This window comes from Chionomys nivalis, chromosome 6, assembly GCF_950005125.1.
Source record: "Chionomys nivalis chromosome 6, mChiNiv1.1, whole genome shotgun sequence".
In the NCBI taxonomy this organism is placed as follows: Eukaryota; Metazoa; Chordata; class Mammalia; order Rodentia; family Cricetidae; genus Chionomys; species Chionomys nivalis.
Genome location: NC_080091.1, coordinates 5,311,479 through 5,437,334, shown reverse-complemented (window position 1 = coordinate 5,437,334; position 125,856 = coordinate 5,311,479). Strand labels below are relative to the sequence as shown.

Genomic DNA, 125,856 nt, shown 5'->3' with positions numbered 1-125,856 from the left:
CCTGCTAGTGGGAGAGGGAGACACTCCCCTCCTGGGGCCTTGTTTTCCCACTGTGAAATGAGAGGCTTCTGAGGGTGGCTGGATGTCAGTTTCCCAAGACAATGATTGACCCCTAGCCGACTCTGCCACCACCATCCCCGCCCATGCTGGTTGTTCTTTTCTGGAATGTTCTGCAAGCAAAGGAAATCTCAAATCATGAAAATACTTGTAGGGGTATGGGACTGACCACACCCTAGATGTCCCTCCAAACCCAGATCTGGGTGCCCCAGTGGCCTTGGAGGGAAGACCAGGGGAACTGTGAGCCAGGAAGGTGAGGGATGGAGCATTGGAGAAGATGGAGCCTTGCGTGTCCCCGGCTCTAATTTCTGCCAGGGAGAGAGTTGAAGTGTAGGTAGGTGCTTACGTGCGCAGACTGTTCGTTCCAGAGATTTTTTTTTCTTGTTTGTGATGTACAAGTGCCGGTGCATAATTACTGTGCATTTACAAACCGAAGTGTCTGTGTGTTCTGTACCGGTGCATTTAACAAATATGTACCGGGTGCTGATAAGTCACCCAGAACTGGGGGACCTACTAGTTTCTCCCACATATACAGACGTCTCTGCCCGGGACCCACAGTTAGTGTACAGCTAGGGGTGGCGTGCACACTTGGGCATCGGCTTTAGGGTGCGTGCGTAGCCTTCCCACCCTGTGGACCCTAGAGTGTACACACGCAGGTCCGGCCTCTGTGTTTCTTGTGCAGACCTGCTCAGGCTGAGCACGGTGCCTCTTGGATGCCAGCCTTCCAGCCCCACCCATCTCCGAGAGTGCCCCGGGCCAGGTGGGGCTGGGCAGGCCCCGGAAACCTCTCCCAGCTGCTGTGCCCAGTTTCAGGGAAGCCAAGGACTGGCACCTTGCCCACGGAGACTGTTTGCCCTTGCACTTGCCTCTGGGGCTTCCTGGAAGAAGCCTGGAGGCCCAACCCCCACCCCACAGCCCAGCGTGCCCGACCCGTGGGGAAGCGGCGCCTCATTTCCAGCCACATCTCCAAGAGTAAGGTGCACCCCTCAAAGTTAGAACCAGACTCAAGCAAGGCAGTGCTCTCCAACGACAGAACCCGGAAGTAAAAACACTACCGTTGTTTTTATTTTCCTAAACTCAAGGGCGGCCTGCCTGTGCAAAGGCCACGTATGCTTCCTGCGCTACGCCCCAGCCAGATGGGACATTTAAACTTAGGGACATCTGTAACTCGTGTCCTGGGTATTGCACGTGGTGCACACACTGGGAGTTTCACACAAGAGCGCTGGCTAAGGCAGGGATTTTTGGCGATGTAGGAGGCTCTGCAGGTGGCTGTCTGGTTCTGCCATGCCCAGAAACAGAGCTTCTAGCTGTGTGTCTGCTCTCTACTGGTGTTTGTATGTGTGGGTCCTGCACACCGTGTGTAGCCGGTCAGTGAATGCACACAGTAGGAGCCGAGTGTGGCATATGGGTGGCTGCACACAGTAGGCTTCACGTGCACACCGAGGGCTCTGCATGCCCTCAAGTCATACACAACAGGCGAGTGTGTACACACAGACAATGGGGCTGCACATACTAGACGCTGAATGTGCTCAGGGACTGCGCACAGTAGGTTCTGCAATGCTCAGGGGGCCATGCACGGTTTTTTCAGGAAGCAGAAGCTGAACACAGTAGACTGTACACGAACGGGGTGGGGGGAGGAGGCGGGCAGTACAAGGCTTTATCACTTTAGACATCCTCAGGAGTTAAACACAGCAGGCTCGGCAAGCATTCAGGGGCTGCACTCAGTAGGCCCTGCATTTGTTCAGGGGTTGCACAAAGTAGATTTTTGCATTCCGAATGCACTCAGGAGCGGCACACAGTAGATTATGCACGAGTAGTGGGATTGCACACAGTAGGCTTTGCACTTTAGCTGCCTAGGGGCCTGAACATAGTAGGTTGTGCATTACACTCAGAGGCTGCACACAGGTTCTGCACAAACTCAGAGACTCCACACAGTAGGCTCTCCAGGATGGCCCCGGGGCAAGCCAAGCCGCTGGGGCTGCGGCACGCGGCCCAAGGCTGTTCCCTGCGCTGGCTCCCTGCCCGGCCATGAGCGCCAGGCGGCCCAGGGAAGGCGCCGCTCACAAAGGGAGGGTCTGTGCGGACGCCCCGCCCTCCCGCCGCCTGGACGGACCCCCCACCCCCGCGGGCCGCAGACACCCGGCCTGGCGGGCACCAGAGCGAGGCTGGCACCGGCGCTCTCTGGAGGAGGTCGGCGGCGTGCACCTAGGGCGCACGCGAGACGGGCTCTGGAGAGGGTCGGGGTGACCCCAGGTTGGGGAGCTAAGCGCCTGCACAATCGCCCACTAGCACTGTGACTCCAGCAACCGCCTCTGTCTCCAATTATCCAATTTAAGGACCAGGGAACCCGGGACTCCTGCCTGCTGGGGAGGGAGGGAGGGAGGGACGTCTAGGGTCTGGGTCAGAGACCCACTCCACCCCCAGAATGTCTGGTGAGAGGGTGGGGTGGCTACAAGCTGTAATGAGCGTTCTGGAAGCAACTCGTTTTTTTGCTGAGCTCTCAGCAACCCACGGAGTTCACCTTAACCGTGGGAGGGCCCTTGCACTTTCCCTTTTATGGGTGGGGAAACTGAGTCACAGCTGGCTGGACTCTCCTGGCTCTAGTAACCCATCAGTGTGCGGCAAGAGTCAACTGGCCTTCTTCTCCTGTAGGGGTGCTGAGCTCTGCCGCCTTGGAGCCAGCAGAGAATGGCGCGCCTGCTGTGTACACGAATTCATAAACGTCACTCCCACGCACTCTACGCCGGGTGATCTCAAATTTGGCCTCTTAGGTGCATGCGTGCATGCGTGCGTGCTCGGGCCTGGAGCGCGCACTCCACAAGAACACTAAAGGTCTTGGTTTCTGCCCCCGGAAGCTGCTGTCTCCACCCACTCCCAGGGTCCTGGGAACCGCAGAGTCGGAGAGGGGGTGGGGTGGGAACAGTGTAGGAAAAGAATAGGGACAGCAGAGAGAGGAAACCCTCCTGTGGGTTCTGCAGATGTGGATTGGTGGGGGAGACCAAGCCTTTTCGGTCCCCGGTGGAGGAGCCATTTCCAGGTTGTAGGCCGTGGGTTTGGGGGAGAGATTGCTTTGGGTATTTGGAAGGAATCCTGGGTTGTCAGGGTCTCTGGGGAGACTGATACGGCTTTGGGCTGGAAGGTGTTTCCCAGTTTGAGGAACCCCAGTTGACCCAAATCTATCTCTCTGATCTCTTCTGCTTCTTGCTCCAGGGCTGGGTAACTCCTAGGGACCGGATGAACAATGAGGCCCCTGCAGTGGTGGGGTGCTAGGAGAGAATTGATCTCCTCTGTGGACCGGGTGGAGCCCAGGATGACGTTTCCAGAGCTGAGGGCGGGAAGAAAGTTCTGAACTGTCTGGGGCGCAGTGACACACAGCCTTGGGATCTCAGGATCTGCAGGGACTTTCAGGCCTGTCTGACGACAGCGTGGGAGACGGGTTTAGAGGGTGAAGGGGCTTGTGGCCAAGCTTGAGCACCTGAGTTCAATCCCAGGACTCACAGCGAACCAACTCCCCAAAGTTGTCTTCTGACCTCCACATGCAAAAAATAAATAGAATATATTTCTTAAGAAAAAAATAAAAAGCTAGTTTATGACGGCACAAGTGTGCTGTGCCAGCATTGGGGATCTCTGTGAGTTCGAGGCCAACCTGATCTACACAGCAGGTTCCAGGTCGGCCAGGGCTACACAGAGAAACCCTGTCTCAAACACAAAATGAGGGGCTGGAGAGAAGGCTCCACGGTTAAAATCAGCTCCCGGCACCCATATGGCAGCTCACAACCAGAGCACCAGGAACACGAGTGGTGGGCCTGAGGATCACATTCTAGAAAGGTTTAATTGGTCCTGAGACTCCCATCATCGGAAGCCCTGGGCTAAGGCCCGCCCCCTTTCTAGCCACGCCCCCGCAGCCCTTTTGCGCTGAAAAAGGCATATTGAATCGTGATACTTCTGGCCTCTTTGCTAACTGCACATCCCAGAAGGGCAGGAAAGGGCAGAGTCACATAAAACAGATGCAGGTCACATCAAAGAAGGGTTTGACGCATAGGTGACTTTCTGTGTTCCAGCCTCAGGACAGACTGTTTTGTCCCTCGGGGATTCATGTTAGCCTGCAGCTTGTTGTGTCCTTGCCAAGTCTTGTGAACTTAGCTTAGGGAACCCTGTCCTGTGGAGGTGACCAGTCACAGGACCTTGGGCAGGTGGCTCCACCTTCTTGAATCGCTTCTCTGTGAAATAGGGACACTAATCCTGATGCCTATCTCCTGGGGACGTCCTGAGCAGTCGGCTAATTAAAATTGAATAGGCTAGTTGGGCTGGGGGCGTGGTCAGGGTGGAGCCCCACACAGAATACCCCCAGTGAGGAGCTGGGGGCGTGGTCAGGGTGGAACCCTGACTCGAATCGGGGCCAGGGGCGTGGTCAGGGTGGAGCCCCGCCTAGAATCCCCCAGTGAGGGGCTGGGGGCGTGGTCAGGGTGGATCCCTGCCTAGAAGGTTCCGGGATGGTCTGGAGGCGTGGCCAGTGAGTGGACCCACCCCCACCCCTACCGCCTGGACGCCCCCAGTGAGGGTCAGGGTGGAGCCCAGGGAGCAGATCATTTTCAGACCCTGAATTCCTCTCCCTTCCACCCCTAGCACCACCCTCACCTCGGACCCTTCACCATGCAAGAACAAAATCAAATATAAAAGCAGCTGTGTCGTATTCTTTCACCCAGCATCGCTGTGTATTCGATCCGCCCTGCACCTGCCCCAGCCTGCTCCTTCAGTACAGCTGAACGGGCGCACAGAGCCCTCATCACCTGTGCCTGGAAAGAGGGGCTTCAGGGAAAGAGCTAGAACCTCGTTGCTACTGAGGTGTCACCAGGGGTCTGTCCACCAAGGCTGAGTTTCAAGGGATGCCGGCCAGGGTGAACACACACCTGTTTTACCTGCACGTCACGCAGGAGAGCCAGCTCAGAGAGATGGAGCAACTCGGTCAAGAGGAACAGGAAGTGCCCAGGTGCAGGGGTTTGTGTTCCTATAACCGAGTCCGGGGACTGCGTGTGCAAGCGTGCGTGTGCGTGTGTGCCACGCCCATCTGCCTGCAGCCCGCATTGCCAAGTTTTTCCTGCTTAACCTCCAAGGAACACACCCACGTTTCCTGGCACACGATGGTATCCCTAAGGGGACCAGCAGCCCAGAGCAGGACCGTAGCTCGGTGACCTGGGACAGCTTCTCTCTATTGACTGAGGATGGCTCAGTCTCCCCTCAGCTGCCTAAAGTTTTCCTCTCTTCCACCCATAATTCCAGACTCCAAGCCAGGTTGTGGCTTCTCTTCTTTTTCTGGGAGCCAATGAGGCTGGGGCAGTTTTGAGCGTGGAATGAAGACCCTGGGCTGGTATGGCAGAATCAGGGGGCCAGGTATTCAAAGTGATTCCACACCAGGAAGACTTCAGAACCTTCAGGTCCTGGCTTGAGAGCGCAGTAACTCCTCCCTCAACTCACTCCTGCTGGTCGGGGCCTGTCAGTCTTGTGGACACCTGGGTAGGGAACCCAAGAAGCCACCAGGTCAGGGAAGGGACAGCAGGTTCCAGGTCCAAAGAATAGAGCAACATAGACTTGCTAGGGGCCACTGTCTGCAGGCAAGACTGTGTCCCCCGCCCCAATATTCCCACGCCAGGGAAGCCTCACCCTGTGACCCCCTGGCTCTCTGTCCCTCAGGTGCCATCTCAGGGCCCCATCTCCCTCCTACCCCTTCAATCTGTTTACTTCTCCACCCAAATGCTTCTGGGTGCCCCTGCCATGGTGACCTTCCTCCCCCCAGGTGTAATTCAAAGACTGTTGAATCTATAGCCTAACTCCTAGTCCTCCCCACCTACCTGCATCTCCCCAAACCCGTGACTACCCTGGGCCCCTCGCGCCAGGGCTCTTGTCGTGACCTCTCATCCCGGACACTCTGCTCCCAGGTAGCCTTCCCCTCCCCCATCCTCGGGGGACTCCCCTCCTGCTGCTCCCCCGCCCTGCGCGTGACCCCCAGGGCGCCCCTGGGGATTTCCTCCACCCACCAAGTGCTCGGTGGAAAGGTCGCGGCTGCTGGGAACGGGTAAACTGAGGCCGACAGGGTAAAAGAGCCCTGGGAGGAGCCGTACGGTTTCGGTTTGGAGTGAGATGCAGAGCGTGATAAGGGTTCCAGGGTGTTTTCCTACCGTTGATTTTAGTTCAGGGGAGAATGAAAAAAAATATATTCTTTCCCTTTTGTGCATCCACAGGGCCCATCCCAGGAAGGAGAGCTTTGGTGCGTCGCAGGGGAGGTCGGGGATCCCCCCACAAGGACCCTTGGTGTGTGACCTCAGGTGCCCTCACAACCTCCCTGGTCTCTGGGCAGTGGCGGTCGGCTGGGAGGGGTATTGCAGCCACTTCCCGGTGAGTAGAGACCCAGGGCCTGGGCTCCAGCACAGCGGGTAACAGGCGGGGCGGGCTGGGCCGCCAGGTTTCGTAATAAACCCGCCTCTTAATTGCTGTGATGCAGCAGGACTTGGGTGGTGGCGCCTGCAGCAGAGCAGAGGTGTCTAGAGCTGCCGAGCTCAGAGCTCCTGACAAGGCTGGGTGGCCGTGGGGCGACATAGGGGGGCACCTGGAGGGACCGGTGGAAGGGGGGAAACACAACAAGAACCCCGGAGGCTTAACAAGTTTATTTGAAAGTCTCTGTACTAGAAACTTTTAAAGAATAAGCAAGCAAGCGACCTGTCTTGCTCAGCACAATAACAAAATAGATTTGTATCAGAGTAGCAGAGTCCCGGGCTCGTCCGGGCTCCCGCGGCGACGGTCGCCGCTCTCCTTGTGCACAGTTCACTGTCCTGCAGGGTCGGACACCTCGCCGACCCTGTGGCGTCGAATCCAGACCCTCCGCGCTCCTGGCTGAGGCTGCATGCAGAGGCTGGGCTGCAGGATTCCCAGGCCTGGACTCCAAGGTTCAGTCTCTTCCGGCCCGGGGTCCCCTTCTTCCTGTCTCGGCGACCACCTGTGGTGCTGCTCCGGGTTCCACCGCGCCTGGGCGGGCAGGCGCACACTCCCCTCTCCTCTCGGTATCAGTGACTCCGCCCCTCCCGGAAGGTCTCACGGGTAGGGAGGCTTTTGAGGGATTGTTCTTGGGGATGAGGGAGGGTCAAATATGTATTTTATTTAACTTTTTTTAGGGGACAGCAACTCAACAGCTGCTTTAGATGTTTGGAGAGGGCCTCAGCGTTCTTCTAAAGAGATATAGGGGACCCATTGGTTATTTCCCCTGCTCTCTTCACAATAACTGGCCACCTCCACCAAGCCTTGGCTTTTCCAGGTATCTGTGTGACAGTTCTGTGAAGGGGGACAAAAAGGAAGGGTTTAGTGGGAGCTCTAGGAGTTTGGTACGGAGCCTCCCTCCAGCGCCCTGGGGCCCCTTTGGGGAACAAACAGGCTGGCTCAAAATAGCTGCCAGGGTGACGAGGCAGCCCACGGGACATGCCGAGCATGGCTGGGCAGTGAGCTGGTGACCGACTAGCCAGCCCAGTTATGTTGACAAACTCGGTACCTAGGTGCCCGGGGCGGGCGGGGTCGGGCAATGAGCACACACACACACACACACACACACACACACACACACACGGCTTACCGTGACCAGAAGACAGTGCAGGTCCCTGGCCTCAGTGGTGCCCAGTGTCTCTGCCGGTTCTCCCAGGAGCTGCGCCAGCCTCTGCATGCCGGATACCCTGACGATGTCAATGTCATTGTCACAGCAGAACGACTGGATCAGGGTGAAGTGGATCTGCAAGGCGATGTCATCCTCCTCCTCTTCATCTATGGCGAGGAGGCACAAGACCACGCTGTCAGGGTCCCTGCAGGAGAGAGGGGGTGTCAGGGGGAGGCTAGACACGGAGGGGATGGCACCGTGCACGAGCTCGGGGACCACAGGCGGGAGAGAAGTGACAAGACCCACGGTGCACCAGGAGTGTGCAAAAACAAGTCCCCCCTCCCCCCCAGCTGCACGGTTGCCAGGGAGGCCGACTATGCAAATGCTGATGGCAGTGGGGGAGGGGGCGCAGGGTTCAGAGTTAATGGGGTTGCCTTGTCAAAACAAAAGCCACAAAACCTCAAACTTGCAATGTCAGGGTTCTGCAGCGAGTCTCCCCCCCAAAAAAAAGAAATCTCAGAGAAATGTCACCCTCCACTCCCCAATACCGAGAGCACTGGGAAAGCCCCCTAAGACCCGTGCCCTACAGGGGTGTTGGGAGCGCGCGTGCATCAGAGGGGCGCCCCCACCCACGCGCGAACAAGGGGGGTGCTGACTCACACATTCATCAGTTTAGCCGCCTCGTACACCCCCACGGTGAGGCGATCCTGACGCTGCGCGGCCACCAGCAGCTGCTCCACCGCGGCGGTCACTGCCTGCATCCTAAGAGGTCAAGGGAGAGGAGGCGATTAGCCGATGACAGCCGGCCGACCTCAGGCGGCGGGTGGTGAGACCTCGGGCCCCGTACTCACTTCTGAGCCGCGTTGTCGCTCGCCACCAGCTCTTCCAGCGTCATGGTGCAGTCACACTCCACAGCGGACCCTCACGAAAGATCCCCAAGGGCAAAAATTATGCGTCCAGATCCGACTCAAGAGGAAAAATACCTTCCCGGGCGATCAGAAAATCCAAGGTCTTCCAAAGGCAGTGGGACTTCCCTTCCCAAGAAAAAGGCAAGAGAAGAAAAAAAAGAAGATTGCAAAAATCCTCACGAAAATTAATCCAAGAGTCCCGAGGGTGAGCGCAGGTCCAAGGCTGCTGCGGAGTAAAAGCGCGGCCGCCGGGAGCCACGTATATAGACTCTCCGAGTGGGGCGTGGCCTCGAGGGACCTGTGCCGCTCTCCCATTGGTGGGTACACAAAGAGACGAGTGGCCTGTGCTGCGATTGGCTGGTAGTGTGGAAAGGGCGGCGCTCAAGCGCGGGCTGCCCCACGTGGGGACTTGGGCTGGGAGGAGCGCGTACCCGGGAAGCCGCGAGTGCCAGAAAAGCGAGAAAGAAAAAAAAAAAAAACCACACACACAGACCCAAAAAAACAGAAGTTTCTCTCCTGATTTCCCGGCAGCCGCGCTACGCAGGCCGCGCGCGGGGTTTCCAGCGCGCGAGGCTGGCCTGGACTTTCGGGGAGGGCTGTCTGGAATCCCCTCCCAGTCCCGGGGAGAGTCCCCAGCCTTTCCCAGGCTCAGCCCAGGGAAAGGCTGTGCAGGCGCCCGGGACCTCGGTCTGCAGCCCTAATCTTCCCAGGATGGAGACTTTTTGTGGGTGGGGAGGTCCTGCCCATCTTCGGAGACCCCAGACCTTGAGTAACCGAACTTCTCGCGTGAATGCAATCCCGGCCTTGGAGGGTTGTACAGTGTTCTAAATCAGTAAGCGCTTTAGTAACTTCGAGGACGCTGGGATTCTCACCGCAAAGTGAGAAATACCAAGGCACCCACCACCGCCACTGCGACGGTGCTTCTAGAACGCAATGCCCGCTCCCGGGGGTTGGGGGTGGGGGTCTCACAGAAAGCTACAGCTATCCGGCGGTCTTGGCAGATAGCTTAGGGGTCTCCCCGGAGGCCACTGCTGCATAGCACCAAGGGATTGCTGGGGGCAGATCAGGAACCCTTTCCCCCTCCCGGCACCCAGAGAGTTTCAGGGTGGGGTGCGCGTGGGAGGCGCAGGTGAAGAGAGCTGCAGGCTCTGCGCTGCGGCCCCGCCTCCTGCCTGACGGTCTAGCCTCGGACCGCTTCCCTACACCTGACCTTTGTGGTGGGACCGACGCAGAGCGAAAGTCAGCTGCCCCTGGGACAAGGTGCATGGATGGCAGCCACTCTTTTGTCACTAGCATTTTTGCAGTGCGCAACATGAGCCATAGACCCTTTCCGCCACGCATTTATCTCGTCCACCATTTGGCTAGCAAAGGGACTAATAATCTGCATTACACAAAAGGGAAACTGAGGCTTCCGAGGTCGTTAGTGGCTGCTGGGGGCAGAGCGAGACAGCAAGAACACGAGGCGGGCGCGCGGGCAGACCCCGCGTGGGGCTCTCCCACGGTCCACGGGGGCTCCTGGTGACTCACACTGCGTCCCCTCCTCCGCCAGCCTGGGTAGCCTGGCCCCGGCAGCGCAGCACGGTTCCCCCGGATTCCCAGCCCCCGGGTCCAGTGACGCATCGCGCCTCCTCCGCGCCGCCCACCGAGAGCGCGAAATGTCCCTGGCGTGAGAGGCGCGCTGGCGACACCTGGCGGCCTCAAGAGGTCTCTGCGCGCGCAGCTTCCGGAAAGGGAGGGGAAGAGAACACTTGCAATAGGTTTTTGGGTTTGGTTTTGTTTTGTATTTTCCCGATGCTGGGAATGAATCCAGGGTTTCGTGATGCCAGGCATGCGCTCACCACCGATATCTGTATATACTAGATCCCAACCCGACATATGCTATACATACAATATTTTAAATATCAACCATGAAGGGCGGGAAAGATGGCAGTAGGGAAAGGAGCTCGTTGGCCGGCATGACTTTGATCCGCGGAACCCACAGGGTGGAAGAAGAGAACATCTGACCCCCATAAGTGCTCCAAGGCGTACTAGTGCCCGCACACACAAATGACTTTATTAGATGCTTGTTTGAATTGGTCTCCCTACTGTGGCTGTGGTTCCGTGGGTAGAGCACTCCCGCATGCCCGAGACCCTGGCTCCCTTCCTCTGTACCACATGATATGGTGGTACACACTTGTCATCCTGGGATTGACAATACTGGGGACGCAGAGGCAGAAGGATCAGTCAGCAGTTCAGAATCACTCAGGGCTATGCAGTAAGTCTGAGGCTAGCCTGGGCTTCGTGAGTTTCAAAGGGGGCGGGGCCGGAGAGGCAGTAGCTAAGAGCACTGGCTGCTCTTCCGGAGGACCTGGGTTTAATTTCCAGCACCCACACTGTGACTCCAGTCCCAGGGAATCTGACGCCCTCTCCTGGCCTCTAAGGCTCCAGGCAAGCACCAGGTGCATAGGCGGCACAAAACCAATAAATGTACGATTTTTTTAATTAAAAAAAAGAAAAGTCGGGCTGGAGAGATGGCTCAGTGGTTAAGAGCATTGCCTGCTCTTCCAAGGGTCCTGAGTTCAATTCCCGGCAACCACATGGTGGCTCACAACCATCTGTAAGGAGGTCTGGTGCCCTCTTCTGGCCTGCAGACATGCACACAGACAGAATATTCTATACATAATAAATAAATAAATATTTTAAAAAAAAAAGAAATATCAAGAAAAGTCAAAGTAAGAGTAGGGGACATGCGTTTAATCCCAGCAGTCAGAAGGCAGAGACAGCCTGGTCTACAGAGCGAGTTCCAGATAGCCAGGGCTACACAGAGAAACCCCGTCTTGAAAAACAAAACAAACAAAAAGCCCAGGAAGATGCCTTGAATCAGAGCTGGGCCACACCAAGACCTAGCATTTGGGTTCTAGACAGAGAAGGATTGGGAGGGGCGATCCGAGTCTATGCCCACTAAGGAGAGGCCTGTGGGATGAGCTGGGCTCTCAAAAATCAGGACCAGCATGAGGGCAGTGGAAACTGCTGGCAAAGGCCAGGCTCCCGGGAGAGGCTGTTGTGGCTGCTGTCAGGAAGCACCAGGAAGGGCCTGGGCTCCTAGAAACATCATGGTGCTTCCCTGCTTTCCCTTCTCCTTCCTGCCTTTCTTTTCCTTTTTGTTTGTTTGTTTGTTTTGAGACAGGACTCATGTAGTCCAGGATGGCCATGGGCTCCTGACATTCCTGTCAACATCACAGCTGGCTTATGCCATGCTCCAGCACCTTGGGGACACTAGGCCAGCGTTCTACCAACTGAGGCCCAGTCAGGGTCCCCCACCTTGTAAGATGACAACCAGTGTTAATGTCAACCAGCAAACTCTAGAATCACCTGGCATACAGGGCTGTGGGGTTGCTTGTAGGACACTCTTTTGCCTGCGTTAATTGATGTGGGGAGATGCCTCTTAATGTGGGGGGCACCATCCCCCAGCTGAGACCCTGGACTACAGGCCTACAGAAAGCCTGCCTGGACTCTCCCACCAGGACCGGCGGTCTCTGGGCCTGTGAGCTCCCTTACTGCTTGCCCAGGAGAGGACGAGACAGTGTGTGCACCAAGGACAACCTGTGTGCTCTCCTGTGCGTCCTTCCACATTGTGCTGGCTACAGTGCCTCACAGGCCTCACAGATCCCCCGGCTGGCCAGTGAGAGACAGGATCCCTGCTTCTGCCTCCCTTCTCCAGGGCCCGGGGCTGACAGGCTGGGGAGGACCAGCCCCCACATCGGGATGCTTCAAACTGCCTGTCACTCCAGCTCCTCTGGGCTCCGTGGGCAGTGCACTCACACACACATATACACACACAATTAAGATGTCTTTTCAGACAGGTTGTGGTGGCACAAGCCTTTAATCCCAGCACTGTGGAGGCAGGGGGATCTCTGTGAGTTCAAGGTCAGCCTGGTCTACAGAGGGCTACATAAATAAATTCTGTCTTAAAAAATTTTTTTTTTAAATTATGGGTAAGGATATGAGTCAATTGCTGAGTTCAATCCCAGGAATCATCAAATAAAAGAATCTTAAAAACCAGAAATCAGAAATAAAAGCATGGTCTTAATTCCAGGCATGAAGTGGGCAAATTCCTTCTCTAAAAGGTCATATGCCAAAAAAAAAAAAAAAAAAAAAAAAAAAAGACCATGTTTATGCAAAGGTCCTGCCACAAGGTGGGGAGCTATCAGCTGACCTTTGATACTCCTGTGGGTGATGAGGTCACGGCTTTGTCAAACGGTGCAGTCATGGTGGGCTCCCTTAAGGAGGTAGCATCTAGCCGGGCGGTGGTGGCACACGCCTTCAATCCCAGCACTCGGGAGGCAGAGCAGGCAGATCTCTGTGAGTTCGAGGCCAGCCTGGTCTACAAGAGCTAGTTCCAGGACAGGAACCAAAAGCTACAGAGATGAGTTCGAGACCAGCCTGGTCTACAAGAGCTAGTTCCAGAACAGGCTCCAAAACCACAGAGAAACCCTGTCTCGAAAAACCGAAAAAAAAAAAAAAAAAAAAAAAGCTACAGAGAAACCCTGACTTGAAAATCAAAAAAAAAAAAAAAAAAGGTAGCATCTAAATTGAGCTTGGAAAATGAAAGCGCCAAGAAGACAGAGCAACCTGTACAAAGGTCGTGCAGGCCAGAGTTTGGCGTGTTGGGAGAGCATCCAGGAGGTCTGTGTGATTAGAGCCGAGGGAGGAGGGAGGCAGAAGGGGGGCAGCAGGAGGGAGGCAGAGGCCATTCTGGGATCAGGGACTCGAACTCTGAACCAGAGGAAGGTGGCAGCCCATGGGCAGAGGCAGTCAGAGAGAGCAGAATGGGAGACAGGGAGCCCGGCCAGCCAAGTGGCTCTGGATGACCCCGCCCCCACGGAGGCCAGGAACTTGAGAGCGAGGCTCTGACGTCACGTTTTCTCACAGGGTGCAACAGGACTCTGGTCCTGTCCCCAAGGAGAATTTTCGGGGCAGTGACTCAGGCTCTCATCCTCTGAGCGGCCAGACATTTGTAAGACAGGAAACAGCCGGCAGCAGGTGGGGTTGGCGCAGGTGCGGGCGACACACAGAACAGCTGGGGGCAGGAGGCCACTGTCTCCCTACTTGTGGGGACAGGACATCTGACGGCTTCAGCTTCCCAACTCTCCCTGTCTCAATTTGGGAAGAGATTTCGGCCCTGCATCCTCAAGCGACTGGCCTGATCTCTCTGAAAGTCTGTCTGCACCGAAAATCTTTTCTCAAAATGGTTACATAGGCTGGGCTTGCAACAAAACGCCATTCACCCCACACCTTCCCCACCTCACCTGCAGGACAGTCACCAGGTAGCCCTCCTTCCCCGTAAGCTTTATTGTTTTGCTTTGAGACAGGAATTCTGGACCCAAGATAGTTTCAAATGTATAATCCTAATAATTCTGCGTCTCAGATTCTAGGTTAGGCTAGATTATAAGGAGGTCAGCCTGGGTAATAAACGGACACACTGTCTCAAAAAAAAGTGTGTGTGGTTGATGTGTGAAAGTCTTTTCTAGAAGCCCATAGTGGCTCATGGGTGGAGCACCCCCAAAAATCCCACAGGGAGGAGCTGGGAGCATGGTAGGATGGAGCCCTGCATAGAATCCCCCAGTGAGGGGGATGGGGGCGTGGTCAGGGTGGAGCCCCGCCTAGAATCCCCTAGTGAGGGACTGAGGGCGTGGCCAGGGATAAAGAACTTTTTATTATGCTCCAGGCTTTGGGTTTTATCTCCAGTAGTGGGAAAACAAAATAAGGGAGGACAAGGCTTAGTGGTTAGGTGCCGGCTGTGAAAGACTAAAGAACTGCAGCACTTGATCCACAGAACGGACCCACGTAAAGATGGAAGGAGGTGAAGTTACCCTCTGATGACCTCCACCAAGGTCATGTCAAGGGGCTCTTGCATGAGCCCATACTGTTGTAGGAGCCTACCGCTGCTTGTTGTCCCGGCCGGCTGCCCAGAACCAAAATAACCTCACAGAAACTTTATTTAAAACACTGTTTGGCCCATTAGCTCTTCTTTTTTTAAAAAAATATTTATTTATTTATTATGTATACAATATTCTGTCTGTGTGTATGTCTGCAGGCCAGAAGAGGGCACTAGATCTCATTACAGATGGTTGTGAGCCACCATGTGGTTGCTGGGAATTGAACTCAGGACCTTTGGAAGAGCAGGCAATGCTCTTAATCACTGAGCCATCTCTCCAGCCCTAGCTCTTACTTCTTATTGACTAACTTTCACATCTTAATTTAACCCATTTTTATTAATCTGTGTATTGCCACGTGGCTGTGGCTTATCATCTAAAATTCTGTCTGGCTCCGGAGGGGCTACATGGCTTTTCTCTTTTTTTCACCTCCCTTTTCCCAGCACTTTGTTTAGTTTTCCCTGCCTAGCTCGGTTCTTTTGCCCCATCAGGCAAGCCAGTTTTCTTTATTAATTAACCAATCGTATTCACAGCATTCATCAGCACAGCTCGTGTAGAATGCACACGTGTACACACACAAAGAAAGACACAATTAAAACAAAATTTCAGTTAAGCTTTGACACTGCCCCCATGCTGGAGGAAAATGAATTTCTGCCCTGGATGCACTGATGATGCACCTGATGCAGCACCGGAACCCACTCTGCTGCACAGTACAACTTTCCTACACGTATGAAGTTAGATTAATTTCCAGGGCTGGTGCCATGGCTCAAAGGATAAGGGGGCTTGCTGCCAAGCCTGTTTATCTGACTGAATTCAATCCCAGGATCTGAACAGTGGAAGGCAAAGACAGAGAGGCTCCCTCTGTCTTCTAACCCTCACTGTTACACGGGTACAACACCCATGCATATTAAAATAATTTCAGATGTAACAAAAATTGTAGTTTAGGGGGCTGGAGAGATGGCTCAGCGGTTAAGAGCACTGACTGCTCTTCCAAAGGTCCTGAGTTAAATTCCCAGCAAGCACAGGCAGAATATTGTATACATAATAAATTTAAAAAAATATTTTTTAAAGATTTATATATTTATTTAGTTAGTTAGTTATTATGTATACAGCATTCTCAGTACTCTGCCTGCATGTATGCCTGGAGGGTACCAGGACTCAATACAGATGGTTGTGAAGCCACCATGTGGTTGCTGGGAATAGAACTCAGGACCTTTGGAAGAGCAGGCAGTGCTCTTAACTGCTGAGCCATCTCTCCATCCCTAAAAAAAAAAAAAATTTAAAAATTTTAGTTTAATTCCTAAATTGGGGATAGAAAAAGATTGTTGAGGACTCCTCTTAATAAGATTGTAAATGTGGTCTGTCTCAAAATATCTCCTTTTTTTGTTGACAGTGGTATTAACATAACTGTTAAATATTCAATTAAAGTGTATATATTATATTTTGTTTTTTGTGGAGGGCTTGTAGGTGTGAGGTGCGCACGTGCTACAATGTGGCAGTCAGAGGCTCCCAAGTGGGTCATCAGGCTTGGCAGCCAGTCCTAAGTGTATGTTTTGAGAGGGTGTTTGTTACACAGCAAAGCTGACTAATACCTACGCATATCTTTTACTCTTTATTTTTACCTGTTTTTCTGAACTTGCCCAGTGGGACTCCTCAGGGCCGGCTCCTTTTAGTGCCGATTTAGCACCTGTGCTTCTCCTCCTCTGTCCAGATAGGTGCTCTGTGGACATGGCTGCCCTCCCAGTGCCCACAAGGAAGCCTCCCCACCCTGCTTGATTCACCATGAAGCTCACGGTGTTCTAACCCACTTAGAACTTATCCCTGTTAGCTATTCTCGAGTCTCTGTCCTCTCTAGTGACAGACTCACAGAAAAATGTCCCCATCTGTGGAGCTCATTGTCCAGTGAGTGTCCAACTGACCCCAGGATTTTGTTCTCAGACAGGGTCTTCTATATCTTGGTTGGCTTGGAGCTCACTATGTACACCAGGCTGATCTCAGACTCACAGAATCCCCCTGTCTCTGCTCCCCATCGCCAGTCACAGTCACAGGCTGTTAAATTATACTAGAGGTGCTGGAGAGAAGGCTCAGAGGTTAAGAACACTGACTGTCCTGAGTTCAATTCCCAGCAAACACATGTTGGCTCACAACCATCTGTAATGAGATCTGGTGCCCTCTTCTGGCCTGCAGGCATACATGCAGTCAGAAAACTGTATACATTATAAACAAATAAAGTCTTTTAAAAAATTATGATAGGGCTGGGCGGTGGTGGCGCTCGCCTTTAATCCCAGCACTCGGGAGGCAGAGGCAGGCGGATCTCTGTGAGTTTGAGGCCAGCCTGGTCTACAAGAGCTAGTTCCAGGACAGGAACCAAAAGCTACGAAGAATCCCTGTCTCGAAAATCAAAAAAACAAATAAATAAAATAAAATAAATAAAAAAAATTATGATACTAATCGTAGGTTGAGTCCCCAAATTCTGGGAGTGAGCTTGGCACAGCTCCAGAATCGAAATTCCTAAATAGGCCTCTCTCAAATACAGAATTCAGTACCCAGTCTCCCCACCAGTCCAGAAAAGACAGTTTACACTCCAGATTCCTGAATCTAGCATCTGGAAATACAGAATTCCACAATTTGGAACCCAAACTCAGGACCCAAATCTTCCTGAAATCCAGGCTCCGAATTTCACCTTCTCCAGAGAGCCAAGCTCCGGAATTTCGAATACAGCCCAATGGGCTAGAAGCCAGCCAAGTCCTTTGGAATGCAATTTATTTATTTTTATTATTATTTAAAACTGGCGCCAAAATCCAGCCTAGGCGGGGACAGTGGCGCCAGGATATGGAGGGTAGAGGGATGGGCACAGAGCAGTGAGTTCCAGGGCTGAGGGTCCAGAGGTCCGGATTTCCTGTTCACAGCCCTGTACCCCCAAAGCAGACAGCAAGCAGCCACTTTGTAGCGCCCCAGGCACGGGGGCGGGGATAGCCCAGCTTCGTCTTCTGCTGTTGGAGGGGTATTCTCCAGGCCAGTCCTCGATTAACATGGGTCTCAGTTAATCCTCTACTCTACTCCCCATCCTCTGTTTTCAGAGCCGGTGGGATGGGTAGGCCAGCAGGTCCGGGCAGTGAGGGGACACCTCGGCTGCAGCTGTCACTGCAGCTGTCACCGCCCCATCCGCTAAGCGCCAAAATTTGAAAATCGCAGGACAGCTTCCAAAGTGCACGTGGGAGGAGAGGGTCCCGCCCCATCCAAGGCACCGCGGGGTTTTCTGGGACTTAGAGTCCAGAAGTGCAGGGGTGGGGTGACCCAAGAACCCCGCCCCGTGCTGAGAGAAGTCAACCGCAAGCCTTGGCTTTGCAAAGTACAGCATGCCAACAAGTGGGGGGAAACACACTTGGGAGGGAACAAGCCCTGAAGCTCAGAGTACAGCAAGGGCCGAAAGGGGTGAGGGCCCAGTAAAGAAACGGAAACGGCCGCTTTGTGTACGGAAAAGGAAAAGTTTATTCCAAACTGTTTCTTGGGCTGTCACCCAAAGAAAGCAGAGAGGCGCGACAGGGGGAATAGATCTGAAGGATTACAAAGAGAAGGGGTACCAGGAGAGGAGAGGGGCCAGTGAGCTCGAGGAGGAGATGAGGGTGGTTGGAAAAGTGAGTGGAAGCTGGGAGAGTCTAGAGGCCGTTGTGGACTTTGATGTGTTGTTAGGCACCACCGGGAGGTATTAATTGGAGAGCCACATGTCCCTTCTGCCAGAGACAAGGAAAATTATTCCTTTTGGCAGATGGGAACAGGCTTCAGAAGTTCCTGAGAAATGCTGGCTTTTCATCTAACTGCCAGAAATCCCCCTACAGCTCAGGGTGAGGTGGGCCTAGACTCAATTTCGAGTCATTGGGCCTGTCCTTTTATTGGAGCGGGGAGTTGGGTCGCCATTCCCTTTGGGTCTGAGAAGAGGAAATGCATGCAGGCCAGTGGGAATCAGATAGGAAAAGAAAATGTTTTGTTTTCCAGGAGATGAAACCTAGAGCCGCCCATTGCTCTGTTTTTGCTTTGCTTTTTCTCTTTTTCTTTTCTTTCCTTTTTCTTTCCTTCCTTTCCTTCCTTCCTTTCTTCCTTTTTTTTTTTTTTTTTTTTTTTTTTTTCTTTTTGAGAAAGGGTTTCTCTGTAGCTTTGGAGTCTCTCACTAGAACTTGCTCTATAGACCAGACTGGCCTGGAACTCACAGAGATCTTCCTGTCTCTCTCTCCTGAGTGCTGGGATTAAAGGGGTGAGCCACCACCGCCCGGAGGGCCTACTGCTCTTTAGGTAAACTCTCATCTACACTGGGGCATTCTAGGAGAGGCTTTACCCTGACCACGACCACTCCCCCAACCCATTTTTTTAATGTTTTATCTATCTATCTATCTATCTATCTATTTATTTATTTTATTTTTAGTTTTTTCGAGACAGGGTTTCTCTGTAGCTTTGGTGCCTGCCCTGGAACTAGCTCTTGTAGACCAGGTTGGCCTCGAACTCACAGAGATCGGCCTGCCTCTGCCTCCCGAGTGTTGGGATTAAAGGCGTGTGCCACCACCGCCAGGCTATCTATTTATTTTTATGTTGATTGATATTTTGTATGTATGAGGGTGTTGGATCTTCAGGAGGGAGTTCTGAGCTGCCACGTGGGTGCTGGGAATTGAACCCAGGACCTCTTGGAAGAGCAACCAGTGCCCTTAACTGCTGAACCTCTCCAGTTCCTCCCCTTGAAAGACCCTACAGACCCCCTCCTCAGAACCCGCAGCTAGCAGGCTCCCCGGGAGAACGTCCTGTTTGCTTGAAAGATTCTCAGGATCAGCAGCTAGCCTGCTCTCGTGAGAGGAAAACAGGATATCTATAAGATAAGACATCTACAAAGCAGGATGACTTCAAAGTAGGATACCTATAAGATAAGAGCAGGATGTCTGCTGCCGGACATCCAAGCTGGGAGAGGAAAACCATTCATGCCCCCCCCCCCCCCGCCTCATTCTGATAACCACGCTTCTGCTTCTGTAAATTGCTTTTTGCTGCCCTCTTTCCTATAAAAAGTCCTCCTCCCAGTCTGCAGGCGCGCAAGTCCTCCGAAAGACTTTGTCGCCCGCAGGTACCTGTGTCCACTTAATAAACCTCTTGCAGTTTGCATCCGCGTGGTCTCGGCCTGTTCCTTGGCTTCGGGGTGGGGAGGTCTCCTCCCGAGGGAAGGTCCTCTTCGGGGGTCTTTCACCCTAGTTACATTTTGCAAATTAGTAGCTTTAATTGTAAAAAAATGAAAAACAGTAGCAGGTCCTTTGACACTAAGTAGCTCTTAGGCTAGGTGAGCTCAGGGCTAGTTCTTCCCGTCCTGACTTCAGAGGCTGGCTGCAGCTGAGCCTGCTAGAGGCGCACAGAAACAGGCTGGGCTCCTGATGGTGCCCTACAGGGGACAGTAGGACTGATTGGAGAAGAGCGGTACCGTCTGAGTCACATTCATAGCCTTGCTATGCTGTCTTCAATCCTCCTGTCTCAACCTTCCCAGTGCTGGGAAGACAGTGGATATTTGCTTTGAAATGGTTCTTTCAAGTTTTTAAAAAATTCCATTTCTTTGTGTTTCTGTATTTGTGGAGGTCGGGGAACAACTTGTGTGAGTCAGTTTTCTTCTGTGTAGACCGAGGGATTGAGCTTTGATCATAGACTTGGCAGCATGTTCCTAACATCTGAGACATTTCGCCCGCCCTTGCTGTCTTTTTGTTTGATTACTTTGCATTTATTTAATTTACCATTTATTTCTGTGTGTGCGTGTTACATGCGCTCATGTGGAAGTCATAACTCTGAACCCATCCCCTACAAGGGACTGAACCCGGAGGCGAGGAGGCCGGACCCTGGAAACTACATCTCCTGGCATGCCTCGCACGCAGCCTCATAGACTACCTCTCCCAACGTGCTCCGTGCCCGGGAGAAGACTACAAGTCCCGGCGAACCACGCGCGGCGGGCAGCGGCGCCATCTTCCGCGGCGCGGATTGAATGAGCGCGCCGCACCGGGGCAGCCGAGGGGATCCGCGCGCCGCCGCCTCCGCCATGGCGTCCCTGCCTCCCCGCGCAGGGCCCGCCACGCCGCTTTCGCCCGCGCGCCTGTCTCGGCTGCAGGAGAAGGAGGAGCTGCGCGAGCTCAACGACCGCCTGGCGCACTACATTGACCGCGTCCGCGCTCTCGAGCTGGAGAACGATCGGCTGCTGCTACGGATCTCCGAGAAGGAGGAGGTGACCACGCGCGAGGTACGTGGGTCGGCACCGGGGACGCGGGGAGCCGACAGACGGATTCCGGTGACAGGTGCAATAAGCTGAGCCCTGCCCACCGGGGACCCCAGGGACGGGTGCATAGGGCTGAGCCCTGCCCACCGGGGACCTCAGGGACGGACGCGTAGGGCTGAGCCCTGCCCATCGGGGACCCCAGGGTGCATAGGGCTGCACCCCGCCCACCGGGAACCTCAGGGACGGACGCATAGGGCTGAGCCCTGCCTATCGGGGACCCCAGGGTGCATAGGGCTGCACCCCGCCCACCGGGAACCTCAGGGACGGACGCATAGGGCTGAGCCCTGCCTATCGGGGAACCCAGGGTGCATAGGGCTGCACCCCGCCCACCGGAGACCTCAGGGCCAGGGCCTGATATCTGAGTCTTGACCAATGCAGATCCCCTGGGGCAAGTGCAGACAGCCAAGCTTTGCCCACGAGAGGACCTCAGGGACAGGTGCATAGGGCCTGTCCATCAGGAGACCCCAGGAACAATTGTAGAGCGCCAAGCTCCGCCCACTGGGAGTTGGGATGGAGACGCCTCTCTCACTGGTGCAAACAACTAAGCCCCACCCACCAAGGGACCGCCCAGGAACTGGTGCAGACCGCTAAGTCCCGCCCACTAGGAGATCAGCAACTAGTGCAAACAGCATAGCCATGCCCACTGGTGTGGGGGAGTCGGGTATGGGGCTGAGGTGGGTGTGGGGTGCAGATGGGTCCAAGTCCCTCTCAACTGAGGGACATTAGGGACAGGTGACAAACAGGTGTAAACAAAGTTAGTCCCCGCCCCCTGAAGCTCCATCCACCCTGGGACTATTGGGGGACAGGTGCTGATGGAGTTAATCCATTCCCTCTCCTCGGGCACCCTGAAAGACAAGTGTAGACTGAGCTAAGACTCCCAATAAGGGGTCAAGAGATTTAGGGGAATGCTCCGCAGGTGGCCTCAAGGACCTTGGGACCCCTTCACAGTCAGGAAAGCCCCGCCCACCCAGGGTCTTAGGTTTAAAGGACCCTGGGTGATTCCTATGACTCCCCAGATATATATGCAGAGACTGAACAAGTCCCCCCGAATTAGGGGCTCATGAGACCCTTGGGGACCCTAAGTCAGTGCTGACTGGAGGCTGTCCTGGGGGCCTTTGGGAGAATCCCTTAGGGACAGACTCCACCTACTGAGGGGTTCACAGGTCTCTGGGACCCCCAGTAAGGGATCAGCTGTAGATTGTTCTGGGAACCTCTGATGAACAACTCCACTTTAGGCAAAGCTAGCCTTAATTGGAGTGTGAGATTCGGGGCCCCCGGAGGAGGGGTGCAGACTAAGTGAAGTCTTTCATCCAAGAGATCCTGGGAGGGAGTTTTGATGAGGGACCCTGAAAAAGAAGTGTCGGTCAGGGGTCATCCTTCAGAGAAATTCAGACTTTTGGGGACCCACTGGGTAAGGGCACATTAGGCGCAGTTCTGGGAGACCCCTGAGGAGTGCATGTTGGGGGGCTGTCTGGGGTTCTAGAGTTTGAATGGTGGAACTGTTGCTCGGGGTGACCATTGGACAGGGTTAGGGGCTGGGCAGGATCCACCCACTGCAGGGTTCAAGGATATCTTGGGGTGCCCCTGATGAAGGGTCCAGCAATGAATGGCACAGAGTGAGCCACCCACCCACTTAGAGTTGCTAGGGTATTTGAAGGCACTACAAGGGGAAGTATGGGAACCAGTGGCTGAGGGTCATGATGGGAGGACCGGGTTTGCCTCAGCAGTGAAATGTCTCCCACCTACAGGGATGGGGGGATGGATATGGGGATGGCCTCTTGTCCTTGTGTAGGGTAGGAAACTCAAGTCCACTAAGAGGGGGTGAGAGGTCTTGTTGGGGTGTCTCTCAGACAAATCATGGATGGGTCCCAGGTGGTCAGGGATATAACTGGGGTAGGACAGGAACCGCTGTGTCCCTCCAAAGTCTGGGGTGAGGGTCTGAGAAGACATTCTCATGTCTTAGGAGTTAACAGGATGCCCAGAACGGGGGTGCTTGGGCTGGGGTGCTGTTTGCCAGGTAGGCTCCAGATGTGGGGGCGTGTTGTATAAAATCTACTAGGTATTGGGGACCCTGGAAGCCCCCAGGACTTCACTCGCTCAAGGGACAGGAGGTTGTTTCATCAGGACCCCTGGTGGGTGCTTGGACCTGGGGATAGGACCCTAGCCTCAGATAAGAACTTCTAGTGGTCAGGGTGGAGCTCCACCTAGAATCCCCAGTGAGGGGGCTGGGGGTGGTCAGGGTGGAGCCCCGCCTAGAATCCCCAGTGAGGGGCTGGGGGCGTGGTGGGGTGGAGCCCCGCCTAGAATCCCCAGTGAGGGGCTGGGGGCGTGGTCAGGGTGGATCCCGCCTAGAATCCCCAGTGAGGGGCTGGGGGCGTGGTGGGGTGGAGCCCCGCCTAGAATCCCCAGTGAGGGGCTGGGGGCGTGGTGGGGTGGAGCCCCGCCTAGAATCCCAAGTGAGGGGCTGGGGGTGTGGTGGGGTGGATCCCGCCTAGAGGTTTTGTCATCTATGCAGTGGAACAGCAGTGACCCTTAGGAGTGTCACCTGCCTGGACAGCACTCAGCATTCTAGGATTAGGATGGTTGATTGATGCGTGTGTGTGTGTGTGTGTGTGTGTGTGTGTGTGTGTGTGTGTGCGCGCGCGCGCGCGTGCGGTTGTATGTATGTGGAGACCAGAGGTCAATTTTGGGTGTCTCTTCAGTCATTCTTTTTTGTTTTTGAAGATCTACTTATTTTAGTTCTTTGAAACAGGATTTCTCTTTGTAGCCCAGGCTGTCCTGGAACTCACAGAGATCCGCCTGCCTCTGCCTGGCTTCTTCCCGGTTTTGTTTTGTTTTTAAACACAGCTCAGTGGCCTAGAGCTGGCTGATTCAGCCTTGTCGGCTATCTCAGCTAGCCATCCCGCAAGTCCCAGCTGTCCTCCTGCTTCTGCCATTGCATTGCTGAGATTAGAAGCGTGTGCCACCACATCCAATTGTTTTTTTTAAAGATTTATTTATTTATGTATACAACATTCTGCCTCCATGTCTGCATGCCAGAAGAGGGCGCCAGCTCTTATTACAGATGGTTGTGAACCATCACGTGGTTGTAAGCCACCATGTGGTTGCTGGGAATTGAACTCGGGAGCTCTGGAAGAGCAACCAGTGCTCTTAACCACTGAGTCATCTCTCCAGCCCCCACATCCGATTTTTTATGTTGGTGCCGGGGATCGGAATGCTGGTCCTCAGACTTGTGTGGCAGACGCTACTCACTGAGCCATCTTCCCGACTCTGGCTGTTTGTCCCACAGACATCTGGAGCTCCCGGGATCTGCGAGCATGTGCGGTGCCCGCCCTAGTGGATGCCACCTGTCCACACATGCCACTTCAGTTCCTCGGTTTGCAAACATGGTCGGAACACAGGGCTGATTTTGGACTTAAGTGTGAGACAGCGTGGTAGCAGCAAGTGTCAGGCACACCGCCCTTCCGGAAGTCAGCCTGCCTAGTTTCTCCGTGTCATGTAGCCTGAGGACAGCTGGCTGGGTGGCCGGGCGACAGGGGGTGGGGGAGGAGTGGTTACAAAGGACACCCCCAGGCAGCACAGGCCCACCTGTCAGGGTTGTCTTCCGGGCAGCTTGGCAAGGGCAGGGACAGCTGCGGTTGGAGACACCACTGGCACTTAGTGGGCGTGCCCGGCGGGGCAGGCGCAGAGATGGGGGATGGCGGGCACGCGAGGAAGGCATTTGAAGGTGCCACTGAGGGCTGGTAGCTGCTGCCTGCTGGGCACGAGGTGGCCTTGGCCTTCCTGCCCCACTTAGGCCACGCAGGCTAACTGGGGCCACGTGTGGCGACATTGGTGTCTGTGGGGCCGTGGACAGTGCGGTGGTGTGTGGGTGGGGGACACTGAGCTGGCTGTCCAGGGAGGTGGTGCTTGGAGAAAGGTTGAAGGAGGGGGATGCAGGGAGGCTGCACCGTGGCCTCTGGAGGCTGGGGTATAAAGTTCCCCACAAAGAAACTCAACCTCACTAACTTCCTGCCCGGTGTCCTATTGCTGGGCTAGTGTGTCTTGGGGACAGGGAGCCCTGGAGGGGCCAAACTCTCCCATCAAGGGCACTGAGGCGATGGCAGATGTGTGGCGGAGTCTGTGGCTGCGCACCGCAGCGTCCCCACAGGCCCAGTCTTCCTGCTCTCCAGGCACGTGGCCTCCGGCTACACGGGGTGGGAGGCAGCGTTGCTGAGCCGCACCCACCTGAGATGACACTGCACACGCAGTTGAGCACACACAGTTGACCGTGTGCCAGGGAAGCTTTGTTGAGAATGCTGTCAAGTTAGGCCACACACCCCAGCCCTGTTCAGATGCTTCCAGATCTAGAAACTGCCTTTAATCCCAGCAGTCACAGGAGGCAGAAGCAGGCAGAGCTCTGTGAGTTCCAGGACAGCTGGGGCTGCACAGAGATACTTTGTCTCAAAAATAAAAAATACAAATGCAGAAGCCATCTTAGATAGGTAGTAGGTTCAGCAAGGGTTGCAGGCCTAGAAGAGACCAGGCTGGTCCACCCATGGGGTCCAAGTGGAACAAGGCGTGGAGCAGGCCCGTGTTGCATGCTTTCGCCCGATTCCCCAGTGTCCTTTCTGCCCCACAGCCCATCCAGGAACCAGCAGGATTTCAGCTGGCGCACAGGTGTCTGGTGTGAACTAATCCTCCTGCCCTGAAGCGCACATCACTGTCACCTCACCCCACCCATTTCTCCTTTGACATGTGTGGCAGCCCAGTGGTCACCTCTGTTGCTAGCTTCATGGAGCTGTTGTATTCTGCTCCCCTGGGTGCCTAGCGAGTGCTCACCTTGTAAGAAGTGACCTGGCAGTAGGCGGGGTTTAGGGTCACATGTCAGTGTGCATGCGTGCGTGCCTGTGTGTATGTCTGTGTGTGCATGTCTGTGTGTGCACACGCATGAGTGTATGTGTGAGCATGTATGTCTGTGTGCGCACACATGAGTTGTGTGAGCATGTATGTCTGTATGTGCATGTATATGTGTGTGCGTGTCTGTGTGTGCGCATGAGTGTGTGTGTGCACGCGCGTGTGTGTGTATACGTGTCTGTGTGTGCGCATTGAGTGTGTGTGTGCATGTATGTGTGTGCGCGCGCGTGTGTGTGTTGTCTATAACACCTCTGCACCTGCATCCGTCGTAGAAAATGCTGGAGTGCACACTTGTGAAGATGGAAGATTTATCTGGGCTGGAAGTCTTGGCTTTGGCCTGAGGTTGATTTGGGATGTTGGGGTACAGAAGGGTCACGTCTCAAGCTGTCTCCTTCAAGGGCACTCCACACACTAGGCCCTGCCTATCCGTTCTGGGGTGAGGGGAGGTGGCAGGCACAGCCCAGATGAGAGGGTGCATTTTATTGCCCCCACACCCTCCTCACCCCAGCCCGAGTGGCAGACTTTACCCGATGTTCAGAGTCCAGGGCAGGGGCCGCCATAGGCTCACACGCACAACACGTGCGTCCCATTGTGCTCTGTGCCCCGAGTCCCACCTCCACTCGGCCATCTCTGGATCGCTTTGGACATTTCCTGTCTGTCTGGGTCCCCCGACTGTCTCGTCAGGGTTGGTAATAGTCCAGCTAAAGGGCAACTGGTAGCTTGTGCTATCCTTTGCCTGAGTGCTGGGGACGCTGGGCTGCCCCCTAGTGTCGGCTGGTGGCACTGTGCATGATGTACGGATTTCCATGGGAAGTGTGGTGCTGGGTCAGGCAGTGACCCTGGCTGCCTTGGGAGGCTCTGTGATGCTGGGGTCATGGGAGGTCCCTCCTGACCTGCTTGTCCCTCTGACATCCTCGGGTGTAAAGAGCTGCCTCCCTGCCGTCTGTCCCCACGTGTCGTTAAACACATTAAACTCATAGAACAATAGGAGGGAAGAGGGCCAGGGAGAAATCCGACTCTTGAGACCCCCTGGTGTGTCCTGGGCAGCTCTGGGTGGCATGTGGGCAGCAGGTGGCAACCATCTTCACAGCGGGGTCAGTGGAGAGGCCAAAGCACATGTGCACCAAAGAGCCCTTGCTAGGGATGTGGGGGGTGACCCCTGTGGATGTGGGGGGTGACCCCTGTGGATGTGGGGGGTGACCCCTGTGGATGTGGGGGGGTGACCCCTGTGGATGTGGGGGGTGACCCCTGTGGATGTGGGGGGTGGCCCCTGCGGATGGGTGAGGGGGGTGACCCCTGTGGATGTGGGGGGTGGCCCCTGCGGATGGGTGAGGGGGGTGACCCCTGTGGATGTGTGTGGACAGCTGGAGGGCCTTCATCTCCCAGCCTTTGTTCTCATGGTGCTGATGAATAGAAGGCAGATTCAAGGGCTCCAAAATTGCCATAATAGGGACAGGAGTGTGACCCTGCGGAGCCCCAGGAAGGCTCCCTGTGACCACGTGTGAAATGATCAACACTAAAGAGGCCACAGCTGTGGCACTGGGCTCAGTGGGGAAGTGCCTGCTGGCACTGGGCACCTGTCATCTCAGAACTGGGCCATTAGGGCAAAGAGAACACATTCAACCAGGAATTCTAGCCTGGGTCATGGGGTTCCGCGTGCCTGCTGACCCGAGTGAGGCAGGGTTGTCCCACAACAGAATCCTCTGGCCCCGAGCCGATGGTGCCCAGTGGGCTAGCTGGCTTTGGCTAGATGTTCCCATCCAGGCTCAAGGGTCTGTGGCCTGTCCTTGCCATCCCGATAGGCTAAGCTATGGAGAAGGGAAAGTCCTGACTCCTTCCGGAAAGAGCCCGGACTCCTCTGAATATGTAAGACGATGACATGGGGTGGGCAAGGGCAGTTCTGTCTCCACCGTCACCCCCCGCCCTGTCTCCCCAGGTGAGTGGCATCAAGGCCCTGTATGAGTCGGAGCTGGCTGATGCCCGGCGCGTGCTGGATGAGACAGCCCGGGAGCGCGCACGGCTGCAGATTGAGATGGGGAAGCTGCAGTCTGAACTGGACGAGGCCAGGAAGAGGTGGGGACCCGGCTTGGTGGCTGAAGTGCTTGTCCCACAGGAGTAGGATGAGTCTGGATCCTCACAACCCACTGGCAATGCCAGCACGGGGATGGGTGAACCTGCCTCCACCAAGAAAGTGGGGAGCGACTGAGGAAGGACCCCCATGCACACGCATGTAAACATGAGAACACACATCAGAGGACACTAGAAAGGACAATGGTCATGCCTCGGGTACACAGGTCCAGTAGACCTGGCCCACAGCGGCCAGGGATGGGATGGTCGTGGGGTCAAAATGGAGCCCCATGTCCGCCAGCCTGGAGCTGCTGCAGATGGCCTGGCATGGGCACATGCGTTTTCTGACTGGGCGCCTCAGGACAGGTGAAACCCCTCTGAGGCTCTTGAGCCTTCGCAGACATGCTGCTCAGGAACAGCAGGCTCAAGCCTCTCTGCTCTCCTTAGCCTGTGTGATTGTCCCCTGTGGTCCCAAGTGTCCCTCACCAGAAGCCCTCCTCTTCCCTGTGCCCGGCAGCCCCTGGCACTCCACACCCGGGACTGGAGGTTCACCCAGGATGGTGGCGCAAGGATGAATTGCAGTCAGTGTTCTATGGCTGAGCGGCTTCCTGGGCCCCAACCAGAGCTGGCTTCTGGGTGCTGCACTTCTGTAGGCAACTAGGCAAGGTGTGGGCACCTTCAGCCCTGACAAACACGGCTGGTGTAGCCCACTATGGCCAGTAGCTTCGGTAGGGTTAGGTTTGGTTTGAGTTTGCTAGTTTTGTTGTTTTTGAGACAAGGTCACACTCTGTAGACCAGGATGGTCTCAAACTTGAAGCCATCCTCCTGCCTCAGCCTCCCAGTCCGCCTGTAGTAACTGACAGGGACCGTGGTGATGTTACACTTGGCCTCCCTGGAGCTTCTGACCGCTCACCCTCCTTTCAGTGCCAAGAAGCGGGAAGGTGAACTCACGGTGGCCCAGGGCCGCGTGAAGGACCTGGAGTCCCTGTTCCACCGGAGCGAGGCAGAGCTGGCCTCAGCCCTCAGTGACAAACATGGGCTGGAGACCGATGTAGCTGAGCTCCGAGCACAGCTGGCAAAGGTGGGTCTGGCGATGCTGATGTCCTGCTTCCCGGTTGACATGGAGAAGCCCAGGTGGCATCCGAGCCAGGTGACTGTCCCCTCAGTTTGCTGCCCTGTCTCTCCCAGGCAGAGGATGGTCACGCTGTGGCCAAGAAGCAGCTGGAGAAGGAGACGCTGATGCGTGTGGACCTGGAGAACCGCTGCCAAAGCCTGCAGGAGGAGCTGGGCTTCAGCAAGAGCGTGTTCGAGGAGGTGAGCATGTGTCAGCTGGACAGACACCCTCCCCAGCTCCTGGAAACCACAGGGCTGCCTCTTGGTGTCTGCTCCAGTGCTTCCTGTCCCCTGCAGCTTCTTACGGATTCCCTCTCTTGGGTTTTATTTGGTCGTTTTTGTGTTTCTTCGTTTCCTCTGGGGTGGGAGGAGGGCTCATGTAGCCAGAATAACGCAGGCCTTCAGATTTGGAGCAGCCATCTTCACCTGAGGGGCCATCTTGCCAGCCCTGGGTCTCTCTTGACATTGGTCACTGGGTTTCCAGGCCATCTGAGTCATCGAGAATCTCATATCAAAAATGTGAAACTTAGTTGGGTACAGTATCGCATGTCTTTAGTCCCAGCATGAGGGCAGAGGGCAGAGGCATGCCCGGGGAGTTCCAGGACAGCCGGGGCTCTTGAAAGACTAAACAAACAAACAGACCAAATCCAGCTTAAACTGGGTCAGCAAGGGACTGGAGAGCCAGCTCAGCAGTTAAGAGCACTGGCTGCTCTTCCAGAGGTCCTGAGTTCAATTCCCAGCAACCACATGGTGGCTCACAACCATCTGTAATGAGATCTGGCACTGTATCCTGGAAAGTGTATATATAATAAATAATTAAAAAAAAAAAAAAACTGGGTCAGCAAGATGGCTCAGTGGTTAAAGGCGTGTGCTGCCAAGACTCACAACCTCAGATGAACCCCCAGAAACCACATAGTAGAAGAAAACTGACCCCACAAATTGTCCTCTGATCTCTACAGCCATATCCTGGCACAATAACACCCCCACAAATACACACTCATAAAAATCAATGTCAAAAGAACCTTAATTTAGCCTGTCTACTTAAGGTCACCATCCCAGGTCTGAGGAACAGGAAGTGACCTTGATTTATGAAGACCTCATTCAGCCAACGTTGGGGTCTCACCCTAACCTTCTAGCACTCTGGGGTGCTGAGCATGGTTGGAGTGACCAAGCCTAGATGCAGCTCTGCCCCACAGGCTCCCAGGGACCAGCCATCACACTGCCCATTGTGTCATCACAGCCCAGAGCAGTGGCCCCGGCCCTGCCTGTGGTCACTGCTGAGGAAGAGCCTGGACAGGAGACATGCCTGTGGAGGTGTGGGGCCACAGGCAGTTCTAGCCAGGGCCAACCAGAGGGGCCGCTGCCCTACCATCCCCAGAGGCCGTGTGAGCTTCAGTGGGGCCCTGTGAGGGGAGCTGGAGAGGGACCTCCGAGGGTGTTCACAGACCACGGCCCTGTGACAGGACCCAGGAGACAGACCCAGCCTGCAGATGGCCCTAAGAGGAACTGCCTGACGGCAGCCAGGCCTTTGAAGGAGACTGTGGAGAGCTGTGGGAGGGAGCTCAGCCCAAGACCACTGAGGGGGTGCGTGAGGCAGAGCCTGAGGGGGCTTGCGAGGACCCCTGGGAAGACACTCTCAGAAGGAGCCCTAGGGGCTCCCAGGACTTGGAAGAGACACCTCCAGGTCCCTGCGAGAAGGCAGATGAGGGGTGCACAGCCAGGAGCCGCCTCTCGAGCAGCCGTTCGGGGCACCAGGAAGGTATGTGTTCTGTCCTGAGAAGCTTGTGGGAGGCCGCTTCATCCTAGATCCCTGTGCTAGAGGCTGTTTTGTAGGGAAACTAAGATCTAGCCAGGCGGTGGTGGTCACACCTTTAATCCTAGTAATTGGGAGGCAGAGGCAGGCAGATCTCTGTGAGTTCCAGGATAGTCAGGGCCCTGTCTCAAAAAAAAAAACAAGAAACAAAACAGCTCCACCCAAGTTGATCCCCACCTTCCCACGTCAGCCGTCTTCCTGTGGACGCTGCTGTCACGGCACGCCTCCCCACTGTCCTGCTGTCTGGGGCCGCTCTGCTCCCAGCTGGATCTGGAACTCCAGGCACCTGGGTAGGCTCTGTCATTGGCTACCTTAGATGTCTTATTATCATTTGGAGGCAGGGTCTCACTATGTAGCCCTGGTTAGTCTGAAACTTAGCGTGTAGACCAGGCTGGCCTGGAACTCACAGAGATCCGCCTGCCTCTGCCTCCCGAGTGCTGGGATTAAAGGTGTGCTCCCTCACCACCCAGCTCCTGGCATTCTTTAAAAATTTTTAAGATAGGCTCTGCCTATGACTATGAGCCCAGGCTGACATTGAGGTTGCAGCCATCTCTTGTCTTTGGCTCGCGAGTCCTGGGATCTCTTGACCTTTCATGCCCGGTTCTCTCTCGGCACGACCCGTTTCATCAGGGTTCCTCCGTGCTATAGACTGTATCAGAGCCTCGCTCCTCCTGTTCATGCCTGTATACTCTTCCAGTGTGTTCACGGCCCAGGCTGTTGTCCATCGTGGCTGGGGCATCCACACGCTTGATCATTGGTGAGTTGCATGCAGCCTGGCACAGCCGGGTCATCTCCTTCCTGCTCATAGGAGGTGCGGGAGACCCGGCGGAGGCATGAGAGGCGCTTGGTGGAGGTGGACAGCAGCCGGCAGCAGGAGTACGACTTCAAGATGGCGCAGGCCCTGGAGGAGCTGCGCAGCCAGCATGATGAGCAAGTGCGGTTGTATCGGCTAGAGCTGGAGCAGACCTACCAGGCCAAGGTACAGCCATGGAGGAGAGGGAAGGGGAGCCCGATTCTCTGCCACCTGTGCTCATACTCCCCAACTTCTCCAGCTGGACAATGCCAAGCTGAGCTCGGACCAGAATGACAAGGCGGCCAGTGCGGCCCGTGAGGAGCTCAAGGAAGCCCGCATGCGCATGGAATCCCTCAGCTACCAGCTCTCAGGCCTCCAAAAGAAGGTGATGGAACCTAGCCCTGCCCGCCAAGGCCTCTGTGACTCCATGACTCTAGTCCTCCCCCATCCTGCCCATCCCGTCCCTCCACCCACCCTTCTGGTCCCTCACATCTGAGGCTGCAGAGGCCACACTGTGACCCTGCCACACCCTTCCCCAGGCCAGCGCTGCAGAGGACAGGATCCGCGAGCTGGAGGAGGCCGTGGCTGGGGAGCGTGACAAATTCCGCAAGATGCTGGACGCCAAGGAGCAGGAGATGACGGAGGTGCGCAACGCCATGCAGCAGCAGCTGGCTGAGTACCAGGAGCTGCTGGACATCAAGCTGGCCCTGGACATGGAGATCAGCGCCTACCGCAAGCTACTGGAGGGCGAGGAGGAGAGGTGTGTGACACCAGGGGCCTGGAGTTGAGGGGAGGGGCCAGGAGAGTGGGTGGAGTTCCTGAAAACTGGGGGTGGGTCTGGGTGGCTGGTGGTGGAGGCCTGGAAGTGGGCGGGGCTCCTCAGGCCAGGCCATGCCTTGCCTCCTGGCTACTCTCACACTTCCCTCCCTGCAGACTGAAACTGTCCCCTAGCCCGTCTTCCCGGGTCACCATCTCTCAAGCCACGTCAAGCAGCAGCAGCAGCAGCGGGGTTGGCATGTCTGTGGGGCGGGGCCGGGGCAAGCGCCGACGGCTGGAGACTGAGGACACCCAGGGTTCACGCAGCAGTGCCTCGGGCGTGGGCGTGGGCAGTGGCTCCCGCCTGGCACAGCAGGCCGCAGTCACAGGTGTTGTGAGCATTGACGAGGTGGACCTGGAGGGCAGGTTCGTGCGACTCAAGAACTCCTCGGACAAAGTGAGTGAGGGGCTGGGTGGCTAGGGCCCACGCTCCCATCCCGGAGGCGGGGGTCAAGAACATGCCTGGGTTTCAGGACCAGTCTTTAGGGAACTGGAGGATCAAGAGACAGGTCCTGGAGGGTGAAGACATCGCCTACAAGTTCACGCCCAAGTACGTCTTGCGGGCCGGCCAGACAGTCACGGTAGGTGCCAGGGAATTTGGGGCTTGGGTGGTTCCCAACACTGAGTCCCACGGTGGGAGGCATTGTGTGAACTCCACCTGTTCTGAGACCAGCCCCGTGGCCACTAGCTGCCATGTATGACTGCCACACCCCTCAGGGTACCTTACTGTCCAAATGGTATCCTGTGTCTGAGGCCTGGCAGTTTAGTTTGGGGTGGAACATCTGGGCCCCAAGGTACTTGGGATTGCAGTGTGGCTCCGCAGCCTAGTGTCTGGGCCACTGTGAACCTGTCTCTCTGTCCACGTCCCGGGGCCACTGTGAACCTGTCTGTCCATGTCCTGGGGCCATCCTGCAGGGACAAAACCACTGAAGGGCTTCATTGTGTACAGCCATTGGCTGGCCCAGGCCCTGAGGTGTCTGACAAGGGCCATCTTGGGTCCTCAGGTGTGGGCAGCTGGCTCAGGGGTCACCCACAGTCCCCCATCAACCCTTGTGTGGAAAAGCCAGAGCAGCTGGGGCTCTGGGGAGAGCTTCCGCACTGTGCTGGTCAACGCAGATGGAGAGGTACGAACATGGCGGGGTGAACTCGGTCCTGGCGTCCCCTTTCCCTCACGGCAGCTGTGACTGAGCTGAAGCCTAGGGTGGCCCCTAGCGGGGGTATCCAGCACATGGCAACCCTTCTGTAGGAGGTGGCTGTGCAGGCCGTGAAGCAGGCATCTGTTCCGGTGAGCGAGAATGGGGAGGAGGAGGAAGAGGAGGCCGAATTCGGTGAGGAAGACCTTTTCCACCAGCAGGTAAGGCGTGCGGCGTCACACCTAGTGGGGCTTCAGACCCGGGTCCCACAGTCCTGCCTCAGACAGCCAGGACACCCTCTCCTCGGCTGGGGGGGGGAAGAGGAGACTCCAGCCGAGTCTGTGCTGGGGACAAAGTGTGTGGGACCTGTCTGCTTGCTTGGGAGCAGGCTGCCTAACTCCAGCCCTCATCTTTGCAGGGGGACCCAAGGACTACCTCAAGGGGTTGCCGGCTGATGTGAGACCTGCCCCACGGTCACCAAGGTCTCCACAAAAGTCCCTGAAATTATTTTTTATAGTCAGCTCTCATAGTCCTTGGTCCATTTCTAGATGACTGTTGAGCGGCCGTGAGAATGTGGGGGGCTCTCCCTGCAGGCTTCACCCCTCCTGTGTCACCTGGTTGATATAGAGGCCTGGGTCAGAAGCCTGCAGGCTGAGGGCCTTGGGCCTGTGGCCGATGCGGGAGGGTCAGGAGCATGGCTGCCTGTTGAGGGTGGACCTTGTGATGCTACAGTGATTCACTAGTTGAGTTTTCTTTGAAGCTTTTTAAATCAAATCAAATCAAATCAGGTTGCAGAGGGCTGTGGTGATCACCAGCAGCCTATCAGAAGTCGGTAGCTCTTCAGACACAGGGCAGTCCCTCTACTCCTGGGGTTGGTCAGAGGGGCTCCAGCTCTGCCCTGAGCCAGCCTCAGGGCATCGGGTCCCTTCTAAAGGTGAGGACCAAGAAGGAGGAAATCCATACAGGATTGCCACTCCAGTAGACCAAAGGGGACAGATGATGGATGCCCCAGCCAGTGTCTACTCACACGAGTGTGGCCAAACCAGCTGTGTTCATAGTCCCACGTGTACACACACTGCATGGCCCCTCTGTGCCCCCCACCCTGCTGGCTTGGCCTGGATGCTTGCTGTGGCAGAACATAGTTCCACAAGCTCCTGGTGCCAGCTGTCACCTGTCACCTTCACTTCCCCATCACAGACACACGGTATTTTTTTAACGGATATTTATTTTTTTACATTAGCAATGCAGCTCACTGGGACGCTGCTCTGGGGGTTTTCAGGCCCAAGGCTGCCAGGAATGGAGATCACTGAAGTTCAGCTTTCTTGACTGAGCCGCGGGGAGTGGGGTGTGTGTGTTTGTGTGTGTGCTGGCTGTCTGCTGGCACAGCAGGTGGTAGCAGTAGTTCAAGCCCAGACTCCCCAAGGCAAGATCTCTAGGCCACAGGATGCCACTGCTGCCCCCGACCCCTCAGAAGATAGCTCCATTTTCTTTGTGACACGTGTGGGATCCCGGACTGTGTGTCTAGTTGGTTTCAGGAGTGTGGGCAGGCTGCGGTCTCCACGCAGGTGCCCTCTGCTGCACCCGGCTGGAGCTGTCTTCCATCTGTTTGCCAGCTGGGCTGGAGTAACCCTCAACCCCACAGGGGTCCTGTTTTGGCGCCAGCAGGCGAGGCAGTTACAGGGGTGGCACTGCGGCTGGGGAGCAGCCTGCACTACGCACATCGCTCAGCTTTACAGGTTCTGTTTCTTTTCTAAGATGCATGCCAAACATGTGTTTCGCCTTTTTCTTCCCCCTCCTATCATTTGTAATATTCATTTTACGACTGGAAACTTTTGTACACTCAAATAAAAATTTTGATTTTAACCACAGCCTCTGAGTTGATTTTTCTGGCCCCCAGAGCGCCGAGCGCCTGCGAGGATTTCATGTAATAGTGCGGGTGCTTGGGCGACACGTGCACATGCGCGGCGGAGACTTGATAAAGTCATTTTGCGCCTGCAAGAAAATGTACAACCTTTTGGGAGTTGTAGTCTAGGTTTCATTATCCGCGATACCCCAATGGACACTCTGGGTTTTTCCTAGGGACGGCGCGCAACGTCTTGTGGGAACTGTAGTTTGAACTTTACCACAGCACCGCGGACGATCGCTTGTCGGGGAGCGCTCGGAATTGTGGGAGATGTAGTTTGGTTCGTTTCCATGGTGACTCGTACTACAGCTTCCTATGGGACTGGTGACGTCGCGCGCAGCCTTATGGGAACCGACGCGGCCTCCGTTTCCCGTGGTTCCCCGGCTTCCGGCGCTTGCGGGTCGGCGCGCGCTACCGCGGCCCGGTTGACTGCGCAGCCATGGAGAGCGGCTTCGGTTCGGACTTCGGCGGCTCGGGCAGCGGGAAGCTGGACCCAGGGGTCATCATGGAGCAGGTGAAAGTGCAGATCGCCGTGGCCAACGCGCAGGAACTGCTGCAGGTGCGGGGCGCGCCGGGATTGGTGATGGGGTCCCCCCGGGTGGGTCCCCCCTGAGGCCTCGCGTGTGTCCACAGAGGATGACGGACAAATGTTTCCGGAAGTGCATCGGGAAGCCCGGGGGCTCCTTGGATAATTCGGAGCAGGTGAGACTCCCCGGGAACGGCGGGATGGTGAGGGGCGCGGGGTCACGAACCGCAGGGAGTGAGGGACTTGGCGCGTGCGCAACCCGGAGCCGCAGCCTGGCTAGGAGTTCTGCGCGTGCGCAGGAGTGAGGGCAAAGGCTTCTGCGCATGTGTAATTGTAGTCCTAGTGGGTGATTAATTCCGGGTCATGTGACGCTAACTCAAGCTGGAGTCTCCTCCACTGCAGAAATGCATCGCCATGTGCATGGACCGCTACATGGACGCCTGGAACACCGTGTCCCGCGCCTACAACTCTAGACTGCAGCGGGAACGAGCTAACATGTGACCGGCACCTGTTCCTCGGGACACCGTGTGCTTGCCCACGGTCGGAACTGTTTCCATACCCGCAAGGGCAGCTTGTGTCCGGTGACCCCAAGTTGTCAGCATGGAGGGCTCGGAGGTCGAGGCCTCTCCTGGGCTGCGCTGCCCAGCTCGGTCTCAGAAGAGAGAGAGGACCAGTTTGAGCGCGGGGATCTGGCTGCCCCCACCTGAGCTGCGCTGAGAGCAGGCCAATAAATGGTTGCTGGGGCAGAGAAGCTGGCGTGTCATTCTGCTGCCTCAGGTCCCCTCTGCATAACATAGTAGGCCTCCCAGGGTATTTTCCCTTCGGTGTCCGTAGCCTGCAAACTCCCAGGGAAGGGAGCGGCCTTGTGCATGACTGAGCGTGGTCTCGGGTGCCCATCATCTTGGGATACAGAGCGTGGTTCCCTGGCTCTGTAGAGCCATGCATGAGCCATCCCTGGCTCTGCATCAACCAAGGGTGGTGCACGCCTGTCATCCCAGCGGGGGCGGGGGAGTGTGACAACGACGGACCGACAGGACAGAAGGATGAAATTTGAGGTTAGCCTTGGGTACATAAGACTGTCTCCCACAAAAACAAAGGCACCAGTGGGCCCGTTCAGAGACACGTTCTTGCCGAGACAGGTCCTGAGCCAGAGCTAGGGAGAGGAGCTCTTTATTGGAACAATATATACAGCCACGGGTAGTTCCCATGAGACCCCTGTGTCTGCCGGCACCAGCTCCCCCGGTAGGTTGTGTCCAGTCCAGGCTTGGGTCGCCAGCTGCACGGTGGTCACTCCTGGATGTTCTGGCCTATCCATCCCAGCACGGCAGCCACTCGAGTGTAGACACCTGGGAAGTGGGGCCTGCCGCAGCCATAGCCCCAGCTGGTGACTCCCGTCAGCACCCACTGGCCAGATGGCTCCCTGCAGGCCAAGGGTCCTCCAGCATCGCCCTGAAGGGAAAAGCGCTCTCAGACCGGCAGCCCTCTGGGACCAGGGAGGACCCCACGTGAAAAGATGCCAACCAAGGTGCCTCACTTTTGCTATGTGCGGAATGGGTTCGGTGCTAGTGTGTCCGGGTCCCCAGGACCCAGTGTGTGTGCTGTGCCCATGAAAGCCAGTCAGGTGCTAGGTGATCGCCAGTATTCTCCCACCTGGCCATCTTGTTCACCCGCATAGGGAGCTGTGTGTATGCGTTGTCAGCGAGGCCGACTCTGGCCTCAAACTCGGTGATCCTCAGTCTCCTAACTTTGAGCTACTTAACCCGGTCAGGACCCTCCTTCCAGTAGGATGCAGGGGTTGGGAAGCCCCCATATTGTCTTTGAACAAGCAGTTGTGACAAGTGATGTCCCCAGAGTCAAGGGTGGCTGGGCCGGAGAGACTCTTTGGCAGACTTGATAGGAAGGTGCTTGTCACACAAGCCTGAGGACCTGAATTAAATCCCAGAACCCAGGTGAAAATCCCCTGCTCGCGGCAGAGACAGGAGGGTTCCTGGGACTTAGGGATTCTCCCGGTGCATTGAGACCCTGCCTCAAAAGACCATAGTATTGCAAGGCCTGGGCTATGGAGAGAGCCCTGGGCCCCACCCACTCACCGAGCAGCTGTCCACACCCCCCTGCGGGAAGCCTGCACACAGCATGCGGCTGCTGATCTGTACCGGGTAGAAGCGACGACACGTCTGCTCGCTGAGGACGCGTACTGCGGCCTTCTGCAGCTGTCGAGCCATGGATCCTGCGGCAGCGAGGGAGGGAGTGGGGTCGTGCCCGCATGTCCCCCTCCACCACCACCACCCCACCCCTTCCCAGCGCGCACTTACCTCCCTCCCGTAGCGAGCCCCAGCCTGTGATGACACAGCGCGCGCCTTCTGGGGGCCGCGCGGGCCCCGGCAGGCAGATTGGTCGCACCAGACGGCTGCGGCGCACTGGACCTGCCAGCTCCAGCAAAGCCACGTCGTAGTCCAGGGTGTAGAGGTTGTAGAACGGGTGGCGGTAGATGCGCGCCACGCGCTCCAGCTGGCCCTCGGCGCTGCTCAGGAACGGGGTGCCCAGGAAGGCTGCCCACTGCATAGGGTCCCCGTAACTGCAGGGTGCGTGTGGGCAGAGTCACTGTCCCAGTGGAAATGGGTCTCTCTGTCCCCCTACCCAATTCGGGTTCACACAGCCACGAGGTGTGTCCCTCTGAGGGAACATCCATCAGCTGGCACCATATCCAGCGCTGAGGATGGTCCCCCCATTCCTGCCCTCCAAACCCTCTGGAGACCTGACACAAGGCTCTTGACCCCTCTCAGCCACCCAGTAGAAATGGGGCTGCTGTGTGTGTTCACACATGCGCGCGCGCACACACACACCACAGTCCGACCAGCACAGAGCCGAGGGAATACCCCAGCCTCCATGGCGCTCAGCCCTCCAGAGTGGAGCCTGCTGGCCAGCACCTCAGACACAGCATGGGAACGTGTCCCTTTCACATTGTGCCCCACAAGCACATGAGCACACAATGGGGGTTCCCTTTAGGAAATACACCCTCTACGTCTAGAGCCCTGCCAGGGAGATGGTGCCTTCTGTCCGGTGGCCTTGGGGACTGGAGCCGAATTGCAGAGGTGGGCTGGGAACGGGCAGATGGACCCCTCAGATGGACCCCTCACCGAGACAGGACTCACACGTCAAAGCAGTGTGCCGCGGACAGAAGCCATCTTTCGGCCACTAGTACGGCCCCGCAGCGGTGCTCCCTGCGCCGCAACCACAGACTCACTTGCCAGGGCCACTCCCCACGCGAGGCCGAGGTGCCGCCCACGATCCGGGTCAGAGCCCCTGGGGGTGCCAGGCCACAGTCTGCGGAGAGCAGGGATCCTGTGAGCTCCCTCCGGGCAGAGGGTCTTCTCCCGCTCTGTGACTCCGGGTGACCTGCCCCAGCTCTCCCATACCCACTGGCCTCTCAACGAATCCAGCACAGAGCTATCCCCAGTGTCCTGTGGGAGGGGCAAAGGGTGGCTTCATGTCCCCCCAGCTGGCTCCTCTTTCCCAGAGCTGGCCCAGCCTCAACGAATTTAAAAGGAGCCCAGGGAAAGGTAGATCCACCGGCCCCAGAGGAGCTCCAGGAAAGACACAGGAGGCAGACTTGAGTCCCTCAGCCCTTCCCATAGTGAGTGGCCAGCGCTGGGGTCCCATCTTGGGGCTTCCCAAATCTCCAGCCAAGGCGCTTAAAGGTCACTGTATTGCCAGGTTCAAGGTCAGATTGAGTTGAAGGCAGTGTGGAGTCACCTGAGCTGTGGCTGTTCCCTAATTCCAAAAGGTGGGACCGTCACCTTCACCAGGGATCCTGAGGCACAGGGAGCGCTTCTGGTAAAAGCCCTGCTGTGACCCCAATGACCCACGCCTTCTGCATGTGACCCCAACTCTGCCCTTGTAGAAATGTCACAGTGGAGTTAGGAGCAGCGCCCCAGCCATAGCTGGAGTTAGAATAGGACGTGCTTGGAACCAATGAGGTCTCCCCCAGGACCTTCCAGAACCCAGCCTGAGCCAGCGCCCCAGCAGGGAGCCACGGCTGAGGTGGCTAGACGTGGGAGCACTTGGAGGACTGGAACTTTGCAAGAAGTAGAGACAAACATGGCCCCCTTACCAACTGTCCAGGGACCCAAGGAAGGGGACCCTGGGGCCTCTAGATCAGTGTTTCTCAACCTGTGGGTCGACCCCTTTGGGAGTCTACTGACCCTTCCACAGGGTCACCTAAGACCATCAGAAAACACAGATGAGGGACTGGAGAGATGGCTCAGAGGTTAAGAGCACTGACTGCTCTTCCAGAGGTTCTCAGTTCAATTCCCAGCAACCACATGGTGGCTCACAACCATCTGTAATGAGGTCTGGTGCCCTCTTCTGGCATGCAAGCATACATGGAAGGAATGTTGTATACATAATAAATAATAAATAAATAAATAAATAAATGAATAAATAAATAAATAAATAGAAAACACAGACGATACATTGCGACCATAAGAGTAGGGAAATGACAGTTATAAAGTAGCAATGGAAATAATTTCATGGCTGAGGTCACCACAGCCTGAGGACCTGCATTAAAGGGTTGCGGGGTCAGGAAAGCTGAGAGCCACTGCTCTGGATGCTCATACCACCCATGCAAGAGAGGGGTGGGATGGGACCACAGAGCGGACGCTGGCCATGTTGTGCTCTGCGCTGGGTCTTATTTAATTTGATCATTCCTAGCCATGATGAAGGCCAGAGACTCCAGTACCCTGACCACGCCCCCAGCCCCTCACTGGGGATTCTAGGCGGGGCTCCACCCTGACCACGCCCCCAGCCCCTCGCTGGAGGATTCTAGGCGGGGCTCCACCCTGACCACGCCCTCAGCCCCCTCACTGGGGGATTCTAGGCGGGGCTCCACCCTGACCACGCCCTCAGCCCCCTCACTGGGGGATTCTAGGCGGGGCTCCACCTCCAAATCAAGCCTTCATCCTTCTTGGTGGCCAGTTGCCCATACTAGCCTTCAATGCCTCTCATAGCCCAGACTGGCTTTGGATGCTACCGTCAAGTGGCTGAGACAACAGGTGTTTCCAACAGGCCCAGCCCAATGTTTTCTTTCTTTTTTCTTTCTTTCTTTCTTTTTTTTTTTTTTTTTTTTTTTTTTTTTTTTTTTTTTTTTTGAGACAGGGTTTCTCTGTAGCTTTGGAGCCTGTCTTGGAACTAGCTCTTGTAGACCAGGCTGGGCTCGAACTCACAGAGATCTGCCTGCCTCTGCCTCCTAAATGCTGGGATTAAAGGCATGCGCTACCATCGCCCGGTTGCCTGATGTTTTCTTATCAGGACAGTTTACACTGGGGAACCTGCCTCAGGGACCTCTTTTTACTAAAATGCCTATGTATAGACTGTCTTCAAACAGTCACATTCTGCGGTCTTGGGGGTTGAGTGATTCTGGGTCATGTGACAGCCCTTGTAGGTCTGACTGTCACAGGCCTGTGGAGTTTATGCATGGCGGCAAGTGAAAAAAATATTGGATCCTACCACCGCTACCAGGGCCCTGGGACTGGCAAGAGCCCTGGTGGGTGGAGGGTCCTCCTCCATGGCATTTCCCGTTGGCGCTGCCTCTTTTGGAGAGTTGGAGGAGTTCAGGACGCAAGCTCCTGATGACAAACTGCAGTAGGCCAGGACTGACAGAGGGGTGGAGCGGACACGGGGTTCATGGGTCCCCAGTGGCTCTAACACTAGACCCTAAGAGGTGCGTGCAGCAGCTTTGACCATAAGCGGTGGCCACAGTAATGCTGGCGCCCGGTGGCCCCGTAGCCTTTTTCTCGGCAGAGGGTGATTTTATCGCCTTCCAACTCTGCAGCTCTGCCACATTGGAGCTGAAATCCAAGTCCCCCACTGCAGGCCCATCCATGGAGCTCCAGCTGACCATGACCCCAGGGTGTGGCTCAGCAGGAGGGTGCCCCCCCAATGCCCGCCAGGCCCTGGGGTCTATGCCCTGTGCTAACAGAATGAAGAGAGAGAGAGAGAGAGAGAGAGAGAGAGAGAGAGAGAGAGAGAGAGGTAGCCTGGTGTGAAAGCAGGCTGTCACCTCAGGACTCAGGAGTTCAAGGTCAGCCTTGAGTTGTTTGATCTTGCACAAGCCTCTGACCCCAGCACGGAAGGCAGCAGAGACAGGAGGATGGCTGGGACTCGTCTGCTGCAGCTAAAGCCCAGAAGCTCCATGCTCAATGAGATACCTAGCCTCTTTGGTGGAGGGGGATACAGACGCCCCCCTTTGGCCTCTGCATGCACACACATGTGCGCACACAAATGGGCACGAGACATCTTCACACAGGCACACACAGTGGGACGTGGGGAAAGGGCCCTCTGAAGGCCTGGCAGGCAGCCACAGGGCTCTGGAATTTGGGACAATATGTCTTCAGGGCCATCATGTCTAACCCCAGCAGTGCCAGGGACCCGCTGGCATTACACCACGTGGTGTCACCGTACCTGGCAGCTGGGAATGTGTGGTGGTGCCCAGGACATTCAGATCTGGCGTCTGTGCCCTGGTGGTGGTACTCCAAGCAGATAGTGTTGTGTTGGATGTGCTAGTGGTCACCCTGCTGGTGGCCCTGGGGGTTGCAGGTCTGCTGGTGGTAGCCTCTTGGAGAGTGAGGCCAGCCGTTCTGGGGGGCTGGTTTGGGATAAGCCCTGTGCTGGAGGTGTGGGGGCGAGGTGTGGAGCTGGGGCCTGAGGACATGGCCTTCAGGATCCAGTCCTTGAGGCGTGTGATACGTGCGTAGACGCCGGGCTTCTTAGCTTGGGCGCAGCCAATGCCCCAGCTCACAATGCCGGCCAGGTAAAAAACACCGGGTGTCTCCTCACATGCCAGCGGGCCACCAGAGTCACCCTGCAGGAGAAGGACTTGGATGGGTGTTCCTTTGTGGGACACCCATCCAAGGAATAGCAAGGCTCCACTCCCATCGGACTTCAGGCTTTGCTGGGTGACCTTAGATCCCGCCTCCCCCCCAAGCCTTCATCATTCAACTCTTGCTTTTTTGAGTGCCGGGGGTAGGATCCAGGGCCTCACACACGCTAGGCAAGTACTCATCACTGAGCTGTGCCACCCACCTGGCAAGAGTCGACTCTGCCCTCCAGGAAGCCAGCACAGAGCATGCGGTCCGTGAGGGAGAAGTTGTACAGGGCCCCACACATCTTCTGCTCTATGATGCCCACAGACGCCTTCTGCAGGATGTCGGGCTTGGTGGCTGCCAGGAAAGAGAGCTCAGAATGCCATCTGTGACTCCTCCCAAGCAGGGCCACCAGGTGCTGGCCCTGTCCTGGAAACAATGACCATATCCTACAGGAATGTTTGTTTGAGACAGGGTCTCACTGTGTAGCTCTGGCTGTCCTAGAACTCACAGTGATCCTCCTGCCTCTGCTTCCCAGGTGCTGGGATTGAAGGAGTGCGCCACAACCGCCCGGCTATCATTTTCTCCTTGTGGGGCTTTGCATATGTTAGGTGAGTGCTCAGAACACCCCTAACTCTTGGGCTTTTGAGGGTCTCACTATGTAACGCAGGTTGGCCTTTGATGCCCCGGTTCTGAGACTGAGGACTGGGAAGACAGCTGCAGGCCACCATCCCATTGTGACACAACTGTTTCACAAAGGGTTAGAGTAAGGGTCCTCACCCCACGGGTCATAACAGTAGTGAAATTACACTGATGAAGTAGCAACAAAGTAACTTCATGGTTGGGGTCACACAACATGAGCAACTGTGTTAAAGGTTACAGCACGAGGAGGGTTGGGAACCACGGACCTAGAGCATAAATATTTTCAGCTTATTCTGTTAGTGAATGGAGGTGCAGGGAGCCACATGACAATAAAGCTTTATTCATACCCAGTCATGTGGCCAATGTGTCAGCACAGATATTTTTTTTGCAGTCATGGACACCTGGTCGACGAATATGTAAATTTATTTATTTATTTATTTTTTGTTTTTGTTTTTGTTTCTGTTTTGAGACAGGGTCTCTCTACGTAGCCCTGGCTGTCCTAGAACTCAGTATGTAGACCAGGCTAGCCTTGAACTCAGAGATCTGCCTGACTCTGCCTCCTTAATGCTGGGATTAAAAGGCTTGAGCCACCACTGCCTGGTGATTGTGTCAATAAAATGCTATTTGTGAGCAGAAATGAGGGTTCATATGTAGCCCCCAGGAGACACTGAGTGCCTCTTAGGATATGGGATCAGCACAGCCAAACGCCATCCTTCCCAGACCCTCTGGACCCTGCTCACCATTTCCCTCCTGCATGTTGCCCCAGCCTGAGATCATGCACTTCCGGCCCACAGGGAACTTGTGGATGGCCAGAGGGAGACAGATGGGCTGGATGTATTTGTTGAAGACCAGTGGCTGGGCCAACTCCAGCAAGGCAACATCAAAGTCCAGGATGCCTGGGTTGTAGCGGGGATGCAGGGCCACCCTTCGCAGCCCCAGCTTCACGGGGCTCCCGCCAACACCCAGCAGGGACGTGGTGCCCAGGTGCGCCTGCACCTGTTCTGCCTTGGTGCTGTAGAGACAGGACCTCAAGATGCCTGCCCTGCCCCCTCCCAGCCCACACCCACACCCATGGAGGGTCCCTAGGAAGGAGACCCGATGGAGGGTGCACTCTTAGGGCTTTGCTTTTGGTCACTTTGGCCAAGACCCTAGCAACTTCTTTGTTCTGCTTTTCCAGACAGGGTTTCTCTGTAGCTTTGGAGCCTGTCCTGGAATTTGCTCTATAGACCAGGCTGGCCTCGAACTCACAGAGATCCCCCTGTCCCTGCCTCCCGAGTGCTGGGATTAAAAGTGTGCACCACCACTGCCCGGCTGACCCTAGCAGCTTTATCGGTGTCATAGGTCAGACTACAGGCCTCAGCTGCAGAGCCCAGAGGGCGCAGGTTTTGGCCTGAGACACCCCTGTAATTCAGGCAGTCAGGAGTAAGGGCTGCCTGGTTTGGCTCTGTCTGGTGGTTTATTCTGAGACAGAGTGTCTGCTATCAGGGCTCTGGGGACGCCTTACTGATTGAAACAGTGGGCGGCAGAGAGCAGCCAGCGGTCTCCCACCACGGTGGCCCCACAGAAATGTTTGGATCCTTCCTTCAGGCTGGCCTGCCAGGGCACCTCCCCAGACACGGCGCTGAGCCCACCCACAATCCGAGTGGGCTTGTCCATCGCGGGTCTGGCCCCACACTCTGCAAGAGAGGAGAGAGGAGAATGGGGTCACCCGTTCTGGCCCCTGAGAGACCTACATATAGACAAACAGACAGACAGACAGACATCAGCCAGGTCACCCAGGGTGACGGGGCTGGGGGTATACAAGGGAAACAGGACAACACCCAGCGGGAGTCACAGGACCCTCAGAGTCAGTCACATCTACATGGTGGCACATGCCTGTCATCCCAGCACTCAGAAGCTGAGGCAGGAGGATTGTTCTGAGTTTGCTGTCCAAGAAGGGAGAGAAGGAGAAAAGAGAGGGAAATGGGGCTGGCTGGGGTAAGGGAGAGTCACAGGCTGCTGAAAAACAGGAACAAACCACAGGGAGAAATCCTGACCATGAAGGAGGCAGAACTCACAGTCCGAGTGCACCAGGCCCGGGTCCCCGCCCCCAGCACCACAGAATAGAAACACCACACACACACACACACACACACACACACACACACACACACACACTGATGAAACCAGAAGAGGCATATAGAGACGGTGCCCAGCAGGGCCACACTGGTCACTTCTTGCGGACCCCGTGGGTCACTCTGACTATGTTGTCTTTGCGACTTCATTTTCAAATGCACCTACATTACACTTTCAAAACTTAAAAATGAAGCCAAGAATCGTAGTGGAGGCCTTTAATCCCAGCACCTGGAGACTGACTGAGGCAGGAGGATCTCTGTGAGTTCAAAGTGAGTTCAAAGTCAGCCTGGTCTACAAAGTGAGCTCCAGGTCAGCCAGGGCTACATAGTGAGACCCTGCCTCAAAAAAAAAAAATTAAATTTAAATTTAAAATGTATGCCTGAAGAATGGCCACCCTACAAGGTTGTGCTCTTGACAGACATCAGCAATCAATTGCCAATCCCCTAGCTAGTGCTTCACGGTGTTGGACTAGATGTCCAAACATCCGAGAGGAGTTGCTCCGGACACCACTCACACAGGTGCAATTGATGCAAAAGCAAGAGGATTTTTGTTCTGTCATGACAGGCCCTTCAGGTTCGGGATATGAAGGACAACGAGAGCTGTTACAGTTCATCTTTTAAAGCAAAAGCCACAGACACAAGGGGGGGACCTGGAGGTTGTTTTCCAACTTATTGGATTGACTTATTCAAAGGGTTACTAGGAGTGATTGGTCTATTCCAGGGCAGGAGAAGAGCTGCGTGGTCAGGTGATAAGGGAGAGCATCTGTGGTCCATCCTGACCTTGGTACAGTGACTAAATCAATATATCAGGAACTGAGTCAACATCTGTGGGTTGTCTTTGCCTCAGTTCCCAGAATGGAGTTATGTTTGAGATTATTCACAAGGACACAGGGGGATGAGCAGTCCAGCATGTGTGTGTGGGCGACTGTCCAGTTTTCAAATGTTAAGATGCCTCAGACAATGTCTTTAGAGCGGAGAGGCCTCAGAAATGCATTCAGAGTCTTTCGATGGTAGATGTCAATAACCAACCACCATTTCCCTCCCAGTCTCAATAGTGATACCAATAATAAATCGTTTATCTCCCATCGAGCGCTTTCACGGCAGGCAGACATCAATATTCAGTCACCAATTTCTCACTGAGGATTCAAGGCAGGCATTGTCAATCAATCGCCAATCCTCCATCTGAGGCACTAGTCATCAAACCTGATAAATTTTGCTGAGTTCAATTCCCTGGAACCAGAGCAGTGCATGGAGAAAGCCAATTCCTGCAAGTTGTCCTCTGACCTACACAGGCACTTCCCCCTTTCCCCCCAAAAGAAACCAGGAACCAGCTGCCAATCTCCCACAGTGTAAAACCAGACAGCAGCAGCTGATCACAGCTGGGCCTGATGGTACACGCCTTCAATCCCAGTCAGAGACAGGCACATCTCTATGAGTTCGAAGCCATCCTTGCACACGAAGAGTTCCAGAGCAGCCAGGGTTACACAGAGAGACTCTGTCTCAATTCCATCAAAAATATCACCAATTACTTGCTGTCTATCATGACAGACATTGGCAGTCGATTACCTACCCCTCACCTGGTGCCTCAAGATGGGCAATTAAATGCCCATCAGACATTGATAGTCAATTACAGATCTCCCTAATTTATGCAACCCCTCCTGGGAGGGGCCTGTCGCCCCGTAGTACCTTGTGGCTTGGCTGCGGTGCTGGGGTGTCGTGGTGCTGTGCTGGGGGCAGCCGTGGGTTTGGCAGAGGTGCTGGGCACTGGACTCTCGGAACTGGTCTGCCAGGGAGAGCTGGGGGTGACAGGCGCAGGGGCCGCCGTGGGACCCACAGCTGTGCTGGTCACCTCCAAGATCCAGTCCCGCAGCCTGGTGACGCGGGTGTAGACTCCCGGCCGCCGAGCTTCCGCGCAGCCGATCCCCCAACTCACTATGCCAGCAAGGAAGAATCTTCCAGAAGGCTCCTCGCAGACCAGAGGTCCTCCCGAGTCACCCTGGAAAACAGCATGAATGGGGGGGAGGTCCACAAGGGTCGCCAATGCACACACAAGCCAGAAGCGCGGCGCCAGGGCTGAGGCTGTGCCCACACGGCCCACGGCGACACCGGCTCTGTGGCCCGCAGTGGGGACTCCCGGCAGAACCACGGTTGCAGGTCTCCACGCAGAGCAAGGATAGCGAAAGTAAAGTCATCGTCATTCGTGCTGGGTGCCGTGCACACCTTTATTGATTCATTTATTTAGATATTTGATGCATGAATATTTCATCTGCCTGTCTGTGCACCGCCTTTGTGCCTGGTGCCCTCAGAGGCCAGAAGGCATCATATCCCCTAAAACTCTTAACCAGGGAGTCGTCCCTCCAGGAGGCAGAGGCAAGAGGATCTCTGTGAGTTTGAGGCTAGCCTGGGCTACAGAGCAACGCCAACCAGAACTGCACAGAGAAACCCTGTCTCAAACACAACAGTAAAAACAGTGACTTCCATTTTCATAACACACAGTCAGCCGCAAGAGTTCAGACAGGGGATTGAGACAGAGCCTCAAGTAGCTCAGGCTGGCCTCAAACTCCCGGTGTAGTTCAGGATGACCGTGAGAAGGCCTGGCAGCCCACCTGGCACGAGTCCACCTTCCCGTCCAGGTACCCGGCACACACCATCCTGTCGGTAAGAGAGGGGCCGTACAGACTGGCACACAAGCTCTGGTCCAGCAACTCCACCGTGGCTTTCTGAAGGACCTCTGGCTTCACCACTACCCAGAAGGTGACAGAGAAAAGCAGGCTGAGAACTCAGGACCCCAGCAGGCTCTCTGAGCCCGGAGACTGGAGACCGCTTCCTGTTCGCTTTCCCAAGCTTCCCGGGGCCACCCGCTCCTCACCCAGAGGCAGCGTCCACCCGAGGATTGGGCTCCTCATCACTTCTCCCCACTGGTGCTCTCTGCTCCCGTGACATTTGCTTCCTCCTGCCGGGCCCTCAACTCCGACTTACCCAAGGGAGAACTCACTCTCAGCCCCAGTAAAGGGCACTCACTCTTGTTCTCCTGGCTATAAGCTTTTTTTTAAATTTTTTGTTGTTTTCTTTATGAGATGGGGTCTCTTGTAGCCCAGGCTGACCTTGAACTCACTTCCTAGCCAGAGTGACCTTGGACTTCATCTTCCTGATTTAAATTCTTAAATTCGGGGATGACAGTTGTGTGCTTTACAGAATTTTTTTTTTCTTTTTCCTTACCTGAGGTATTGAACCCACACACTTCCACATGGTAGATAGCTACCCTGACCATGCCCCCAGCCCCTCACTGGGGGATTCTAGGCGGGGTCCCACCCTGACCACGCCCCACCATGCGTTTAGTTTTCTTTCTCAAGGTCTTGCTGGGCCACAAGCTCCTATTTCTGGGCTGGACAGTGGCAGTAGGGGGTGGGAGGATGCAGGAGGGCTTACAGAAGTCCTCCTTCAGGTAACCCCAGCCCGAGATCAGGCACTTCTTGCGTGGCGGGAAGACGTGAGTGGCCGCGGGGAGGCACGCGGGCTGTACGTAGCGACCGAAGGGTAGCGGGCGAGCCAGCTCCAGCACCGCCACGTCGAAGTCCGCGGTGTCCGCGTCGTAGGCAGGATGCTTGGAGATGTGGAGCACGCGCGCGCGCACGGTGCTGGCCTCCGAGCCGCTCAGGTGCACGCTACCCGCCTGGGCCGCCCACTGCGCAGGGTCCTGGAATCTGGGGAGCAGCTTAAATGAGGGGGGAGCTCAGAGCAGTAGGCAAGGAAAGACAGTCAAGGATGCGGGACTGCGATTGCGGACATCTCTGTCCTCAGCCCAATATCAGGATGCAAGACTAGCCAGAGGCCTCCGTGTACACAGACGGTTACGGCCAAGCCTGTTTACAGCCAAGCCTGTCGGCCTGAGTTCGATTCCACATTGGGTGGAAGAAACGCATCAGCTACTGCAAGCTGTCCTCTTACACACACGCGCGCGCGCGTGCTCTGGCACGTGCACCCACACGCATACAGACAAAAAAACAAACAAATGAAAAACTGAGTAGGATTGCACACGCCCTTGATACCAGGACCTGTTAGCTCAGGGACAGCCTGGTCTACAGAATGAGTTCCCCGACAGTTACATAGTGAGACCCTGTCTCAAAATTAAATAAGTAATAAATGAAAACGAATGTAGACTGGGATATGGGTGGGTACCTGTAACCCCAGCACTCAGGAGCTGAGGCAGGAGGATTATGAACTCCTGGGAAACCTAGTGAGCCTTGTCTTTTTTTTCTTTCTCAAGACAGGGTTTCTCAGCTGGGCGATGGTGGCGCACGCCTTTAATCCCAGCACTCGGGAGGCAGAGGCAGGCGGATCTCTGTGAGTTCGAGACCAGCCTGGTCTACAGAGTAGTTCCAGGACAGGTTCCAAAGCCACAGAGAAACCCTGTCTCGAAAAACCAAAAAAAAAAAAAAAAAAAAGACAGGGTTTCTCTGTGTAAGAGTCCAGGTGGTGTGCCACCACCGCCCGGCTCTGAGGTCTTTCAAAATTAATTAATTAATCAAAAAAAGAAAAGAGGACCTGGAGAGACTGCTCAGTGGTTAGCACACCAGTTGCTCCTGCAGAGACCTGCTGTTCAATTCTCCACACCCTCGTACTGGCTCACGACCATCTGTAACTCCAGTTCTAGGGGATCCAACGCCCCCTTCTGGCCTCTGTGAGCATCAGGAATGCACATGGTGCACAGACAGACTGACAGGCAAAACGTCCAAACGCTTAAAAATAGATAAACCAGGGGGCTGGAGGTTAAGAGCACTGGCTGCTCTTCCAGAGGTCCTGAGTTCAATTCCCAGCAACCACATGGTGGCTCACAACCATCTGTACTGAGATCTGGCGCCCTGCTCTGGCGTGCGGGCATACATTGAGGCAAAATGTTGCATACATAATAAATAAATAAATCTTAAAAAAAAATAGATAAACCAGAAGAGAAGAGGAGGGGAGGGAATGGAAGAAGGAGGAGTGGACTTTGAAAAAAAGAAGACTGTGAGGGGAGGAGCAAGGAGGGGGAGAAGCAGATGGGTGGGGCTGAGTGGTGGGACTCACTCATTGAAGCAGTGCGCAGCAGACACTAGCCACCTGGCGCCGATGATGGTGGCCCCGCAGAAGTGTTCATGGTTCTCGCGAAGGCTGACCTGCCAGGGGAACTCCCCGGGGGCTGCCTCTACACCACCCACGATCCTGCCAGCCGACCTCCAGGCAGGCTGCCAGCCGCAGTCTGCAAGACACAAGGCCACTGACTGTAGCTCTGGCTGTCTTGGAACTGGCCTCTAACTCACAGAGATCCGCCTGCCTCTACCTCCCGAGTGCTGGGATTAAAGGCGTGCGCCACCACCGCCCAACATAATGTCTTTCTTTTAAAACAGACTCTTTCCAGCCCAAGCTTCCTTGATGCTCTTCCCTCAGCTCCTGAGAGCGTGGATGACGATGTCTGCACCACCATCACAGCGGCAGGGAGCAGACTAGAACGCCGCTGTCGTCTTCCCGCACAGGCTGAAATTGCCAGACACAGTGATGACCACTCCTTGCTCAGATCTGACCAGTCCTTGTTCCTGGCACCATAGAGCTCCAGGCTGCCTACACCTGCTTGAGTCTGAGGATGGTCCCCTCTGGATAGCCATGCTTAGCTAGCGGGTGGCTTCCTGCCCTTTACGTCGCCAGCCTTCCCTTTGACCCTCCCATTCAGCGCGAGCCCAGAGCGCCCCAGGCCCCAGGCACCACGCACTGATTGCACTGAGCCGCGACAGAGCAGGGCGAGCACAGAGCACCCCAGGCCCCGGGCACGATGCACTCACTGACCGCACTGAGCCTCGTCAGACCGGTCAGAGCAGTCCACTCTGTCATCACACTCCGGGTTCTCTCGGCTCACGCACTGACTGTTTGCACAGGAGAAGGTGTTGGCGGGGCAGCGGCCTGGGGACAAAGAACCCAGCTGGGGGCGGCAACTCACAGTGTCCACTGGGAACCCCCACAGCGGGAAAACCTCTGAGCTCTTTGCTTATCTCTGGGGACAGGGCAGGACTAGACACCACGGCTGGGTGTAAGCCCTGAGCAATTTGTGTGAGGCTTGTAGACCAGGCTAGTCCTGAACCCGCTACATAGACCAGGCTGGCCCGGAACTCAGAGACCTGCCTGCCTCTGCCTCCTAAGTGCTGGGATAGAAGATGTATGCCACTATGCCAGGCTAGGGCCACCTCTCTCTGTTTCCTGACTGTGGACTCAATGTGACCAGCTGCCTGCCACTGTGCCCTCCCTGCCGTGATGGACGGTGCTAACTGTGGCCAGAGCAAACCCCTGCTCCCTTAAGCCGCTGTGTCACCATAACAGACCAGTGATGGAGACAACTTTCAAAACAAATACTGGCTGGGCATGGGGGTGCATATTTAACCTGAGCACTCAGGGGGCAGAGGCAGAGCTCTGAGTTTGGGGTCAGCCTGGGCTACAGAGTGAGACCCTGCCTTAGAAACAAAGCAATAGCATTCGCTGAGGCAGAGCTGGCTGTGGACAATACTTGGTACCTCGCTAAAGTCGGCCCCCCACCCCGGCCCACGCCTGCGATGTTATGGTCCCCAGGAAGCAGGGGCCCGCAGAGGTCACACGCGGGATTACTGGAGAGAAGTTTTAGGGATCTTCGCGGGAAGCGGAGCTGCGGGCAGAGGCCAGTCCTACCTGACTTTAAGTCCCTCTCGGTCACCTGACTGTCACACCTTCCTGAAGCAGAACAGACAAAATCAAGTGAGAGCCAGGCTGAAGCAGGAGGACTGTGCCTTTGAGTCAGCCTGGGCTATATGCAGAGTTCCTGTCCAGCTTCCCCTCCCTCGGAGGTCAGCTGTGTAAGTGCAGCTGGCAGCAGTCACCTAAGCTCCAACACTAAGTCTGGCCTCAGCCTGTCTGGTCTGGCACTAAAGAGCCACATGAGGCTAGTGGCCACCCTCCTAGTGGGGAACACGCTGTCACTGAGGAATGTTCTAGAAGATGGCACTGAGGTGGTGGTCACCAAGACCCCAGCAATCATGTCAGGGCCAGGGGACAGTAAGGTCTAGGTGACAAGCGTCTCTAATTGACTCTCCCCTTCTTTTTTGTTTGTTTGTTTTTGTTTTTTTGAGACAGGGTCTCTCTGTGTACTCTGGCTGTCCTGGAACTCACTCTGTAGACCAGGCTGGCCTCAAACTCACAGAGATCCTCCTGCCTCAGCCTCCCGAGTGCTGGATTAAAGGCATGAAGTCATCATGCCCACTTAATTCCGGAGTTTTCTGTATGTCTTTGACCATAACGAACCAAGGAAGAGTAAACCAGGGATGCAAGGGGCCTCTTACTGCCAGCCACAGGGACCACAAAATTACAGTCTGCCCCATACACAAAGGCAGCTGACCTCTATCTCCAAGGGTGTGGGAAGCCGGGTGTTTTCCCTCCTTCCATCAGAGGGGGAGTTTTTTTTAAAAAAAAAATTACAACAATTATGCAATTTGAGCTACATCACACACACACACGCACATACACGCACACTTTTATCTCCCAGACAGGGGCTGCCACCCACTTACCTGTCAGCTCCACTGACACAATGGTGCCGTAGGCAGCAAGGGAAAGACCGTGGCCCTGCAGCCTTGCTTGGATGCCTTTTTGCAAGATGTCCTCCTCCTGGTCCAGGCTCAGTGGTTGGAAGGCTCGGAACAAAAAGTGGAGCCGGAAATGCACAAAGATGCTGGAATTTCCATCCCTGCAAACATGACAGGGCCTTGGAAGCAGAATGCATGCTTGCTGCCAGAGTTTTCCAGAATCTTCTGGGATCTTCTAGAAGGTTCTAGAATTATCTAGAATCTCCATAGTGTCCACCAAGCTTGCTGTGCACTCACAGAAGGCCTGACTCACCTGTAACTGAGCACAGTGCAGCCTGTGCAGCTTGACTCTAACTGTGTTTCGTGGAAACTGCTCACAAACTGAAACAGACAAGATCGGGGGATGCTGAGCCACGGTGAACCGGGGCCACAGCACCACCTACAGGGTGGGGAGAAGCACTGGGAAGGTAGTCATGAGGAAACACTCTTCCATCAATAAATTAACAAACACACACAGTGCAGTCTACACAATTGAGTATTACTCAGCCCTGGAAAAGAATATAAGACTATACACCACTTCCATGTTGTAAACTCAAAGATTGAAAGCAACGACTCAATTACAGACACCCCATAGGTGCACAGGGCGCAGCACCGCGAGGCAAGACCAGCCGCATATCTGTGTCCACAGAGATGGTTTACGGAATGGATGGATGGGTGGGTGGATGGATGGATGGATGGATGGATGGATGGATGGGTGGATGGATGGATGGATGGGGTTGATCAAGGCTCTGACACATGACATGGCATGTTAGAGACCCACACAGCATGGACTCCATGACAGGAAATGTCCCACAGAAGCACTACACGTGACACATGACCACAGCATTTAGCAGATAGAGTCTGTCCATCCCACAGACTGACCTCCCCTGTTGCACACCCACCCAGCTGCCTCCTTCTCTGTCCCGGCTGCACTCACCAGTGTCTGCAGAGCAGGCGTAAGGAGACGGTAGTAGTCCGAGGTCTCCTGCTGGAGAGAGCTGCTGAAATGGATTCCATGCAGCTGCGCCGTGTGCTCCACATGCACCCCCTGGGCAGAGAGGAAGGCTGCGGGCGAGAGGGACCCCCCGTGAGCCTCACCTGCCGAGCCTCCACACACAGGAGACCTGACCACACCAGTGTGCCTTTCCCGAAGGACTCTGGGAGACTTCTCCTGGGACCCCAGATATAGCACAATGCTTATAGAGGCCAAGGGACCTCGGGTGCCCCAAAGTCAGTGACATGATAGTTGATGGTCCCACAGGAGGCCTTGCAGTGTCTCCTGACCACTTTCCTAGGATGGGACTGCAATCACTGTGAAGCACAGAGCAAATCAGGGGACCTCAGAACCTCTGCCCTGTTCATCCGTAGCCACACTCCCGGATGCCTGCCTTCTTTGATGACAGTCACGTGTGTGAATGTCAGGCCGCCAACTGACTGGTTCTCTCGGTCCTCATCTTATTCTGAGGTGGGGTCTCTTACTGAACACAGGGCTCACAGATTCTCCTGTGTGTTCCCGCTACCCCAGCTCCGAGACTGCAAGAGCCTGTCAGTACAGCGTGCTTTTTCCGTGATGGCTGTAGATTGGAACTCAGTGTCTTGCAAGGCAGACAGTCTACAGACCTAGCGATCTCTGTCCCCTCTTTTGAAGCAGGACTTTGCTTTGTACCCTGTGCAGACTTGAATATTACTGTCTTCCCGTCACAGCCGTCCCTGCCTGTGTCACCATGCTTCCTAAATGGAGTGTCTAACTGTGACTTACACCAAACAAAAAGAAGTAAAGCACAACACAACTGGAAGAGGTGGGGTGCTCTGTGTGGCAGCCTTTCTGGAACTCCAGTTCCAGGGGGCTGACCTCTCTTCTGGCCTCTGTAGGCACTGTACATTCATGGTGCACACACACATGCAGGCAAAACCCTCACACACGGTCCCAGGTTCCAACAGTCTCAAAATTCTTGCAGCCAGGCACAAGGGCACACACAAGGACAAGGTGAGGGATAGGTCCAGCCACTAGAGGGCAGAAGTCAGCCATGTCAGGCTGCAATAACAACCCATAAGGACCAGAAAAGTTTAGGAAATACTATGTATAATTGGAGAGCAATTAGTTTATTCTTTTGCCAAACAAAAAGGTATCCCAACTTGTGATCATCATCACACTCACACAGAATAACCATTTTAACAGGCTGTGGCTGAGCCACGCCCTAGGCAGGGACTGCATCCTGACCACACCCCCAGCCCTCTCTGGGGATTCTAGGCGGGGCTCCTCCCTGACCACGCCCCCAGCCCTCACTGGAGGATTCTAGGCGGGGCTCCACCCTGACCACACCCCCAGCCCCTCACTGGAAGTCTCCAGGTGGGAGCTCGACCCCTAAACCACACCTTTGTTGCCCTGACTGATCAGGAACTCGGGATCCTTCTGTCGCGGCCTCTCTGGTTCCGCCACCCCAAGCAGCTGTCACGACTTGCACACGACCATCCCTACTCCATTTGCCCCCAATGCTGACCACTTCTGGATTCCTTCCAGGTGGGAAAACATCACCCACTGCCACTTCTCACTCACCCAGCACATTCTTGGACTTCGGAGCCTGTCCTTGCCGGCTGCTGGCTCTAGTTGGATGCTCAGGACACTTAGGATTGTCCTTTGGAGCGTCCCCTACTCCTGCCACTTACCCAAAAGAACTCCTAGGGAGAGGACAACCATAGTGATGGCCACGACTGTGGTGACAGCCGTCCGACGGCAGCCAGAGTACAGAGCAGGGACAGGAACGTGCTTCGTCATCTCCGACACAAGTTGTAAGTCTGGTGCAGTGGGCTCCATGGCTCGGCAAACTCAGGGCTCCAGCTAGAAGCCTGCAAAAAATGGATGGAGCCACCCTTGGTTTGCGCCTACTGGGAGGCCAGGGACAGGACAGGCCCATCCTAGCCACTGTAGCCCAGTGAGGCCAGGGAGGAGAGATGGAGGACACACCCAGAAAAACGTGCCAATTATTTGGGGGTGCAAGAGATATCAGATGGCTGTGCTCTCAGAGGAAGGGAGTTCAGTTCCCAGCATGCACAGGGAAGCTCACAACTGCCTGTAACTCCGGTTCTGGAGGATCCGACGCCTCCTTCTGGCCTCTGTGAAAACTGCACTCATGTGCACACAGACACATTAAAACACGTTGGTTAATTTCTCACTTACTGACCAGGTGAGTGTGGCTGTCACATGCAGCAGACACAGCTCTGTAGGTAAACTTCGTCCTGCAGTGCATCTGCACCTGTATCAGACTCTCGTGAGGCGGTGGGGACTTTTTTTTTTTTTGGTCAAAAATTACTCTAGCTGGTTTCATCCCAGCGTTTGGAGGCCGAGGCAAGAGGATCTCTGTGCGTTCAAGGACTAGTTCCAGGACAGGCTCCAAGAAAAAAAAAAAAAAAAGAACAAACTCCCCTCCCCCTTTCGAGACAGGGTTTCTCTGTAGCTTTGGTGCCTTTCCCGGAACTAGCTCTTGTAGACCAGGCTGGTCTCGAACTCACAGAGATCTGCCTGCCTCTGCCTCCCAAGTGCTGGGATTAAAGGCGTGTGCCACCACCGGCCGGCTCCCCCCCCCCCCTTTATTTTTTAAAAGACAGAGTTTCTCTGTGTAGCCCTGGCTGTCCTGGAACTCATTCTGTTGACCAGGCTGACCTCAAAGTCAGAGATCCTCCTGTCTCTGCCTCCTGAGTGCTGGGATTAAAGGCGTGCACCACCACCACCACCTGGCTAAAACAACAAACTTAATAAAACAGATAAACACATGAATACTCCTTTCTTTCTTTCTTTTTTTTTTTTTTTTTTTTTTGGTTTTTCGAGACAGGGTTTCTCTGTGGTTTTGGAGCCTGTCCTGGAACTAGCTCTTGTAGACCAGGCTGGTCTCGAACTCACAGAGATCCACCTGCCTCTGCCTCCTGAGTGCTGGGATTAAAGGCGTGCGCCACCACCGGCCGGCCTTGAATACTCCTTTCTTAAAGACATAAAAGAGCTGTCAAATTTCATCCCGAGACCCACGTGGTGGAGGGAGAGCGCTGACTCTTGTCCTCTGAGCCCTGACACTCACGGTAAAGAAACAAACGGCATCTCGCCCAGAGGAACCACACTTGGGCCCCGGTGTCCCCCAGTCTTCTGGAAAAATGCACACGCACTCGAGGAATTGTCCTGTTTTCTCTTTCTGGGTGCCTCTCTTTCACGTAGCTCATGCTGGCCTCAAACTCACAATCCCCTCCCCTCAGCACAAATTTTTATTGCATTTGTTGGGTGTGGTGGGGCACACCTTTAACCCCAGCACTCAGAGGTAGAGGCAGGCGGACCTCTGTGAGCTCCAGGCTAGCAAGGATTCTACTGGGAGATTCGACCACAAAAGAAAAGAAGAGAATTAATCATTTCATTTCGAGACAGGGTCTCATCCATCACATGTTGACAGAAGTTTCTGTCCCACTTGGTCCTGCAGCTGTTCAGTCATAGAAACACACAGAGGTCTACATTAATCATAAACTGGTTGACCTTTTAGCTCAGGCTTCTTATTAACTCTTACATCCTACATTAACGCATTAGTCACGTCTGTGTTACCCACGTGGCTTGGCTATCAGTGAGGCATTCTCATCTTGCTTCCTCTGTGTCTGGGTGATAACTGCAGACTGAACCTTTCCTCTTGCCAGAATTCTCCTGTTCTGGTCACCCCACCTGTACTTCATGCCTGGCTACTGGCCAATCAGCATTTTATTAAACCAGTACAACCGACAAACCTTTACAGGGTACAAGACCCTTGTCCCACAGCAAGTGCAGGCTCCCTTTAGGGTCTTGATCGTCCTGATTCTACCTCCAGAGCACTGGAAAGACAGGAGCGCCCCCTCTGATCCTGCCATCTCCAGGCTGAAGCCCATCCTGAAGGAACCCTGTCTCTGATGCCTGGCAGAGGGCACAGGGCAGCAGCCTGGCTGTGGCAATACTTATATCTTCACATTTAAACCACACTACTTATGGAGGAGAAAACACTATCTCTGTGAATCTCTGGATAAAGTGGAGAGTAACAAAAGCTACAGAGAAGCCCTGAGCAGCGGTGCTGCGGCCTTGGATTACTGGAGAAAGCGTCGATGATCCTAACACCCATGCATTCATGCATGCACCTGCACACACACACACACTTGCACATGCACAAACACACATGTACACATTCATGCACATACATACACAAACATAGGCATGCATGCTTGCAAGCACACATACACATGGATACACCAACACAGTCACACATGTTCACGCACACACACACCTGCACACGCACAAACACACATGTACACATGCACACACATACATACACAAACATAGGCACGCATGCTTGTAAGCACGCATACACATGCATACACCAACACAGTCACACATGCACGCACACACGCGCACACAAGGACACACCCACATGCTGTGCTCACCTGTCGCGTCCCTACAGCCTCCACACCGTCCTGCCAACAGTGGCCCTGCTCACAGAGGACTTGCTGCCATTGAGCACTGAGTACAGAGGTGCCATTGAGCACTCTGTCTTCGTGGTAATTACCGCGAGGCCACCCTGACTGCAAAACACACGGCCCAGAAAGGGGCAGATCAAACTGTGAACCTTGGGAAACCTGGGCCGGGGAGACCAGGCTACCAGGCTCCACAAAGACAGGTGACATGGCACACATCTGTCATCCTATCACTCAGGAAGCTGAGGCAGGGGGATTGCTGTAAATTCAAGGCTAGCCTGGGCTACATAGCAAGATCAAGGCTAACATGAGACACCCCTTTCAAACAACACTACCCAGCCATGGTGACACACGTCTATAACCCCTGTACTTGGATGAAGGGATCACCAACAAGGAATCCAAAGTCATCCTTGGGTACAGAGCGAGTTCCAGGCTAGTTCCGAGCATGGGCCACCAAGTGAGGCATTGTCACTAAGAATGAGGGGAATAAATAAATAAAACTTAATTTTTTTGTTTGTTTTGTTTTTCAAGACAGGGTTTCTCTGTGTAGCCCTGGCTGTGCTGGAACTCACTCTTTAGACCAGGCTGGCCTTGAACTCTCAGATCTGCCTGCCTCTGCCTCCCGAGTGCCGGGATTAAAGGCTGCGCTACCATTGCCTGGCAAAATATAAGATTACAAACGAGTACAGCTGGTAGGGTGGCTTGGTGGGTGAGGGACTTGACGTCAAGACTGGCGCGTTCCATCCTGGAGCCCACAGTGGGGGCCACTGCTGTGCATTTTCCTTTGACCACATGGCCTCAGTGACACACTAACACACACACACAGATAAACATACGGCCTCAGTGGCACGCTCACACACACACACAAACACACACACACACACACGGATAAACACACGGCCTCAGTGGCACTCTCCCACACAAATACACATGGATAAACACATGGCCTCGGTGGCACACTCCCACACTAACACACATGGATAAACAAACATAGAATCAAAACAAAATAAAAATGTAAAAGCCAGCCGTGGCGGCACACATACTCAATCCCGGCACTCGGGAGATGGAGGCAAGAGGATTGGGAGTTCTAGGACAGCCTCAGCCACAAAGCAAGTTTAGAGGTAGCTTTGGTTACATGAGAGAGACCCTCATCTCAAAATGCAAAACGATTTTTAAAAAGCAAAAAAGCAAAAAAAAAAAAAAAAAAAAAAAAGGACAAGGTGCAGACTCACAGGCACCAGAGACTGCACTCTGAAGAGATGGAGCAGCAGAAGGTGATATGAGGCCCAGGACCGTGCAGCCAACAGCCACCCCACTGTGGGCACGCCTGGCTTGTTTCCACCCATGTGGTGCCAGGAGTGGGTATCGATGGCTACGGAAGGCCCAGAGCAGCGCGCGGGCACGGCTCGCACCAGAGCTGCTCCAGGCCTCACATTTTCTGTGAGGCTCCAACAGACAAAACAGCGTGTGACTGCTCTGGCCAAATCCAGCCAGGGCCTTTCGGAGGGCATGGAAATGGCCTCCCAGAAGCCGCGAGACTTGGCACAGAGGGAGCAAAAATCCAGCTAGCCTCACCTCTGCTTGAACCAGAGATGATAGGAGAAGCCAGAAGCTCCTGGCAAACCCTGCCCATGTGGGCCCTTGAATGGCATTTTTAGGGGTTTCGGGGGCTGTGTCCTCTGAAGATGTCCGCACTGGCTGTGCCCCAGTCCCCAGAGTCTGTGACTATATCACCTCATGTGGGGAAAAACATCTCTGCCCATAGTTCTGGGTTAGTAACTTAGCTGGGAACCACCCTGGGTTATTAGGGATCTACTTTCACCATGATGTCCTTAGAGCAAGGCAGGAGGGTGACCAGCATTGGAGGAAGGGATTTTAAGTCAAGAGGTGTGAGTCCCCTACCTGCTTTGATGGATGGGATCTGGGGACTTCTTGAGGCTCTGAGAAGGAGTGTCCCTGCCCCATGGGAAGTGGAGTGGGAGAGCCTGGTTCCTGGCAGAGTGCTTTTGGTTGTTGATTGGTTTTTGTTTTGTTTTGTATTTTGTTTTTGACAGACTCTAGGTCAGAGGCCTGGAATTTGTGATTCCTGAAGTCCACCCCCAGGGGAGAGTCAAGTACCTGCACACGTGCACCGTGGCACGCTTACAGGCACGTGTGTACAAGTAAAATAAATAAATATATTGGCAGAGCTGAGGGCAGCAAACAGATCACCACTTCCACCCCTCTGGATGCATGGGGACAGGTCGCCTCTGCTAAGCTAGTGTTTTAGCTTCAGAGAAGGTTACGAGATAATCGGTGCTGCAAGAATCTCAGGCTACAAAGATGTGCTCTAGAATGGGTTTTTACTCTCACTGCTTTTCGAAGATTACGTGTGGGGCGGGAAATAAAAGATGGAGTGGGCAGTGAGATGTGACAAGAGCCGGGCGGTGGTGGCGCACGCCTTTAATCCCAGCACTCGGGAGGCAGAGGCAGGCGGATCTCTGTGAGTCCGAGACCAGCCTGGTCTACAAGAGCTAGTTCCAGGACAGCTAGGACTGTTACACAGAGTAAACCAGAGAACCCCTGTCTCGGGGAAAAAAGTAGTGAAGAGGGAAGCCCTGGTCAGCAGCTCAGGGAGATGTGGAACACCCCAGACACACAGGCCCACACATCAGCAGTTGGAGAAATCTCCCACAGGCCAAGAATGGCCACAAAAAGCTTCCAGACGATTCCTCTAAGATTCCCACAATAGCTAACTGGACCATAGTCACAAGGGGTCAGATTGATGTCTGAGCCTGCAGTGGACACTTTCTGGGAAGCAGAAGGGGCTCAGAGACTGAGGCAGGGGGATCGTGAGTTTGAGGCCTGCTAGGGCTGTGTAAGACCCTGGGGCTCAGTGCATTCAGTGCTCATCTTGCACACAGGAAGCCAGGGCTCCATTCCCAGCACCCCACAAGGCATGGGGTACATGCCTTCCCTCTACTGGAGGCAGAGGATAAAGGAATCATTCTCAGCTACAAGGAGGCCAACTGATCTCACATATGAGACCCTGTCTCAAGAAGAACTAAACAAGAGAGTAGGCTGACATTCCAGCCAGGCGCAGGAAACAATGAGTGTTCACCGCTAGCTACCCAGGGTCTCGGAGCCGGGCCAGTCTGACTCTCCAAGCCAAGCCGGGACATCATCCGGCCAGCCCTTTCTTCACCTACCTGAACCGGTGAGTAGGGGTCAGGAATGAATCTGGGGTTCCCAGAATGTGCAAAGTGGGAGGGCTGTGGACAAGGCTGTGTTTCCAGACTCCTGGGCACGCCAGGGGAGTCTCAGTTTCCAGCCAGCTTGTCCTCAATGCCACCCTGATACTTGGCAGTGTCAGTTCTGCAAAGACAGTAGAGCAAGCAACAAACAAGGAGCCGGAGGCTAGGCCTGGGCTGGATGGAAGGCACTGCTCAGTTATTAAGACAGCAGATCCAGCTGCAGTCTGTGGGCGTGGCAGCAGGGAGGTTTCCTAAAGTGTGCTCCCAGCCCCTCACTGGGGATTCTAGGCGGGGCTCCGCCCTGACCACGCCCCCAGCCCCCTCACTGGAGGATTCTAGGCGGGGCTCTTCCTTGACCACGCCCCCAGCCCCTCACTGGGGATTCTAGGTGGGACTCCACCATGACCACGTCCCCAGCCCCTCACTGGGGATTCTAGGCGGGGCTTCAACCTGACCACGCCCCCAGCCCCTCACTAGGGAGATTCTAGGCGGGGCTCTTTAGTGGAATATTGTGTTTTAATAAATAAAGCTTGCCTGAAGATCAGAGTGCAAAGCAGTCACACTAGTCAGCTGTAGAGGCTGGGCAGTGGTGCACACCTTTAATCCCAGCACTAGAAAGGAACATGAGACAGGAGGAGACAGGTCTCAGAGACAGACTCAGTCTGGGCATTCGTGGGGGAAGGGCCACACATTTCGGCCTGAGGTAGGGGTAAGAGCCCACTGGCCACTTTGCTTTTCTGATCTTCAGCTTGAACCCTGATATCTGTTTCTTGATTTTTATTATTTGTGCTGCATTTATATTATACTGTGCTCCATCCTGACCACACTGGAATTTTAAGTGGGGGCTCTGAGCACACTTCTAGCCCTGTTTTAACTTTTTACCTTGAGGCAGACTCTCACTCTGGTCCATGGGGGCCTTGAGCCCCCCATTCTGCTTGCCTTGGCTCCTTGAGGAGTCGGGCTGACAGGTCAGGCAGCAGCGCTCTTATCCTGCCCTGCTCTTTCCCAGCTCCACCCCCGTCCTGGCCCCAATCACGAAGTAAATCACTCAGCAAGCATAAAAGAAATGCAATAAGCTTGTTCTTTTTCTATCTCTCTTTTTGTCTCCAGCGTTTTTGTTAGCCTCGCAAGGGAAGAGATGTTTGGGAAAAAGACCATTGATGCGACCTCTGGAGCTCTTTCAGGACTGTAATGTGCTGGGAAGAAAGAGAAGCCACTGATGGTGTGGGAGGCACAGGAAGCTGAGAGACAGGGCGGTGTCAAAGCTGGAGACTCAGCTGCCCAGGGCTCTGAGGGAAGGTGTTCACACAGACCTAAACGCAGCAGGGGCTCACTGTCAGGACATTAGTGAGATAGACTGTCACTTCACATCAGTTCTTTCTGTCTCTGTCCTCTCTCTCTGTACCTCTCTGTCTCTACTGACTCTATTTCTGTCTGTCTCTGTGTCTGTCTGTCCCAGGGTCTCTCTCTCTCTCTCTCTCTCTCTCTCTCTCTCTCTCTCTCTCTCTCTCTCTCTCTCTCTCTCTCCCTCCACTCTCCACACTGAGTTCAGGAAGCTCACACATTCACAACAGCCCACTTGGTCCCAGAATCACAGCGAGGGGCCATCAGAGTCCTCCTGCTCTAGCTTCTGAGAGCCACAGGTGGGACAGGCATGGATGGAACCTGGCAGCTCTGAGCCCTGCTCCCACACTTCTCCATGGGTCACACCACACCTGTGACGTGTGTCCTGTGGGTGACCAGGAATGAATGGCCCTCACAGCCTCTGCAGTTATGACACTCAGCCACCAAAGCCCCACACGGTTGTGCCCTGCGATCGACGGCCACTAATGCAGTCAGTCCCCGTGGACACATGAGAAACACCACACACAGTCACCACACAGATCTCACCTGACCATGGAAGCGGTCACACAGCCACACACAGGAACACTCACGGAGCCGCACGGAGCCTCCACTGCACACCCTCAGTCAGTCTGGGCCACATGAGATGGCATGGGCATGGCAGGTGCCAGTCTGGGGTGGCGTGTGGCACTTGGAGACCATCAAGGAGGTGGCCAGCACTTGCCCCCTCAGCCATCTTCCTTGGAGTCTGCTTGGGCTGGGTTAGCCCTGAAGCACAGATCTACCTAGGCGGGGTCTCGGAGCCTCAGTGTAACACGGGTGATGGGGGAAGGGAATGAGAGACCCCAAACCATCAGGGACTCTGGAGCATAGCCTTTGTCAGGCCCCCACAAGTGATTTCTGACCAGATCCACTGTGAACCACTGATCCCCAAACAGCCATCACCCCCCTGTCACACAACAAACAAAACATTAAAGACCCTACTTGGGGAGCATAGGACCCCTTCAATGTCACACCTATGACTGCAGCGTCCTTGCACACACACACACACACCCCACCACCGCCGCTGCCACCTCCCTCTCTCGACATAGGACCTCACTCTGTTGCCCTGGCTGTCCCAGAACTCACTCTTGTAGACCAGGCTGGCCTTGAACTCACAGAGATCCGCCTGCCTCTGCCTCCTGAGTGCTGGGATTTAGGACAGCGCCACCACCGCCCTGCACTCTCCCTGCCCACCAGGAGGACTTTGAACACCCAGCACTTCTCAGTTCTATCATGGAGAAAGAGCCTGGGAAGCTGGAGTGGGAGAGGAAGGGTGGGGTCCCCGGTCCTCTACCCAGCCATAGCAATGCACCCTAATTGAGACACCTTTGCTTAGCCCCGGCTCTTCCCACTCTGCCCAGGGGCAGTTCCCAAGCTTGACTGCCTGCACACCAAGGGAGTCTTCAGGGCACCCCCAGACTTTCCGCCCTTTACAATGCATCCCCCCGGACCAGACGGTGCACCCTCACCCCCCAGAGCTTTTCAAACTGCATATTCCATCTTCCCAAGGGAAATCTGAGCCCTAAGGGGACCCCAGCTCACCGAGTTCCAGCCTTCCAGCCTAGGAGAGCTGAAGCTGAAGGAGACACCCAGACACCTGGGAGCCAGGGCTGAGCTGGGCCGGCAGGGAGGGTGGGGCTTACCACAGGTGGGAGTCACCCGAGTAGAGCACCACCCTCCCAAATGGCCACACACCCCAAGCCCCCTCTCCTGAGGTCAGCGACTGGAGATAGGCCCTGCCCACACCTGCAAGAAGGGTACCTGGGATCAAGAGGGGGTCCGACCACAAGGGAGGGTCCCTGATCAACTGTGGGGAGGGGGGCTGCACATGAGGGCGGCTCTGTAGGCAGCTGAGGCTCCTGGGCAGGGTAAGATAGAGGAAGTAGGCCTGAGCCTCTAGGTACTGAGTGTATACTTGTGATTCCTGCTTTGTGTGAGTTTGTCCCTCCCTCCCTCCCTCCCTCCCTCCCTCCCTCCCTCCCTCCCTCCCTCCCTCCCTCCCTCCCTCCCTCCTTTTCCTTTCTTCTTCTCTTCTGATAGGATCTCACACAGCCCCAGTGGTCTTCAAACTCACTTTATAGCCAAGAATGACCTTGGACTCCTGATCCTGCTGCCTTGTGACAGGCTTAGGACAGACACTGACTGAAGCTAGAACCTACGGTTTCCTGCAGGCAGTCAGCTCTCTGCCAAAGCAGCACTCTAAATTGGTTTTTCCTTTGCTTGCTTGCTTGAGATAGGGTCTCATTATGTAGCCCTGGCTGTCCTGGAACTCACCTGTAGACCAGGCTGGCCTTGAACTCACAGAGATCTGCCATGCCCAGGTTTTTCTGTGGTTCTGTGTCAGTACCCATGGTGGCCATGGCCAGAGACATTGCATTACCCGGGAAGCTGGGCACTGAACTCAGGCCCTCTGCAAGAGCAGTAGGTGCTCTTAACCCTCACTCGTGTCTCTGACCTGTTTGCGCTGGGATTCGCTCCCAGGCTGGAAGTACAGCAAGGCAGCCATGTGGTCTTTGTGCTTACACAGCACGAGTGCCTTGACTACTGGGCATCTCCCCTGCCTGGGACCATTTCCCAAGTGACTGGTGACAGCATGTCCGTGCCTTCTCTTGTGGTTTATCTGGGAGGAGTGGCTGCAAACCAGGGCTGGAGCAGGGGCATCTTCGAAGCCTCCCCTGACCTCCCAACCCCCTGCTCAACTTGTGCCCCCTGGCTCTGGCCTCACCCTACAGAAAGGTCCAGCAGATGGACGAGGTGCAGTGTGCACTGGGCAGGGCTCCCGATGACCCACGCCATGGCACAGCGGGGCTGCTCTTTCCAGGCAGGGCAGGTGTGACCCAAGCTGGGCTCCAAACCTCACCATCCCGAGGGGCCTCCCGTCTGCAGGGAGGTGTCCGCTCACTTCTCAGGGATTGTGTGCACTACCCTGTGGCTACACTCCTCATTCTAGAACCCACTGCCTTGACTTCTTACAGCTCACTAGACCCTGTCAGGGAGAAACAAGTACCCTGACTCCCGCTGACCTTAAGGCTGCTGACACCCATCTTTCTAACTGGGCACCTGGCATTCAGACTCTCCTCCTGGGTCACTTACACTTCAGGGACCTCACTCCAATGGTCACCTCCTCCAGACAGCCTGCCCTAACACTCCAGTCCCTCAGTTCAGAGCCAGTGACATCTCCAATGTGGATCAGCCCGGGGCCCTCGTCTGCTTCACTAGGCTGTTTGGGACAGAAATGGGTCTAGGACTCACCCACGATACATCTGCAATCCTAGCACAGTGTGTGTGCTGCAGATGCTCCATAGGATGGTGCACGGACTGACGGACGCTTGCATGCACACATTAGCAGGTGGATGACGGACGGTGGGCAGGTGGGAGGAGATGGGTCAGTAGGTGGTGGCAGGTGGGTGAATGTAGGTATGGATGGTAGCTATGCATCTGGCTGGTGAGGAAGAATGGAGGTCAACATGTGTGGTCTGACTGTCTCAGTGAGGACATTCCTTCTCGGTCACTATTTTATTCTTTGTACCTAACACTCACAGCCCTGCAGTCGGCTCCTTTTTCTGCCTCCTCCTCCCTCCCCAGGCTGTAGGTGGGCCCTCACGTCCTCGGTCATCTACCCACAGGCTTGCAGCCCACCTCAATGCCCCAACTTGTCTCTGAGCAGCAACAGCACTTCCAGGCACCTGCTAGATGCTGTTGTTAACCCTGCTGCGAACTCAGATCACTGCCTCTGGCTTCAGCCTGCACCTCAGGGGCTGCTTTCTGCAGGTGCATTGCCTGCAGGAGGGGGCCTGCGAGCTGAGCGAAAGGGCACACACTCCATCCTCAACATGGAGGAAAGTTAGCTTAAATCCAAATGCTGCAAAGACGCTTGCCACCATGCCTGAGTCTGACCTCCAAGTGGAGGGGCCCAAAGAACCTAAACCTACTTTGTTTGGTTTCTGAAGCAGTCTATGTCACCCGGATGAATGGGAGGAGCTGGAGCTCCTGCCCTTCCTGAGGGCGGGTGTGGCAGGTGTGTGCCTCTAGCACTGGCAATGGGTCCAGCGCTGGCAATGGGAGAGAACTCTACATGGTGCGGCACAACCTAGCTCCCACCGCCATGAGCCTCATGTCCCAAGCCCCAAAACTTCAACTTGGGCTGCTTTTTTTTTTTAAAGATTTTAATTATGAGGGCTAGGGAGATGGCTCAGTGGTTAAGAGCACTGGTTGCTCTTCCAGAGGTCCTGAGTTCAATTCCCAGCAACCATATGGTGGCTCACAACCATCTGAAATGAGGTCTGGTGCCCTCCTCTGGTGTGCAGGCATACATGGAGGCAGAATGTTGTATACATAATAAATAAATAAATCTTTAAAAAAAGATTTTAATTATGGCCATTGTGACATCGGTCTTTAATCCCAGCACTCTGAAGGCAGATCCCAAGTGAGTTCAAGGCCAGCCTGATCTACAAAGTAAGTTCCAGAACAGCCATGGCTGTTACACAAAGAAGCCCCCCCCAAAAAAAACCCCACAAAAATAAATGAAAAAAAGTACATAAATGCATGAATAAAATATTTAAATTGTGTGTGCATGTCCGTGTGTGGGTCCCTCCAGAACTGTCTTCAGGCCATGCTGAGCCACATGCGTGCTGGCGACCCACCCAGACCCCCAGGAAGAGCTGGGAGGACTCCTAACTGCAGCCTCCGGGACTGTGTCCTTCTTTCTGTGTATTTTCTCTTTTCTAAGACAAGCTCTAGCGCTAACACCCTGGCAGGCCTGGGACCGACAGACAGACAAGGCTGGCCCTGAACTCCCGATGCTCCTGCCTCTGCTGCCCGCCCGGCTAGGACTATGCAGCTGGCAGGGCAGCTCACTAGGAGGTTGGGGACCACACACATCTGGTTCCCACACAGCTAAGGCACGCCCTTCTTGCAAAGGGAACCAGGGCATCATGGGCACAAGGAGTGAGGAGAGTTGGACCCTTGGGTTCTGGCCATCCCATGCCTCTGTCAGGACCCAATGCCACTCGGGAATCTAAAGCAGGGCACTCAAGTGTCCAGGTTAGACCTCGCAGAATAGGAGGCCAAGGCGAGTATGAAAAGCTGTTTAATCCCCTGACAACCTAAAGTCAGGGCGTCAGGTGGCACTGCCCAAAGCCCCTCTAACCAACTCAGAGACGGAAGAACTGTTTGGAAACCCAGTACAAAATGGCTTAAGTTAAGGCGTAGTCCAAGTGGCAGAAGCAGGTGGCTGGGCCCCCACGTTCATGTCTCTGTGCACTCTGGTAGGACAGGGGTGCCTTGGGAGAGTCCTCCTCCCTCCCTCTTCCCGTCCCTCCCTCCCTCCCTCTGTCCCTCCCCAAAGCTCTAGGAGGACTGCCCAGGTGCTGCTGCCTGTCACCCTTCCATGCAAGTGAGTGGACACAGGTCCCAGGCTACATCGGGACATGCAGGCAGACCGTGGTGGGGTCATGTGCGGTCGCTCCCTGCAGGCAGACCGTGGTGGGGTCACGTGCGGTCGCTCCCTGCAGGCAGACCGTGGTGGGGTCATGTGCGGTCGCTCCCTGCAGGCAGTCCGTGGTGGGGTCACGTGCGGTCGCTCCCTGCAGGCAGACCGTGGTGGGGTCCAGAGCCTGGCTGGTGAGGTAGAGGACAAATGCCTGGTCCAGAAGCCACTGTCGGGGCAGGGGCCGTGCGTGACAGGGGCCGTGGCATGGAAGACTTGCAGGCCTGAGCTGGGGCTATGGACCATCTGGGCCTGGCCGGGTCCCACTACGCCACAAACTGCAGAACCTGGGGCAGGAGCCATTTACTGCTTGGAGCGACGAGCAGCATTCTCAACTCCATCTCGGCACGAACCTCCCAATGGCGTGTGGACTCCTCGTGCTGAGCCAGGCTCTTGGGGTGTCTATATCTAGGCCTCATGCTGCTCCCAACACAGGAACCTGCGTGATAAGGATGTCGCTCCTGCCCCACAGAGCCCTGCCCTGTGGAAGGCGCAGCCGGCCTCAGGGCGAGTGCTGGCGAAGCACCAGAGGCGCAGCCTTGCATGGAGAGGGGGGCAGGCAAAGCTCACAGCCTGGTGTGAAGCAGAGCTGGGCGCCAGGCGCAGCTGTGGTAGGAAGACAAGCGCGAGGCCTCAAAGGGCTGAGCACCATGTTAGGGAGGGCACAGCGCAGGTCTGCTGCCCAGGAGGGTGGCAGCTGTTCCCTGCACGTCCCCGGTGGCCTGCATCTGTATGGCATGGAAGGCTGCAAGGGCCCAGCTCGTGCGCCTTCTCTTCCTAGGCCGAAGTCCCTGGCTGCACCACAGAGCTGGGCTGGACCTGGTCCCCATTTGTGGGGCTGGAAGTGCTAGCCATGGGGCTATGGTGATCCCCGGCAGAGTCTGCAACTCCTGCCTCCTCAGGCAGGGCTGCCTCCTCAGCGGGCAGGGGTCTCTTGGCTAAGTCTTCACCTGCAGGCTGCTGGGAAAGGGGGTCATCTGAGTCCGTGGGAGGTGCAGGACTTGTGGGTGCTGGAGCCCATGAGGTCTGAGGTACATCCTTCTGTAGAGAGGAGGAAGTTGTGATGCTGGGACCCCAATGGGGTGGAACCCAACACAAATACAGGATGCTTAGAGCACGCACCACCCAGCACCACCCAGCACCACCCAGCACCACCCAGCACACAGGCTGCAGGAGCCCAGTCCTGGGAGTGGCCGTGTGGGACCCCTGCTCTCCTTCTGCACCTCTCGCCTCCCTGATGCTCCTCCAGAGCCCAAGAGCAAGCTCACTCACTCCTATGGTCAACTCCACCCAAGGGAACCGGAGGCCCTGAGACCCGAGAGCAAGCTCATTCACTCCTATGGCCTGAGCATAAAGCTGGCCCTGGGCAGATCCCTGCCTACCCCAGCAGCTGCCTCAGTAACACCAAGGAAGTCCTGGGACACAGGGCCCACAGGAAGATGCATACAAGAAGCAAGGCTCCTTTTGGGGAGCCACACGTCATCCACTGTCTGAGGCAGGGGCACCTCTCATTCCCTTATAGTCCTGCACTGTACCCCTCCACGCTCTCTGGCTGGAACAGGGCCATGGGGGGAGGGCTTTGGCAAGGCAGCAGGAGTGTTCACAGTCTCAGGTCACACCCAGTGGGTCCCCACAGGGAACCACAAGCCCAAAGTGTGACCTTCCAGAAGCAAGGGCCCCAGGCCAGGGGCTCAGTGGGAGCACAGGAGGTTGAACTCAACTTGACCTGGTGGCCTTAGGGGTTATCACCGCAGTCATAGCAAACCGGTATTCACCGCAAAGCCGCTGCCCGTCCAGAAGGCACCCAGTTCCCGGCGCCACAGTGCCACGGTGCAGCTGGTCATCAATGTGCAGGGGACCAGGTAGAGCAGTGCGGGCTGGCCACGCTGCATGAGGACAAGCGCCACGAACGTCACCAGGAGACCCAGGCCGTAGGCTGTAAGAACACAGGTCAGACAATGGCAAGGGCCACTGTGAACAATGGAGGGGACCAAGGACAGGGTTCAGGCAAGCATGAACTGTGGTAGCGGAGGCAGGAGGATTGCAAACTCCAGGCCAGCTGAGCAACATGAGGCACAGAGAGAGCCACAGGGCTGTGCAGGCTGGGGAGGAAGACAGGAGGCCGTGGGAGCCTGTGTGGAAAGATGCTACCACTAGCCCGGGGAACCTGGGTCAAGCACATGCCAGGCACCCGACTACTCATGCCCAGCCCTACTGAGTGGCATTTAAAACCAGCATGGGAGCAGAGGCACATGGGACTGGGGGCCTGTGGTGAGAGACAAAAGGCAGAGGAGGACAGGACAGCAGCACCGTCACCTACCAATGGTACAGGCCACGAAGTAGATCCTGGAAGACTGTACCTGGATGTCGAACCTGTGGCAGTAAGCCACCAGCAGCCCTGGGGGTACAGAGTCACCAAAGCTATGGCACGGCCATGGGAGCCCAGGGTGACAGGGTGGCCACAGGGTTAACAAGGACCTGGAGGGTCCTGCCATGGTGTGTGGGGGGAGCGCTTGGCAGGCGTGGCCACACAGCCACGCATCACCCAGGAGGCCATCTTGCTCCCAAACCATTCCTGAACTCCAGGCATGGGTACCACGCCCCACAGGCCACCTGCTAGCCCCACCCCATGCACTCAGTCCACACCTGGCACCAAGATGTCTCCAAAGCCCAGGAGGGAGAAGGGTCGGTCACACAGGGACAGTGGTGAGGTGTTCAGCCTGGGCACCTTCAGCACCATGGGCAGCTGGGGAGAAAACAGGGCTTACGCTGGGGGCCAATGGCCACCACCCCTGCTGGGCTCTTTCTTAGTCTATGGTCCACAGGGGGAGCAGCGTACCTTCTCATGAGTGGATGAGTTCGAGGGCCCAGTGGCCACCTCCACCATGATGCTGTTCCCACTCTGCACAAGACAGGCCTGTCAGCCAGGGTGGGGTGGGGTGGGCAGCTGGGAGGGCAGAGGGGACCTACCTTGGTCAGAAAGGGGGTGATGAAGACAAAAAAGACATCGTAGACGAAGAGCACCAGCAGCAGCAGCGTGCAGGCCTGCAAGAGACAGGGGCTGCACCCACGGCCTGTGCCAGGACCCCTGCCTCCACACCCAATCCTCAGTCCTCCACCTGGGACTGCCTGGCACGCTCCCTGGCAGCCTCACCTTGAAGGTGGGCAGGCGGATGGTCTTCAGCATGTACAGGCAGAAGGCAATGCCCAAGACGTCCTGCAGAACCCAGGCCCACCTGGGAGAAAAGCGGTCAACAACTCGGAGCTCTGCCCGCCTCATCCTACACCAGATGGCTACCGCGGGCCTGCCGTCAAACCACGAGCTGCCCCCACCCTGCCCACAGTGGGCCTCACACCCCAGAAGTGGCAACGTCACCAAGCGGTAGCAGGGCCCAGAAGCAAGGTCCATGCACTGGTCCCAAACAGATGTGGTATGGGCTCCAGGTGAGTGTGAGGCAGAGGGATGGCTCCTGTACCATTTCAACTTTTCCAGACACACAAGAGTAGAATTTAGGAGTCAGGGCTGCACAGGTGGGGCTGTGCAGTCAGAGGAGAGCAGGAGCTGCTGCTACGGTGACACAGCTCTCCCGTTCCCCACACCACTCCAGCCACCATGGGGACACGTGCGGACAGCAGGGACAGGCGAGGTCAGAGCCCCCGTCTCTCACGCACATGACTTGGAGTACCTGCTCCTCCCCTAGTGATGTCTGCTAGAGCACCAAGCTGCATGGAAGCCAGGGTGCCCAGATGCCTGGGGAGAGGCCTGGGCTTAGTCAGATTGGGGCCAGTGATGACTAGGAGCCAGGTGGGGACAGGCATCTGGGCCACGGCGCCAGGCCTCTGCCTTAAAGGGGAGTATACATGCATAAGAACCCCGTGGGAATTCAGTACAGGAGAAAATGGGGCCTCCCATCACCATGGGGGCAGACGGCAAGCGGCACCCAGGTATCAGGTGCTGCCTAAGCCCACACCAAGACAGTGGGTGACAAATAGTGGCTCTTGTCCAGCATGTCCCCTTCCCTGCGAGGAGATGAATGGAGGATGGACAGCACCCTTATCTAGATTCCAATCAGGGTATGGGCTCTGGGCCAGGCCTGAATGAAATGCGACACGGGGAGGTGGCAGCTGTGGCGTGCAGCCCTCCAGAGGGGTAGCAGTGGGCCAGGCGGGGCAGCGGGGGCACCCAAGGACAGCAGGGCCGAGAACACGGTAGCACTTACTGGTCCTCATTGCGGAAGACACCCCACACCACGGTGACAGCGACACAGAACACTGCCAGCAGCAGCATGCGGGCCTGGGGGCGCTTGTGGAAGTACGGCAGGTTGTTGTCGGGGACCCTGGAGGGGACCACCCGTCAGCGTCCCTCCTTTCCACACCGCCCTGAGCCATGGCTCCTGGCTTGTGCCCGCCAGCCTCTCCTCTCCCGGAGCAGAGACCCCTGACTGTGGCTGGGTTTCCTTCTCATCGGCCAGGCCCCTCTGGTTTCCGGATAGCAGCCCCCAAAGGGTCCCCATCCTGTTACTGCTGGCCTGCAGTGCCCGGGGCCCTCATGTGGCCCATGTGGCTGTGAGCAGCAGTCAGTCCCCTGGGACCCCAGGGCTGGGAGACCCTTGGGGCTGCGGTGTTCTCACTGCCCCTCCCATCTGCCCCTTGCAGTCACCTCACTCCCTAGGCCCCAAGCCATGGCTCAGCTGGACAGGAAGAGGCACAGTGCCCGCATGGTGAGCTCTTAGGGGGCATCTGCCGTCTCTCTGAATGTGCCACCAGGAGAGGGATGGGAGGGCTCACCTGCAGGTGCAGAAGGGCAGCTTGCGCACACAGGGTGCCAAGCAGCTGTAGAGACCGGTGGAGGAGGCCAAGCAAAAGATGCCGATGATCACATAGACTGTGGGACAGGGCAGGGTGGGGCAGGAAGGGGCAGAAGTCAGGAGAGCAGCTATGGGGGCGAAGCTCTTGGGCGGGGTGGGTGGGGCTCTGGCGGGTGGGCGGGGCTCTGGCGGAGGGCGGGGCTCTGGCGGAGGGCGGGCAGCACACCCAGGTGGTCGTAGAAGTAGTAGAGCAGCACCAGCATGACGCAGCACATGACGACAAACACGCAGATCATGACGGGTGTCACATCCACCGCCTCGTCCTCCTGCTTTTCAGGCCCATCATCTCGCTTATGCTTCATGTACCTTCTTAGAAAACCTTGGGGTCACCCAGGATCCGATCCCGGTGGCTCGGCCCCACCCACTCGGCCCCACCAACGGGGTCTGTAGTCAGCACTCACTTCTTCACGTCGCGGCTGCCGGCCCAGTAGCCACCAAGGGCGACAGTGCCCACGGCCATGATGAAGATGATAACCATGTTGTAGTCCATCGCTGGCTCGCCCGGCGCATACAATGCCACCATCACCGCTCGGCCGAAGCGCTGTCCCCAAGAGGAGAGTGGGCTCAAGGCGTGGAAGGCACTATGCCCAGCTTCACTCAGGACCCCATCTTGAACCAATACTTAGAACCAAGACCCTGAATCTGAACCGACAGCACCTACTCCTAGGACCCAGGGCGCAGACTCCAAGCCCCATTCACCTGCCATGCCCTGGTACCTACCCTGAAGATGTCTCGCAGGTCCCTGTGACTAAGCAGGGCCACGGGGATGCTTATCTCCTCATATTGTGTCTTGTTGCCTCCTGGAGGGACCTGCAGCGGACGAGAGACACAGGATCATATGGCCTTCTGGCAGGACAATGCCAATCCTCTTCCCAGAATCCCTTGTGCCCAGCTCTGCACCAGAGCATGTGTGCAGGAGCACAAGAAGGCCCGGAGTTCAGGCTGGCAGTGCCAGGCATCAAGCCCTGGGACTCATGGCTCCAAAAGGAGAGCAGGGTCTGGAGGCTCCTCTGAACTGGCCCAGCACGGTGGCCACTCTAAAGGTCCCCAACCCATTAGCTACTGGCCAGATCACAACTCACAAGCGAGGCCTCTGGGACTCAGTGCTAGGCTCCTGGACACTGTACCACCACCCCACAGGTAACAGGGATGGGGCACCCTACCAGCTTCTCCTTGCTGACAATCAGCAGCGCATGCGCCCCACTGCCCTGAGCCAGCCGCACTTTCTCGTAGAAGGTACAGTTGCCCCGGGCCACCAGTGCAATCTGGTTGGTGAGGTCTTCCACAGGAAGGTCAAGGTAGGAGCACAGCTGGGTTGAGCTTAAGTCTCGAAGCTTCAAAAGAGACTGCAGCAGGGGATGACATCAGGACCCCCAGTCCCACAGAAAACAGGGGGGAGCACATGCTCACTATCCCTACAGGCTACTTGAGGACACTGTGAGGGACGCGTCCACACAGCATGCAAAGCTAGGAACTGGTACCTGGGCCTGACAAAGCCCTCACCGCACACAATGCATAGCCTCCAAAGGCCTAGCAAGTGTCCTGGCCTCAGTGTTGGTCACAATGGCATGAGCATCACTCAAGGCTGAAAAGGCATGCGGGAACACCATGAGAAAAGGCATGCTGACCACGGTGGGCATGCGGGAACACCATGGGAAGAGGCATGCTGACCACGGTGGGCATGCGGGAACACCATGGGAAGAGGCATGCTGACCACGGTGGGCATGCGGGAACACCATGGGAAGAGGCATGCTGACCACGGTGGGCATGCGGGAACACCATGGGAAGAGGCATGCTGACCGACAGCATGACTTTGGGCCTAGAGGCTGGGGCCACTCACACACACAAAGTACACAGAAGTTCACGCACACACCATTAAGTGTAGATGTGAAGGGGCGAAGGGGCCCACTTGGAAGACAGGCATCTCCCTGGAACTAGCATTGGGGCACAAGTAGACATGAGGGGCCCTGCCTGACCAGGCTCCCCACAGCCTTCAGGCAGCATGAGAACCCAGGCTGGGGAGCTCCAGGTGAGTGGCAGGAGGCAGACTGCAGGACCCTTGTCGTCAGCAGGTCACAGGCACATGCACCACTCACCACTTTGCTGAGGTCGCGCGGCAGGTGGGCCCACTGCGGGTTGTAGAGGATGCAATAGTCCTTGCCCCGGATGCCACCGTTCTGGGAGACCACGCGCAACAGGCCGAACTCACAGGCCACCTGAAATGACAAGGCAGGGTCAGGACCCCCAGGGCAGAGGCAAGCACACCTCAGAAAGGGGTGCCCATGTCCTAGTCTTGGTGAGGACACCAGTGAGGAAGACAGACAAGGACTGGGCACCTTCCTGAGCAAGGCATGCTGGGGCGCAGGCCTGTTATCCTGCACTCAGGGGGCCGAGGCAGGATAGCCATGAGTTGGAAGCCAGCCTGGGCTATAGGCACCCTGTCTCAAAGAAGGGTGAGCTCCCTCCCTTCCGTCCTCCTGATGCTGGCCATGTCCCCAGGTGCAGCATGTCACAGAACGGTTCTACAGAAGGGACCTCTGAAGTAGGGAGCCACAGGGAGGTGGCCAATTCCAGAGCCGGCCGTGCGACCCCAGCACTTCATAGTGCCGTGGGGTGGTCTTTCTGTGCACTGGGAATACATATTGCTCCCGTTGGTTAATAATAAAAGGGCAAGGCAGGATAAGGGTAGGTGGAGCAATCAAACTCAGTCAGCAGAGCAACAGACGCATTGGAGCATTGGTAAAGGCACGAGACACGTGGAAAACTTAGGTTAATTAACAAGAGCTAGTTAGCAATAAACTTGAGCTGTTCAGCCAGGCATTTGTAACTAATTGCCTCTTGAGTGATTCTTGAGAAGCAGCTGGGGGACAGGAAACCTCTGCTCACACACAGTTGCCCTGCAGTCCTCTCCTGCTCCCGTCCGCTCCCCCAGCTTCCAGTGATCAGCACCTATAAGGATCACCTCCACCTGTCCCTAGGCTTGCTATTGGGGATGCACAGGGCCCCAAGGAAGCAGGCATCTCTCTGGGCTGCAGCAGAGACGGGGGACCCCAGTAGAGTAACAATGGCTGCTTGTATGCCCTAGACCCCCAGGCATGGTCTTGAGCTGGGTATGCCCTCGAAACCACACCTGGAGTTAGGGACGCACGCAACCCGTAAGAGCAGCACATGGCATGGGATCAAAGGCGGCCGCAGTCAGCTGTCTGTCCAGAAGGAGGCCAATGCTCTGAGTAAGGCAGGAGCGGGGGAGGGGGAGAGCCTGGGCTAATGAGTGCTTCCCAGGCTCCAAAGACACAAACTCGTGGGAAGAAGTAGACAGTGGAGGCACAGGGGCTAGGAAAAGATGAGTGAGGACACCCCAGGTCCACCCTAGCATGCGGGGCTAGGCATGGTGGAACATGCCCTTACGCCCACCACTTGAGGTAGCGGCCAGCCTGGTCTACACAGGGAGTCCCGCCACGGAGCCCGAGTGGGTCCAGGCTGGTCCGGCAGTCTCACAGCTGCAGCGCCATGAATGAAGAGGAAGAGGCTCATGGGAACGACTGGGGTGGACGGCTGCACAGGCTGTCCCCATCCATGCTGCCGAAACCAGCCTTTCCCTCCTCAGGGGTCACCAGCTCTGAGCTTGGACCTGGCCAGTGTTTCCTGTTGATATCCTTCTAGCCACCAAGCCCAGCTGGGAGAGAGTGAGCTCCAGCCCTGGGACCCACAGGGTAGGGGAGAAGAGACTTCACAAGTCAGAGCATGTGCGTGCAAACACACCCCCAAACACAACAGAAGTGTCTAAAAAAAGGAGTTTCAGGGGGCTAAGAGATGGCTCAGTGGTTAAGAGCACTGACTGCTCTTCCAGCAGACCCAGGTTCGATTCTCAGCACCCACATGGTAGCTCACAACTGTATGAAAATCCAGTTCCAGGGGATCTGACACCTTCACACCAATGCACATAAAATAAAGATAAATAAATCATAAAAAAATTTAAAAAAGGAGTTTCATCACATAATGCTAACCTTTCAGAGTCTGACAGAGTCCCACAGATCTGAAAAAGCACAATAAAGTGTATCACCACTGTGGCCGCTCTCACGCCACAGCGGGTCCTTGATGCCAGCGATGCTATGCTACAAACCGGCTGCAGAAGACAGAGAAATCAGTCTGGGGCTGGGGTAGCGGCCCACTCTCTGGGAGCTGGCTGAGGGGAAGACTTATCTCCCACAGAACGGCTGGGACAACGGGCCCTGTGTGCCACACCACAGATGCCACGGGGGCCAGGCTGGCCAGCGACGACAGGGCTCTCACAGATGTCAGCTACTTCAGGTTGGCGGGAGCTGCCCGCTGCCCGCTTGTGCTGGGAGATCACGGGTCGCAGCAGGGACGCAGCTGCTATTGTAGGCAGGGTGTCATGGCGCCCGGGCTGACATCAGATTCTTTGTAGCTGAGGATCGCCCTAACTTCTGACCCACCTCCCGAGTGCTGGGACAAGAAGCACACACCTGGTTTTGCGGTGCCAGAGACAGGATGTAGTCAGGGCTCTGTGCACACTGCGGTTCTGGGGAATGTCTGCGGAGTGCCCGTCAGGACGCAGACAGCGGTTCTGGGGAATGTCTGCGGAGTGCCCGTCAGGACGCACACTGCGGTTCTGGGGGATGTCTGCGGAGTGCCCGTCAGGACACCTTCTACACATCATGGCGGATGCAGGTCTGGTCAGCCACAGAGGGAAACCAGCCAGGCTCCTGAGGAGAGCTGACCATGGCTGTGGCACAGTGGACCAATGGTTAGCCTTCACTGGAGAAAACACCACATTTAGCTCCTAGGGCTCAGGGCGTGTCACGGAAGAGGAAAGAGTGGAGGGTCTTGAGGTGGCTGAGGCTGGAACTCCGCCATAACTTTCCTAAATTCAGGGAGCATAAGCTCACAGACCCGCTGCCAGGGCCACACACAGCACTTGCTGGGGTAGACAGCCAGCCCAGCGCCGCCAAGCCTATCAAGAGTCAGCTTCTTGGTGATGAGCACCCCCACAGTCCTAAGGGCTCCCCACGAGTCCACTGCTTCACTACACTCAACCTGGGTGGAGTCATTTCTGTCGTGTGGGTGATATATCTGGGGCACAGAGATTTGTTTTCTATCTCCCCACAAGTCACTCAGCATCTGGGCTCTCAGAGCTCACTCCTCCTGGTGGCAGACTCCTCAGGGAGAGACTGGATGTCGCCAGAGGACCTGCCGTGGAAGCAGACGAGGAGCCACACTGGCCTGAAGACATGGATGGACAGTAGTTTGCAGCAGGACTGGCAGGGTCCGCACTAGGATGCCTGGGTCTCTCACACAGACCTGGCCTGGCCTGCCCCCTTTTAACTCAGCCTACACCCTGCAAGAGGCCCTGACCTCTAGGGAGTGGCATGGGGAGGCCCAGGCTGCCCTAGCCCCAGCTCCTGGAGGCCCTAGACAGAGGGCAAGCAGCTGTGGGCCTTGTTTCCAAGCCAGCACCGCGGGGGTCAGTGTTGTCACCTCAGGAGAACTGTGTCCTTGGCACCAACTGCCCACCCGTGGTCCCCACAATATCATCTCTGCCTCTCCAGGCTGCTGGGTGTGTCCAGCTCAGGGGAGGGAAGGGGCAGAGAGCGGCAGAGTCCAGACTCCTCCTCCCATCTGTGCTCAGAAAGCCGCATCGCACACACTAAGTCCATTCCTGTGTGGCAGCCACGGCTCCTCCCTGTCCCCACAGCAGGGCAGCTGTGACAGGGGCCAGCAGAGCCCTGCTCTGTGGGCTCGGGACGGGGCTGTCTTTGTGAAAACCGGCGATCGAGAGAACTGCCTCTCTCACAGCGGCCATTTATGACCACAAAGGCGCATTCATGGTCACCAGCTCCACAGCGCACACGGCAGCCTTTCTACTCCACCAGCACAGAACAGCACGGTGGCTCTTCTAAGAACCAGTTCCTAAGGCTCCGTGTCCCAGTGACACCTGAGTGCCGAAGCCCCGACAGCAAGTTTACTTAGAGACATCTGGGCACCATGAGCCCACCTCAGAGAGGTGGGCAACCAAGACAACGAGGAGTAGAACATCGGGGGCCTCGGGACACCAGAGGCCTGACGGGGAGCCGGGAGTGGGGCTCAGGGACAACAGAGCCTGTCACAGTGCCATGTAGTCTGTCTGCACACTCCTCTCCTGGGAATGGAGACAGGGTATAACTGGGGACATCCGGTCTTTGAGGCAGAGTCACAAAACAGCAGGGGTCCAAGCCTGCCACCAAGCCACCTCCTGCTCAGAGAGCCAGCTTCACAACTGGCATTGGGAGCAAGCTGTTGTGACCCAGCCAAGAATGCCACCTCTGCCTGTTCCCCACCAGATGTGGGAATGGCAGGGACAGCTGCTTTTGAGCAGGATAAAGTCCAGGTGACACCCATCGCCTGCCCAGGTAAAGTCCGCAGGCACACAGGTTCACTGTCCCAGGCCCCAGGCCCTTCTGCTCCACTGTCTCCAACCTTGAGAGGAAAGCTGGCCTCACCCTTTTGTCTAAACAGCTCCCTTGGGGGGGAAACACTCCCCAGGTGACAACTCCGACTCATCCCCAGGGAAAACGTTACTTCTCACAGCCTGGCCAGCACCTGCTGCCCACAGCGCCCTTCCTTGCCCACCCCTGGCAAACTATTCACCCTTCAGAAGCTCCCAGTGTCACTGAGCCTGAAAAGTCCTCCATCGGGGAGAACAGATCAGAAAGAAAGCAAGACTGGCCAAAGGCAGGTTCAATCATGAAGTCAAAGACAAGACAGGAAAAAGTAGAAAAGCCGCAGTGGGCATCACCTGCCCAAAGAGGGCTATTTCCAGAGGCAGACCAGTTGAAGGCTCACACAATGTCTGGCTCTATGAGGCACAACTGCCCTTCCACACAGGAGTTGACTGCCCGGCTCTTTACAGTAAACAACCTGAGCCACCTGAGCAATAGGCCAGGATATGCTAATGTCCTTCTGCTCCTTGCCTGGGGAAGAGGTGTTTTTCAGGAGGCACACACAGACAAAGAGGTGACCTAAGTCACCCCCCCACCTAGAAAACAATTGCCAATGAAGTTTTTTGTTAAGCTTCCTGCTCAGTTTACCTTGATATAAAAGCTGTTTGGAAAATAAACGCAGGTGATTTCAGGATCTGAATTATCTCTGAAACTCCCTCCCGATACTGTGTGAATTGGAATTGTGTCTTCATTTATTCCCACGCCTCCACTCTAGTACAAGAAATGATTTATGTCTGGGCTTGTCCCTGACACCAGGAAAACGTGGCACAGAGTCCCTGGACCACTGGCAGGATGCAGCAAGCCCTGGCACACTTTCCAAAGCTCATGTCCAGCCAAGAGCTGGATGTGGGGATAGAACTGGCCAAAGGGAGATGTGGGCCCCATGGTGGAGCAGCTAGGAACCACAGGCCTGGGGAATGCTTTAACCTCTTAGCCAATCATGGAAGGGCATGCCAGGCATGCCAGAGCTGGGGAGGCTGAGGCAGTTACAAGCCCAAAGCTAGTCTGGGCTATAAGGGGAGACTTGTCATAAAATTTTGTAATCTCAAAAAACAAAAAACAAAAAAAGGAAAGAAAAAAGAACTTAAAGAAACAACCCCAGAATCCACGAGAGAAGAGGTACATATAGTATAATGTGCACTTAGGACAGTAGCACAGGCTACCCTGTGGCCGTCCCCAGTAGAACCCAGCAGCTGCCTCGTGTGCCTGAGGCTGCAGCCCTCCAGGATCCACCGAGGCTGATGCCAAAGAGACAAACACGACAAGGAATCTAACAAGCCAGGGGTGTGACACAGAGCTGTCATCCCGGCGCTCGGGATACTGAGTTCCAGGCTACAGTGAGTGCAAGGCCAGCATGCCACCGCATCTCAGAAAGAAAGCACCCCAAAAGCTAGGCTCCTGCCTGGGCACCAGGCCGGGGCGCATCCAGCGCACAACCTGAGGTCCCCGCGTTTTGCACTGACCCAGAGATGGGGACCCCCTGCCCAAGGTCACGGAGCAGAAGCCGGGGCGCAAGGCTGCAAGCACCGGGGGAGGAGCGCGGGGACTCGCCCCATTCTACAGAAGGGGAAACTGAGGTTGGCAGGGGGCGGCGGTGGCGGTTGGGGCCCCGGAGCGCAGGGCGGGCTGAGCCCGGCCGGAAGTGTGCGGTGGCGAGAACGAGGGGACGACAGCAAGGTCACGGTCGCGAGTGGCGCGGCCGAGCCGACCCGCCGCAGCGCTCACCTGGGCCGCGAGCAGCAGCAGGGCCGCGGCCAGCCGCGCCGCCGCCATGTCCGCCGGTTCCACCGCAGCTCTAGGCGGAAGGTTTCCCGGCAACGCCTTCGGGGCCGCGCGACGCGCAGGCGCCGACTCTGCGCGTGCGCGGACTGTCCCCTCGCGGTAAGGGGCGGGGCGGCGCCTGCGCAGAGCGGCACGCGGCGGCAAGATGGCGGTGAGCGTAGCTGGATCGCGGGGTATAGCAGGGATCCGTGCACGAGGGATTGTGGAAGCGAGAGCCGGGAACACAGGAGGACCGATGAGAGGGCGGCGGACGCCCGAAGACGGACAGGGCGACAAGGACGCGGAGGAATGGGAATTACGTGGGACTGCAGACCGGGCGACATGGGGATAACAGACCGAGCGTTATGGGGATGCTGACGGGGGACATGGGGTGCAGACATGGAACATGGGGATAACAGACCGAGCGTCGTGGGGATGCTGACGGGGGACATGGGGTGCAGACATGGAACATGGGGATAACAGACCGAGCGTCATGGGGATGCTGACAGGGGACATGGGGGGGGGGTAACAGGCTGGGCGATATGTGGATGCAGACGTGGGGGGACTTGGGGATAAAGACAGAGATGCAGACTCAGGGATGTGAAATTCAGGTAGGGGAAATGGGACATGGAAATGAGGGTGCATACGGGATTATGGAAGCTGTGGGGTGGTGGAAAGGAAGCCCTGGGTGCCAGGTCCAGGCAGCAGAGATGTGGGAAGACTGCGCCTCACTCTTGAACCCCGCCACTCTCCAGCAGGACAAAGAGAAAAAGAAGAAAGAAAGTATCTTGGACTTGTCTAAGTACATTGACAAGACCATCCGAGTGAAGTTCCAGGGTGGCCGGGAAGGTGAGTAAGTACAGCAGGCCCCTAAGACAGAATCAGGGTGTTGGCAAGCAAGGGAAGCCACACAGGGCAGACATTTTAACTCTTAACAAGGACTAAGCTTGGGCCATCCTGTAACACTGAGAGGTACCAGTCTGCCCCAATTGCGGGTTGGGAAACTGTCCCAGGGAAAGAGCCAGGTGGGGTAGCACGCAGACCATCATTGGTGATCCTTGTAGAAAGAGGAAGGAGTCCCACCAAGAGCCTGGAGGTAGCAGGGGCATCGAAAGTTCCAGGCCAGTCTGAGCTGTGTAGCAAGGCCCCGTCTTCCTGAAAATCAACTGGGTCGGAGGCTGTAGCTGAGCAGGTAGAGCACTGCTATCGTTGCCGTGGCACCAGGTGTGGTTGTGCAAGCCCGACTATTCCAACACTAGGGAGTAAAGGGAGTTCAGGCTGTTTTTAGGCTACCCTGGGCAAATGAGACCCCCCCAAAAAAATGAAATAAATAAATATTGACACTTGACCCACCATGAACTCACTATCTGTGGCTCCTTCCACACTGAAAAGAAGAGGGTTGGAGTCACAGTCACCAAGCCACCACACAGGGACACGCCTCCCCATGAGTTCTGTAGTGGTAGCTGTCTTTGAAGTGTCCCTATGCCTGGGTCTGCAGTGGAGGAAAGTGACAGCATCCTTCCCCATTTCTCTCCCCCCCATACTTCTCAAGCCAGCGGGATCCTGAAAGGGTTTGACCCACTGCTTAACCTGGTGCTGGACGGAACCATCGAGTACATGCGAGGTGAGCTGACTGTGGTTGCTGCAGGGATGCCACCAAGCCCTGCTCCTACCCCACACCTGTGGGATCACATTGCAGCCGGTGGTGACCTAGGGTTTCGGTCCCTCCCTGACCACCAGAGAGGTCACAAGCCTGCCATGATGGCCCCAGGCTTGAGACTTCAGCTCATTTCCATCAGGTGACCTCTGGAATGTTAGCCTCTGTCAGTGGCTCCAGGGCCCATAAGATCTCCACTTACTCCAGAACAATGGCTGCGGTGCTCGCAGAGTGCCCCTCCCCAGCACCCATGACACTTTCTGACTGCTGTCTCCACCTCCTGTCCACACTCTCCCGGGCATTTGCGTCCTCTGCAGAGCACCCCTTGGTGTTCATGGGGTGATCATCTCCCCTTTAGGGTTCTTGTAGAATTCCAGGTGTTCATGTCCACAGTGAGCTCTGAGAGCCAAGTGCCCGGGTACTGTCTGCCCCTAAAGAGAGCTGTGTGAGACGGGACGGCCCCTCTGAGGTCCTGGTTGTGGCGTAGTAGGTGGAAGGACACCCCTTCAGTTCCTCTTGCCTGTCACCCCCCCAGACCCCGATGACCAGTACAAGCTGACGGAGGACACACGGCAGCTGGGGCTCGTGGTGTGCCGCGGCACCTCGGTGGTGCTTATCTGTCCCCAGGACGGCATGGAGGCCATCCCCAACCCGTTCGTGCAGCAGCAGGATGCTTAGAAGGCGGGGCAGCCTCACCCTGGGGCCCTCCCTTCTTGTGTGAGCTTCCGTTTGGTGTTTTGGTTTCTGTTTTTCTATTTTATTTTTTAATAAAATTGCCGACTTGAGCATCCACGTCTCCTACCCCTTCCACTTTGTCACTTTGGTCTTCTGAGAAGCCAGGGGTTGGGTGGAAGACCCATGTTCAAGGCAGAGCACAGCCCAAGACCAGCAAAGGGGTTGGAGAAGCCTGAGTGTCTGAGGTCACCTCCGCCAGGCCAGCCTCATCTCACAGCCTCCTCCGATCCTTCCCCGCCCAGGGCGACAGAGGACGTGACACAGGAGACTCATGGGGAGATGGATGAGCAGCTGCTGAGCTCAGGGCCCCGAAAGGGACCAGGGCAGGTTCAACCTCTGGCAGGCCAGCAGACTGTCCTGTAGCTGGCATAAGGCAACCATAAATTAGCCCTCAGCGCTCCTAATCCCTTCTCATCACCGGAGCTGGAGCCCACATCACAGTCCCCAGAGACAATCAGCCATTCTTAAGTTTGGGGAGCCCAAGCAGCGGAAGCCTGGCTCCCTGAAGATGTGACCCAAGGCCAGAGTCAGCCATGGTCCCACTTCTCAGTGGTAAAAACAAGCCAGCCAGCCCTGCTTAGTGCCTCTGGAAGCCGTGAAGGAAATTAAGTCAGTGCTGCTGGCCCTCCCCTAAGCTTCCCCAAAGTCAGCAAGCCTTGTCCCTGACACCCCTCGAAACAGCCACCTGTGCTCCACTTCCCCCACCCCTGCCGAGCTGTAGTCTTGAGAGAGTGTGGACCAGCAGCCCTGCCTGGCCACAAACAGCCGTGTGCCCTGGCCCTGGAGTTAGCGCTCACAAACTGACATGCGATCAGTCACTTCACCTGAGAGCTGACTGGGCTGCCCCTCAGAGGCCGACCTGCACAAAGTGGGTGTCCCCCATGAGTTTCCAGGCTACTTTCCGTTACAGACCTCATCCTGCAAGCGGTACCTGTGTCCTGACTGCCCTACACCACAGAAGTATGGTGGACTTAATGCCGGTAGAGAGTCCCCTGCTGTCGAAGGGCCTGTAAGCCGCGGCCCTGGGTGTGTGTGGGTGGGGGGGACGAGAAGGGGGGGGCTGGCCTAGCACCTGTTGCCTGGAGACAGGGAAGCGCAGGCTACCTCCTCGGGGCCCCAAGGCTAAGGCATGGAGAGGTGGTCCATACCTATTAGTCCCGCCCACACTTCGAAGTCCCGCCCCACCCGATGGCCCTGCCCACATCTATGACCAAGACCTCAATGGCACAAAAACAGAGCCAGTGAGAGGGAGGGGCCAGGAAAGGCCCTTGCCTTCAAGCCTGGTGATCTCAGCTTGGTTCCCAGAACCTCCAGAGGGAGAAAACGACCGCAAGTTGCCCTCTGACCTCCAGACACAGGCCATGGCACTTGTCCCCACAGACACAAACTTGAAAGCACATACCGGGTGGTGGTGGCGCAGGCCTTTCTCAGTACTCAGGAGATAGAAGCAGGAGGTTCTCTGTGAGTTTGAGGCTAGGTCAGGCTTTAAAGCTACACAAAGAAACCCTGTCTGGGGGAAAAAAAAAAACAAGAAGGAAGAAAAACACAGTGGACAGCCTAGGTGAGATTTTCCACATACTCACCTAAAATAACAAGGGGCTTCATGTTACTAAGTTTGGGAACGTTCGTTACACAGTGTAACATCACAGAAACTTGCTGACACAGCCCTGGAACAATTGCAGAGTGAAGACTCAGCGTACACAGTATGTATTGAAGAATCCTATTTGTGTTGAGTATTTTGATTTTTGTTTTGTTTTTTTGAGACAGGGTTTCTCTGTGTTGCCCTGCCTATCCTGGAACTCACTCTGTAGCCCAGGCTGGCCTTGACTCACAGAGAAGCACCTGCCTCTGCCTCCTGAGTGCTGGGATCAAAGGTGTGCGCCACCGCCGCCCCTGATTTTTATTTTAAACGCTGTTTTGCATCTGGGTGACTGCGAGTTTTGTAGACAAGCATGTACTGTCACAAAGTCAAAAGGCTGACTATGTCCGTAGAGTCCCTTGCCACCTTAGCATGGGAGAAAATGGTCTAAGAATTTGGGGAGTCAAATCCAACTCTGGGTGTTTTAATATTTTAAAAAGGAGAAATTTAATATTTAATGTTTTCCCTTAATATTACACTGAAGATTTAATATTTCACTAGGAGTCGGAGGGGAGAAAGGCAGACATGGACGGGGAGAGACGGAGCTTTAAAGAGATGAAGAGGTTGAGGGGGCGGGGACAGCAGGAGGAACCAGGCCACCAGCCACCCTGACACAGGATCCCTGCCTCCTGCCCCTCCACCGCTGCTCACCATGCCGACCGGCCGGCCCCTCACCCCGGCCCAGATCCCGCGCTTCCAGCTTCCCAGCCTGGGCCAGCGCAGCCCTGGGGGCTGCGGCCGGGGGCTCCGGCCATCGGCGCAGGGACCCGGCCTGTTGCACGTGCCCGTGCTCACCACGGCCCTCGGCTTCCAGGTCTTCGCGGAGAGGCCGCGTGTCTTGTGCCAAGAGGCCCCTCTCTGGGAGACCTTGCCTGGAGACCCTGCGGATGAGGAACGGACAGGTCACAGCCTGACCCCAGATCGGCAGGACACCTCTGAGACACCACCTCCTGGCAGCTTCCAGAAGCTTCCGAAAGTGGACCAGATCCTCTGGGTACTGAGGTCAACAGCAGCTCTGCCCCTCCCCCACTCATCCACCCTTTGCTTTAGCCCCAGTTCCGCATTTTGAAGACGCAGCCGAGGCCCAGAGAGGGGAAGGAAGTTCCACAAGGTCATCCACAGGGCCCCATAGGTTGCTCAGATGCCCGCCCCTCTCTAACCTCCCTCTCCTCTGTGGCATCGAGCCCTTTTCTAACCACCCAATCCTCATGGTGCTACGATGGGAGGGGCGTCCTAGTGTAAAGGGCCTGGTGCTGTAGCTGGAAGGCAGGGTGCTTGCCTACATACCTCTGGCTCCGGGGTCCATTCCCGTCCCCACAAAAACAGCCTGTGCTGGTGCAATCCTGTCCTTGCTGCACTGGGGGCGTGGAGGCAGGAGGATCAGAAGAAGTTCAAGGTTGTCCTTGGCTTCAAGGGGATGGGGGGGTCAAGGACGTGGGAACCAGGGAAAAGAAACATCTCTCTCATGTGACAGGTTCATCCCAGACTGCCAAAGGGGGGCCGGGATGGCTCTGCTTAGAGCGGGACATTTAGTCACCCAGTCCCAACCAGCCTGCTCCTGAGACTGCTGCTCTCTGCTCAGACCACCGGACAGATGAGGCCTGAGCCTACCTGAGAGAGGAGGATTCCTACAGGATCGATCCCGGGGCTGATGGCAGCTGGAGAGCCTCGTCCCCCATCCCCACGAAGGGGGTGAGTTCAGACGCCCAGGGAATCCAGCCCTGCGTCACAATCTGAAGCTCCCAGGTCTCTCCGCAGCTCTTTCGGGGGGGGACCCAGTAACCTGCTCCCCATGGGCTCTCTAGCTGTCCCTATTAGAAAGGAGGAGACCCGGGTCGCTCCCACAATAAAGTCTCTAGTCTAGTGGGCGAGCACGCAGACTCTGGTCCCGAATGCTTGCGTGCCTCCAGCCATTGCTCACTCCCATTTCCAGCAGGGTTGACCCTGAGCAGCCCGGACACAAATCTTCCAGGCCCGAAGGCCCTGTGGCCACCAACATCCCCATGCGAGGCAGAAAAGTGGCTGTGAACCCAAAGGGACAGAGCAGAGAGCAAAGGCAGAAGGAGATGGCTGTTGAGTGGATAACTATGGGGTCACAGAGGCCGGGAGTACAAAACACGGGCTGGCCGGATGGTCCAGTGGTTTGTGGCACTTGCTGACAAGCCTGGTGGCGTGCGTCCCATCCCAGGACCCACACGGTGAAAGGACGGAACCGACTCGCACAAGTTCCCTATGATCCGGATATGAGCACAGTGCCAGAAACCAGATCCACAACCACTTGGTGAACTTAGAATCAAACAAAGCCCCAGACGGATCCATACTCCCCCTTCTACCCAGTGCCTCCCTGGCTGCAGCTGTCAAAAATAGGCCTGTGATTCAGTCGTACCGTGGGCTACCTCACACCACTCACCCCTACCTCCACCCTCCAAGAGATGCAGAATCTACTCCTACACAAGTGACATGGTGGACTGGGGGCGTGGTCAGGGTGGAGCCCCGCCTAGAATCCCCAGTGAGGGGCTGGGGGCGTGGTCAGGATGGAGCCCCCGCCTAGAATCCCCAGTGAGGGGCTGGGGGCGTGGTCAGGGTGGAGCCCCCGCCTAGAATCCCCAGTGAGGGGCTGGGGGCGTGGTCAGGGTGGAGCCCCCGCCTAGAATCCCCAGTGAGGGGCTGGGGACGTGGTCAGGGTGGAGCCCCGCCTAGAATCCCAGTGGGGGCAGGGCTCAGAGGTGAGGACTTAAGTGCTCACTGTGCCAAGCCTTGGGTGCCCAGCTCCATAAACCGCAGAAATCGAATCTATCTGGAAGCTTCTTAGGAACGCATGCCCCCAATTCTTCCAGAAACCAGAGGCAAAAGGAATATTTTCCAGCTAGTTTCTGAGACTGCAGGTCCCACTGGATGAGGATGCGGTGGAGACAGAAGTCAGAGACTACATCCCCTCCCCACCTGAGCAGACAGCCTTCACTTCTCAGGCAACTGACCCCAGCCCAGTGTGCAGGGATGTGGAAAGGGATGCCCACGAGCCTGTGGTCCTGGCTCTTTAGATCACAGCAGGTGGAGGTCTGTCGTGATACAGTCTCAGGAAAAAAAAAAAAAAAGCTTTATTCTCAGGTTGCCAGGCCTAATGAACCCATCCTAGAGTCCCAGTGAGGCAGGAGGATGACAAGCTGCAGGCTGGTTTGAGCTGCATAGATAGATCCTGTCCAAACATGGGTAGTATTAAGAGTCTGTCCTTGCCACCCAGCCTGATGGACTGAGTTCTGTCCTGGGACTCTCACAAGTTGACCTCTGACCTCTGCATGTGCCAAGGGTGCATACATAAAATAAATGTGTGCAGGCTGGAGAGATGGCTCAGCAATTAAGAGCACTGACTGCTCTTCCAGAGTCCTGAGTTCAATTCCCAGCACCTACATGGCAGATCACAACCATCTGTAATGAGATCTGGTGCCCTCTTCTGGTCTAAAGGCAGACATAAACGCAGAACACTATATAAAATAAAAATAAACAATTTTTTTTTTTGTTTGTTTGTTTTTTTTGTTTTTTTCGAGACAGGGTTTCTCTGTGTTTTGGAGCCTGTCCTGGAACTAGCTCTTGTAGACCAGGCTGGTCTCGAACTCACAGAGATCCGCCTGCCTCTGCCTCCCGAGTGCTGGGATTAAAGGCGTGCGCCACCACCGCCGGCTAAAATAAACAAATCTTAAGAAAAATATCTTTTTTTTTTAAAAAAAGAGCCAGTTATGTTTTAAATTTTTTTAAATGTATGAAATATAGTTTTTAAAAACCTGATGCTGGTCGGTGGTGGCGCACACCTTTAATCCCAGCACTCTGGAGGCAGAGGCAGGCAGATCTCTGTGAGTTCTTAGATTAGTCTGGTCTACAGAGCGAGTTCCAGGACAGCCAGGAATACACAGGGAAACCCTGTCACAAAAAGAAAGTGTGTGTGTGTGTGTGTGTGTGTCCCAGCTTTTGAATTCTGGGGATTTGAACTCAGGTCCTCATACTTGAGAGCAGGCATCTTTACCTGCTGAGCTATCCGGTGGCCCTAGAGACCATTTCTTTTCTTTTCTTTGTATATAAGTGTGTGCTACCTACATGTCTGTCTGCGTAGGACAGACAGCAGTGTCGGGTCCCTGTAGTGGACAGTTATTAGCCGCCCTGTGGGTGCTGGGAACTGAACCCGGGGCCCCTGTGGGAGCAGTCAGTGCTCTAAACACTTGGCAGTCCCTCTAGAGCCAAGAGGCCACCTTCTTTCTTCCTTCTGTTCTTTCTTTTGTGCTTTGAGACAGGGTCCCTATGTAGTCCTGGCTGACCTGGAACAAGAGGCCATTTTTAGATATTTCTAGTCCCTTCTGGGAGCGGGAGTCCCCTTACCGAGGAGTACGACAGATGCTCCCACAATTCTGGGCAAGCTGGACTGAAATCCTCTCTGCTTAGAACTCCCCTTAGGGAGTGTCGGTGCCTTTTCCGACATCACCCCCTCCTGTAAGTGCCCAAACATTTGTTGTTGATCATTGGCAGCCGCGTAAACACCACATGTGCTCAGGACTGCAGGGCCGATAGTGTGACTCACAATCTGCAGACAGAGGTATTAGGGCTCAGAGAGGATTGTCACTGGCCTGAGGATGCACAGCGAAGCCTGCCAATCTGGGGTGACTTCACATGTTAGTAATTGACAAGTCACCCTCTAGTTACCAGGGAGGCCCCTGGTCAGGCGTTGGGGGTACAGCTGCCTTCACCTGCTTGGAAGGTGCCACACAACTGTGTCAGTCATAATCCAGAAAGGAAGAGACCTGAGGCATTTATTTCAAAATGCCTTGCTGTGCTTCGGGGTTCCCACCAAGTTCATCATGGGATCCCCATGCTGTCCCCAGGCCACACAGAACTGAGCGTTCCCGCCCCTCCCAGGCAGTCACTCACACTCCTAGCCACACCCACGCTCCTCCATCAGCAGGAGCCACCCTTGCCACCCAGGTGGCCCATCTCCATGGCAACGTCCCATCCACAGGTGGTCGTAACCTTGGCAACCAGGTGCTCACCGGCCCACTGCTTGGAAGGCTGTGACCCTCCTGCGGCTCTCCCAGACAGCCTCCCATCAGAGGCGGCTGTGAGGAGTTGTGGGGTGGGGGGGTGGGGGAACCTGCAGGGACGCCGAGCTCAGAGAGGGCAGCGGACAGCCCCTCAGCACCACAGACCTCACACACGTCTGGTAGCCATTAAGCATCAACGGCATCCGTGGCTCAAGCGTGTCTCTGTCCTCAGCCGATTCCCACATGGGGCAGAGGGTGACGCACTGGCTGGGGGATGAGGGAAGAGAATGCCCTGGTCTTCGGAAGCCCCCGCCCTCACTCTCTCCTCAGACCACCCCATCCAGGTGTCAGCCACCTATGTCGCTAGTTCAAGACGAGCCTATTGGCTGCTGGGTGCATGCACGGAGGCCGCGCTGCAGAGTAAAGGGGGAAGAGCAGACATAAATAGGAGGAATGAGTAAATTATAGGATATCTTAGGAAATTGCAGGGAGGCTGAGAACGGGGACAGAAGGCACCCGGGTGGGGATGTGAGTCAGGAGGAAGCAGGGGCGGGCGGGGCAGACAGCTGAGGAAGGCTCTCTGCTGGGCAGGAGATCAGCACATGCAAAGGTCCTGAGCTGGGAACCGGTCCCATCTGCCATGAGCTGGCCCTGCTCCCTCTCCACTCCAGAGCAATAAAAGGAAGCTGGATAGAGCCCCCCAGCACCCTGGGGTCCCCCAGTCATTAGAGGTCTACAGCACTAGACACGGGAGCTCCCAGATCCTCAGATTTGAGTGCTAACCCTGGACTCGGACAAGTGGGAAGGAGGTTGAATGGGCCAGGCAGTCCGCGTGGCCTTGAGCCCACATGGATCCACATGTGGCTTTGGCACTAGCTCTTCCCACCCATGGAAAGTTCAGTATACCATGTAGTTTTGTACACAGTAGGCACTCAAGAAATTCCTCCCCCAGGAGTCCCCCGAATCAGGCTATCACAACCTTGGGGACTCAGAGCACATCAGTACACAAAACAGGGCAGACCTGGTGTGGAGCTGGGGCCTAAATCCAAAAATATTGGGGTGTCACTTTTTTTCTAGACTTTTGCATGGATTGGGAGAGAGCTTCTCACCAGTGGCTTGGGGGGGCGGGGGGGGGACCTGGTCCATGGTCTCCCAGGATGCAGTTTCTGGGCCTCAGGCCAAGATGACAGTCTGGGAAAGGAGCCTGCTGGAGTCACAGGTGGCCAACACCAGGCTGCCACTAACTGCTGGAGGACACAGAGGGCGGACAAGATGGGGGTTGGGGCGGACATGCACCCTAGCTCCCTCAGGTCACCCCTCACTGGGGACAAAGGCAGCTGAGTCAGAAGCAGCCAGCCCCTCCTCAGGATGGATGCCCACTGGGCCTCCGCTCAGGGGGACTGCCAGCCTCCTTCTCTCCTGTCACACGGGGGAGCCCTGGTTCCAGCTGACCACTCATCGGGCAGGGACACGCACGCTCCTCACCCCTGTTTTGACAGATTGATCTTATTTTTAACTCTGCATGTGTGCATACAGGAATCCACAGACCAGAAGGGGGCGTCGGGTCCCTGGAGCTGGAATTACAGCTGGTTGTGCGCTTCCATGCGGGTGCTGGGAATAAAACCCCTGTCCTCTGAGAGAGCAGCCAGGGCTCTAACTTCTGTGCTATCTGACTCTCCCTCTTATCTCGGGGTTCTCTTCATGTTCCCCTATGTGTGCGTCCATCTATCTACACCAGGCTGTGCGTGCTGAGGTGCACAGCGTGGTCCCAGGCGCAGGGAAAGGCTCCGGAAAGAAGGGGAGATGGTGGCAGCCATAGCTCTGAGTAGCATGTGGAAGAAGGCGGGCAGGGGCGCAGTGGGGAGCTATGACAGGCTCTGAAACTCCCTGGGGGACAGGGCCACTCAGGGATGAGGCTTGACAAATCGGTCAGGTGTGTAGTGAGTGCAGATGGTGGAGGACTGGTCTGAGAGGGAGGGGATAGCGGAGGAGTTGGCGGTTTCCAGAAGGTTCCAGCGGGACAACTTGCCTTATCTGGGGAGCCCCCAAGCATTTCCGGGAACTCAGTGTCTGCGGAGGCCCCTAGGACCAGGAGGTGCCAGGCACACGGAGTGCCCGGGGGCTGCGTCCCCATCTGCCCCCGACCTGCTCCAACACGTGTCGCGCGCGCCCTTTGCAGCTCGCGCGCGCCCTAGCCATGCGCACGGGGATGCGCGGCGGGAACGCGCACGGCAGTGCCCGAAAGGCGGCGGTGGCGGCGGTGGCAGCGGTGGCGGCGGTGGCGGCGGCTCGTGGCTGCTCAGAGCGGCCCCCGCGCCCTGTCCGAGGCGGAGCCGCCCAGGTGAGTGGCATCACTGCAGCCCGGAGACCCCCCTCCGGACTCCCCTCGCATGCTCCTCTTCAGCCGCTCTGCGCCCCCGGGAAACTTCGGGGTTGTCCCCGCCTCCGGGAATGCAGTCTAGGGGATTGAGGGGCGCATCTCGGGGAGCACCCTGGGGGACGCGGAACGGATATGCGCACTGCGGCAGGGGGACACCCGGGATGGAGTCAAGGCTCAGCGCCCTGCTATCCCCCGCCAGCCAATGCAGGGTGAGGCGCGCGAGATAAATTGAGGGGTCTACACGCGTGACTCGCGCATATTTGAGGTCCCCGTTGGGAGGAACTGGGATGCTAGGCAGACCCGGCAGATACACTCTGCAGGCCTGTGTCCCGGTAGCAGCCACGGTGGTGGCCCCGTCCATCCATCCCATCTCAGAGGCCAGGCCTGGTATCTCCTGGGGCCTGGCCAGGGAGGCCACTGGGCCCCATTCAACAAGTTGGGAGACGCAGAGCTTGGGTTCCAGTTGGACACAGGTGCATGTTCCCACTCCATCTCACAAGTGAGGGCTCCCAACGCCAGAGTCCCCGAGACACAGGTGTCCCTCCTCCCAGTGGGGAGAACTCAGAACTTGGGGGGTCTGATGCATTTGGGAACCTCTACTGGTGCCAGGCAGCTTCTTGTGGGGGGGGACATCCCATCTCAGAGCCCAAGCCAGACCTGAGACACCCCCCCCCCCTTATTTCCAGTGGCACTGGGGAGGGGACATCCGGTGCCTGCCGGTTGATGGCTGGGATGGGGTGATTGGGACTTGGAACCTGGTGGGGATTTTTAGCAAGAACAGACCTGTCAGAGCGAAGGCAACCTGAGAGGGCTCCCCGGAGGAAGCATTCAGCCCGCAAAGGCAGGTGTTAAGGGGTGAAGGACAGAAGGCAGGGCGGCTCCACTGGGAACGGAGGGTTTCAAAAGCTCAGTCCTGGTCCCTCTGAGCTGTAGCAGCTGTTTGGATGGTCTCAGGTGACCCCATGGGTGACCCCTCCACAGACTCTCAATGAGTTGTGGAAAGTGGAAGAAGGCACCCAAAATGGGGTGGGGGACCCAGTGGGGGCCCCCTTAGCCTCCTAATTGCTCTTCTGTCCCTTGTCCCTTCCTACAATTGACACTCTATCCAGGCAGCCACTTCCCCCCAGGATCAAGCACTATGATGGGTGTCATCAGCTCCCATCCGTGCAGAATACATGCGTGGCCGGCCTCAGTGTTTCCATCTGTAGAGTGGGGGTGGCCGTTGCCATCCACCCCCAGATGCAGCCAGGCTGTGATCGCTCCTCAAAGGGTGGGAGCACACAAGGTCCCAAACCCGAGGTTTTTGTGCCTCTACCCACAGGGCTGTCACTCCCAGGCACTCATGAGTCACAAGCGACTCACCAGGTAGGAAGGTTTTTAGCAGAACTTCCCAGCAAGCTTCAGAATGAGGGGTGGGCAGCCCGGGCAAGCCACCTACCACCTCTCCGGTCAATCTTGAGAACACCAAGAAGTCGGCTTTAGTAAAATCAGAGCTGGCTCAGGTGACCCCCGGTGACCTCCCTGCTCTCCAAATGCTGCCGTTTCTACTTTCAGGGCAAGCGGTGAGCAGATACAGTATATACCGGGGGCTCAAATGTTTGCCAGTCTAGAAGCTTCCTCAACTTTTCTGCTGCGGCGGGTGGTGGGGAGTCTGCTCCTCCTCTCAGGCACAGGCTACTAAAGAAATTGGGTCAGGAGGCCCCCCTGCCCCCCAAAATGGTGGACAGGGACCCATGGCAGATGGGAGGTTAATTAGGGCTTTAATGAATTGTCATGGATTAAAAGCCCCAGGAGGACCTAGATCTAGGACGGGAGAATGAACCAGCCCTGGAGTCGGGGGGGGGGGGCTGGGAGAGTGTCCCCAAAAATGCACTCAGAGAGGAGGGTGCTCATGGGAGTGTACCAAGCCTGTCCTCACCCCACTTTACCCTATACTCTTTTTTTTAATATTTATTTATTAATTTATTTATTATGTATACAATACTCTGTCTGTGTGTGTTTGCAGACCAGAAGAGGTCAGCAGACCTCGTTACAGATGGTTGTGAGCCACCATGTAGTTGCCGGGAATTGAACTCATGACCTTTGGAAGAGCAGGCAATGCTCTTAACCACTGAGCCACGAGACAGGGTTTCTCTATGGTTTTGGTTCCTGTCCTGGAACTAGCTCTTGTAGACCAGGCTGGTCTCGAACTCACAGAGATCCACCTGCCTCTGCCTCCCAAGTGCTAGGATTAAAGGCGTGCGCCACCACCGCCCGACTACCCTATACTCTTATTGTGGTGAGGGGACCCAGGGATGACAGACAGGAGCCTGTTTCCCCCCCCCAGCACGCAGCTTCATTCTTTCCCAGGATGGCCTCAGTGTCCTGTGGCCAAAGAGGGGACAAGGGACCCCGGATTCCCAGCACACCTTGTCTTCTCTTGGACCGAACACTTCTTTGTCAAATTCCCTCAGAATCTGTAGCCAGAGAGAGTTGGGAGGGGTGGCAGGAGAGGCCTCTGTTTCCCAGACTGCTCCTGGGGGTCCCACAGCACGGCTCAGGCAGATGTCAGACCCCAGGGAGGGTAGTTGAGAGCCTCCATCCTCCAGCAACCCCTGGCTGCCAGGCAGCCACATACCAGTCCTCCTCCAAACCACGGTGACCCTGGGTGAGAACCCCCCCCCCACAGGCTGCTGGAGGAAGCCACCACCTGCCACAGGGACACATGTCTTCCTCAGACCCAGAGAGCACGGAGGCCCCTTCCTCCCTCTGCCAGCCAGTGTCACAGAATCTTCCTGTTTTCCTGCCTGCCTCCTCTGACTATCTCGAGGTGACACCAGGTCACAGTGGATCCAGGATAGTCCCATAGGCAGGGCCCTGCTCCACAGGAGGTGACCTATCCTAGGCCCAGGATGGTCCTATTTCCATAGATTGAGGGCAGCCACTAAATGCTTGCTGAACGAGGGAGTGAGGGAGATCTTCTCCTAACCTAGGCAGCACCTGGTGGAAACTTCTGGAAGCAAGCCAGCCCAGGAGTTCTGCTTGGTCTCCAGGAAAATAGGGAACTGAGGCTCAAGGGAGACGAACAGGGATGTGGCTGAGCAGACCTCTGTGTGTGCACATATGTGAACACACGTGTGGCAGTCAGGGACTCTGAGCTGGTACTTCCGACCATGCCTCCTCTTGCTCTGTATTCCTTGGCTCCCTATCGCCAGGAATGTTCCTCAGTCCACCTGGGCACTGGCACAGGGCTGGCCCGATCACACGGTGCTGCCCTTCCCTTCGCTGGCCCTGCAGCCTCCACTCCCCTCCTTCAGGAAGGTTCTCCAAACCTTCAGCTGATTTACTCACATTTTTTCTGTCCGTTCATCCTGTCAGCGAGCGACAGGGACAGGACACAGTCGACCATCAAGTGTGGGACTCCATGATAGGAAGTGTTCAGAAAGGGGGAATTCAGAGACAGGACAGATTTGTGGGTACCCAGGAACTGAGGAAGGGGAAGGGGTAATGGAGGTTTAGTTGGAGGCGTTTTTAGATGTACCGAGAGGCCCTGGGAGTCCACTGGAAACCGTGGGCCTTCAGCTCAGGGGTGGCAGGAGCCAAGGATTAGAAGGACGGTGACTGGGCAGGCTGGACCCCTTGCAGCCCGCCCAGGCTCCCAGGTCCTGCCAAGGCCGCAGCGGTGGCTTCTCATGCATATTAATCAGTCGTGTCCTTGAAGCCTTAGGTAGGGCTCTTCCTTGGGGGGCGGGGGCGGGTATCCATATGGGGCTTGTCAGACCCTAAAGCCCCATGAGGGCTATCTCAAGGGTTCTACCATGGGGTAGGAGTGAGGAGAGGCCAGAAGGTTCCAGATTCTGGTACAGGAGGCAGTTGTCTGCTCCTATTGTCTGCTGCAGAGCCTCAGAGGGGCCTTTGGGGACAAAACTGTCTTTTTGTTGATCCTTTATTTTTGCAGTGTTAGGAATGAAACCCAGGATCTCTCACGTGCTAGACCAGTGCCCCACCCCGACCACGCCCCCAGCCCCTCACTGGGGATTCTAGGCGGGGCTCCACCCTGACCACGCCCCCAGCCCCTCACTGGGGATTCTAGGCGGGGCTCCACCCTGAGTCACACTCTAGTCCTATTTTCCTATTTTACATTTTTGATTTGTTTGTTTGCCTGTTTGTTTTTTGAGACAGGGTTTTCCTTTTTTTAACATTTTTATTGGTTTTTATTGAGCTCTACATTTTTCTCTGCTCTCCTTCCTGCTTCTCCCCTCCCTTTCAGCCCTCTCCCAAGATTCCCATGCTCCCAATTTATTCAAGAGATCTTGTCTTTCTCTTCTACTTCCCATGTAGATTAGATCTATGTATGTCCTCTTCGGGTCGAGACAGGCTTTTGTGTGTGTGTGTGTGTGTAGCTCTGGCTGTGTTGGAACTCATTCTATAGGCCAGGTTGGCCTCGAACTCTCAGAGATCTTCCTGCCTCTGCCTCCCAAGTGCTGGGGTTAAAGGAATGCACCGTCACGCTTGGCTAATTTTCCCCCAGATTTGTTTATTTTATATGTACAGTATGTTGCCTGTATGATGTCTGAATCGCTTGTGCGCAGTGTTCCAGGAAACCCGAAGAGAGTCGGATCCCAGGGAACAGAGTTACAGGGGGTTGTGAGCCCCTACATGGGTGCTGGGACCCAAACTCGGCGAGCATCTGGAACTAATCACTGAGCTATCTCTCTAGCCCTGTACCCTTTTTTATTTTGAGAGAGGGTTGCACTAAATTACATCTTGTACTGAAATTTACAATCCTCCTGCCTCAGCTTTTGGGGCACTGGGATAACAGGCCTGTGATACTGCTCCCAGTAGGTTTGGGGTATCTTTTTATTTTCAGTTTTCTGACAGAGCTGCCAGCACCTGGTGGGGTGTCTGGCGGTTGAGCAAAGCACCCCCTTTTCTGCCTGTACCACCAAGCGTGAGACTGGGGTGCCAGGCGCCAGTCTGGGAGACACCAGAGACTGGCCTCTGTCCCTGGAGTGGGACTGAGGGGAGCCTGGGTGACGCCCACAGGAGGGCAAAAGATGACCACTGAGCCAGTCCTACTGCCTCACTCTTGCCAGCACTAGAGACAGAGTCAGGATTGCTGACAGTCTGAGGGCTCAAGTGGCTCAGAATCCACAGCGAGAACAAAAAGGCCACATAGTGGTTTAGTCCTCAGAAGGTGAGGGATGCTCCAAGAGGAACCAGGACCTGGAGCAGACGGTTTTGTGGTGGCCCTCCCCAAGGCCACAGAACAGCTCAGGACCCCAAGACCAAGCTCTCAGCACAAAGGAGATTCATTTTCCCCAAAGGGACAGAGGACAGGAGATAGAGGAAGGGACATTTGTCCCTGAGGGACAAAGGGCTGCCGCCTCTGGATAGAGGGGAGACAGGCGTGGCCCCTGGGCGTGCTAACTAGGTGAGAGGGGAGGGAGACTGCTCCCTGGCCCTTCTCCTCAGCCTCAGGGAGGGGGACAGACTTTGGGAGCTAGCTTTGGGAACTTAATCTTGGGCAGAGGGGATGGGGGAAGGGCAAGGTCTGCCAGAGCCATGCTCCCCCTGCTCTGGAGGGCTAGTGAACCTTCAGAGGAGAAGAGAGGGAACAGAGAAACCAGCCCATCCAGTGACATCCTCCCTGTACCTCACAACCCACTGCCCAGTGCCCTGGACCCCAGGGACCTCAGCCCAGAGGCCCAGGACCTGGAGCCGCCCTGGAATTCCAATTCCCCACTGTCATCAGGGACCAGGGATTGGAGCCTTCGGCCCCTACAGTATGTTCAGGATTTCAGAGGCTCAGAGAGGGTTTCCTCTTGCCTGGGGCGTGAGATGGGAAGGGGCTTCCGAAACCTGCAATTCCCTCTTACCTCCGTAAACGTCCAGAAAGGACAGTAAGTTCCTTCAGGCACCGAGTAATAAGAGGCAGGGTCCAGGCTGAAGAGCTGGTGGCTTCAGAGAGCTGCCATTCACGCGCCCCGCCCCCCACGGCTTCTCTAACACACCCTGCGGAGATGACAGGGCCAGGCCTGCCGGGGAGGTTAGAGTTGAAAAACTAGGTCGTCCTTTGAGTGGCCCCTGCCGGGCTGGCTCAAGAGCCCTGCTGTCCCTGAGCGGTGGAGTAATTATAGAGAGAGCCCTCGCCCGCGCCCTGCTCTCCGGTGCCCTGCTCGCCCGCGCCCTGCTCGCCCGCGCCCTGCTCGCCCGCGCCCTGCTCGCCCGTGCCCTGGACGGATTTGGCGGCTGAGCTTTGAGAAGCCAGAAGCAGAGAGGGTGCAGGGGCCATCAGGGATTGCACAGTGAGGCTGTGGTTCAGTGGCTGCGACCAGAGACTCCGGACCTGTCAGTCCATGGCATCATCTATGAGAACTGGAGGTTCTTTACTGAGAGGATGCAGAGACAAACAACGAGTAGTAGGTGTTCAAAACCACCCACATAGCCGGCTCCGGGCCACCCTGGGCTATCTGAAGAGGTGATGGGGATGGCCCAGCCATGACGTGCTCATGGCATAAGTCAGATCTGAGCTCAGATCCCCACCACCCTCATGAGAAGCTGGCACAAGGGCACACTTCTGCATCTCAGCGCTGAGAAGCAGGAGATCCTGGGGGCTTGTGGCTGGACAACCTACCTAGTCAGCAGACTTCGGATCCCCTGAGGGACCTTGTCTCAAAACACAAAGTGGAGAATGAATGCCTAGGACTGCATCCCACTCTGGGCTCCACATGTGTGAACACACACCACAGAAAGACAGCTGGAAAGAGAAGGCAAGATTCTAGGCAAGGGCTCCACCCTGACTACGCCCCCAGCCCCTCACTGGGGATTCTAAGTAAGGACTCCACCCCGACCACACCCCCAGCCCGTCACTGGGGTATTGGCAGGGGCTCCATCCTGACCATGCCCCCAATTCTTCACTGGGGGATTGGCAGGGGTTCCACCCTGACCACGCCCCCAGCCCCTCACTGGGGGATTCTAGGCGGGGGCTCTTCTTTGCATCTGTGCCTTCCAGTCTCTGTCCTCACAAGCCTGGCATACTCAGTCACCAGGGTTGCCAGTCTCAGGGAACATTGAGAAGACAGGAAGGCTGGCACAGACTGCGAGGTCTTGCCTGGGGGCTTCAGCTGCTAACATGCTATAAATAGTTGCCTGGCAGATGGGAAACTGTTGTAACAGAGGCCTGGCAGCCCCGGTCCAGCTGTCTCTTCCCCACCCCGACCCCTGGGTCTGGGCTATAGTCAGGCTGTCGGGGAAACCCTGGTCCAGCTGAGGCACTACAGGAAGTCTCTGCGTCTCTCCCACTCAGGGTCTTTGTCCTGGCCATTACACCTAGAGTACCTTTCCCATAGCCACGGGGGTCACCACGAGTGACCAACTAGGTGTCCTCAGAGGGAGATGTCCTCCGTCACAGTTCCAGACTGCATATAGTCAAACCAGGGTATCCGCTAGGCCTGGCATACTTAGGTCCCCCACCCCAGGCCCTGGGCAAGGTCCTTCCCGTCTCTCTTAGTTCTCAGGCTCAGGTATCTATCACCTTGCTCTGCTTCTTCTCTTCAAGGTTAGCGTCAACTGCTGGTGAGTTGGAGGCCGACCTGAGCTATAAAGGTGTTTGTTTGTTTTAACCTCGTCTACCTGTGCCGGGTGTCGCACGGGGTCCTGCTGAGTGGGCTTGTGGGAGCTGGTCTTTCATTGAGCACAGCGCCCTCAACGGCCCTGCAGGCTGCAGCATATGTCAGAGCCTATTCCATGGCTGAGTAACACTCAGTGTGGATGGCCCATGCTGTTTCTGCTGCTTGGTCGTGGGCAGTGGGTTTCCGTCATGCATACTGTACCGTGGGTATCCGACTGGAGATCTCCTCGTTGTGCAGTCACGGGTCAGCGTCTCTGGTCATGTCTGGCTGGGATTACAAGTGTCCAGGTGCCATGCATGGATAATAATGTCACACTCCCCCTTCCCATTCCAGGTGTCCTGGACGATGCTGGCGTGGCCCTAGGCCCAGACCCTACACCATGACCTGCTGGCTGCCTATGCTGGGCTTGCAACTGCTACTGTTGCCCACAGCGCCTCCTCTGGCCGCTGGCTGCCCTGCCCGCTGCGAATGCTCCGCATCCACACGCACAGTGGCCTGTGGGCGCCGCCGGCTGACTGCCATCCCCGACGGCATCCCAGCCGAGACGCGCCTGCTGGAGCTCAACCGCAACCGCATCCGCTGCCTGAACCCTGGGGACCTGGCCTCGCTGCCCAACCTGGAGGAGCTGGACCTCAACCACAACGTGATCGCACACGTGGAGCCTGGGGCGTTCGCCAACCTGCCCCGGCTGCGCATCCTGCGTCTCCGTGGCAACCAACTGAAGCTTATCCCACCCGGCGTGTTCACGCACCTGGACAGCCTCACGCTGCTGGACCTCAGCGAGAACAAGCTGGTCATCCTGTTAGATTTCAGCTTCCAGGACCTGCGCAGCCTCCGGCGGCTGGAGGTGGGCGACAATGACTTGGTGTTCATCTCCCGCAGGGCCTTCGCGGGGCTGCTGGGGCTGGCCGAGCTCACCCTGGAGCGCTGCAACCTCACGTCGCTGTCCCCGGAGTCGCTGGGCCACCTGCGGGGCCTGGGCGCTCTGCGCCTGCGCCACCTGGCCATCGCCGCCCTGGAAGACCAGAACTTCCAGAAGCTTCCGGGCCTCCTGCATCTGGAGATCGACAACTGGCCGCTGCTGGAGGAGGTGGCCCCGGGCAGCCTCCGTGGGCTGAACCTCACGTCGCTGTCCATCACGCACACCAACATCACGGCCGTACCGGCCGCCGCGCTGCGACAGCAGGCCCACCTCACGTGCCTCAACCTGTCGCACAACCCCATCAGCACGGTGCCGCGGGGCTCCTTCCGGGACCTGGTGCGCCTGCGCGAGCTGCACCTAGCCGGGGCGCTGCTGGCCGTCATCGAGCCTCAGGCCTTCGTGGGGCTGCGACAGATCCGCCTGCTCAACCTCTCGGACAACCTGCTGTCCACGCTGGAGGAGAACACGTTCCACTCCGTGAACACGCTCGAGACGCTGCGCGTGGACGGCAACCCGCTGGCTTGTGACTGTCGCCTGCTGTGGATCGTGCAGAGGCGGAAGACCCTGAACTTCGACGGCAGGCTCCCCGCATGCGCCACCCCGGCCGAGGTGCGTGGCGATGCCCTGCACAACCTCCCTGATTCCGTGCTCTTCGAGTACTTCGTGTGTCGCAAGCCCAAGATCCGGGAGAGGCGGCTGCAGCACGTAACGGCCACCGAGGGGGACGACGTGCGCTTCCTGTGCCGGGCCGAGGGAGAGCCCATGCCCACGGTGGCCTGGGTGACGCCCCAGCACCACACGGTGACGGCCGCCAGCCGGGGCCGCGCACGCGTGCTGCCTGGGGGCACGCTGGCAGTCGCGGACACGAGGCCCCAAGACAGTGGCACCTACACGTGCGTGGCCAGCAACGCCGGAGGCAATGACACGTATTTCGCCACCTTGACCGTCCAGCCGGCCGCCAACCGGACCCAGGGCAATGGGCTCAATGAAACCCAGGTGGGCGTCCGGTTCCCGCTGGACCTCACCACCATCCTGGTGTCCACCGCCATGGGGTGCATCACCTTCCTGGGCGTGGTCCTCTTCTGCTTCCTGCTGCTTTTTGTGTGGAGTCGCGGCCGAGGGCAGCACAAGAATAACTTCTCCGTGGAATATTCCTTCCGTAAGGTGGACGGTCCAGCAGCCGCGACCGGCCAGGGCGGCGCACGCAAGTTCAACATGAAGATGATCTGAGTCGGCCCCACGGTGGGCTGGTGGGGACCTCTCAGACCTCCATCCAGTCCCGGATAATCTCCACCTATGCATATTTGTGTTCCGGGGGGTAAGCATGGAGGCCGAACGTCCTCGGTTTTTGTAGACATCTATTGGACTGTTTTTGAGCAGATCACACACCTTTTGCAGTTCCTGGCTTGTTTTCTAATGGTTTCAACCTGTCTTTTCCACCCTCTGCTGTGGCTCCTGGGCTGAGACCCAAAGCGGCTGGGGACACTCAGGGTCCAAGGTTCCCTATGCAGGTGCAGGCTGTGGCCCAAAAGCCCCTACTCGGCAGTCAGGTTCCCCAGATGCCTGTGGTGGGAGGCCCCTGGGGACACTGGACAGACACAGTGCTTACAGTGGATGCCGCTTTGGCTCAATGGGCACACACAGGGCCCAAGGCTGCGGGGACCCTGGGAGGACAGGGTGTGCACTGGCTCCTGTTCACTGCTACTTGGCCAATGGCCAACCTGGGGCTGCCCCAGGCCCTGCTGAGTGGGAGCCCCATCCCCCACCAGAAACTTCTACCTGCTTGGAGAAGCCATGTCCCCTACAGGACCCTCCGTCCTGCCTTGCTGTATTCCTAGATATCTGCCCGCAAGAGTGGCTGCCCCGGTCCTAGGAGAGCCTCTGCAGATGTAGTCCCCTGGGGGCAGCGTGAGCAGCAGGGGCTCAGAGGGCAGACCCAGTCACCTATCCCAACTAGTTTCCTCCCCCAGCATCCACCTCTGTCCCTTCACTTAGGGACAACAGACTGCAGCTCTCCTCCTGCCCAGCTGTGACATCTGTGGTTTCCTGGGCCCTCGGTGTCTTCCTTTACAGAACATATCTGAGCCTGCAACCTTTGCCCAGAGAGTCCAGAGAGAAACACAACTTCATGCAATCAAAGCTCAGACCAAGCTTGGCTGGGAACATGGGGACCCTTTGGTCCTGTACTCCCTCCTTAACCTCTGCATCACACGCAAACTGGTCAACAAGACACAGGGACTGGGCGGGAATGGCATTCTCCAGACTCCATCCCTGAGCCGGACAGGACCGATCCCTTTGGTCCTGGAGCATCCTCTTAGCCCCTGTTGCCATGGCAACCCTGAGGGCCCTCAAAACAACAACCAACGCTATCCAAGTGCCTTTAGAATCATTAAAAGACAGGAGGGGTACACTCCCGGCAGGGCTAGGGGTCACAAAGTGTCAGAACGTTACAGTGGGGTTCCCCATTCCCAACCTCTATCCTCACCCACTGCGTTGAACTGAAATCCAATAAAACAAACTGATTTAATACAAAAGTCAGGTTTTTATTATTATTATTCCCATAGGAGGTGGGACACAGAGCGGCTGCGTTCCTCCCTCAAGGTTAGGGAGCTGGGTGGCTCTGGCTGCAAGGGTGACCGAGATGGAAGTTGGAGGTGGCTGAGGCAGGAGGATCAGGAGTTCAAGGTCAGCCTCAGGTACTGTAACTGTCTGTAGACCTCAGTGCTGGGCCTCACCCGGCATGCAGGAAGTCTTAATTCTACCTCACCTCAGACACAGGGTGTCACCAGCAGCTGTGGGATGGCTCTCATCTCAGCAGGAGCTTCAGGAGCTCAAAGGCAGGTGGGCTGCAGGCGGAGACAGTTTCTATGATTGGGAAAGTGTAGGTGGCTGTGGCAGGATGTGGGAGACATTTTTACTGTGAACAGAGATGGACAGTGATTTTCCCCTGGCCATACAGCAGGCAAAATGTATAACAAATTCTAATTAGTCTTAAATAAAGCCCAGAGTCAGATATTAGGGGTGAAAGCTGAAGGATCAGAGGAGCAGTGAGGCCAGCCACTGACCTTTGACCTCTACTGCACTGAGCTCCTTTTTTTATTATGTATAGTGATCTGTCTAAGGCCAGAAGAGGGCGCCAGATCTCATTAGAGATGGTTGTGAGCCACCAAGTGGGTGCTGGGAATTGAACTCAGGACCTCTGGAAGAGCAGCCAGTGCTCTTAACTTCTGAGCCATCTCTCCAGCCCACTGAGCTCCTCTTTACGCCCAGCCATACACTCCTGTCTTCACCTACTAGTGCTGGGTGGGATTAAAGGCGTGGGATCCCAAGTGCTGGGATCTTTGTGTGAGCTGTTTCTCCTTTAGACCCAGACCCTGTAGCTCAGGGTGGCCTTGAAGTAACAGAGATCCCTCGGCCTCTGTCCCCGAGTCCACCACTCCCTGGCCTCTAGTGGCTTAGCTCCGCATTCTGATCCACAGGGCAGCTTTATTTGCTAAGCCATAAACAAATATCACTCCAGCAGAACAGGGCTGGAGAGTTCTCTGGACAGTGACCCCACCGAGGACATGAGCCTCAGAGAAGGCCCCAGGATGTGTTGCCTCATCTGTAGGTCTGTAGATCCCCTGAAGAGAAGTGTCTGTCCCAGCTCTTGGCTGAGACACTAGCCTGTCTTTTTATAATTTATTCTTTATCTATTATTTAACAGAATCTCTTGTAGCCCAGGTGGTTTTCACGAGTGCTATCTGAGGGTGACCTTGAATTTGGGATCTTCTGCCTCCCCGCCTCCAATGCTGGGAGAGCCGCCTGCTCATCTTTGCGCCTCCCTTACCCCTACCCCAGGGCTTGCTCACTTCAGGGTCTCAATTACTGACTTCTGTCCTCGAGGGTGCTAGAGGTGAGGGGTGTCCCTGGGAAGGAAGGCCCCTGCCCCACCCTGGCAGGGGCCAGGCCCATGTACTTTCTTCCCTTGTCAAGGGGCCCGGGCTAGCTTTGGGGGCTGAGTTCTTGGGGACTTACTACCTGTGTCCTCCTGATGTCCTCTGGGCTGGACATTATCCCAGTGTCCCGGGGAGATGACTGACACATCTTATTTATTTTTAATATTTATTATGTATACAATATTCTGTCTGTGTGTATGCCTGCAGGCCAGAAGAGGGCACCAAACTCCATTACAGATGGTTGTGAGCCACCGTGTGGTTGCTGGGAATTAAACTCAGAACCTTTGGAAGAACAGGCAATGCTCTTAACCACTGAGCCATCTCTCCAGCCCCAACTGACACATCTTATTTCCTAGGGGAGAGGTAGTCCAGGGAAAACAAACAGTCACGAGGACCACACAGCACCATTAAGGTGGGGTCACAGAACTAGACAGGTGTCACCTCCATCTCAGGGGGTTCTCAGAGCAAAAGGCTTCAGTTCCTTCATAAGGCACCCTACCTGTGCATGTGCTCTCCCAACAAGTACCCCCAAATCCCCACAACAGCAAGAGTAACTCTAGTCACCCACTGGGGGCTGCTGAAGCAAGCGCTCTCACCTGGCGGCTCAACCCTCAGCAACCAGCCGCTGGGGTCTACTCAGGTTCAGGAAGAAACCACAGCCCAGAGGCTCCACACAGGGCACTTTAAAGTCCAAACAAAAAGAAAACATATTCTCAACTTGTGGTCCAAGTCTGTGATTCCAGCTACTTGGGAGGCTGAGGCAGTATTATCTCAAGGCCAACTTGTGTTGTGAAATCCTGCTTCAAAACAAAAGTGAAAATAGGCCTGGCTCGTGGGTGGAGGCCATGCCTAGAATCCCCAAGAAGGGGGCTGAGGGTGTGGTCATTGGCAAGCAGTTGCCTAGCCTGTGAAACCCTAAGTCCATCCTCAGCAGGAGGGAGATAGCTCAGTGGTTAAGAACACGCATGGGTTTACAGGATCTGGGTTTGGCCCAGCACCCATGTTGGCTGGCTTACAATGGCATCTAACTCCAGGGAATCCAATGCCCACGGTCCCTCAGGCAACCCCACATATGTGGTGCACACATTCTTGCATATATAATTCAAACAAATAAAAGTAGTCAGGCATGGTGGCATTCACCTTTAAACCCTGTACCTGAGAGGCAGAGGCAAGAGGAGCTTTGCAGCAGCCAGTTACAGTGAGATGCTGTCTCAACAGTGAAGGAAGTGCAATGGTCTCGGCCTTGCTGGGGTGGCCGGCTGTCACTAGAAGGCCTGATAATTTGTGCACACATGGACTGTTTACCTCAGTAAAGCTACTTGGCACACCTGTGAGCACACCTTTATGGGAACAGAAACCATGAATGTGTGGTGGCAGTGATTATCTCCCCTCCTAAGGGGTTCCCCAAGGGAAAGAGGCTGTCAGGCTAGTGTGGTACTTATGATACTGCCTTCTGCTTTTGAGAGTGGCTGTGTAAACCAGGCCAGCTCGTACTTCCTCTGGGCAGTAGGAAGACGGGCATGGCCTTGTTGCTGTTTCCTAAGAAGGCTATGGTCAGGGAGAGCTGGCTCAGGGAAACGGGGAGCCTGGAGCCCGATCCCATCCCACAAGGCCTGCACTATCAGGTCCCCAACGCACCCCATCCCACCTCCCTCAGGGTGTGGGTGGTGGCAAATGTACGGGTCACCCTAACACCACACTCTAAGCCTGGTGGCTCTCCCAGCCGAGTTCCTGAAACCCCAGAATGTACCACAATTAATGAAAACCCAGAGACAGATATTGGGGCTCTACCTGAAGGTCAGAAAAGCCTAACAGCCAGCCACTGGCTCTAACCTCTCTCTGAAGTGGCGATTCTGCCCCAGGAATCCTCAGAATGAGACTGTGACTAAGAGCTGTCTCCTCCCATTTTATATTCCTCTCTATGCCTGGTTTCTATGGCAAATTAGCATGGCCACTGGGATTGGAGGTGTCACCACTGCCTGCCCTGCTAAGGCTGATGCGGGACTGTTTTACTCTGACCTTCAGGCAAGTTATTAAAATACAAACATCAGGGGCTGGAGAGATGGCTCAGTGGTTAAGAGCACCGCCTGCTCTTCCAAAGGTCCTGAGTTCAATTCCCGGCAACCACATGGTGGCTCACAACCATCTGTAATGAGGTCTGGTGCCCTCTTCTGGCCTGCAGGCATACACACAGACAGAATATTGTATACATAATAAATAAATATTTAAAAAAAAAATACAAACATCACTACATTGGAAGCTCAAGAAACTGCTTTTGGTGGTCCAGTGGGACATATGACCCCAGGACCCCTAATCTACCTGGGTCCCCAAGCAAACCATACGTTCATACGTCACTACTAGAACAAAACCTAGGACAGTAGCACCAGCCAGTCAGCCCAGAAATCATGAGAAGAGCAGCAAGATCATGAAATTCTAAGACATCCTTGGCTACATAGGGAGTTCAAGGCTGGCCTGGGGTATGAAAGACCCTACTTGAGAAATAACAGGATGGAATTATGTTGCTAGCAGGGGAAATCAGGTCTCCATAAAGGCAGGCAGCTATTTCTGTGAGCTTGTGTAACCCCACAGCACCCTATGTGCCCAAGAGGGAAAGGTATTTCAAGGATGGCTGATGCTGGAACGTGGGGCTGCCTGGCCACTGCCAAGGCCTAACCTTCCTCCCTGCAACCCCTAACCCTGCCATGCACACACTCTAGACCACTCACATTCACCTGCTGCACCGGTGCTGTTACTTTAACTCCTATGTCCTATTTACAACCCAGCCCCAACCCCACTCCAGTGGCAGGAGTACCCATGTCCACCCCGGACAGCTGAACAGGCAGCTTTGGCCCAGCCTGTCCCTCACACTCCACCCTGGCCAGCAGGAGACACTTCAGCCCTTTCAAAGTACACGGTAGTCACCTTTAGTCAGGTGCCTCAGGAGCAGTCAGACCCCACAGCTTCACAACTGTCTAGGACACCCCAGCCCCACCACCCACTTGGGTGGCTTAGTAGTGCCTGGAGGGCAGGACTTCGATATCCCAGAGCCCTCCCTGGTTCTGTGCAAACACCACCCACAGTCACCCAGTAGACTGGAGCCCAACCCAGGCCCCAGGGCAGGACACAGACACAAGACACTAAGCGAGATCACTTTATTGGATTTGAGCCAGGGAGGTGACACTATCTATCTCTGCCAGGATTCAAAAAAGGCTGCTCTAGCACAGGGCACCTGATCACCTTAAACATCAATAAAAAAAGTAAAATAGAAACCTTTATTTAGAATTAAAGCCAACACTTGAGTGTGACAAACACAGCATTCAGTTCGAAGAAGCACCCCACTAGTGGAGTGAGTGTTTATTCTGCACAATCACGACATGTGGACAAACCCGGGAGAGCACAGGGACACTGGGCAGGGCTGGCACCTAGTCTTCCTCGCCCGGGTCCTCTCTCTCCAGCGTGTAGACCATGAAGCAAGCATCGGGTCTCTTGGGGACGAGGGGATGCCCGGGTCTCACAATCTCAAAGCCAAGAAAGCTGAAGGTTCGGAGCAGGGTGGCTGTGGGGGACACACAGTCAGAGCCTGGGGTGCCAGAGCTTCCCTCCCTGGGGAGCCCACAGCAACACCCACCTCTGTCCTCACGGTTCTTGGGGAAGCAGATGAAAACATGGTCGGCCCGGAGCTGCTCCTCTGCAAACTCCAGAAGAGCTGTGAAACTGAGGGGAGCAGGTGGCCATTAGCCACCTGGGCCCAGACCCCAGATCCCCGATAGTCCCAGAGAGAAGTGGCCCACCTGTCCTTGCTGCCCTCAGGCAGGGGCCCAGCTGGGAGCTCGATGTAGAGGCCACCACCGTTCCACACTGCCCTCCAGGTGACCTGCGTGGTCTCCGTGAGTGTGGACTGGATGCTCAGGACCCTGGTCTTGTCGTTAGACGTTGGCTCCTCTGTCACATTCAGCCGCTCGTCCTGGGGAAGCAGGGCTTTCAGGATGGCCAGCTCAGCATGCAGAGGCAGGCACCAGGGCTCCCCACGGGTACTCACAGAGTAGAGGACGCTAGCTGAAAGACTGTGATCCCGCTGACTGTTCCCTCGCCCACCTGGGATCTTCAGGGGTGGGTGAGGGACATCAGGAGCACCACCGAGGCCCCGGACCCAGGTTACTACAGCAATGGAGGGCAACCCTAGAACTGCAGGAGACAGTGCGTAAGTGCAGGAAGTGGTGGGACCCCAGGGCTTTCAACTCAAAAAGCCACTGAGGACAGTGGTCCCAGCTCACTGACCCTCACCTCTGTGGCTCTGCCTCTTCTGGAGCAAAGTAGGGCCCCATCAGGGCCTCAGGCTGTGTCATCTCGGCACTGTGGTCCACAGCAGGGAGCTGGGCCATCCCTCTCCCCTTGCTGCCAAGGCAACCCACCATATACCAGGCCACCTCGCTCCTTTCTGAAGCTCAGGCCTAGAGCTTCTCCCACTCTCCTCTCCAGCTACCAGTGGTCCCTGAACTTCACCTCAACCAAGTCCCCTCCCCTTCCCACTGTCACCCAATAGGACCCATCACAGCCCTTATCAGTTCAGTCACCCCAAAGCCCTCCCTCCACTACCCGCACCCTTCCCAAACTAGTTCCCATCCTGCACCCTTTAGGTGAGACCCCCACACACATCCCAACCAAGTCACTGCACAGACCAACTGCTAAGTGGGCCCAGAATCCACACACCCTGCCCAGAACCAGGCTCTTCCACCCGCTGCCACCCCAACCACCCACTCCATGTCCCCCAACACCTGGCCACTTTCAAGGCTCTCCCAAAACTGATCCAAGTCCATTCACAGTACTGGAATCCTCAACAGGCAAACACCAAATCCAACCTAAACCCTAAATCTAATCCCAACCTCTCCCCTACCTGCGACCCTCTAAACCCACACAAGCTCCTCCCCCAAACCCCACCAGATCCCACCATAAAATGAGTCCTCGACGTGGAGTCAAATCTAACTCCAGTGCCTCCAACAGTACCCCAAATTCGAGTCTTCCGTTAACACCTTTCAGATGGAAACACAGACCCTCCCCTCTAGAGGACACACGGCTTGTCAACCCACGTCCCCCCAACCTAACCCCATATCCTCCACCACCTGGCATCAGATCCGAAACGCAAATCTCAAAAAATCAAGTCTCCAATCCCCTTCCCGGATCCTCCCCAAATCTTGGGCTCAGCTCGCAAACCCCGGAATCCGATTAGAACTCCAGGTCTGACCCATCTTCGGGCAAATATTGACGCACCCCATTCTTCAACCAAACCAATCCCTAAGTCCTCAACCTGAGACTCCCTAATCCCACTCGAATCCCAAATCCGCATCCGTGACCCGCGCCTCTGGCCCCGCCCCGTCCCACCCCCGGCGCGATTGTGGCCTCCACAAAGGGGCGGATCTCGCGCTGCCGAGACTTATCTGGCGCCCCGAGGCCGACCCCGCTCCGGGCCTGCGCGCACTGCGCCTCCCTCTACGGCCTGCGCGGACGCCGCTTCTGGGAGCTTCGCCGTGGCGGGGACAGGGACCTCACCTTTCGCTGCTGCAGCCGCCGCGGCTGTACTGACTAAGAAGCGGCATGGTGCGGCTAGCGTGGAGCGTGGCGCTGCGTTTATCCCCTTCCTTCTCTCTGGCGAAGCAGTGGCTGTTGAGAATCCGCTGCAGGGAGGATTTCACCATCCGGCCGCTGGGGTCCGAAACCAGCAAAACCTCCGCAGCACTCTCCGCGCCGCCGCCGCTGCTCGCCGTTCGCAAAATGGCGCCGGCGCTGACGCCCGCATTTATATGCGTCGTCACCGGAGGCCACGCCCCTACACGCAGGCGTGAACGCGGCTGCGTGCGCTGTTGGAGGAACGGGGTGGGGCCATGACGGCCGCCGCGAAAAAAAAAAAAAAACCAACCGCGTCCCGCCTCCTCCGATCTCTGATTGGAGAAGATGGGAAAACAGACGGAAGGTTTCCGTTGATGATTAGCTGTCGCCCGGAGAATCCCGCCCTCGAGTGTTTGCGTCACTCTGCAGCAGGCAAGACAGGAAGAAGCAGACGCGTCCCGCCCCTGCAAGACGCTGATTGGTCAGTGTACGAAAATGGACAGACTTGGTCCCATTGAGTATTGGCTGGCACTCTAACGAGCCCGCCTCGAGCTTTTGTGACGTAAGGGGAGGAGCCTTGGTGACGCCACAAAGCCCCGCCCGCCCGGGCCCCACGGCTAGGCCGCTGGGTACCTAGGCCTTGCGCGGTGGTGCGGTCCGCGCTTCCTCCACCTCTTCCCGTGGTCGCTTCGCCCTGGGGACCCCGGCCCCAGAGTGATTGGTTGGTAACTCCCGAGGGTGTCTGAGGCTGAGATACGCCGCTGGCTGGGCGCCCATCCCCCTACCCGACGGAATCATCTAATGACCTTGTAATAACGGATAATTACGTTCTAAATTGGGACTCGTTGTTTTGAAAACAATTTACAATTTAAAAGAAAATTAAGTTAAATATTTAAAAAGTTAAGATATTCCAAACTAGAGAAATATTTCAAGTCAAATTTAAGCAAAATTTTAAAACAAAAATGGAAAAAATTAAACAAAAAATTCATAGATCCAGTTTGAAGGGTTTTCCCTGTTTTCTTTCTTATTTTCATCTCCTTTCTGTCTTTCTCTCTCCCCTCTCCTCCTCCTCCCTCCCCCAGGATTTCTTTGTGTAGCCCTGGCTGTCCTGGAACTCGCTCTGTAGAGCAGGCTGGCCTTGAACTTGGAGATCCACCAGCCTCTGCCACTACTTTGTGTGTGTATGTGACAGAGAGAGAGAGAGAGAGAGAGCGCACACACAAATTACAGTGTGAGCCAATTCAGGAAAAGTCTGTGGTAGTGATGTCCAAGCTGAGGTAAGAGGATTGCTGAGTTCCAAATAATCCTGTACTGAAAAAAATTCCACGTCTTTAAATGACCGAATAAAATCCAGGAAGCTGGGCAGTAGTGACTGTGCTTTTAACCCCAGTCCTCAGAAGGCAGAGGCAGGTGAATCTCTGTGAGTTTCAGGCCAGCCTGGTCTACAGAGTGAGTTCCAGAATAGCCAGGGCTACACAGAGAGACCCTGTCTCAAAAAACAACAAAAATTCAGTCATTTCTAGAGATGACTTAGTGGCTGAGTTCTTCCTGCTCGTGTAAACTCAAGTTTGGTTCCCTGCGTCCCTGCAGGGAGCCAGCATCATTGTAGTCTTGCTTCCAAGAGTACCTGCGCACACATGTGCACACACACACAATTTTTTTAATCAAATTGAAAAAGTGGCTCACCAGAGAGTGCCTGCTGCTCCTGCAAAGGACCGAGTTCAGTTCCCAGCACCCACATCAGGTCAGCTGAGCTCCGTCTTCTGTCTGCCTCACACCGACACGCCCAGGTGTGTACTCACACTCAGCCACACAGAAATAACCTATGAAACCGGGAAGGACTGGGTGCAGAGAGAAGCCCAGGGGCAGAGCTGGCTCTTCCAGAGGACCTGTATTCACATGCAGCTCACAGCTGACTGGAGTTCCAGTTCTAGGAGATCTGACCCCCATTCTGACCTTTGTGGGCACCTGTACCCACATGGTGCACAGACATGCATGCAGACAAAACATTTATTATTTTTATTTTTCAAGACAGGATTTCTCTGTAGCCCCAGCTGTCCTGGAGTTTATTCAGTAGACCAGGCTAGCCTACTACTGTGTCTTTTGAGACTAAACTTGGTCAAATATAGCCTATTTGAACAGCACCTTGACTTAAACAGCCATATTTCACTTCCGGGTTAAAATCAGAACGAGGTTCATGTTTGGAATGCGTAGCTGTGGGAAGGAAAGTCAGTGGTCTCTGCTGGTCAGTGGGGACAGCTTCGGATGGAGTCCAAACCTCGTCCTCACCAAGCCAAAGACTCCCTTCACCCCATGCCAAGTCAGTAAAGTCCATTCTTGTGGGGCTGCCTTTCACACTGCGTAAACAAACGTGCACTTTCCTGCGGCTGGAGAAAGGGCTCAGCAGTTGAGCACTTATCGCTCTTGCAGAGGATGCGGGATCAGTTTCCAGCATCCACAGCAGTGACCTAAGAGCACCTGCACCCGCACAGTGAACATAAACTCACACATGAAAAAGCTTAACTCTTAGACCACACTTCCTTGCACAGTTCTGTGATGCCGTGTGCTGGGGTTGAACACAGGGTCCCATATACAGAAGTGTACTCCTGAGTGACCTTCAGTCAGAAGGTCACTGGTTTTCTTCAAACTCCTCTGTGGCGGGCTCAGGGGCAGAGCCATGCCCAGAATCCCCAGTGAGGGGCTGGGGGCGTGGTCAGGGTGGAGCCCCGCCTAGAATCCCCTGACCCTGGGTTCCCCACCCAGTACTATAGAAGAGTAAAACCCACAGCAGTGGCCCTCTTGAGTTCTAGTACAGACTCTCCCGGTCACAGAAGATTCTGCCCATTTTGTACTTACAAGTTGAGGCACTGTGATTACGAAAAACAAATCCTGCAGGAGAAACCAACCCAATTTCTGGTAAATGCTTCCTCTTTTCTGTTGCCAATTTTAGCAGAGGCTCGCACCCCCCACAAGTAGCATGGAAGCCTTAACTTCCGCGATACTCATTTGGGTTTCTTTTTTCTTTCTTCCTTTTTTTTTTTTTTTTTGGTGAAGCTAGAGCCTTTATTCACCGCTTAGGCAGTCTGGGATTGTCCTCCCCTCCCGAGGATTCCAGGGTGACATCAGAACTGTTCTAGACCATAGCTGTCTTCTCCGGGTGGCTGAAGGCGGAGCTCTGTTCTCGGGTGGCCACAAGCACCGTTTCTAGATGTCCAGTGTCCGGTGCTGATAATCACCCAACCCTGCCATGGCTTCCAACGTTGCCTCCGGAGACGGCTACTTAAACCATGGGGTCCCCGTATGTGCCGGCCTCCTCGATGGCCAGGCTGTAGCTGCCACCTGCGCCTCCCTAGTTGGTGCTGGTTAGGATCCTCATCCAGCCCCTCTCACCCCAAGGTTCGCCCCATGAATTACGTCAGTCACGGAGATGATGATGTCTGGTCGTGGTGCTGCTCAGCGTAGATGCCGCCAGTGTAGTCCACCATCTTCTCCGATGGGACCGTTGGTGTAGATCTCTGCCGTCATCTTCTCCCTACCAGACAGGGAGCCATAGTCACCCACTCTCCAGAGGGTGTAATTCTGGGTGGGATGGCACTCTGAATTTGGTACAGATCCCACACTGGTTAAAGTTGTTGCAGGTCTCATCGGGGATGCCATGCTTACGGGCATATGCGGGTTGCACACTGGAAGGTCATTGCCACAGTCGATGGGGGGGGGGGTCGATGTTGATGGGTCTGCCATGGCGCTGCTGCTACCATCGGCCCAGGAGGAGCCACAGTACTGTGGGACATGCTGGTTCCTGGTGACGCTGACATGGTTGACACCGTCCACACTTCTCCAGCCCTAGTTCTTGGGGATGTCCGATGCGGCCGAGGATAAGTCCTGCGCCCTAGCTGGGCCTGGGGGTCCCCGCGAAGGGGCCATAGCAGGTCTGGCCCGCGCCGCACCGTCAGCAACAACAGCACCAGCCACGGCTGCAGCAGCGACCCGACGAAGCCATGCTCCTGCTCCTCGGCCTGCTTGGATCCGGGATCATGCACCGGACCTTCGACCCCTTGACCTGACCAGCGACCCACTCATTTGGGTTCCTTATTCTATTACATTTTATGTCTTTGTTGTGTGTACTGTGTGTGTCCATGTGCAGAGGTCAGAGGGCAATCAGCGATCAGTCTGACCACCCACCATGTGGGTCCCTGAGATCAAATTCAGGTTGCCACCGTGGCCTGAAAGCACCTTTACTCACTAAGCCATCTTGCCAGCCCCCCAAAGAGGAGCGTGTGCCAATGTAACACACCTAGCTGGCTGGGACCAAGCAGGAATCTGACTGGGCCTGGGAGGTCAGAAGAGGGCAGCGGATCCCCCAGAATTGTGTTTACAGATGTTTGTGGAAAGCTATATGGGTGCTGAAACTGAACCCCAGGCACAGTTTCAGGCCAACCTGGTCTACAAGGTGAGTTCCAGGACAGCCAGGGCTACACAGAAAAGCCCTGTCTCTAAAAAACAAACAATACGAAAAAGGAAGGAAGGAAGGAAGGAAGGAAGGAAGGAAGGAAGGAAGGAAGGAAGGAAGGAAGGAAGGAAAAGAAAAGAAAAGAAAAGAAAAGAAAAGAGAAAGAAGAGTTAGCACTCTTAAGCACCAAGCATCGGCTGAAATCTTGATCCTCTAGCTTCTCAGATCACATCTTGGGGTGTGAGCCACTTTACACGGTTGTGTATTCCAGCCTCCTGATATTGGTCATTGCTGCGGAGAGAATCCCGGGCCGCTGGTGTGCGAGACTGGCTTCTACCCACTTTGCTATTTTTAAAATTTTTTTTGATACAGAGTCTCAAGTAGCGGGTGTGGGGGGGTCCTCAAACTCACTAAGTAGCAGAGAATGGCCTTGAATTACTGAACTTCCTATCACAGCCTCCCAAGTAGTAAGAGATTTAAAATTCTGAGTTTATTCTCTGCTGGGGTTGGACCTTCCTGGTGGGGCTCCACCTGTGACCATGCACCCACGGCACACACCTGTGGGCAGTCAGAGGCGAGCTTGGGTGAGAGGTTCAGTTCTTACATCTGGTGGACCCTGGGGACTAAACTCAGGTGAGCAGGTTTAGCGAGAGCACTAAGCCATCTTTTCTGCCTGTAGTTTGTGTTTTGAACAGGACTTGCTCTTGCGCCCAGGTTGGCTTGAAGATCTTTTTGCCTCAGCCCCCCAAAGGATCCACGATGCCCAGCTGCCGAGGAACCTTCGGGACCTGGTATTCAGTATGTAGACTGCTGAGCTGAGTCCCTGTGTCCGTGTGTCAACAAGCAGGACTCCGGACGCAAAGGACAAGGGTCAGAAGCATAGAGGCTTGCTCCGGGGTAGAAGGAGAAAACTGACTTCCGAAGTAGTCCTTTGACCCTCCAAGGATACCAGTCCCCACTCCCCCAATCCCCACTCCCAGACAAGCACACACAGGATGAATAAAACGACATTTAAATTGTTAAGTGAATTTAAGAATAAGCAAGCATGATACCACACAACTGTCAGTCCAGTACTCAGGGAACTGAGACAGGAGGATTGGTGTTAAGTTAGAGTTTAGCCTGGGCTACAGTGTGGAACTGTCTGAAAACAGCCAAGACAAGAGGCAGTTCACAATGGCACAGCCTTTAGTTCCAGCACTCAGGAGGCAGAGACAGGCAGATCTCTGTGAGTTCGAGGCCAGCCTGGGATACATAGGGAGTTCCAGGTCAGCTAGGGCTACACAGAGAAACCCTGACTCAAATAACAGCAGCTGTTAGCATTCAGGCATTGATGCTGCCTGCTCTCAGGGACCAACAGGGCCCTGAGCAGCTGCAGTTGGCAACACTGTAGCTTCCACAGCCCCCAGGAAGAGCTCTTCCTATGCACCTGTGCGTGCAACATCCCTGTAGAACAAGCAAGTCCTTCTCCCCTCTCTCTGCTCTCCCTCGGAGACTGTCTCTGCCCCGCCACTAGCCCTCCCACATGAGCCCCTTTGCATGGCGTGGTTTTGCAGCTATCCCTTGGCTCCAACCTGCCAAGGTCGCCTTTCACTGCTAAACTATTACAACAACAACAAACATCAATAACTAACAAGTTTTAACAGGGGGAGGAAGGCCGGACAGATGGTTCAGCTGTTAAAGGCTGGGCTCACAAACAACGTGGGGCTCCCCATCTCCGCGCTCCAGCGGGCCTGACTCAGCACGGCCGAAGCCTGCGGAAAACTCTTGTGGCCACCGTCTCCACCACAGCTGCTGCTCAGCGATAATGCCCAGCCCCTGCAACTGCCCAGGGTTGGGCCAGGACAGCATGCAGAGGCAGGGAATGAGTCCTGTAGGGCCATACTGAACTGGCCGATCTTAGAGTGGGAGTTCTTTTCCAGTAGATACTGCTTCCGTTTTTTTCAAGTATTTATATTAATGAACTATAGAAATGAACCCTGAAAATATAGTCTTTATATTTATAATATTTTATTTAAAAATATATATAGCCAGGCAGTGGTGGTGCATGCGTTTAATCCCAGCGCTCGGGCGGTAGAGATCTCTGTGAGTTCGAGGTCAGCCTGGTCTATAGAGTGAGTTCCAGGACAGGCTTCAAAGCTACAGAGAAACCCTGTCTCAAAACAAACAAAGAAAAAAAAAAAGAGAAAGGAGAACATAGTTGTTAAGGACAAAGATGGGTCAGTGGCTGGAGCACCGGCCACTCCTGCAGAGGACCTGGGTTCGATTCCCAGCACCCACGTTGCAGCTCACAGTTAATTGCCTGTAACTCCAGCTCCCTAGGATGGAACACCTCACACAGACACATGTGTGGGTCAAACACAAACTCATTTTAAAAATAGAAATAAGGCTGGGCGGTGGTGGCAGGCACCTTTAATCCCAGCACTCGGGAGGCAGAGGCAAGCAGATCTCTGTGAGTTCAAGGCCAGCCTGGTATACAAGAGTTAGTTCTAGGACAGGCTCAAAAGCTACAGAGAAATCCTGTCTCGAAAAAACAAACAAAGCCGGGCGTGGTGGCGCACGCCTTTAATCCCAGCACTCGGGAGGCAGAGGCAGGCGGATCTCTGTGAGTTCGAGACCAGCCTGGTCTACAAGAGCTAGTTCCAGGACAGGCTCCAAAGCCACAGAGAAACCCTGTCTCGAAAAACCAAAAAAAAAAAAAAAAAAAAAAAGAATTCTCCATACAGGTTTCAGAGGACCCAGGACTTCTAGAGAGACACAGGAAGTAGGAGGGAGAGACAGAAAGATTCCTGGGCCCTTTGGAATCAGAGAAGGAGAGAAACAGGAGGTCTCTGGTCGCTTCTCAGCAGCGTCTCTGATCATTCAGGTTCTTACCCCAATATTTGATTCCCGAGTTTTTATTAATGGTCGAAAAATCTAGATAAACGCCGGGCGGTGGTGGCGCATGCCTTTAATCCCAGCACTCGGGAGGCAGAGGCAGGCGGATCTCTGTGAGTTCGAGACAAGCCTGGTCTACAAGAGCTAGTTCCAGGATAGGCTCCAAAACCACAGAGAAACCCTGTCTCGAAAAACCAAAAAAAAAAAAAAAAAAAAAAAAAAAATCTAGATAAACTCATCATCTTGTGCCCAACACAGGAGAAGATCACAAGACAGCTGTGCACCTTCAGCTTTGTAGCCTCTGGAGTTAGACCCCGACCAGTGTTCTCCCCTCCTGGCATGTGGGTTTCTCCTGCCTGTTCCCCCGCCTCCGTCCGCTTTATAGCCTCTGGAGTTACCACCCCAGACCCAGTGTCCTCCCCTCATGTGGGTTTTTCCCGCCTGTCCCCTGCTTGCTCTCTCTCACCGCGGGTTGCAGGCTTTCCCTGAACTGCCCTCCCTGGGCTGCACCCGCTAGCACCTGCTCAGGTTTCTACTGCTTCCCCCAAGGCCACACACCCTCATCCCTGGCAGCAGGTAAGCTGCTCAGGTGCCCTAGGCCAGGCCTGTGCAGTGCAGCGGCAGCGAGCTGCGACCCCAGCTCCTGACTGGGCAACCCCCTCCCCCTCTCCCCCCATCTCACCCCATCACCCCTCCATCCCCGCCCCCCACCCCACACTCTGCCCTACCTAGAACTGCTGCTACTGCTGCTGCCTCCATCCCTCCCACCCTCCTGCACAGCTCTGCTGTTGCCAGACAGGGTTTCTCTGTAGCTTTGGAGCCTGTCCTGGAACTAGCTCTTGTAGACCAGGCTGGTCTCGAACTTACAGAGATCGCCTGCCTCTGCCTCCCGAGTGCTAGGATTAAAGGTGGGCGCCGTCACTACCAGCAAAGCAACACCTGAGAATTCTCAAGAAGGGAATTAGATTTGTTTGTTTGTTTGTTTGTGGTGTGTGTGTGTGTGTGTTTGTGTGCTGAGTTCGATTCCCAGCAATGACGTGGTGGCTCACAAACATCCGTATTGAGATTTGGTGCCCTCTTCTGGCCTGCAGGTGTACATGTCAGAATACTTTATACATTTAAAAAAGTTGTTCGATATTTGCACCAAGTATGAAAAATTGGCTGAGAAGATACAAGCCTTAGGGGGGCTGGAGAGATGGCTCAGAGGGTAAGAACACTGGCTGCTCTTCCGGAGGTTCCGAGTTCAATTACCAGCAACCACATGGTGGCTCACAACCATCTGTAATGAGACCTGGTGCCTTCCTTGCCAGCATTGTATGCTTAATAAATAAATAAATCTAAAAATAAAAAAAAAAGATACAAGCCTTAGAAAGAACTGCTGATGAAATGGAGAAAGATTTTCACACACAGAGGACTCTAGAGCAGAACCATCGCATGAAACTGGAGAGGAGCATCCAAGGTTTCTAGAAGACCAATGTTGTTTCTTTTTTTTAAAAAAAATATTTATTTATTTATTATGTATACAATATTCTGTTTGTATGACTGAAGGCCAGAAGAGGGCGCCAGACCTCTTTAGAGGTGGTTGTGAGCCACCATGTGGTTGCTGGGAATTGAACTCAGGACCTTTGGAAGAGCAGGCAATGCTCTTAACCACTGAGCCATCTCTCCAGCCCCCCAACGTTGTTTCTTTTTTATAATTTATTTAATTTTATTTTATCTGCATTGGTGTGAAGATGTCAGATCTCCTGGAATTGGAGCTACAGACAGTTATGAGCTGCCATGTGGTTCCTGGGAAATGAACTCAGGTCCTCTGGAAGAGCAGCCAGTGCTCCTAACCCCTGAGACATCTCTCCAGCCCCCAACTTTTTTTTAAGTGTGCCTCACCACCACGTGGTTATTTATTTATTTATTTATCTATTTATTTATTATGTATACAATAGTCTGTCTGTGTGTATGCCTGCAGGCCAGAAGAGGGCACCAGACCTCATTACAGATGATTGTGAGCCACCATGTGGTTGCTGGGACTTGAACTCAGGACCTTTGGAAGAGCAGGCAATGCTCTTAACCTTTGAGCCATCTCTCCAGCCCCCTCCAGCACCCAACTTTATTTTTTTTTTCCAAGACAGGGTTTCTCTGTGGTTTTGGAGCCTGTCCTGGAACTAGCTCTTGTAGACCAGGCTGGTCTCGAACTCACAGAGATCCGCCTGCCTCTGCCTCCCAAGTGCTGGGATTAAAGGAGTGCGCCACCACCGCCCGGCTCTATTGAAAATTAAAGCCGACTTTGGAGTTGGAGCGTGGTTCTCCTCTTCACTAAACCCAAGCATGCGTGTTAGAGGAAAATCCAGTCTCCGTCTCATGGCAGAAGAGTCGCCTGGCGTGGGACAAGAGAAAAACCAAGAATAAGGGACTATTCTGTTGCTACTAATTCATAGTCCTTTGGTTTTATTTTAAGGAATAAATATTATCTCAATTTTCTCAGAGTCCCCTACAGATGTTGCCTCCAGACAGTGGAAAGTAATTTTAAGAGCACAATGCCCACATTCCCAAGAGGTTGGGCGGGTGGGTTTTGGTTGGTTGGTGCATTATGGATGTTTAACATCATTTGGGGGGTTGGTTAAAAGTTATTATTGTTCATGGTCAGGGAGAAAACTAAACAAAAGAGGTTAGATTTTTAAAAAAAAAAGCCAGGCAGTGGTGGCACATGCCTTTAATCCCAGCACTTGTGAGGCAGAGGCAGGCAGATCTCTGTGAGTTCGAGGCCAGCCTGGTCTACAAGAGCTAGTTCTGGGACAGGCACCAAAGCTACAGAGAAACCCTGCCTAGAAAAACCAAAAAAAAAAAAAAAAAAAAAAAAAAAAGAAGAAGAAGAAAAGAAAAACCAAAAAATTAATTAATTAATTCGATTTAATTAAATAAAAAAAGAATCTCTTTCTAAGAAGATTTAAAAAGGGGGAGAGATATAAGAATGATTGGATAAAAATATTTATTATTGAATCTACTTTTAAACTAAACAGCAACTATTAATCTCAAATGTTTTATATTGGTATGAATTTTTATATATTGATACAAATTTAAGGGTTTTTCCTTACAATATACTGTATATATGTTTTTACTCTTGTTTAAAATATTGCACCTATGAAGCTCATTTGAAACTGTAATGTAAAGTTCTAGGACTTGAAATCTATTATTACAAACTATTTAAGATAATTGAATGCAGGGAAGTCGTTAGTCATCTGTAACAATCAAATTTATAGTCATGTTCGGTATGTTTTCAAGGCTAAACAGATATATTTTAGGTAGACAGGTGGCCTTCAAGTACTTCAGAGACCTACAGAATATGGTATTTAAACTATTTTAATAACATAAGGCTTTGTATGACAGATGTCTGCTCTTGGCAGCACCAATTTACTTCAAAAATGGATGCTAGGCATAAAAGAGCTTCCTTGGGGAGTTTTCTTTCATTTGTGGAAAAGTTAGCTACTGGGCAAGAAAGTGCCCTTGCCTTGACTGCTGACAGTATGCTGTACAAACTGGACAAGCAGGACACAAAGGAAAAAGGCTGCTGAACTTTACCAAAACAAGGTGGGGAAGTCCTTCAAAAATTCCTGTTTCACAGAAAAGCCTGTCAGATATTCTAGGCCCGTAGGTTGGAGACAGATGACCCAACATTGCAGAGGAACCTTGGGAAACTGTCCAGGTAGGTAATCAGCTGTCTCTGTCATCTCTAAAGCTTTGAAAATTACTTGTTCTGCATTTCATTGTTTACTCAGGCAATGTTATATCCTTCTGGGATCTTTGGTGAGATTGAAGAATAGATATTGTTACAATTTTCCTTGTTAACAAAGTTGGAAAAGACACCCACAAAAGATACGTAAAGTTTATAATGGTGAAGAGACATAAGAGCTTCAATTGTTTATGAAAGAATATGTCTTAAGGTCTAGGTTGGAAATACAAGCTATGTTAAAAAGTTAATTAGGTATAAAACTTTGACCTCACCAAGATAGAATAGATAGCAGACCATTTTCTCCAAAACTGCCAAACACAAGTGGACTGGACATTGTGAATGTAATTGTACCTGATAATTGTTCTTATTGTATATATTTTTATTATGTTTAGAGTTAAAACCTTTCTTTCCACTTTAGTCAAAAGAGAGGAATGTTGTGGCACATTTGTTCACACGGATATCCCGAGGATTTTCTATAATTTATTTAACTTTTGTGTGCACTAGTGTGAAGGTGTCGGATTCCCCAGAACTGGAGCTACAGACAGTGTGAGTCACCGTGCGGGTGCTGGGAATTGAACTCGGGTGCTCTGGAAGAGTAGCCACTTCTCTTAACTATTGAGCCTTCTCTCCAGTCCCACCCTGAGATTGTTAATAAAGTTTACCTTAAATCAAGAGGGCAGAGATAGCAACAAGCTGACCAGAATTAGCCATAGAGTGTTCTAGGAGCTGCTCGCTTGTTCCTGGCTGCTTAGCCCAAAATAGCCACACAGAAACCATATTATTTAAATGACTGCTTGGCCTATTAGCTCTAGCTTCTTATTGGCTAACTCTTCAATCTTAATTTAACCTATTTCTATTAATCTCTGTATCGTCATGTGGCTGTGGCTTACTGGCAAGGTTCTGGCATGTCTGTTCCTGGTGGTGGCTACATGACATCTCCCTGACTCCGCCTTCTTTCTCCCAGCATTCAGTTTAGTTTTCCCACCTAGCTCTGTTCTGCCCTTCCAGGACCAAGACAGATTCTTTATTCATTAACCAATAAAAGCAGCACATATTCAGGAGGACCTCCCACACCAATAGAGGTTCTGGACGACCCAGGATAGAGAGATACAGGAAGCAATAGAGAAGGCCTTAGAGAGTTTTGCAGGCCCTTTTGCATTGGGGAAGGAGAGAGAGAGGAGGACAATCAGGCTTTTTTGTTTTGTTTTTGTTTTTTGCTGGGTGGTGGTGGCGCACGCCTTTAATCCCAGCACTCAGAAGGCAGAGGCAGGCGGATCTCTGGGAGTTCGAAGTCAGCCTGGTCTACAGAATATAGTTCCAGGACAGGCTCCCTGTCTCAAAAAAAACAAAACAAAACAAAAAAACAAAACAAACAAACAAAAAACCCATTTTTTACTCAAATATTTCACTCCTGAGGTTTTTTTGGGTTTTTTGTTTGTTCATTTCTTTGTTGTTTTTTTTTAATATTTATTTATTTATTATGTATACAATATTCTGTCTGTGTGTGTGCCTGCAGGCCAGAAGAGGGCACCAGACCTCATTACAGATGGTTGTGAGCCACCATGTGGTTGCTGGGACTTGAACTCAGGACCTTTGGAAGAGCAGGCAATGCTCTTAACCGCTGATCCATCTCTCCAGCCCCCATTTCTTTGTTTTTAAGACAGGACTTCTCTGTGTAGTTTTGGAATGTGTCCTGGTGTTCTGTAAACCAGGCTGGCCTTGAACTCACAAAGATTTCGCCTGCCCCTGCCTCCCAAGTGCTGAAATTAAAGGTGTGCACTACCACTGCCTGGTTCCAAGTTTTTTTTTAAATTTACTTTTATTTATTATTTTATTTATTAGTTTATTATGTATTCAGTGTTCTGCCTGCATGTATCCCTGCAGGCCAGAAGAGGGCACCAGATCAGATGGTTGTGAGCCACCAGGTGGTTCCTCGGAATTGAACTCAGGACCTCTGGAAGAGCAGGCAATGCTCCTAAGCTCTGAGCCATCTCTCCAGCCCCTTGTAAAGGGTTTATAAAGACAAAAACCACAAAGCAGTCACAAGATTACAGTCTCAAAATACAAAATTCCTTATCCTGTATCTCAATTGGCTAACGGTGAGGGAAAGCTCAGCTGTTGGTTCCTGATAGGCTGTTAGTATCTAAGGGGGCTAGCACAGCACCCCGTTACGTCCTCACACATCTGCTGACCCTGTGCTAACCCAGCTGATGGGGGAAGTAGGGTGGGGGAGTGGGCTGCAGCCGGCGACTTTGTTCTTTGTTCGCTAATACTTCCCCTAAAGAGGGGTCTTACGGCCTTAGCTTATCCTGGGGGCCCAGCCTTTCACTTTACACCCTGTCCCAAAACAAAAGCTGGCGGCTATGCAACTGAAGAGGCAAAAGTGTCAGGTTCAAAGTCAGCCTGGTTCCAGGCCATCCAGGATTACGGACTGCACCTGTCATCGAGCGTCTTTACCCAGTGATGCCCGACGACCGAGTTCAGTCCACGTGGTGGGAGGCCAGTACCAGGGAACAGACCCTGCAAGCTTCGTAGTGTGGGTGCCTGCCTACACACACACACACACACACACGCACACGCACACACACACGCACACCCCTACACAAAAGAAATAATTGTTAAAAAAAGTAACAACTATACTATTGATAACAGTAACAGTAATTTCCATATTGCTGGGGTGCGCTGCGCTGTGTTTGTTGACTGACTAAGTGACTACATAGGCAGATAATAAAGTAATGGATAAAATGTGTCACCAGTCTGATCCTCAGTTCCGTGAGGCAATGCGATGCAGAAATGCAGGTCCCCCAGCAGGTGGCACTATTTCCGCTGGAGGAAATCAGTCCCTAAGGAAGTGATCCCGTTTCTATCTCAGTACCACCTAGGAAGAAATCTCACTTTGCTCAGGAGGAAACTCAGGCTTTGGACCGGGTTGTTCCAGAATTAGGATTCCTCACAGAAGCCTGTTTACCAGTCACTGTAGGATGATTTCGGCTCAGGAAGTCTAGCCCTGACTCCAGTCCCTCACTCCCTGCTACATTAGTGATGACATTTTCTGTCACTGTGCCCACAATATCTACCTAGCATTACCTGCTCTTCCAAAGATTCTGAGTTCAATTCCCAGCAACCACATGTAATGAGGTCTGGTGCCCTCTTCTGGCCAGCAGACATGCACACAGACAGAATATTGCATACATAATAAATAAATAAATAAATAAATAAATAAATAAATAAATAAAAACCTTGAGCAAAATTTAAAAAATAAATCTACCTAGAATCCCCCAGTGAGGGGCTGGGGGCGCGGTCAGGGTGGAGCCCCGCCCAGAATCCTCCAGTGAGGGGGCTGGAGGCGTGGTCAGGGTGGAGCCCCGCCCAGAATCCTCTAGTGTGGGACTGAGGTCCTGGATTCAATCCTCATTACCACAAAAATAAATAAATTAAATTGAACAGTCTAAAAAGCAACCGGGAGCCACTGGAAAATAGTTGAGTCAGCCTAGAAC

The 125,856-nt window shown here is 55.1% G+C and overlaps 8 protein-coding genes and 1 pseudogene across 15 annotated transcripts; 4 read left to right on the top strand and 5 right to left on the bottom strand.

The window, feature by feature from the left end:
* Positions 1-6,704: 6,704 nt before the first annotated feature.
* On the bottom strand, positions 6,705-8,822 carry LOC130875969 (growth arrest and DNA damage-inducible protein GADD45 beta). Its single transcript, XM_057772318.1, has 4 exons — positions 8,545-8,822; positions 8,354-8,455; positions 7,676-7,898; positions 6,705-7,380 (listed from the first exon to the last, which is right to left on the bottom strand). Exons 1-4 carry the CDS (start codon positions 8,586-8,588, stop codon positions 7,267-7,269), a joined length of 483 nt encoding a protein of 160 aa, XP_057628301.1. The 5' UTR covers positions 8,589-8,822; the 3' UTR covers positions 6,705-7,266.
* An 11,679-nt stretch (positions 8,823-20,501) lies between these two features.
* LOC130875832 (lamin-B2) lies at positions 20,502-35,304 on the top strand. Of its 2 annotated transcripts, XM_057772084.1 has the most exons (12): positions 20,502-20,769; positions 27,638-27,774; positions 28,693-28,849; positions 28,957-29,082; positions 31,503-31,673; positions 31,747-31,872; positions 32,027-32,247; positions 32,421-32,700; positions 32,777-32,884; positions 33,308-33,427; positions 33,550-33,657; positions 33,855-35,304. In XM_057772084.1, exons 1-12 carry the CDS (start codon positions 20,518-20,520, stop codon positions 33,894-33,896), a joined length of 1,848 nt encoding a protein of 615 aa, XP_057628067.1. In that variant the 5' UTR covers positions 20,502-20,517; the 3' UTR covers positions 33,897-35,304. The 2 variants fall into 2 exon arrangements, with proteins under 2 accessions (XP_057628067.1, XP_057628068.1); XM_057772085.1 differs by lacking the exons at positions 20,502-20,769; positions 27,638-27,774; positions 28,693-28,849; positions 28,957-29,082 and adding an exon at positions 29,092-30,592.
* A 391-nt stretch (positions 35,305-35,695) lies between these two features.
* Positions 35,696-36,610, top strand: LOC130875833 (mitochondrial import inner membrane translocase subunit Tim13). The gene is made up of 3 exons (XM_057772086.1): positions 35,696-35,898; positions 35,973-36,041; positions 36,268-36,610. Exons 1-3 carry the CDS (start codon positions 35,779-35,781, stop codon positions 36,364-36,366), a joined length of 288 nt encoding a protein of 95 aa, XP_057628069.1. The 5' UTR covers positions 35,696-35,778; the 3' UTR covers positions 36,367-36,610.
* Positions 36,611-37,152: 542 nt separating this feature from the next.
* LOC130876232 (transmembrane protease serine 9) lies at positions 37,153-55,912 on the bottom strand. Of its 2 annotated transcripts, XM_057772709.1 has the most exons (18): positions 55,765-55,912; positions 54,035-54,162; positions 53,372-53,439; positions 53,044-53,219; positions 52,172-52,213; positions 51,302-51,415; positions 50,549-50,720; positions 48,911-49,185; positions 48,088-48,224; positions 47,168-47,477; positions 44,872-45,043; positions 44,108-44,379; positions 42,946-43,082; positions 42,325-42,724; positions 39,018-39,189; positions 38,178-38,440; positions 37,956-38,092; positions 37,153-37,314 (listed from the first exon to the last, which is right to left on the bottom strand). In XM_057772709.1, exons 1-18 carry the CDS (start codon positions 55,910-55,912, stop codon positions 37,153-37,155), a joined length of 3,285 nt encoding a protein of 1,094 aa, XP_057628692.1. The 2 variants fall into 2 exon arrangements, with proteins under 2 accessions (XP_057628692.1, XP_057628693.1); XM_057772710.1 differs by lacking the exon at positions 53,372-53,439 and having other exon boundaries at positions 53,044-53,186; positions 54,036-54,162.
* Positions 55,913-68,535: 12,623 nt separating this feature from the next.
* LOC130875780 (signal peptide peptidase-like 2B) lies at positions 68,536-81,881 on the bottom strand. 4 transcript variants are annotated; one of them, XM_057771962.1, is made up of 15 exons: positions 81,764-81,881; positions 75,635-75,754; positions 74,702-74,884; positions 74,259-74,348; positions 73,940-74,079; positions 73,705-73,847; positions 73,459-73,555; positions 72,891-73,007; positions 71,825-71,906; positions 71,641-71,715; positions 71,510-71,572; positions 71,317-71,416; positions 70,991-71,068; positions 70,446-70,606; positions 68,536-69,711 (listed from the first exon to the last, which is right to left on the bottom strand). In XM_057771962.1, exons 1-15 carry the CDS (start codon positions 81,809-81,811, stop codon positions 69,448-69,450), a joined length of 1,761 nt encoding a protein of 586 aa, XP_057627945.1. In that variant the 5' UTR covers positions 81,812-81,881; the 3' UTR covers positions 68,536-69,447. The 4 variants fall into 4 exon arrangements, with proteins under 4 accessions (XP_057627945.1, XP_057627946.1, XP_057627947.1 ...); XM_057771963.1 differs by having other exon boundaries at positions 73,705-73,844; XM_057771964.1 differs by having other exon boundaries at positions 69,571-69,711; positions 70,392-70,606.
* Positions 81,882-81,891: 10 nt separating this feature from the next.
* On the top strand, positions 81,892-84,257 carry LOC130875779 (U6 snRNA-associated Sm-like protein LSm7). Of its 3 annotated transcripts, none has more exons than XM_057771960.1 (4): positions 81,892-81,971; positions 82,555-82,648; positions 83,352-83,423; positions 83,992-84,257. In XM_057771960.1, exons 1-4 carry the CDS (start codon positions 81,966-81,968, stop codon positions 84,132-84,134), a joined length of 315 nt encoding a protein of 104 aa, XP_057627943.1. In that variant the 5' UTR covers positions 81,892-81,965; the 3' UTR covers positions 84,135-84,257. The 3 variants fall into 3 exon arrangements, with proteins under 3 accessions (XP_057627943.1, XP_057627944.1, XP_057627942.1); XM_057771961.1 differs by having other exon boundaries at positions 81,937-81,971; positions 82,558-82,648; XM_057771959.1 differs by lacking the exon at positions 81,892-81,971 and having other exon boundaries at positions 82,375-82,648.
* Positions 84,258-93,093: 8,836 nt separating this feature from the next.
* Lingo3 (leucine rich repeat and Ig domain containing 3) lies at positions 93,094-104,279 on the top strand. Its single transcript, XM_057772209.1, has 2 exons — positions 93,094-93,195; positions 101,181-104,279. The coding sequence occupies exon 2, from the start codon at positions 101,227-101,229 to the stop codon at positions 102,997-102,999; it is 1,773 nt and encodes a 590-aa protein (XP_057628192.1). The 5' UTR covers positions 93,094-93,195; positions 101,181-101,226; the 3' UTR covers positions 103,000-104,279.
* A 4,565-nt stretch (positions 104,280-108,844) lies between these two features.
* Positions 108,845-111,468, bottom strand: Oaz1 (ornithine decarboxylase antizyme 1). Its single transcript, XM_057772126.1, is given in 6 exon segments — positions 108,845-109,263; positions 109,336-109,421; positions 109,499-109,671; positions 109,747-109,833; positions 109,835-109,892; positions 111,255-111,468. Coding segments are annotated over 6 exon segments (684 nt in total). The 5' UTR covers positions 111,401-111,468; the 3' UTR covers positions 108,845-109,129.
* A 3,123-nt stretch (positions 111,469-114,591) lies between these two features.
* On the bottom strand, positions 114,592-117,473 carry LOC130875624 (cathepsin Z-like; annotated as a pseudogene).
* Positions 117,474-125,856: the final 8,383 nt, after the last annotated feature.

Bases quoted from the DNA above. Each gene is read 5' to 3' on its own strand.
- LOC130875832 (XM_057772084.1), top strand. From the start codon at position 20,518: ATGAGCGCGCCGCACCGGGGCAGCCGAGGGGATCCGCGCGCCGCCGCC. The intron at 20,770-27,637 runs GTACGTGGGTCG...CTGTCTCCCCAG, and splicing joins AGGAGGTGACCACGCGCGAG to GTGAGTGGCATCAAGGCCCT. The intron at 27,775-28,692 runs GTGGGGACCCGG...CCCTCCTTTCAG, and splicing joins CTGGACGAGGCCAGGAAGAG to TGCCAAGAAGCGGGAAGGTG.
- LOC130875779 (XM_057771959.1), top strand. From the start codon at position 82,384: ATGCAGACTCAGGGATGTGAAATTCAGGTAGGGGAAATGGGACATGGA. The intron at 82,649-83,351 runs GTGAGTAAGTAC...ATACTTCTCAAG, and splicing joins GTTCCAGGGTGGCCGGGAAG to CCAGCGGGATCCTGAAAGGG. The intron at 83,424-83,991 runs GTGAGCTGACTG...TCACCCCCCCAG, and splicing joins AACCATCGAGTACATGCGAG to ACCCCGATGACCAGTACAAG.
- LOC130876232 (XM_057772709.1), bottom strand. From the start codon at position 55,912: ATGGAGCCCACTGCACCAGACTTACAACTTGTGTCGGAGATGACGAAG. The intron at 51,416-52,171 runs GTAGGACTGGCC...CTTTGTCCCCAG, and splicing joins CGAGAGGGACTTAAAGTCAG to GCCGCTGCCCCGCCAACACC. The intron at 45,044-47,167 runs GTACTACGGGGC...CCTCTCTTGCAG, and splicing joins CACCGCAGCCAAGCCACAAG to AGTGTGGGGCCAGACCCGCG.
- LOC130875833 (XM_057772086.1), top strand. From the start codon at position 35,779: ATGGAGAGCGGCTTCGGTTCGGACTTCGGCGGCTCGGGCAGCGGGAAG. The intron at 35,899-35,972 runs GTGCGGGGCGCG...GTGTGTCCACAG, and splicing joins ACGCGCAGGAACTGCTGCAG to AGGATGACGGACAAATGTTT. The intron at 36,042-36,267 runs GTGAGACTCCCC...CCTCCACTGCAG, and splicing joins CCTTGGATAATTCGGAGCAG to AAATGCATCGCCATGTGCAT.
- Lingo3 (XM_057772209.1), top strand. From the start codon at position 101,227: ATGACCTGCTGGCTGCCTATGCTGGGCTTGCAACTGCTACTGTTGCCC.
- LOC130875780 (XM_057771962.1), bottom strand. From the start codon at position 81,811: ATGGCGGCGGCGCGGCTGGCCGCGGCCCTGCTGCTGCTCGCGGCCCAG. The intron at 75,755-81,763 runs GTGAGCGCTGCG...TTGTCATTTCAG, and splicing joins TGCTGCTGCTCGCGGCCCAG to GTGGCCTGTGAGTTCGGCCT. The intron at 71,716-71,824 runs GTGAGGCTGCCA...TGTCTCTTGCAG, and splicing joins TCCGCCTGCCCACCTTCAAG to GCCTGCACGCTGCTGCTGCT.
- LOC130875969 (XM_057772318.1), bottom strand. From the start codon at position 8,588: ATGACGCTGGAAGAGCTGGTGGCGAGCGACAACGCGGCTCAGAA. The intron at 8,456-8,544 runs GTGAGTACGGGG...TTGACCTCTTAG, and splicing joins AGCGACAACGCGGCTCAGAA to GATGCAGGCAGTGACCGCCG. The intron at 7,381-7,675 runs GTAAGCCGTGTG...CCCCCTTCACAG, and splicing joins TGCACTGTCTTCTGGTCACG to AACTGTCACACAGATACCTG.